The sequence below is a fragment of the Myxine glutinosa genome, chromosome 11, assembly GCF_964187855.1.
Source record: "Myxine glutinosa chromosome 11, kmMyxGlut1.1, whole genome shotgun sequence".
NCBI classification, from domain to species: domain Eukaryota; kingdom Metazoa; phylum Chordata; class Myxini; order Myxiniformes; family Myxinidae; genus Myxine; species Myxine glutinosa.
Genome location: NC_136271.1, coordinates 37421817 through 37565995, shown reverse-complemented (window position 1 = coordinate 37565995; position 144179 = coordinate 37421817). Strand labels below are relative to the sequence as shown.

Here is a 144179-nt window from a genome sequence, read left to right as displayed (position 1 = left end):
CTTTAATAACACTATACCGACTACCGAGTTACGTTTCGTGTGTTAACCCAGGTCTCAAAACCACTTTAATAACACTATACCGACTACCTAGATACGTTTCGTGTGTTAACCCACGTCTCAAAACCTCACTTTAATCACACTATACCGACTACCTAGATACGTTTCGTGTGTTAACCCAGGTCTCAAAACCACTTTAATAACACTATACCGACTACCTAGATACGTTTCGTGTGTTGACCCAGGTCTCAAAACCTCACTTTAATAACACTACTGACTACCTAGATACGTTTCATGTGTTAACCCAGGTCTCAAAACCTCAGTTTAATAACACTACCGATTACCTAGATACGTTTCATGTGTTAACCCAGGTCTCAAAACCACTTTAATAACACTATACCGACTACCTAGATACGTTTCGTGTGTTAACCCAGGTCTCAAAACCTCACTTTATTAACACTACCGACTACCTAGATACGTTTCATGTGTTAACCCAGGTCTCAAAACCTCAGTTTAATAACACTACCGATTACCTAGATACGTTTCATGTGTTAACCCAGGTCTCAAAACCACTTTAATAACACTATACCGACTACCTAGATACGTTTCGTGTGTTAGCCCAGGTCTCAAAACCTCACTTTAATAACACTACCGACTACCTAGATACGTTTCATGTGTTAACCCAGGTCTCAAAACCACTTTAATAACACTATACCGACTACCTAGATACGTTTCATGTGTTAACCCAGGTCTCAAAACCTCACTTTAATAACACTACCGACTACCTAGATACGTTTCGTGTGTTAACCCAGGTCTCAAAACCTCACTTTAATAACACTATACCGACTACCTAGATACATTTCGTGTGTTAACCCAGGTCTCAAAACCACTTTAATAACACTATACTGACTACCTAGATACGTTTCGTGTGTTAACCCAGGTCTCAAAACCACTTTAATAACACTACCGACTACCTAGATACGTTTCCTGTGTTAACCCAGGTCTCAAAACCACTTTAATAACACTACCGATTACCTAGATACGTTTCGTGTGTTAACCCAGGTCTCAAAACCTCACTTTAATAACACTACCGACTACCTAGATACGTTTCATGTGTTAACCTGGGTCTCAAAACCTCACTTTAATAACACTATACCGACTACCTAGTTACATTTCGTGTGTTAACCCAGGTCTCAAAACCACTTTAATAACACTATACCGACTACCTAGATACGTTTCGTGTGTTAACCCAGGTCTCAAAACCTCACTTTAATAACACTATACCGACTACCTAGATACGTTTCGTGTGTTAACCCAGGTCTCAAAACCACTTTAATAACACTATACCGACTACCTAGATACGTTTCGTGTGTTGACCCAGGTCTCAAAACCTCACTTTAATCACACTTCCGACTACCTAGATACGTTTCATGTGTTAACCCAGGTCTCAAAACCTCAGTTTAATAACACTACCGATTACCTAGATACGTTTCATGTGTTAACCCAGGTCTCAAAACCACTTTAATAACACTATACCGACTACCTAGATACGTTTCGTGTGTTAACCCAGGTCTCAAAACCTCACTTTAATAACACTACCGACTACCTAGATACGTTTCATGTGTTAACCCAGGTCTCAAAACCTCAGTTTAATAACACTACCGATTACCTAGATACGTTTCATGTGTTAGCCCAGGTCTCAAAACCTCACTTTAATAACACTACCGACTACCTAGATACGTTTCGTGTGTTAGCCCAGGTCTCAAAACCTCAGTTTAATAACACTACCGATTACCTAGATACGTTTCATGTGTTAACCCAGGTCTCAAAACCACTTTAATAACACTATACCGACTACCTAGATACGTTTCATGTGTTAACCCAGGTCTCAAAACCTCAGTTTAATAACACTACCGATTACCTAGATACGTTTCATGTGTTAACCCAGGTCTCAAAACCACTTTAATAACACTATACCGACTACCTAGATACGTTTGATGTGTTAACCCAGGTCTCAAAACCACTTTAATAACACTATACCGACTACCGAGATACGTTTCGTGTGTTAACCCAGGTCTCAAAACCTCAGTTTAATAACACTACCGATTACCTAGATACGTTTCATGTGTTAACCCAGGTCTCAAAACCTCACTTTAATAACACTATACCGACTACCTAGATACGTTTCGTGTGTTAACCCAGGTCTCAAAACCTCACTTTAATAACACTATACCGACTACCTAGATACATTTCGTGTGTTAACCCAGGTCTCAAAACCTCACTTTAATAACACTACCGATTACCTAGATACGTTTCATGTGTTAACCCAGGTCTCAAAACCACTTTAATAACACTATACCGACTACCTAGATACATTTCATGTGTTAACCCAGGTCTCAAAACCACTTTAATAACACTATACCGACTACCTCGATATGTTTCGTGTGTTAACCCAGGTCTCAAAACCACTTTAATAACACTATACCGACTACCGAGATACGTTTCGTGTGTTAACCCAGGTCTCAAAACCTCAGTTTAATAACACTATACCGACTACCTCGATACGTTTCGTGTGTTAACCCAGGTCTCAAAACCTCACTTTAATAACACTATACCGACTACCTCGATACGTTTCGTGTGTTAACCCAGGTCTCAAAACCACTTTAATAACACTGTACCGACTACCTAGATACGTTTCGTGTGTTAACCCAGGTCTCAAAACCTCACTTTAATAACACTACCGATTACCTAGATGCGTTTCATGTGTTAACCCAGGTCTCAAAACCACTTTAATAACACTATACCGACTACCTCGATACATTTCATGTGTTAACCCAGGTCTCAAAGCCACTTTAATAACACTATACCGACTACCTAGATACGTTTCGTGTGTTAACCTCAGGGTCTTGCTGCTGATCGCCATCTTAGCAAGATCTTGAGAAGTCGAACTTGTAAAAGTCCCCTTCCCCCCAGTGTCAGGATTCTCTTGTGATCGATAGGTTATCATCATCGTGGAGCTCTCGTTCTCTGTGCTTCCATTTTTACAGGGGTAGCATGTTGAGCTTGCTTCTGCAGCCGTTTTTCTTCTCTTTTTAGGTTTTTTTTTCGGAATGAAGTTCAGGGGAGCTTCTGCGATGGAGCGTTGTCTGTCCGTCCGTCCGTCAGTCCGTCCACCCGTAAACACTTGAAACTTCTTCTCCGAAACCGCTGATGGGATTGCGACCAAATTTGGCACAAATGATATTTGTTGTGTTGTGACTAAAATTTGTTCACGGCATTGAAGGAATCGGGGTCTCAGGGGGTTTTCCTGGGGGTCAAAGTGGATCCAGGTTTGACCCCCAAAATAGGAATTTGCTTTCTTCTCAGAAACTACACAAGCAATTCTGATGAAACATGACCACAATCTTAATCACCCGCGTTGTACCAAAGTTTGTTCCTGGCATTTTAAAAATTGGGGTCTCAGGTGGTCTATGGGGGGCTTGCCCCCCAAAATAGGTATTTGCTTTTTTCTCAGAACCTACACACACGATTTTGATGAAACTTCACCAAAACCTTCATCATCCGTGATGTACCAATGTTTGTTCAAGGCATTGGAAAAATTTGGGTCTGAGGAGGTACACGGGATGGGAGGGGGTGGTGGCGTTGCCCCCCAAAATAGGTATTTTTCTCGTTTGTTTGTGTTTAAAGTTTTATGATTATGTTAGAATGATTCTACATGCTGCCCTGTCTTCGAGCAAGCATTGAAATTGGTTTAAAATACCTTTAGTCAGTGCAGTATACTGTTTATTCTACCAGGTGAACGCCAGGGGTATTGCCCCTATGTTTTTCTTCTCTTAACGCGAGGACGTGGAAGTGACATTGTATTGATGCTTTTGGAATACTTCTGTCATTTTATTGAATAAGTTGTGCCAATTTTTATACAATTTATCAAAGATTCTTTTTTTTTAAACATAATTTCCACACGTGAAAGCCCGCTTGGAGTTTGCAAAAAAGCACTAAAAGGACTCTCAGACTGTGAGAAACAAGATTCTGTGGGCTTTCATGTGTCTTTCACTGAGGAGAGGCATCCGTCTGGCCACTCTGCCATAAAGCCCAGATCGGTGGAGTGTTGCAGTGATGGTTGTCCTTCTGGAAGTTTCTCCCATCTCCACACAGGATCTCTGGAGCTCAGCCAGAGTGACCATCGGGTTCTTGGTCACCTCTCTCACCAAGGCCCTTCTCCCCCGATTGCTCAGTTTGGCCAGGTGGCCAGCTCTAGGAAGAGTCCTGGTTGTTCCAAACTTCTTCCATTTTAGAATTATGGAGGCCACTGTGCTCTTTGGAACCTTCAATGCAGGAGAATTTTTTTTGTAGGCTTCCCCAGATCTGTGCCTCGACACAATCCCGTCTCTGAGCTCTGCAGGTAGTTCCTTCGACCTCATGGCTTCGTTTTTGCTCTGATATGCATTGTCAGCTGTGAGACCTTATTTAGACAGGTGTGTGCCTTTCAAATCATGTCCAATCAATTGAATTTACCACAGGTGGACTCCAATCAAGGTGTAGAAACATCTCAAAGATGATCAAGAGAAATGGGAGGCACCTGAGCTAAATTTCAAGTGTCATAGCAAAGGGTCTGAATACTTATGTAAATGTGATATTTCAGTTTTTTCTTTTTAATAAATTTGCAAAACTTTCTAAAATCCTGTTTTCTCTTTGTCATTATGGGGTATTGAGTGCAGATTGATGAGGGAAAAAATGAATTTAAACGATTTCAGCATAAGGCTGCAACATAACAAAATGTGAAAAAAGTGAAGGGGTCTGAATACTTTCTGAATGCACTGCGTGTACTTTCCAAGCTGTGGTGACCAAAACTGCACACGATATTCCACATGGGCCCTCACTAAATTCCTATACAGTGTTAAAACTACCTCTTTTCATTTATAATAATTATCCTTCTGGGAAAACAACCTAAACCCTGTTAGCCTTACCTGTAGCTTATCTGCCGAATTTATTACCACCCCGAGATCCTTCACCTTTGCGACGCTCCAACATTTCCCCTTACATCATGTTATCCCAATTCCCATTATTGTTCCCTATCCCTAGCACCTCACATTTGTTTATGTTAACTCCATCTGCCAATCGTTTTCCCAATCTGTAATAAAGTATCTCGACTCCCGAAACGTACCTAGGTAGTCACGGTAGTCCTATTCAAGTTCACGTGAAGTTTCGAGACCCGAGTTAATGATCGAGAGAAGAAGATTCCACTGCCACGCCCAATGAGAAGAAGAAGAAGCTGCCTTTAGGGGCTTCATTTGCAATGACTCTGTTAACCGCCCCGCCCCCTTGCCACCTTCCTTCCGCTACGTAATTTCAGTACAGATACTTTCCACAAGGACTATTAAGCGATCATTTGATTCATTTCACGTAAGAGGTCATTAGAGGAGCACTTGATAACGCGTACCGGTACTCAGGTACTGTAACGGTTAGCCCACGGTGTGTCGAAATCCTGGAATCGTGATTATTTGCTTCTTTGAACAACTCACTGTTAAAATTGAAGTTTTAATTTTATGAGCTGTGGAAACGACGTTTGTGAAGCCTGCAGGTATTGAGTGTGACTCACTGCAGGTGTGTGTGTGCATCCCTGTGGTGGAAACTGTCGTGTGTTTGCAGTCGCTGCGCTGGAAAAATGAGCGGGAAAGTGAAGCTTTATTACTTTGATGGCAGAGGTCGCATGGAATCTGTTCGTTGGTTGCTCGCTGCTGCAGGGATCGAGGTTCGTGGGTATATTCACAACCATATCGATATATATATATAGAGCTTCAGTTACTACCTTTTCTACCCCTTCACCTCCAACTTGGTCTGAGTACAAGTTGCAGTTTTAACCTAATTTGGTTCAAGAGTGAAGAGAAGTCAGACAAACAAACCCATCGAAGGATGATGATAACTTCCAATGCCTATAGATTGGTGTTCACTGTTCATGCAGACGATGGACATATTTTATTATGCACTGTCACCTGTAATCGCCATTACCACCAGGAATGGCGCGACACGACACACACACACACACATGGACGATTTGTTTCACCACTTAAGCCGAAACAAACGCGGTTATGAATGGGGTTTTTTTTAACCATGAAAATCTTCCCCAGTACAACCACGCTGAGATTCGCGGTTAATGTAAAATGTGGTTTCAAGTCATCAACTTACCTCGACACAAAGCCTCAACCGCCCCTCTCCCCCCGACCCCACCTCAACTGTCCTCCCCTCCCCTCCCCATTTCTTCTTCAACTCTCCCTCCTCCAAGTCTTCAATCCCTTTTCTCCAAAGGCCAACCCCATCTCCAAATTCTGTCCCGTTTACTCCAAGCTTTGTCCTTCCCTCCCCCTTCCTTCTTCAAGTCCTCAACTCCTCCCCCTGTTGCGTTATTCATTCACCACCCAACCGCAAGTCCACAACCCCCACCACCCACCCAAACCCAAATCCACAGCACCCATCCAAACCCAAGTCCACAACCCCCACCACCCATCCAAACCCAAGTCCACAACCCCCACCACCCACCCAAACCCAAGTCCACAACCCCCACCACCCACCCAAACCCAAGTCCACAACCCCCACCACCCACCCAAACCCAAGTCCACAACCCCCACCACCCACCCAAACCCAAGTCCACAACCCCCACCACCCATCCAAACCCAAGTCCACAACCCCCACCACCCATCCAAACCCAAGTCCACAACCCCCACCACCCATCCAAACCCAAGTCCAGAACCCCCACCACCCACCCAAACCCAAGTCCAGAACCCCCACCACCCACCCAAACCCAAGTCCACAACCCCCACCACCCACCCAAACCCAAGTCCACAACCCCCACCACCCATCCAAACCCAAGTCCACAACCCCCACCACCCACCCAAACCCAAGTCCACAACCCCCACCACCCACCCAAACCCAAGTCCACAACCCCCACCACCCACCCAAACCCAAGTCCACAGCACCCATCCAAACCCAAACCCAAGTCCACAACCCCCACCACCCACCCAAACCCAAGTCCACAACCCCCACCACCCACCCAAACCCAAGTCCACAACCCCCACCACCCACCCAAACCCAAGTCCACAACCCCCACCACCCATCCAAACCCAAGTCCACAACCCCCACCACCCACCCAAACCCAAGTCCACAACCCCCACCACCCACCCAAACCCAAGTCCACAACCCCCACCACCCATCCAAACCCAAGTCCACAACCCCCACCACCCACCCAAACCCAAGTCCACAACCCCCACCACCCATCCAAACCCAAGTCCACAACCCCCACCACCCACCCAAACCCAAGTCCACAACCCCCACCACCCACCCAAACCCAAGTCCACAGCACCCATCCAAACCCAAACCCAAGTCCACAACCCCCACCACCCACCCAAACCCAAGTCCACAACCCCCACCACCCATCCAAACCCAAGTCCACAACCCCCACCACCCACCCAAACCCAAGTCCACAACCCCCAGCACCCACCCAAACCCAAGTCCACAACCCCTACCACCCACCCAAACCCAAGTCCACAACCCCCACCACCCACCCAAACCCAAGTCCACAACCCCCACCACCCACCCAAACCCAAGTCCACAACCCCCACCACCCACCCAAACCCAAGTCCACAACCCCCACCACCCACCCAAACCCAAGTCCACAGCACCCATCCAAACCCAGGTCCAAGTCCACAACCTCCACCACCCACCCAAACCCAAGTCCACAACCCCCACCACCCACCCAAACCCAAGTCCACAACCCCCACCACCCACCCAAACCCAAGTCCACAGCACCCATCCAAACCCAAGTCCACAACCCCCACCACCCACCCAAACCCAAGTCCACAACCCCCACCACCCACCCAAACCTAAGTCCACAACCCCCACCACCCACCCAACCACAAGTCCACAACCCCCACCACCCATCCAACCACAAGTCCACAGCCTCCCACCCAAACCCAAGTCCACAACCCCCACCACCCACCCAAACCCAAGTCCACAGCCTCCCACCCAAACCCAAGTCCACAACCCCCACCACCCACCCAAACCCAAGTCCACAACCCCCACCACCCATCCAAACCCAAGTCCACAACCCCCACCACCCACCCAAACCCAAGTCCACAACCCCCACCACCCACCCAAACCCAAGTCCACAACCCCCACCACCCACCCAAACCCAAGTCCACAACCCCCACCACCCACCCAAACCCAAGTCCACAGCCTCCCATCCAAACCCAAGTCCACAACCCCCACCACCCACCCAAACCCAAGTCCACAACCCCCACCACCCACCCAAACCCAAGTCCACAACCCCCACCACCCATCCAAACCCAAGTCCACAACCCCCACCACCCATCCAAACCCAAGTCCACAACCCCCACCACCCACCCAAACCCAAGTCCAGAACCCCCACCACCCACCCAAACCCAAGTCCAGAACCCCCACCACCCACCCAAACCCAAGTCCACAACCCCCACCACCCACCCAAACCCAAGTCCACAACCCCCACCACCCATCCAAACCCAAGTCCACAACCCCCACCACCCACCCAAACCCAAGTCCACAACCCCCACCACCCACCCAAACCCAAGTCCACAGCACCCATCCAAACCCAAACCCAAGTCCACAACCCCCACCACCCACCCAAACCCAAGTCCACAACCCCCACCACCCATCCAAACCCAAGTCCACAACCCCCACCACCCACCCAAACCCAAGTCCACAACCCCCAGCACCCACCCAAACCCAAGTCCACAACCCCTACCACCCACCCAAACCCAAGTCCACAACCCCCACCAACCACCCAAACCCAAGTCCACAACCCCCACCAACCACCCAAACCCAAGTCCACAACCCCCACCACCCACCCAAACCCAAGTCCACAACCCCCACCACCCACCCAAACCCAAGTCCACAGCACCCATCCAAACCCAGGTCCAAGTCCACAACCTCCACCACCCACCCAAACCCAAGTCCACAACCCCCACCACCCACCCAAACCCAAGTCCACAACCCCCACCACCCACCCAAACCCAAGTCCACAGCACCCATCCAAACCCAAGTCCACAACCCCCACCACCCACCCAAACCCAAGTCCACAACCCCCACCACCCACCCAAACCTAAGTCCACAACCCCCACCACCCACCCAAACCCAAGTCCACAACCCCCACCACCCACCCAACCACAAGTCCACAACCCCCACCACCCATCCAACCACAAGTCCACAGCCTCCCACCCAAACCCAAGTCCACAACCCCCACCACCCACCCAAACCCAAGTCCACAGCCTCCCACCCAAACCCAAGTCCACAACCCCCACCACCCACCCAAACCCAAGTCCACAACCCCCACCACCCATCCAAACCCAAGTCCACAACCCCCACCACCCACCCAAACCCAAGTCCACAACCCCCACCACCCACCCAAACCCAAGTCCACAACCCCCACCACCCACCCAAACCCAAGTCCACAACCCCCACCACCCACCCAAACCCAAGTCCACAGCCTCCCATCCAAACCCAAGTCCACAACCCCCACCACCCACCCAAACCCAAGTCCACAACCCCCACCACCCACCCAAACCTAAGTCCACAACACCCACCACCCACCCAAACCCAAGTCCACAACCCCCACCACCCACCCAACCACAAGTCCACAGCCTCCCACCCAAACCCAAGTCCACAACCCCCACCACCCACCCAAACCCAAGTCCACAACCCCCACCACCCACCCAAACCCAAGTCCACAACCCCCAGCACCCACCCAAACCCAAGTCCACAACCCCTACCACCCACCCAAACCCAAGTCCACAACCCCCACCACCCACCCAAACCCAAGTCCACAACCCCCACCACCCACCCAAACCCAAGTCCACAACCCCCACCACCCACCCAAACCCAAGTCCACAACCCCCACCACCCACCCAAACCCAAGTCCACAGCACCCATCCAAACCCAGGTCCAAGTCCACAACCTCCACCACCCACCCAAACCCAAGTCCACAACCCCCACCACCCACCCAAACCCAAGTCCACAACCCCCACCACCCACCCAAACCCAAGTCCACAACCCCCACCACCCATCCAAACCCAAGTCCACAACCCCCACCACCCACCCAAACCCAAGTCCACAACCCCCACCACCCACCCAAACCTAAGTCCACAACCCCCACCACCCACCCAAACCCAAGTCCACAACCCCCACCACCCACCCAACCACAAGTCCACAACCCCCACCACCCATCCAACCACAAGTCCACAGCCTCCCACCCAAACCCAAGTCCACAACCCCCACCACCCACCCAAACCCAAGTCCACAGCCTCCCACCCAAACCCAAGTCCACAACCCCCACCACCCACCCAAACCCAAGTCCACAACCCCCACCACCCATCCAAACCCAAGTCCACAACCCCCACCACCCACCCAAACCCAAGTCCACAACCCCCACCACCCACCCAAACCCAAGTCCACAACCCCCACCACCCACCCAAACCCAAGTCCACAACCCCCACCACCCACCCAAACCCAAGTCCACAGCCTCCCATCCAAACCCAAGTCCACAACCCCCACCACCCACCCAAACCCAAGTCCACAACCCCCACCACCCACCCAAACCTAAGTCCACAACCCCCACCACCCACCCAACCACAAGTCCACAGCCTCCCACCCAAACCCAAGTCCACAACCCCCACCACCCACCCAAACCCAAGTCCACAACCCCCACCACCCACCCAACCACAAGTCCACAGCCTCCCACCCAACTCCGGGCTTACCTCCCCTTTGCCTTCTCACCCCAGAAATCTTCAAGCAGTCCATCCGAGAAGCAAAGCCCTGCTTCTCCCTCCCTGTAGTCCCTCCACTCTCAACCCACAACATTAAATTGTCCACTTGTGTACATACATTGTCATAATATTATTTATTAATTTTGGTCTCTCATATGTACTTATGTGAAAAAGCCTGGTGGCTTAAGGGTTAAGGTGGCTGCCTAAAGATCTTAGGGTCTTGAGTTTGAGCCCCTATCATGCCGTTAAATAACACCAGGTGGGTTGACTCGGTCTGTCTGTCACACAGCCAATCTGTGCACCAATTTGCGTTCGAATTCGTCCACAACTTTTTGAGATATCGTGCCCACAAACAGGCAGACAGACAAACAGGGGTGAAAACTCTGTTTACCTGCATTTCGGAGGTAATGACTGACTAATTATTTTACGTACTGTACAATAAAACCTGTGTATTAAAATCTTCTTCTTTTTAAGAGAACCTGTTCAAGAACAAATGCTTTGCATGGGAGGAGGGAGGAGGACTATTTGAATGATAGGTTTTGTCAAGAGGAAGTTGACAAATGTATGCTAACTGCTCAAGGTTGGTATTCCTTTGCCATCTTTCATGAGAGTTGAGCAATTGTGGTTTCAATCGCAGACGGGTTCTTGACATTGCTCACTAAATTTCCATGATTCCGCGTACAGTATCTGAAAAGTCAGGTTTCCAAGGTGGGGAAAAAATATTTTGTTTTTTGTCTGAGTAAAAGTAAACAATGATGTGTTTTATCAATTGAAGATCGACAAAGGTATGCCATGTGCCGTGGGAAGCAAAGTGAAGCTGTCATTTTAGGCGTTGTCGACCATCAGTCGATGAAACCTATTGTTCATATTTACCAATGCAGACTGATACTGCACTTCAACCAGTATAGTATTTCTTTGTTCATAATGAGTCTTATTCTTGCAAAACACATCACCGTGGCTCTTGGTGCGGTCGTACACGTACCTTAAGACTTTCGAAACGGGCTGTCATTTAATTGTAGGTGAGCTGCCGTTTCGGATCCAAAACTTTTTTTCATGGCTGTCACATGATATTCTTTAAAATTGCAGAGGAATGTCATGCAGGAATCAGCATTAACTTTTCTTCCAGCCTGTCCGTGGGACAGATTCTGTCATGGCCAAAAATATTGGCACCCTTGCGCATTTTTCAAATAATTCACCATTTCTTGCAGAAAATTGTTGAAATTAAGACATATTGTTGCGGATCTCGGATTACGGCGCTCCCCTTACCGAGGGGGGGTCAATCCCCTCGTCTATTAAGCTGGCCGTCCGAGTCCTGGAGCTATGACGTCACTTCCGGTCAGCGCTGAATTGGGTGGTAGGCCAATTGCTCCTATTACCTAATTACCAGCGCCTTCCGGTAAGCGAGAAAATGAGCCGCGGCTGTAATGGACATGCCGAGCGAAGTGAGCCACGACTCAGGCCGTTAACAAAGACTAGACCCGATTATAAGCGGTTCCTATATCGTGCCAGCGGTATTCAATTGGGAAAAGACTAAAGCGATCGGATGAGAAGAAATCAGATAAAGGAGGAACACAGAATTTATTGTACAATAATGAAGAGGAAACGAAAGAGGTAATGTACAGTGGAAGAGGAAGAAGCAGATACACAGGGCAAACCTTAAACACTCTTAATTAACACGCCCAGGACAATACAGACGGACTTACACAGGAGTTGGTAATGGTAGGAAGGAAGAGAAGGGTCCAAGCAGATGGTAGGCGTCGAGGTCCGGCCCCAGATTCACGCTCCGCTCTGGTCCACGCTCCGGGTGTTCACTCGTATCGCGGCAAGTTTTCAAGCTTTTGGGTCTCACTATCTGCCATGATCTTTCCTGGAAAAACCACATTTCAAATCTGGCCTCCAAAGCCAGTCGCCGACTGGGCATCCTCCGTCGTGCGAAGTCCTTCCTTGGCACACCTGAGCTCCTCACCACATACAAGGCTTTCATCCGCACCTCAATGGAATACTGCTCTCCCCTCTGGGCTGGTGCTCCTGCCTCACACCTAGCTTGCCTTCGCGCTGTTGAAACCAAAGCATTCAGAATCATTGGAATCTCCCGCGATGAAGCTAACTCCAAGGGCCTCTCACTCACTCACCGCAGGCAGGTTGGTGGTCTTTCTGTCTTCTACCGACTCCTCTCTGGCCTTGCCCCCCCAGCTCTCTCTGGGCTCTGTCCCACAAATATTCCTACAGGTCGCACAAGATCTGCCTGCAACCCTCTTTTGGCTAAACTGCCAAAATCAAGACTCTCTGCTCACCTTCACTCCTTCATTCCTCTTTTCTCCCGCCTCTGGAACAAACTCCCTCACTCTCTTCAATCCCACTCCACCCTCCAAGTCTTTAAAACAGCTGTTCACCACCATCTCTTATCTTCCCCCATCCAAAACCTTGATCTTTTCTACCCCCGCTAATTTCACCCCAATTCCACTTTTTGAAATACCAACTTCTGTCCTGGAAGTCCTTGGTGTCCTTGTGCTTTATACTTCCCCCTCCCCCCCTCCCCTTCCAATGCCTCCTCCCCCCGGGCCCTCTCCCTTCCACACATCTCCCTGCTCTCGGATGTTGTGTTTGTGTGCTTCCCCTTTTCTCCCCATCTTGTCTTCCGCTCCCTCTTTTTGTGTATTTTGTTTGTCTGGTCGATTTGTTTGTGAAGTAAATGTTAGCTCTTTCACGAGCCTCGATTCAGCATACAAAAAAAAAAAAAAAAAAAAAAAAAAAGCGGCCGGCAGCTTCGCGTGGCGTTGAACGTGAGCGGACAATTATATCGCGGGGGGGAAAGACTGGGATGCGGCGTATGCAACAAGTTGTGCGCCTCCAATAGTTCATAAACGGCAAGCAAGGACTCCTTTCGCATCGGTTCAAATCGTTCTCCCGGGCACCTCTCTTCTCTCCCTCATCTCTCTGGCTCATCTCTCTGGCTCATCTCTCTGACTCATCTCGCACATCTATTGAAGTAGTCCCACGCACCCGCTTATATCGCCCACTCGCGTATCAAGCCGCTTGCCTTTTGGATCCGCCTACCGGTGAGCTGGCCTCGGCTCTGAGTGGTCGCGAGCGCTCACCGGTCCGCCCCTTGATGGGGCGTTGAGGGGCCACGCCTTCGTTCCTGGCGCTCCGCCCTTCCTCTCCAGCTTGACCGCGTGTGTAATGGCGGCTGAGCCAGGCAGCGAACGCTACTGGCAAGCAAGGGAGCCCAATTTGGAGGAAGGCTACGCCGCAATATGAATAGGATTGGAAAAAGGGGCCTAGGTACTTACTTTTCCACATGTGAAATTTCCATTTATGTTTATTTAAATTATACAATGGACTACAAAATGTAAATGTTTCATGATATTTGTTATATTATATCACCTTTATCTATCAATATTGTTGAAATGAAGATCAAATAGCTGTATGTTGAAATATGTTGGAAAAAGTCAAAACTTTACATGGTGTGTGTGTGTGTGTGTGTGTGTGTGTGTGTGTGTGTGTGTGTGTGTGTGTGTGTGTGTGTGTGTGTGTGTGTGTGTGTGTGTGTGTGTGTGTGTGTGTGTGTGTGTGTGTGTGTGTGTGTGTGTGTGTGTGTGAGTGATTGAGGTTGAGGTTGATTGTGGCTGATTGTGGTTGATTGTGGCAACTGAGGTTGTGGATCTTCTGATGTACCATCTATTGATGTGGATCCCTGATCGAGGTTGTGGATCCGCCGTTTGGAGAGGTCCTGGGCTGAAAGGATCGAAACCTCGAGGAAGAACGGTACCCAGCTGATGATCCATGCAGTCGGTAAACGAGTCAATTGCTTACAGGTTAAGGTTCTTGCTTTAGGTGGAGAAACTATGTTTGAGGTTTACAATTTAAATAAAGTTGAATATGGGATGTTGTAAAATTTACATCATTTGCAACAATCCTTTAAATTATTTATATTTAAGTTTAGAAACAACCGATACTGCACAATTAATTAAGTGTGTGTGTGTGTGTGTGTGTGTGTGTGTGTGTGTGTGTGTGTGTGTGTGTGTGTGTGTGTGTGAATAAAAGAGAGAGATAGAATTTTGAGGAACAGAAATGAAAAAATGAGATGTGTGTGTGTGTGTGTGGGGGTTTTTTTTGGTTTTTTTAAAAATATTAACAAAAATAATATTTATATTTAACGAATTTTGCTGATCTTTAATGATCATGGGTACAAGATTTGTTTACAAATATGAATCTACCAGAATTTATTTTTCATTGAATTTAAATACGGTATATTGTTTAATAAGTTCACTACATTGTTTTTGCTGATGAGAGCATCATTTTCCATTTCTTTATAATGCAGTTTGAAGAAGAGTTCTTGGACTCAAGAGAGCAGTATCTGAAGATGGTCAAAGGTCAGTTGTGGTGTTACTGTATATCTTGTAAAAGGTAGATTAACCATTAAAAAAGGATTCTCTTGGTGCAAAAAACAACCAGCACCTGCTTGTTTGGCCTGAGGTCTGCATTAAATAGATGGAATATCACATCAGACTGTCTACAGCTTACTAATTCTGTTTCAAAATTAGGATACTATAACCCAGTAACAACTTTGGTTGGAAGAACCTAGTTTTGTGAACGCACACACACACACTTGCGTAATGGTCCGCTCTGAATTTGGGAGGTTGTTGGCTTCGTACCCCGGCTGTCTTACGAACGACTTTACAAATAGTACGTAATGGTTAGAGCCAATCGTAATGGTAAGAGTAATGCTTCCTTGCTTGAGGTTCAGCACTTAAAAAAGGATAAAGCACAGACAAATAATGCCTGGAAGGCAATGGCAAGCCACCCAGTATAACCCTTGCCAAGAAACTGTCAGAAGCACCAAAACTCTGTAAAGAGTATGGTTCATAAAATATAATCTCTTTATAACCACTGAATGGTTGATACACTTGTATAAATGTTTAGTACTTTCTAGGTGGGTTATAAAGGTGTAATTTTACATGCTGATGCAACTCAAAACCGTGATTACAGGGAAAAAAAACTGGAAAGATACCCCACACAGTGTTAAAGTATATACTTAAACTTTAACAAAATAATGACTTTAAAGATCCATAAAACAATTCTGAAAGTTTAGCACTATTTAAACAGTCTTATACACCACCCTTATGCACCACCATATGGAACATGTCAAAGTACTGCAAAACGGGAGGTTTTTGGAAGTATTAAGAGGGTGTTACGGTGTCCTCCCCTATCCCCTGGTCTCGGTAAACCTCCGAACCCATAGAGGGTCCCCGGCAGAAAGATATGTTATCCTTGGTTGAAATCAATCAAATCAATAATGAAACCACACCAAGGGTTATGAACAAACAATAATATATTATAAATCACACCGGAATCACGACACAAATAATAATAGCAATTCGCCCTACAATCACTATTTTAAGATGGTACCACCTTATCTAGTCCTTTAACCCAACTCACAGCACTCCCCCAATGTCTCTGTACCCCTCCAAGGCGAAGTCGATTCACTCCAGCGATCGTTGGATCAATGTCCGATCACAAACAATTGAGGCGTGGACGATCGAAGCAACCCATAGGTCACGTGGTCCAACACCCAGCACAATAGCGGTGGAATGGGAAACCTCCCAAAGAGGCGCTCTGACGTACACGTTTGCGGTTCAATCAGCGAGTCTCCTTATAATCCTCGAAAGCCACTTTCTTGCCCAGCCGTCCCCAGCAACCCACCGGGGGAATAATGCCCGGCCGACATGACAAAAACCTTTTCACTGAAGGTAGCGCACGTGGCGAAATGGCGGACGGCTTTCACTCGAGCCGGGCTTCCAGGCAAGGACAGTCCGGACCCTCAATGCAGATACCCGACTACGCAGGCTCCACAGCACTCTGGCGATGTCATCTATCGCACAAACTTCCTTTCAAAGACTCAAAGTTCACTCGCACTGCCCGCACGACCGCTCGGTACGGAGCTTCAACCAAGAACGTCTTATTCCTTCTTTTCCACGCCTCTTCTTCCTCGCTCCCATTTCTTCCGGGTCACGATCCGATTTCCGGCCACATTTTACGAGGAGCGCTTTTAAACCTTTTAACCACAATAACCCTTTCCCTTAAGCCACAATAAGCATAATATCTAGAACCAACAATGATAACAATAACAACCATAATTAGGGCCGAATCCGTAACACTTCCCCCCCTCAAGAAAGAAAGTTTGAACACAGCGAAAACTTTCTTTGTAGGCAAATTCTTGAAACCAACAAAAGTAAACTCACCACCCACATCCTCAATTCCCATGGGCAACAATCATCAATATTTCCCAACAATCAAGCAACAAAACTTCGAACAACTTACAGAGATTTCCAAAGTTAATTCACTCTGGACAAAGCATCAGCAACGACATTGTCCCTGCCCTTTACATGTTCAATTTCCAAGTTACCCCTGCAAAGCCAAACTCCATCTCCTCAACCTCTGATTTTGACTTTTAGTTTATTTTGAATGAAGGTTAAGGGGTTGATCAAGAATCCCAAGTCAAGCAAATCGATAGCACTTTTTCTGGGGGGGCCGAGCTGAGGGCCAGGTTCCATGGTGGTTGGGTGGTGAGGCCTGGACATATTCACTACATGGACGCCTTTAGGAACGTGGAGTTCACGGTTAATCCGTGTAGGAAAGTTCACTACATGGACGCCTTTAGAAACGTGGCGTTCACGGTTAATCCGTGTAGGAATCTTGGCTCGGCCGCTCCGCAGCATTCAGTGCTTCAACTCTTTCTAACTTTCCTAACAATCACGGTTGGACCACTTGTCACAGTAGTCACCTGAATGGCGGTCTCCTTCTCGGCCACTGCTCTGATAATCCTTCCTTCGGGAGCTGTCATAACTCTGGAAGCCTCCATAATAATATCTATTGCGGCCACCACCACTACTACTCCGTGGTCCTCCTCTGTAGCCCCCTCGACCCCTAGGAAATGCCTTCCCTACTGTGATGGTCCGACCCTTCAACTCCTTGCTATTCAGATCCTTTTCTGCCTCTCTGGCGTCCTTTGAGTTTTCAAACGTGACAAAGCCAAACCCTCTTGACTTTCGTGTCTCCCTGTCTTTTATCAGCAGCACTTCCAAAAGCGGTCCATATTTGCTGAAGGCAGACTCCAGAACATCTTCCTTTGTTTTGAAGTTCAGTCCACCTTCAAATAACTTGCTAAATTTGTCGCCATCCCTAACTGGTGTGGTGTTATTTTCCCTACTGGGCTTTTTAACAACCATCGGGTTACCATAAACCTGACCACTGGCCAAATCATTCCCGATAACAACAGATACTCCCTCTACAGCAGGGGCGGGCAACCTTTTCAGAGTGAGGGCCAGATGAGACTTTTGGAAGGAGATCGCGGGCCGGAGTGAAAAACGAAATCTCAGAATTACTATATTTTGTTTACATGAATAGATTGTACAAAAATTGCATTGAACACTCTACAAATCAATGAGACTGCTGGTGCTGTTTGCCATGAAGAAGTATTTCCATGTCTGGCTCGATGGTTGAGGTAGACAACAGAAGAATGTCCCTTTCTTGAATTCAGACCGGCTAAATATAAACTCTTACATTTACAAATGATATGAGTTTTACTGGGAGGTCCGCGGGCCGGATTGCAATAATAAAGCCTAGCAGGGTGGCGGGCCGGACGCTAAGCCTTCGCGGGCCGGATGTGGCCCGCGGGCCGGGGGTTGCCCGCCCCTGCTCTACAGGAAGCGTGGCTTGTAAACCGACGGTGACAGGTCCTGACACCAAATCAGACTCCAACTGGATGACATGAAGTGGAGCTCCAACACAGCCACCAAATCCCCTGTAAACGAACACCATCACCAGTTGCCGTCTCCTCGGACAATGGCAAGATGCCTTCAAGCATTAAAGATTGATGTGCTCCTGTGTCCCTCAATACCCGAACAGGTCTCCGGTTAGTCGAGGCTCCATCCAGTGCTACAAACCCCTCTGAAATAAATGGTTGGTAACCCTTTTGAGGGCGATTTCTCACAATGGCCATTGCATTTGGAGTCGTGCTAGTCGAACTCCGCTCCTGATTTTCCTTTGCCAGAGCATAACAGTTGGACATCAAGTGTCCAGGTTTATGGAAAAAAGTGCAAGTAGGCCCGGAGGAGAACCTCGTGGTCTGCCAAGACATGGGGGCGGCGGTCTGCCTCGAGCCCCCCGGACGATAGGCCTGTCTTGGAACCGCAGTCTTCTGATTTCTAGAAGTCGTGGTGTCAGAGTGGTCCTCATTTTCATCTCGAGGCCGCCCCCATGGATTTTCATTCTCCGCCCCTGATGTACCATAGCTCCCCTGGCTAGGTCTGGGCGAGAAGTTCGGTTTGTGGAACCCCATCCTGTGTGTTGAGGTATAGTCATCTGCCATGGTTGCTGCCTCATACAGCTTTCGTACTTTCCTTTCCTCCAGATGAACTTTAATGTCCTCGTGGACACACTGTTGGAATTCCTCCACCAGGATCAATTGTCGCAAGAGTTCAAAGTCTTTCCCCACTCCTTTTGAATCACACCACCGATCAAACATGGTTTCTTTCAATCTGGCAAACTCCACATGGGTCTCACTCTCCCTCCTCCTGGCATTCCGGAATTTTTGTCGGTAAGCTTCCGGGACCAATTCATAGGCTTTGAGAATGTGTTTCTTCAATACCTCATAATCTGCACATTGGTCCATCGGTAAAGCCGAATAAATATCTTGAGCTTTACCCACCAGAACACTTTGCACTAGTATGGACCAGTACTCCTCAGGCCAGTTTAACAGTCGAGCCACTTTCTCAAAGTGTGGAAAAAACTAGGCTACCTCCTTTTCATTGAAGGGTGGAAACAGCCTCACATGTCTGCGAACATCCCAGGTGTTCTGGCTAGGTGTCGAACCAGTCAGCAGGGATGGTACCACTCCCCGTTCTCTCCTTAACTCCAGCTCCTTGACTTTAATTACCTGCTGACACGCCAATTCACGGTCTTTTAACTCCCTGTCGGCTTTTCTCTCCTCTGCTTCGAGTTCCCTTGCAGCTCTCCTTTCCTCTGCTTGTTTCTCTTCTCTTCTCTCTTCTGCTTTCCTTTCCTCTGCTTTTAATCTTTCCTGGAGTTCTCGTTCCACTCTCCTTTCCTCTGCTTGTTTATCGTCTGCTTTCCTTTCCTCTGCTTTTAACCTTTCCTGGAGTTCTCGTTCCACTCTCCTTTCCTCTTCTGGTTCCTCGGGTAACCAATCCCGGGCTACCTCTTCCCATGTTCCTAATCCCACCATAGATTGTAGCACCACTGTCTGCATCTCTGCCTTCCTCATATTAGTTCGGACCTCCAAGCTAAAATGTTTGGCCAATTTCCCGAGGTCCGATTTTACTAACGCTCTGAACTGTGCTTCACTCGGGGTCACTGCAAACTTCTCTGCGTCAAACTCCATGGTGACTATTGTTAACACCCGTTAACCTTCACACAAGAAATGTAAAAAAAAAAAAAAAAAAATGTTTTTTTTTTGGGAAAGATTTGGGAATGTTGGAACAAGTTCCAAATTTGGGAATTCTGGGAATATTAGGGAATTCTTTCCCGGACTAAATCTATGGAATTTTATATCCCGGACGCAGACACAATTTCGAGCCCACGAGTCAATTGGACCAGCCCCCAATTTCTGTTACGGGGTTCTCCCCTATCCCCTGGTCTCGGTAAACCTCCGAACCCCGAGAGGGTCCCCGGCAGAAAGATATGTTATCCTTGGTTGAAATCAATCAAATCAATAATGAAACCACACCAAGGGTTATGAACAAACAATAATATTGTTACGGAATCGGCCGACGGCACTCCCCTTACCGAGGGGGGTTTAATCCCCTCGTCTTGTTAAGCTGGCCGTCTCCATTCCTGGACCCACCCCACTCCTTTGTGGGATAGGATTGGCCAAGGTGATTGGTCAAGGGATTCCCGGTCACCTCCGCCAATCCCTCCACAAAGCAGGTGGGTGGCCCCGCTCGAATCCCGGACAAGATGGTATTTTGCCGAGCGGTTTAGCAGTCCGGAATCCGAGCCGTTAGCAAAGACTAACCCGATTGTAAAGCGGTTCTGCCAAAATCGTGCCACAGGTACTCAATCAAGAAATCACGAAAGCGATCGGACGAGAAAGAAACGAAAGTAAGGAGGAACAGGTATTTATTACTATTATTTACACAACCAAAGACACCAAAAGAGAAGGAAAGAAACGAAAGTAATTTACAGAAGAAGAAGAAGACACAGTGCAATTCTTAACTATACAGGCTTAACTTATTCCCAGGGACAAGACAAAACAAGACAAACTCACTTACACGAATGGGGAATTGCAGGCAGGAATGAATGGAGGGATGAGAAGATTCAGGTGGGACAACCGGGCTGGAAGGTTTTTGCAGGTCACAGCAAGCAGGTCCGCTCCGGGCTGGAAGCGAGGAGCCGGCAGCTCCACTTATTCGGCTTTACACCGGCAGCTTTCTCATGCGTCCTCTGCCTCATGCGTCCTCTGCCTCATGCGTCCTCTGCCTCATGCGTCTCTTTCATCAAAGTCCTCTTAGCACGCTCGCTCCCTTCGAGTCCTCGCCAGGGCTTTATGCGCTGGCTTATGTAAGAAAGCCCAGCAAACCCTCTGGAACCTCCAGCCACGCCCTGTCAGGCGATCTCACCTTAGCCCTGATTGGCTGGTGTCCTTACCGCAGCTGCCGACCTCCACCACTCCGCCCCCCTTTTTGGGCCTACCTCGTGTTCCTTGACTTGTGAACCAAGTGGAAGGTGCAGTAGCCAAAACGGAGGATGGAAGGAAAACTCTCCGTCGAGGTGGAATTTGGGGGTTTGGTGAAAAGAACGAAAGGGACCTATCTTATTTGATTTGATGCAACGTAGATTCATCTATTGGAAACATAGCCTTACCTGAAACACAGAATAATGAAATAACTACGAAAGGGCCTATGATTTGCTACGTGTTGCAATGTGGACTAACTAAGGTGCACTTATTTCAATTAACAGCCAATTAAGGGGAAATGTACACAGGGGTTATTTATAAGTAAATTTACTACTAAATTGACAAAGTGAAGGTTCTAAAAACCGCAACAACATATTAAACATCACACCGGAATCACGACACAAATAATAATAGCAATTCGCCCTACAATCACTATTTTAAGATGGTACCACCATATCTAGTCCTTTAACCCAACTCACAGCACTCCCCCAATGTCTCTGTGCCCCTCCAAGGTGAAGTCGATTCGCTCCAGCGATCGTTGGATCAATGTCCGATCACAAACAATTGAGGCGTGGACGATCGAAGCAACCCATAGGTCACGTGGTCCAACACCCAGCACAATAGTGGTGGAATGGGAAACCTCCCAAAGACGCGCTCCAACGTACACGTTTGCAGTTCAATCAGCGAGTCTCCTTATAATCCTCGAAAGCCACTTTCTTGCCCAGCCGTCCCCGGCAACCCACTGGGGAATAATGCCCGGCCGACGCGACAAAAACCTTTTCACTGAAGGTAGCGCACGTGGCGAAATGGCGGACGGCTTTCACCCGAGCCGGGCCTCCAGGCAACGACACTCCGGACCCTCAATGCAGATACCCGACTACGCAGGCTCCACAGCACTCCGGCGATGTCATCTATCACACGAACTTCCTTTCAAGGACTCAAAGTTCACTCGCACTGCCCGCACGACCGCTCGGTACGGAGCTTCAACCATCAACCAAGAACGTCTTTTTCCTTCTTTTCCACGCCTCTTCTTCCTCGCTCTCTTTTCTTCCGGGTCACGATCCGATTTCCGGCCACATTTTACCAGGAGCGCTTTTAAACCTTTTAACCACAATAACCCTTTCCCTTAAGGCACAATAAGCATAATAACTAGAACCAACAATGATAACAATAACAACCATAATTAGGACCGAATCCGTAACAAGGGCAATGTGTGTTCAACACTGTTCAACTATATAATTCAAATTTTAATGAAATACATATTGTAAGAGTCGTAAAAATAAATAAATTATAGGTTTTACTGCCATTTTGCTATTGCATCACCCAATCAAACACATTAAGTTAGTTCTTTATGCCTGTTGTATGTGTCCATTATGACGTCCTTAAAAACAGTAAGGTTTCTGTTTGGAATGATTTTTAGGTCATCTCATCTCGATTCTTGAAGAGATGAACTTGTAAAATGTGTCGTGATGTCCAGATGTCTGTCCATTCGTCCGTCCGTTAACTTTTTGCTATTTTTGCTACTCCTCCCTTATCACCCAGATGATTGTTTTGAAAGTTGATATATGAATACAAGACAGTAGCACGCAGAATCGCGTGGGCTTCGATTATGGGGGCTACGATGTGCACGTGGGTGGTGTATAGGCTCATTCACTGGTTTTGCTCACCTACCAGAAGTAATAAATAATATAACCACAAACTATTCAGTTATTTCCATCCAACGTACCTTTTTCATCATTTCAACCATACCATCATTCCAACCTTTTTGACCATGTATTTCACCAATAAACCTTGTTAGTCTTAACAGTTACTACCGTAACGATTATACAGACTGAGCTTAAGGTCTTGAAGAAGAAATGGGGAGTGGGTGACAGAGACTTCGAGTTGGGAGTGGGGGATGGCAGAGAAGGGACAGAGAGCTGCGAGAGGGGGTTTGAGTACTTGGTGTGGGGTGGGGGAAGGGAGTATGCAGGACTTGAAGAAGAAAGGGGTTGAGGACTTAAAGTCTTACATTAAATTTTACATTACGTGGAATTTTTGTCGGTCCGTGAGATCTTATTAGAGTTTCTGTATGTCAAACTGGAGGAAATATCTGTCTGTCTTTCCTGGCAGGCGGTGTATGGTCTCTTTAGAAAATGCATCGCTAAATTGGTGATCATCCGGATGGAGGATTTGACCTCGAGTCCATTCCATGATCCACCTTGGCTTGTCAGGATTTGGATGACAGTGGTCCGAATCCGGTTACAATATATATAATATGTTACAATATATATTATTATATATTATATTAATTATATATTATATTATATTATATTATATTAATTATATATTATAATATGTTACGAATCATGTTACAATATATATAATATATATATATACATACATACATACATACATACATATTACATATATACATACATACATACATACATACATACATACATATATACATATGTGAAGATTCAGCTCTTCGTTTGGAAAAGAAGTCCACAAATAGCCTGAAAAATGACGCAGCTTTTTATTAAAACCAACTTATACAGATCCGGAGGAGACAAGACATCTACAGCAAGAACCAGCTTCATGCCAAGTCAAGCCTTCCTGGAAACGCATTGATTCTCATTCACTTATATATGAATACGATTATCAGAAAATCTCCGAGAGAACAAAGCGACTGGCGAGAGTCCCTCCCACCGTTATCCCTGTCATTTGGGGGAGTCAGCCCTTCCTTATCATTCGGACCAAATGTTTCTCTGGGCTCCGAGAAAACAGAAATGTAACTCACAGAGAGAAGAGTGCATGCTTGGCCAAACAAACCCATAAAATATATGGGTTTGTTTACATGAGTAATTCAAAGCATGTTTATACAGAGTCATGCGTCGCTGTGATTAATACAAAATATATATGTTTATGTCTGCAATCTAAACATTCTACTAGCGTTACACAAAATCACGCGCGTGAGCGTGATTTTACGACCGGCCTTATCTAGCCTTGAAAAAGCACACGTATACAATTTGTCCAGCACGACCGAAGCGAGCCTTTCCTCATCCAAAACTAAAACGAAGCAAAAACCCTTTATTAACTTTATGAAAATAGCATTTTTAAACAACATTTAAATCATAACACATTAGCAACCAACGTCTATAACTGAACTTTAGGCAATAACAAATCTACAACTTGACATTCCTTCCTCTTGTCTCGTCGAGACAAAGTATCTTAAGAGACAACGTGCCACATCGGGCTTTATTGAAAAATAATTGTGTAATGCGGGTATCTCCCAAGGGCATATCGTGCGCCCAAAGCGCCTCGCCCGTGCATTTGGCGAACGTGTCGTGTGGTGCGTGCTCGGAGCCTGAGGGCTCAGAACATGAAAGTCCATTAACGTTTCGGATCCACAACGAAGGTGTCTGGTCCAGATGAGGTTCTGCTCCGCCAGAGGGCCACCACCTCCCCTGCGGAACTTGCTCCCCCCACCCTTTGCAGACCCAGTCCTTGCAGATCTTCGAAGTTAATCAACGATCATGCCCATGAGGTCCCTCACGTGCTGCTGTTCTGGGGAATACATAATATTGTCAGTATCTTGTGTCTCAATTTCCTGGTCAGGGTACAGAGCGTAAAAATCCGATTCACTTGAAGCATTTGAACTTAATACATATGAAGCAAAGAGAGGAACTTCCTTTATGTCAAAGTCTCCCTTGGGCGCCTGGTCGGCTTGCGGGTCTAGGATATCCACGTCGGGTCCCTCGACCGCCAGACCCAGCGTCGCAATCAGATCCATAGTTGGGTTGAAAGGGGGCGTGCAGCTGTCAGCTTGTAATACATAAGCAGCGTTAGCCAGTACACGCAAGGGGTTTATAGCACAAGTATCACAGTCATCACATACACCGTTACAGGCAGCAGCCAGTTCCCACATGGGATCCGCACAAGTATCACAGTCGTCACAAAATTCAATACAATTTTCTGGAGCGTTGGTCGCAACTGCCTTGTTGAAGGACCCGTTCAGGTCGACGGCCTCTGTGGTCAGAGCCATAGTCGTTGTCGGCGGCTTCTTCACTTTCCATCCTGTAAAATACTTTCTCATACAGAGGAGGACTAGAGATTTCATTAGTGCCCCCCAAATTACTACCCCGATTATCACAGCCAGTGCGGTCAATAACCACTTCACTATGGTGCCCGTCCATCCCCGGAGCATGTCCAAAGCCACCCGATTCTGCATCACCATTGTACGCATGTGAATCACCGTATCCAATAGTATGTCATGAGCCGTAGCGGTGTCGTTTGCCACCTTTTCTAGGGCCAAAGCCAATTTGTCTATCCGGAAACTATCCATGACTGTGCCCGCTCCTGGGAAGAAGAAACCAAACACCTTTTCCCATAGACTCCCGTGTAGTTTAGTGGTTCCATCTTCGTTCATGACTGACCTCTTATAACGCCTGTCCAAGGACTTTGGGTCTAGCTCATCCAGTATCTCAACGTCAGGAAGGACTGAACCCAGATAACATGTGCCCCCCCAATTATTTGGTGTACCTATGATTAGGCCCATCCTTACTGTGGTTGCTGTGGTGTAGTGTCTGGTGCTTGTATGGCCAACTTACAGTGCGTGGCGTGGATCCACGAGGTCTTGCCCTCGCAAAAGACTGCCGTTGGTGTAGTCAGCAACACCTGGACTGGTCCCTTCCACCTTGGTTCCAAGGCGTTCTTGCAGGTGAAGTGCTCCACGAACACCTGGTCTTTTTCCTCTGGTGGAACACCTGGTCCACAAGTCTCCTGGGAACGCCTGGTCCACAGGTCTCCACCCCATAGACTCAATTCATCCAATCCATAGCCCCATAGAACACCTTCTCTCCAACCTCCCAATCCACTTTTCCTCAAGTGGATCCAATTTTATCCAATATTCAATTTTTTTTTTTTTTTTCAATCCCATTTAATCCAGTCCAATTCAAATTAAATTCAATCCTTCTCTCAGCATCCCATTACCTGTTTCCAACATCAATAAAAATAAAATTATAAAATTAATAAAAAATCAATCATCTCAACTCTCAAATCAAATCAAAAAATCAATCAAAATCATAAAAAATCAATAAAATAATAAAAATAAACGAAAATTACTTCAGCTAGAGTTTCAACTAGAATTAACACAAACAAACCACCATTAACCTCCATTAACACAAACAAACCACCATTAACCTCCATTAACCTCCCCCTATTATTTATTTATTTTCACGAATAAACAAATAATAGAAATAACCTGGTCTACTTCCAATTTCAATTCTGGTCAGTTCTGGTGTCTGGTCACACACAATGTTTTCCTCACCCACTGTGATTCGCTCAAAATAGATTCTCACTGTTATGTCTGAAATTCGTCTCATGAAAACCCATTCAAGAGTCCGGTGTAACGGACAGCCAAACACATAGACACGCCGAAGACCCCAGGGTACCCATCAAACTAGCTTGACGCCAATACTTACTTAAAATAATGTAATATCCCAATCTTCACCCCCTATGCAAATCGAAGCACCCCGGACGATCCACAACCAATATCAACCACTGTAGCCGTCTTCCCGACTCCAGGCAGCCACACGCAGCCACATACATCTCCATCCACGTCACACAAGACAACAGCCAACGAGTGTGTCCACCACACAGAAACCTTTGGCAATGCAACAACCGAACTCCCAGACAACCAACAACAAAACCCAATCCATCTCCATGGCTCATCAAGCAGTTCCAACTTAATCCAGCTTCACATACCGATTTCCCCAAAAACTCGTGAAACTTCACCCCCATTCTGGAAAAACCCTGGACTAAACCCTGACACCCTAAATAACTTCAGACCCATCTCCAACCTACCCTTTCTGTCAAAAGTTTTGGAACGTGCTGTGGCCACTCAACTCAAACATCACCACTCTGCCAATAACCTGTATGAAACATCCCAATCCGGATTCTGCTCCAGCCACAGTACTGAAACTGCTCTCCTCAAAATCACCAGCGACCTTTTCTCTCCTCTGGCGCCGGCAACCTCAACATTTTCATCCTCCTCACCTCAACGCCTCCTTTGACATCATCAATCACACCATCCTCCTCACCCTGTTTAGACCAGCTTGTGCCTATTAAACCCAAATCAGTTCACTCCCAAGCCCACAAGGACCACCTACTACTCTCAAATTATCCACTCTGGCTCCGGAATCCCAAAAGCACTCTTCTCTACAATAAACAAACTAAATAAACAAACTTTACAACGTGAACAAACTCCTCAGCGCCCTGGATACCGCCACCTGTCATTCAGAGTAGACAACAGCATCTCCTTTCTGGCTTTCAGCATCTCCTTTCTCCTTTCTGGCATCCAAATGAAATTCTGGCTTCAAATCAACTTCCTCGAACTTAACTATGATAAATCTAAATTAATCTTCGTTTGCCCACAACCACTCACCAAATTCACCCATAACTTTGCCCCCAACATCGATGGTCATTTGAACACAAATTGAACAAAATTAATCGAACAAAACACTTCCATTAACTCGACATTCTTTTCACAGCACAAAGTTCACTTGAACATCCTTTTCCTGGATACTCCCTCTTTATTTTTATACCATACCATGCTTCTCCACTTGCAACCCAAATATTTTCCATGAAATAAATAAAATGAATTTTATGAATCTTCTCATTATTTGAAAGTTTACAAAATGTCCCAAATCTGTATATTATTTTCTACTGTGGTTATATTAAACCATTATTTTACAAAATCCAACTTTCAATAAACTGGAAAATGCTTCGCCATGGAATAGTCCACCACTCATATAAATAATCATAAGAGTTCTGCGAAACATCTCCATCTTTAAAACTTAGCCAACCAATTTTAAACCACATGTTTTCCCCCCAAAAAACAAGTCACATTCTTTGTATATTGCCAACATTGTTCATCGTTTAAGTATCATCCAGAACTAAATTTTTATAAACCATCAACTTGTAGATGCATTTATTTATATCCCATTAACCCAAGAACTCTCAATTGCTTGGTTATATTTTAGTAATGTCATATATCCATATTTCTTTTCCAAATTGTTCCTGATATACACATTAATCCCATCTGTCTTTGTTTCCAGATGAACTCAAATCAGGAAATCAACACAAATCCTTATTACCTCCAATCAATCACACTGCACATCATTCCCCGTCCTTGATGGATAATTTTACATCCAGATGGGCACAGCATCCCATTTTTGGCGACCCAGCCCTGAAACAAGCCCCTGGACTCCTTGCAGGCTGGACCAAAACCCCTGGACGAGGTTGCATCCCAGTACTGACTCTGCTGCCTTCTTGCAAACCACTTCAACTCCATGAATTTTACATGTTTCGTGAACAGAACAAAGCCCTCTGTAATCGTCAGATTGAACCTGCCCCAAACCCGTCCATATAAACTCCATTGTTGTCCTGTCCATCTCTCTGTTACATTTACATTTTGTGACTCACAGCTCCACATCGCAAAATGCTAGCTTCTACGAATCCAACAACCGTCACAATCCGCCCAGGAACGTCCGTACGAGGCGTGCTTTACAATGCAGCACCCTTGCTACCTAGTGCACCTTTCGCACATCCCTCCTCGTTCGCACAACGCTTCATCAACAAACCTCCTCGCGCCCACACAACTGCAACCCCCGTGTCCACCCAGAGTGCCCAATCTGCGACCCACAATCTTCTCGGGGCACACACTTCCTCCTTGAAATCCATGCCTCAGAAATATAACTCCACAGAACAGACAGCAATGAAACCACAACCTCCGACAACCATTCGACGTACCTTATTCGCACATCTAGGTGTCTCCTTGCCCCCCGTCATTGCAAGAGCATCTTGTCTTGTACCTGGAACAATATCCTCCCAAGTACACTCATTCCGCTCCCATCCCTCTCCTGACACTGGACAAATGGCTTTGTTACACACCTGACCACCGCACACCTTGGCACCAGCCACACCACATACCGACAGTTGAAACCTCGATCGTCCTCCTTCCTCGGATAAGCGTTTTGTTGAAAACGTGACATTTCTGCTCAAATTATTGAATTTTAATAACTTAACCTTACCAGCATCGCTCGCCAGCAAACCCTTTGTCCGGCGCATCGACCAACACAAATGCCTCGATGCATCTTCCAGCCGCCACTCCGCACTGTACCTCACTTACTGTATGGACAAGACTTCCTGTTGGAACTTGTCACCGGAAATTAATTACTCTGTCTTGAAATCGTTTATTTTAGCGTTTAGAAAATCATTCTAGAAATCGAATTTAGTTTAGAAATCGTTTCTTCCCCTTATATAAATCCATTTTAAATAACGTATTCCTTTTGTGACATTGCATGGCATGTATGTCGCAGGTGCCCACTATTCTGACATGGCTCATGACTCATGTCTAATTCTGACATGAAGATGAAGGACAAGAAGATGAAGGATGAAGGACATGACATGAAGAAGAAGATTCTGACAAGATACTGACATGAACGTCCGACATCCAGCAAAGTCGAAATGACCCACAATGCATTTGGGCACACATCCTCCTCTGAGAGTGGGCGAGTTATCGCCGGCACTCTGAGCAAATCTCATACAGCACACCCGTGACTCGCAGCTCGCTCGGCTCCTGCCCGAACGCACAATATCCCTCTACCCAAACTTCCACGGAGCCGCACGGCGGAAACACAGGTTTGTACCACACTTTAATTAAACGAACATCGCCAGGATTCTCGGATAGACGTTAATTTCACAACACACATGACAAAAATCCGATTTAAATTCAGAGATCGCCGATCGACCTGGCACAACCATCTCAATGCGACGACGCCACGCCGCCCCCCGTCTTGGCGCGCACCCTCGTGCCTCCACACGAATCCCAACACTCCCGCCTCGCGGTTTCCTGCGAGGCTCGTAGCCGTGGCAACCAAAACTGCGCGCCGCTCTCGAATGAGGGCCGTCATAACAGTGAGCTGTCAGAACTCATCCCTAGCTCGTAAACATCGCAAAAAAACAGGATCTCCGACGCTCCACCTCCCCGACCCCAAAATGCACTATATGACACCAATTCCAAAGGTGAGCTGCCTCAGCGATACATCCCACACATACAATCCACAATATCTGCCATTGAATGAACTCTTCGATTCCAGTCAAACCCACACTTCGACCCAAACTCTGAACCTCCAGTTCCACAAACTCCAAACCTCCGTCCTACTGCCGCTCGAAAGACAAAGCAGCCCATCCTGCAACCATCTCCAAGAAACCGCTTCATATCAACAGTAGGTCGACAAGGGCACTCCGAGTGCTTTCCTGACCCGATTTATATCAATTCGCTTCCCAAACAACTCCCAAACAGATGACAGACAAATACATTGGCCAGATACACACGTCAATTAACATCCCAATATACATTCATTCCTCATTCATATACTCATATAAGTCTCCCAGACTTCGCGCGAAACTCAGATCGACTCAAATCATGCCTTTCTCCAGCCACTCTCATGTACAATCTTTGCTCATTCATGTTACGTCTCTCATTCAAGGAAAAGGATTTTTGGGACGGGTTGGACGGGGGTGGGTTGAGGTGAAAAAGGGAAGGCAGGGCGGGGGGTGTTGGGGTGTTGCCTAGAGCCCCGGGACTGAGCTCAGGTCTTGGGGGGGGGGTGGGGGGTCCTTTTGCACGGCCCAATTCTGCGGCTGTGGAGGGGGCCCTTGTATGTTCCAGTTTTGGGGAGGGGGCCCTTGTGGGTTCCAAATTTTGGGGAGGGGGCCCTTATGGATTCCTGGGCAAGCATTTGCAACATGTCGTCCTTTACATCGGCCTTCTTATCGTCGCCCATGTCCCACTGCTCGGCCGCTTCATCTAATTGGTCGGTTAGCCTTAGTGCGATGTGTACCCCGGCCAACAACAGGTCGACCAGGGCCCCCCAATCGTCGAGGGTCTGGGCCGGGGTTGGTGCTACATTCGGCCAGCGTGCGTGTACTTTGGCCTGGTCCCACACCCGCGCTGGCAATACAGCCTCTCCCATGTGGCAGACGTCCCGCCAATCTGCGCCTGTATTTTGTATCCACAAACGCATAAGTTCCGGTACGTGACCGGGCTGTTCAGCCAGCAAGGTTCTCACCCGCTCCTGCATAGCCGCCAAATCTGGTTCTTTCAAATGGTTTTTTAAAGGGACACATCTCGATTGTAGGCTGTGAGTTCTCCGATTCCGTGAGCCCTTCCACTGAGGGGTACAATACAATACTCCTAGCCCTTCTGGAGCCGCGAACCCGCTGTCCGCCCCATTAATTTCTTGTCCTCTAAAAGGATTGCCCGGGCTAAGGTGAACCTGAGGGGCGGCTGGTCTAGTTTTCTGGGGGTCTAACCCCTGGGGGAACAGGGGCGGGGGTGGGAGAGGTGGCGCCTGTAGCCCGGGGACAGGGCTCAGGGCTTGGGGGGGTGGGGGGTCTTGGTCTGGTATCTGGTCCAGCGGCATCACTCGCTGATTTACTTGTTTAACTGCTTACTTACTTGTCCTCTGGCCAGGGATTATTTAAATCTTTAGTTAACACAGCCCAGTCCTTTAATGGTCTTACCGCGGCAAAATGATGCCTCTTAAACATGAAAGATGCCGGGGTTCCCTTAAGGGGTTCCCTTTCTTTCATTAGCTTGCTTCCCATCTTATTGCTCCGGGCTGATCCTTCCTGGAAAGTTCTCGGCCTGGCTCAACCTTTACGGCTGTCCGACCTCACTTTTCCCCCTTCCCTTGTACCGAACGTTATCTTCACCGATATCCTGCGCAAATCCTTTTACTGGCCATGTTTTTATGGCCCTTCTAAGTTAGCCACAGCCCTTCGTTCCCTGGCATGCAATGGCATACCCCATCTTGTCTCTGGGCTGTTCCTTCCTGGAAAAATCTTGGCCACCTGGCTTCAGCCTATATGGCTGTCCGACCTCATTTTCCCCTCCTGGTGCTAACTGTAACTTTAAGCTTACTGTTAAGTCCTTACTGGTATCCTTACTTGTTTATCCTGGCTTTAACAAAGCCACGTCATTCTGAGGCCTAAAATGAGCCTTTACTTACAATTTCTGTTCGAGTGCAGGCCGCGCGGAGACAGGGAGACTAAACTCGCTCGAGGGAGGAAGGTACGAATTTGGAATAATAGCCCTCTGATATAAAACAACTCCCACCTTTAATCAAATCCGCGTGCCGGCGCCGGCCTCAGGCAGCCTTCCTCCTGTCCCTCGGGCTCCGTTTCCCGTCGTCCGGTGCTGCACCCCACTCCTGGTACCATCTGTGAAGATTCAGCTCTTCGTTTGGAAAAGAAGTCCACAAATAGCCTGAAAAATGACGCAGCTTTTTATTAAAACCAACTTATACAGATCCGGAGGAGACAAGACATCTACAGCAAGAACCAGCTTCATGCCAAGTCAAGCCTTCCTGGAAACGCATTGATTCTCATTCACTTATATATGAATACGATTATCAGAAAATCTCCGAGAGAACAAAGCGACTGGCGAGAGTCCCTCCCACCGTTATCCCTGTCATTCGGGGGAGTCAGCCCTTCCTTATCATTCGGACCAAATGTTTCTCTGGGCTCCGAGAAAACAGAAATGTAACTCACAGAGAGAAGAGTGCATGCTTGGCCAAACAAACCCATAAAATATATGGGTTTGTTTACATGAGTAATTCAAAGCATGTTTATACAGAGTCATGCGTCGCTGTGATTAATACAAAATATATATGTTTATGTCTGCAATCTAAACATTCTACTAGCGTTACACAAAATCACGCGCGTGAGCGTGATTTTACGACCGCCTTATCTAGCCTTGAAAAAGCACACGTATACAATTTGTCCAGCACGACCGAAGCGAGCCTTTCCTCATCCAAAACTAAAACGAAGCAAAAACCCTTTATTAACTTTATGAAAATAGCATTTTTAAACAACATTTAAATCATAACACATTAGCAACCAACGTCTATAACTGAACTTTAGGCAATAACAAATCTACAACTTGACACATACATCTGACCTGAATTACCCTTGATGCCTAGAAAATAAATATATGTTTATTTGCCTGATCTTGCATTCTGTGTGTTATTTATTTATTTATTTTTCCAGAAAAGGGCTTTGTTACTATAGCTTAAATCATTACACATAAAAACATGAAAATGGAAAAGAAGTAAATGAAATAGCCTAGTTATATCTTAGATGAAAACTATGCTGCCAATGTGTCATTTTTAGCAGCTATAGTTTAATCAGGGGATTTTCCAGTACCGGGTGAGCCAGAAGAAGAGTGGTTCGGACGGTGGCAGTTTGAATAGAGAGAATTGATTCGGGATCCGAACGTCTCGGACGTATTCTCTTCCACACTAAACATTTTATTTGGAAAATACAAGGGCATTTGGCCCATTATGCTTGTGCTGCATCAACTGTCAAAATGTACATCTTTGGTATAAAACTCGGGGGTTTAAAGTGTTGTTTTCTGAGAAACTCATTGTCTTGTTTTGATTAATTTCACCTGCTGAACGTTAACAGAACCTTAACCATGACTGCGTTTTGAACACAATGACACTTTTGTTGGGTGTGTATCCTATTTGCAGATGGGTTGCTCATGTTTGAGCAAGTACCCATGGTCGAGATTGATGGCCTGAAGCTGGTCCAGACGCGAGCCATCCTGAACTACATCAGTGCAAAGGCAGGACTCCAGGGAAAGGATATGAAAGAAAGAGTTCTGTGAGTACAAACGTCTTTTCCCTCCACTCTCTCCTAATTTATTTTGTTCCTCACCTTCCTTACCTTTGCAGTTCTTGTCCATATGGCACATATTCTTCATGTTACCTTATCTTGTCCTTAAGAGTCCTCCTTCCATTTTCTATTGCATAATTGATACAACTGATGACGCTGGATCAGACATATGTTCAATTTTTGTCCCCCGTCGCACCGCGGAGCGAAAGGGGGACGATGGTTTTCCCCTCCGTCCGTGTGTGCATGCGTGTGTGCGTGCGTGCGTTGAACCTTGTGAGCGGAATATTTTGAAAAATAAATGAACTACTAACTTCTAATCTGGTGTGTGGATGTATCTACGCATGAGGAAGAACGCTATTAAAAATTGGGTCGCCACGTCAAAATCCAAGATGGCCGCCGCCATATATGTCTGAACCTTGTGAGCGGAATATCCTGAAAAATAAGCGAAGTACCAACTTCTAATCTGGTGTGTGGGTGTATCTCGGCATAAGGAAGAACGCTATTGAAAATTGGGTCGCCACGTCAAAATCCAAGATGGCCGCCACCATATATGTCTGAACCTTGTTAGCAGAATATCTTGAAAAATTAACCAACTACTCACTTCTAATCTGGTGCGCGACTGTATCTAGGCATAAGGAAGAATGCTATTGAAAATTGGGTCGCCACGTCAAAATCCAAGATGGCCACCGCCATATATGTCTGAACCTTGTGAGCGGAATATCTTGAAAAATAAACGAACTACTAACTTCTAATCTGGTGTGTGGGTGTGTCTCCAACCCACTCGCAAATATTATCGACTCTTCCATGTTTCCTGCGTCTTCCACTTTGTCAACTCGTCACATCACCGACGGGGGATCTAGGCGTAACGCTTGTCCATTTTATTGTGCAATTATGTTTGAATATATAAAAAGTTAGGGACAGATTCGGCCAAAACTTGGTGGACAGGTTGCGTGTGTGCCAGGGACAAATTGATTCGATTTTGGTGAAGATTCAGGTCCGGAGGATACTGGCATTTTTAAAGTGATTATTCACCTAAATACTGGAGAGACAGGGCCAAAAGGATATATAGCATGATATCTCAAAAAGTTATTGACGGATTCAGAAATAACTAAGTGGACAGGTTGGGTGTGCGCCAACGACTAATTGATTTGATTTTGGTGAAAATCCGGATCTGTATACTATAATTTAAAAAAAGAAGTGATTCTTCTGCATTGAGAGATGAGGCCTAAAACTATATGTAGCATGATATTTCAAACCATTGTGGAGGGATAATGCCAAAACCTGGTGGATGAGTTGGGTAGATGACAATAACAAACCGATTTGATTTTGGTTCAGGTCCTGATGCAGATCTGGCCGATCAGTGGGATACAAAATGGTGTCTGCAGCATACTCTATACTTCCCAACACCGATACTTCCCAAATCGGTTATCTTCCCAACACCTTTGTTCTTTTCACATTTATTTCTACTTTTTCATATTTCTCTCTATTCATCTCTCTATTCAAGCCTGGTGTTGGCTTAGTGGTTAGGGTGCCGGCTTGGGATCCGAGGATCCTGGGTTTGAATCCTGGTCGATCGCTGAATTAACGCCAGGGGGGGTTGACTCAGCCTGTCATCCTGCCGAGGTTGGCAAATTGAGTACCAGTTCACTGGTAATTCCCTGTGTGTCGCAAGAGTCGACTAACAGGGTTGGTGGCAGGAAGGGCATCCGGCCGTAAAACATTGCTTCAAAAAGGGGACCATGGTGCCCGAAAAAGGCCAACCCCTGCTTTGCAGGGAAAAATGGACTCTAAAGGTGGTTCTTCTTTCTTCATTCTAATTCTTGCTTTTTCTTTATTTCTCTCTTTTTTTTATCTATTTGTCTCAGGAGAAGTGAATTCTTGCCGAAATTTTTCTGGAAGGTTCACTTGGCTGTGCCTGGATGGGTTTGAGGGTTGTGGAGTAGCAGCTGAAACCCGAATCCTATCCAGGTTCCTCCTGATGACTCTATCTTTGCTCTTTACTTCTTCTGGTTCCTTCTGAAGACTCCAATGCAGTATTTGGTTTTCTCCTTCATTATGGTTGCACTTTTTTGTATACATAGTCAAGGCTTGTGGAAGACCTAGAACAATGAACAGATCAGAATTAAAAAAAATTTTTATTTCATAATATTTTTTTACCATATTTTTACCTCAGCGCATTTCAGCGAGGAATATTATGACCGGAATCTGACCGGTGGCAGAGCAGCGCGCTGATTCGCTCAGAGCGATCACGTGATGTTCCTTGCCGCCATTAACTCAGTTACGCGTTCGCACGTATTTAAAAGCGATTGCGCTTTTTCACATTTCAGCGAGGAGCATTGCCATTCACACCACATAGGGTTTTTTTTCTTTCATCTTTAGATCCATATTTTTTTTCAGCGAGGAATATTATACACGGAATCTGAATCGGTGGCAGAGCAGCGCACTCATTCGCTCATTCGCGCTCATTGATGACGATCACGATCACGTGATGACATGATCACGAATGATGTTCGTGACGCGATCATGTGATGTTCCTTGCCGCCATAAACTCACAGCAAGTAGCATAGATTTTAGCATGATTAGCATTTAGCATGATTTAGCATGATTTAGCATAGATAGTAGCATGTTTCACATAGATTTTTTTTCAGCGAGGAATATTATACACGGATTCTGAACTGTGGCAGAGCAGCGCGCTGATTCGCTCAGAGCGATCACGTGATGTTCCATGCCCGCCGCCAGTTGGCTTCACTTTTCACGGAGTATGAGCGTTCTATATATTTTCAATTCAGTGCGCCCGACTCGCTCACGTACTTGATTTGTGGCATAGACATGGCCATTGGGCCTTCACGGTGTCATTTGTGCGAGGCTTTTGTCCGAGTGAGCTTGAGTCGAGAGGGCGAATGTACGGGTTAGGAATGTACGGGTCTCCCTTCCCCCACCCGGCAACGCCGGTACTGGAGGGCGTCACAGGATCGGTGAGTCTCCAAAATCCGCTTCGTGCTGTTGCGAAGATTCAGGACGATGTCGCGATTGTTGTGCTGCTCTCCGACCATGAGAACTGCAACGTCATTGTTGACTGGCCCTCCCCTTCCCTCCCCCTTCCCCCTCCCCCCTCCATCCTCCCCTCCCCCTCCATTCCCCCTCCCCCTCCCTTCCCCCTCCACCCTACCCCCTCCCCCTCCCTTTTCCCCCTCCCCCTCCCTTCCCCCTCCACCCTACCCCTCCCCCTCCCTTTTCCCCCTCCCCGTCCCTTTTCCCCCTCCCCCTCCCTTTTCCCCCTCCCCCTTCCCCTCCCCCCTACCCCTTCCCCCCTCCCCCTCCCTCTCCCCTCCCCCCTTCCCCTCCCCTCCCCCCTCCTCCTCCCCCTCCCCCTCCCCCACTCCTCTCCTCTCCCATCCCTCCCCCACTCCTCTCCTCTCCCATCCCTCCCCCACTCCTCTCCTCTCCCATCCCTCCTCCTCCCCCCCTCTCCTCCCCTCCCCCCCATTCCCCTCCCCTCCTCTTCCCCCTCCCCTCCCCTCCCCCGCCCGGCAATGCCGGGTACTTCTGCTAGTTTGTTATAAATGTTCGTCTTTCATTAATCATCCACTTTCTAAACTCCCCCCTTGCCCCTCTCCTCCTAAACTCCGCCCTCGCCCCTCCCCTTCAAAACTCCCCCCCAACCCCTCCCCTCCAAGTCTCCCCCCCCCCTACCATCCTTCTCCAGTTCTCCCCTCTCCCCCATCCTCCTCAAAGCTGCCTCCTCCCCACTTCGTCTCCCTTATATCTCATACCTCCACCTCCCCCAACCTTCTACTTTCCTCTGCCCCCCCTCAAACAACCCCTCACTGTGCCTCATCCCATCACCATCAAACCTTTCGTCGTCCTCATCCTTCCCTTTCCTGTAACTCTTCTGTAATCTCTGACACACTATCAACTGCTCTCCCTACCCCCCCTCTCATCCTTCATCTGACCCTACTCCTCCCCTCCCCTGTCCTGCACCCGATGCTCCCCCTCTCTCCTCATTAACGGTATGGACCTCAAACATCCGGGGCCTTCGCTCAAACCTGATTGATCTCTCAATTCAGGTTGCTTCTGACAATCCAGACTTGATCTGCTTAACAGAAACTTTCCTCCTTCAAGATGTCTCTGATTCCTTAATACCTCTTCCTGGTTACTCCCTCCTCCGGTATGATAGACCTGAGCCTCGTCCTGGTGGTGGGGTTGCTATCTTTATCAAAAACTCTCTTCCTCCCTCTCCTTGCATTGCCCTCTCTCCACCCCACCCCCAGGAGTACCTCTGGCTACGGCTTCCTCTCCGCTCCCACCTTTTGTTCATATGTGTTCTGTACCATCCTCCAAACAGTAATGACCCCATTTACATTTCGCTGTCGGACAACATGGACCAACTTCTATCCACTCATCCCAACTCTCTCTTCCTCATATGTGGCGACTTCAACTGTCATCATTCCAGCTGGCTGGGTGTGGGTTCCTCTCTCACCAGCCATGGCACCTCAGCAAAGGACTTGTGTGACTCATTGGGACTGACACAATCTGTCAATTTCCCGACCCGGATCTCAGTCAATGGAGTATCTTCTCTTATAGACTTGGTTATGACAAACTTCCCTGCAAATGTCTGCTGCTCTTCTTCTGCTCCAATTGGTTCTTCTGATCATGTGCTTGTTAAAGTGGACATCTCTTTGGCCATTCTCAGAAAGCCTCCTCAGCACCGACGAGTCTGGCATTTCACTCAGGCTGACTGGCACGGTCTGCAAGCAGCCATCAATCATCTGGACTGGTCTCCCATCTCTACTGCCTCTGACATCAATTCTTCCTGGAAATTCTTCCAAAGCAAACTGCTCTCTCTCATGCACAGATTTATCCCATCTCGTCTTCAGTTGTCTTACCCTTCCTCCCGTCCATGGTACACTGAATCTTGTGGTGAGTCAGTTGCCCTGAAACAACTTGCCTTTATCTCTTGGAAGGCAAATCCAACTGAAGGCAATCTCAGTTCCTTCCACCAAGCTCGGAACAAGTGTGTGTCTACCCTCGGGAGTGCCAGGAAGCACTATCTCTGCACACTCAAGAATGAACTCTCAAACTTGTCTCCTTCCTCCAAATCCTGGTGGCATCTGGTCAAATCCGTTTCTGGTGTTTGTACCCCCTCCATCCCCTCCCTTACCTCAAATGGCTACACAGTTGACACCGCACGTGACAAAGCCGAATGCCTCAACTCTGTGTTAGCCTCAAAGTCTTGTGCCCCAAACCCATCTCTCTCTGTTCCCACCTTACCCAGTCGAACCCAACTGCTCCTGGACTCTGTGTCCTTCTCTCCTGACAAGGTGGAGAAGTTTTTCTTTTTTACCTCGACTCTGATTCTGCAACTGGACCAGACGGCATCAGCCCACGGGTCCTAAAATCCTGCTCTGCCGCTCTATCTCACCCTCTCTCTGTTCTTTTCACCCTCTCTTTTGCTCAAGGTCATCTGCCAGCATCTTGGGAATCAGCAAACATTACCGCTTTACACAAAAAAGGTGCAAAAACAGATCCTTGCAACAACAGACCAATCAGCCTGCTCCCAATTATCAGCAAAGTCATGGAATCCATCATTGCTTTGGATATCAAATCCTTCCTCCTCTCCAATGGCTTGGTCTCTGATCGTCAATTTGGTTTCAGACCAATTTGGTCATTCTACTCTGGACAAGCTGCTTCTGCCGTCTCAACAATGGATGGAGGTCCTCAATGCCAAACAGGAAATCAGAGCTGTCTCACTTGACATATCACGTGCCTTCGATACTGTCTGGCACCCAGGTCTGCTCACCAAACACTCCTCCTATGGTATCCATGGAAATCTCCACGCATGGCTTGTGGACTTCCTCTCTGGTCGTAGTCAACGTGTGGCCCTGAATGGGTTTCTCTAATCTCCCCTTCCTGTTCTGGCTGGAGTTCCCCAAGGTCGTGTTCTAGGCCCTGTGCTATTTATAGTCTTCATCAATGATCTCTCTGACTCTCTGGAAAATCCTCTCTATCTCTTTGCTGATGACTCCACTCTCTGCCGCTCCATTCCTCATTCCTCAGATTGGCAGTCTGCCCCTCCTCACTCTTTGCAGACCGGGACAAAATCACAGACTGGTCAAACAAGTGGAACATGTCTTTCAATCCTGACAAATCTCACACTCTTACTATGTCTCTCCAAAAAGACCGACTGGAAAACCCTCCCATCTACTTTCTCAACAATCCTCTCCAAGAAGTTCTTTCGCTCAAGCTTTTGGGTCTCACTATCTGCCATGATCTTTCTTGGGAAAACCACATTTCCAAGCTGGCCTCCAAAGTCAGTCGCCGTCTGGGCTTCCTCTGTCGTGCGAAGTCCTTCATTAGCACACCTGAGCTCCTCACCACATACAAGGCTTTGATCCGCATATCAATGGCATACTGTTCCCCACTCTGGGCCGGTGCTCCTGCCTCACACCTAGCTCGGTTTCACGCTGTTGAAACCAAAGCTTTCAGAATCATTGGAATCTCCTGCGATGAAGTTAACTCTGAGGGCCTTTCACTCACTCACCGCAGGCAGGTTGGTGGCCTTTGTCTTCTACCGACTCCTCTCCGGCCTTGCTCCCCCAGCTCTCTCTGTGCTCTGTCCTCCAAATATTCCTCCAGGTCGCACAAGATCTGCCAGCAACCCTCTTATGGTTAAACTGCCAAAATCTAGGCTCTCTGCTCACCTTCACTCTTTCATTCCCCTTTTCTCCCGCCTCTGGAACAAACTCCCCCACTCCCTTCAATCCCACTCCTCCCTCCAGGTCTTTAAAACAGCTGTTCACCACCATCTCTTATCTTCCCCCATCCAAAACCTTGATATTTTCTACTGCCGCTAATTCACCCCAGATACACTTTTTTGAAATTTCAACTTCTTTCCTGGAAGTCCTTGCAGTGTCCATGTGTTTTATACCTCTCCCACCTCCCCCCAAGACCTCTCCCTCCCACATTTCTCTCGACGTCCCTGCTCTCAAATGTTGTGTTTGTGTCCTTCGCCCTCTCTCCCCATCTTGTCTACCGCTCCCCTTATTTTGTGTTTATGTGTCGATTTGACTTTTTGTGTGATTATTGTTCGCTCTTTCACGAGCCTCGATCTTGTATACAAAAAAAACCAAAAAAACCATGTGGCTCTCAACAGAATCCTTCATCTCTTCATGTCAAGGCAAGTTCAGGGCTCTTTTGCTAATATTCATCATTGATCTCTCTGACACTCTGGTAAATTATCTTTATCTCTTTGCTGATGACTCCACTGCCCTCTTAATATTCCTCAACCTACTAACAGACTGCAGCCTCTTCACTCTCTTCAGACCTTGACAAAATAAAAAAACTGGTCAATCACCTGCAATACATTTTTCAATCCTGAGAAATCTCTATCTGTATACCTCTCTATCTCCTCCATCTATTTACCGCTCTCTGAAAGAACCATATAACAACCTCTCACCCTCCCCTCCCACCCCCCCCCTCTCCCTCCACCATCTACTTTCTTAACAATCCTCTCAAAAATGTTCAGTTATTCAAACAATTGGGTCTCACTCTCAGTCATGATCCTTCTTGAGCAAACCACATTTCAAAGTTGGCCTCCAAAGCCAGTTGCCGACTGGGCATCCTCCACTGTGCAAAGTCCTTCCTTGGCATACCTGAATTATTATCCACCTACAACGCCTTCATCCACAGATTGATGGAATACTGCTCTCCCCTCTGGGCTGGCTCCACTAACTCTCCCCTGGCTCAGCTTGATGCCTTGGAAACCAAGGCCTTCAAGATTATTGGAATCTCCCACCATGAAGCCGAGTCTATGGGTCAATCATTTTGCCATTGCAGATAGGTCAGTGCTCTCTCTGTCTTCTACTGCCCCCCTTCTGGTGTTGCACTTGCTGCCCTCTTTGTGCTTTGTCTCCTCCTCCCCCCCCCCCCCCCCCCTCAGGTTTCTGCAGGGCGCATGCAGTCCACCAAAACAACCCCCTCCTAGTGAACCTCCCAAACTCCAGAAGAACTGCTCATGTCCACTCATTTGTTCCTCTTTTTTCCCACCTGTGGAACCAACTTCTACATCTCTTCAGTCTCATTCTTCCCTCCAGATCTTCAAGATAAAGAAGCTGTTCACCATCATCTCAGGTCGCCCTTTTTTTCACCTCGGTTATCCAAAGCCCTGATACGTTTTCCCCCATCAATCAGCCCCCTCTACCACCCCACAACCCCCTCAAATTACCAATTTTTCCCTTCTGGGAGTTTGCTTCTGTATCCATGTTATCTACCTCCTGCATTTTCCATTCAGCCTCAAAACTTACCCACATCCATTTTCATCCTGGTGTATTCTATCCCATGCAGATATAATACCTCATTCGTCTCGAATGAAATTTCTTTGGTCATTTTTCGCAGTTTCTTTACAATGCGACAAGTTCCCTTTTCTGATCAATCACAGAATTTGAGCAAATGTGTGCCCTAGTTGGGTAAATATGAGTATGGGTAAATGCAATTGGGTCACACTGCAGTCAGCGTGGTCCAGTAACTTTAAATGGCCAAAAATGAGGAGTAATTTTTCAGTTTAGACTGATGACATGCTTTCTGGATGTTTTCTGAAAGAAGTGAATCACAGCGAATGATAATTGAATGTCAGACATGTATTGAAATATGAGCGAACACTGTGCATTTCAGGGTGGACATGTACGTAGAGGGTGCACGAGATCTTGGTGATATGCTTCTGCCTCTGCAATTCTTGCCTGCTGAAAATCGAGAAAATTCTCTGAAAAACCTAAGGGGAAAAGCCTGCAATCGTTACTATCCTGTCTTTGAGAAGGTAGGAAAACTTTTCTAAAATATTGATGAGGTTTTGTTACATGTGCTTAAATTATATGATGACTTTTCATGCAATTAACTGTGTGTAAACTAATTGTACTAACTAACAAACTAATTGTAATACGTTGATCTATTATTGCAGGTACTCCGTGAAAAAGGTGGAGGATTCCTTGTTGGAAACGCATTCACGCAGGCCGATCTTCAGCTCCTTGAGGTCATCATTATGGTTGATGAGCGAATGCCCGATGTCCTCAAAGACTTTCCACATCTGCAAGTATGAGCTCTTTCAAACCGCATGCTCTCTGTAGATTCACTGCAGTGCAGAAAGAAGCTCTGGTAATGCAGGAAAAATTCCTCTTTGGGATGATGACCCTTTGCACCGATTTATTTTAATTTTGCTTGGCCAACAAAGTTGGGTGGCTGTATCAGCCACCAGATTTGACAGTTTCATTCTTACTTGGCAATCACAAAATGTGTTGGTGCACAAAGTTGGGAATTTTCTTTCCTTCATTCTTCCATTATATGAATAGGAATCATAGGGATATTTATTTTACAATTTTATTACAACAATTGCTCAAATTTCGAGCCACTGACATTCATGCACTTTTCAATTAATTTGAACATTTCTTAACATTGATACATAGATTTTAGCACATTTGTTTCCGATTCCATCCTTTTGATCAGGGGTTCCCAAACCCAGGGTCACGACCCAAACTTAAATCCCAGTTTTTGAGGGGCGTTTTCATGTCGGAAACATTTTCTTTGACAGTCGTTGTCATAGTTACTGGTACCATTTGCATTGTGGGGCAGATGTGATTTCAAATTTTGGATCGTGGACAAAAGCGGTTATGAACCAGCTTTAGTTCTTCAATAGTATGTCGTCTTTTTTATCTGCGACATGTTGCAGGTCTAGAGCAGCTTTGAGTTTTTGGGGATCTTGTTTGGGTCGATTTGGGAAATGTGCACTCATTAGATGGACAGCTTCTGGACCACACCCACATCTCCACCCACCATAGTGCCAAGACCAAATTATGTGGTCGCCATTTTGTGGCCTGGTGGGCCTTGTTCATCAGGCCTAATAGGCCTCTGCTGATTATACACTGTCTGGCTTTGGTGCATCAGATTTCCATTGGATTTGTTTGGGTCGAGTGTTAAATTATTAGTAAGGTTGAATTGAGCCTGTATGTGCCACCATAAAAAATAGCGTTATGTATTTTTTGAACGGCACCACAGGTGCGCTAAATACATGTTTCCCAATCGGCCTGTTGCCGGATTTTTAAGGTCAATTCCGATTAAAGATGACATCGTTTAGTGGACAGATGAGGTGAAAATATACATATTTTGTGTTGCAGATTGTGACCACAGTATGGTCATTCTTGCTTTTGTATACATAGTCGATGATTGTGGAAGAGCTAGTATACTTAATGGATCAGGACATAACAGGATGCAAAAGGAACAGTAGCAACACCGACAAAATACTGGTGCCATCTTTTTCACCACAATTAGCAGGGAATTTCCTGAGGAGTAATTTCCTCCTCCCCATAGATGCCAACCTATGGGGATTGTCCGTACTCTTATCCTTTTCAAATGCTGAGCGTCAAACAAGAAAGCAGCACGTACCATTTAAAAAAGTTTTTGGTACGACGTGGCCGGGGTTTGAACCGCCACTTGTCAGACTCAAAGCGGACGCTCAACTCATTACACCACTGAGTTTGGTTCAATGAACTTAAAGCCCGTGGCTGTGCTTTCTCAGACATGCTCGTATATGTTTAGCCAAATACCAGTATGTGTTCCCAACATAGTCCAACATGTGAGCATTTTTAACTTTAAAATTAAATGTGTGCATATTTAACGCCCAACACCCTCCCCCTCTTCCCTCACCTCTATCCCACCCCCACAATCCCGTCCAACAGGAATTCAAAACCCATGTCTCTGCTCTGCCAAAAATCCATGCATTTTTGCAACCTGGCAGCCAGCGAAAACGCATGCCTGATGATACATATGTGAATACTGTCCGTAAGGTTCTCAACATGTAATAATTTCTACACCAAAGACAAGAAAACGAGTCTGTTGAGCATTTACAATTCAGATTATGTACAACAAACTGGCAGAAGTTTTGATCCTTACTCCACCCTCTCTCCTACTTTGACCCAAATCTCCCAATTTTTTTCTTTTCTTTTCTCTCCCATAATCCCTACCTTCACACCCATCATTTATCCCTTCTTCAACCTCCTTTCCTTTTCTCCATCTGATGTTTTAAAATCATGAACAAACAATCCCCTTTCGATTGCTTCCTCTGTGTATGTATTATGTACGAGATGGAACCCGACTAAAATGGGAATTGTTTTAAAACATGATTGCTGTTGAGGAATGATTCCCGGTGGTAGATAATTTTTTTTTTTTTTTTGTTGACAATTTGCCTGAAAGTGGGGATTTGTAATTTAGCTTCACAATGATTTTTTGGATTTGATTTGTAATGTCCCTCATATTGATTGCAAATGATATAAAATAAACACAATAAGTCCTTAACCAATGAGATATTTTCTTTCATGCAATAAACATCACAAGACTTCCAATGTATAAAAACTAGCTTTTTATCGAGGCTCATGGATAGGAGAGGTGATAAGATTTATCCGGAAGTGGTGGAAAATGTTGGGAATGTGGCAACAAATGTGACGATGCAAGTAGAGCCAATGCAGGTGTCTTTTATTTGCAGATGGTTGCATTTTCTTTTACAGATCTTTTTCAAACAGAGTTTCTCAAGGGCTTCACAAAATGAAGAGCTTGCATCGGGTTTGCCACTTCCTGTTCCCATCCCATTTGAACCCTGAGCTCATGATACAAAGTAACGAGGTTCAAATATGTGTTGCAGACATTGAATAGGAGGAAGACATTATTGTGATCTTTGTGATTTTAAATATACTAGGGCGTGCCCGTACTATATATATATCTAAAATTATATCCCCCCCCTCTATTTACATGAAATGGTTTGGTCCATTCGCAAAGCCAAAGCGAACGGCTTGCGAGTACGGTGACAATCCCCCCCCCCTCTATTTACATGAAATGGTTTGGTCCATTCGCAAAGCCAAAGCGAACGGCTTGCGAGTACGGTGACAATCCCCCCCCCTCTATTTACATGAAATGGTTTGGTCCATTCGCAAAGCCAAAGCGAACGGCTTGCGGAGTTTGGTAAATAAATCGCCATAGCTCGGTAACTACTTGTCCGATTAATATGAAACCTTGAAAAGGCACATCCTCAGGTCCCCAGCAATATACCTGGCAAGTTTCAAGTATATCGGACCCGTGGTTGTCGAGAAACAGCGGTCACAGACAAACACACACACATACAGAGATTACTGGAATTATAGATAGATACAAATGCATTTACATGTTTTACATTTTACATTTTACATTTACATTTACATTTACAAGTGGAAGGAATGTATGGAGACAAAAGGTCTGAAGGTGAATATCGGAAAGACAAAGGTGATGGCAAGTGGTAAAGCATGTGGTGAGGTGGAAAGAACTGGGAAGTGGCCGTGTGCTGTGTGCAGGAAGGGTGTCGGAGTGAACTCCATTCAGTGTACAATGTGCGCTGAGTGGGTTCATCAAAAATGTAGTGGTCTGAGAGGGTCATTAACCAGTGTGGCAGCTACATTCAAATGTAAGGTGTGCACAGAGGGAGCTGCAGATGGAGGAAATGTTGAGTTGGATCTTGGAGATGGCGTGAAGCTGGAAGGTGTGAAAACATTTTGCTACCTCGGAGACATGCTGAATGGAGAAGGTGGATCAGACTCGGCAACGGTTGCTCGAGTGAGATGTGCATGGAAGAAGTTTCGGGAACTGAGTGGCGTGCTGATGAGCAGGAGAGTGTCGCTGAAGCTGAAGGGAAAGGTGTATGCTGCATGTGTGAGAAGTGTTATGATTTATGGGAGCGAGACATGGGTAATGAATGTAGAGCAGCAACGAAGGCTGGAAAGGGTGGAAATGCGAATGGTTCGATGGATGTGCGGAGTATCGTTGAGAGAGAGGAGGACAAATGATGAATTGCGAAAGATTATGGGAATATTGCCTGTGATTGATGCTGTGAAGAGGAACAGGTTGAGATGGTTTGGTCATGTATTGAGGAAGGATGAAAGTGACTGGTTGAGAAGAGTGATGGAAGTTAATGTAGAAGGAAGTAGAGGACGGGGAAGACCGAGAAAGACTTGGCTAAAGATGGTGGAAGAAGAAATGCGGGCAAGGGGGTTAACAAGGAGAGATGCAGAAAATAGGGCAAAATGGAGAAGATTGTCATGGGGACCGCAAGGCTAACCCCCGCTCTAGCAGGGAAAATTGCCTTAAAATGCATGTTGTTGTTGTTGCATTTACATGTTTTCCATCCACGTTCTTTGCCCTGACCATTTTGGAAATATACTTTTGTTCCTGGAGCTTTATCTTCTCATATCTTTCCTAGCTGTTTCTTTACTTTTTCAACTGAAACTCCTCTAAAAACCCTTCCTCAACCCCCAGACAGATTCTTTCAGCTACTGGTAATCCCCTAACTGTTCAACATCTTATTTTCATCCCTAACCAAGTCTCCCTGTGCTATCCTTCACACAGAGTCCATACTTGTCCGAACCTGTTCTTTACTCCGAAATACTTAATGGCTTTTTTTTTTTAATTCCCATGCTTTTTTTTAAAGAAACGACACATGAAATACAGTCACGTGAAAAAGTAAGTACACCCCATGCAAAGTTTTGACTTTTTCAACATATTTCAACATACAGCTATTTGATCTTAATTTCAACAATATTGATAGATAAAGGTGATATAATATAACAATATCATGAAACATTTACATTTTGTAGTCCACTGTATAATTTAAATAAACATAAATGCAAATTTCGCATGTGGAAAAAGTAAGTTGGTGAAGCACCTGGCCTTGCTGAATGATCACAACACGCCATCGCAAGGCATTCACCTATTGCCTGCTCAATTACTGATGGGAAGACATCTGAGGAATACCCTTCTCACTGGTACATAGGTAACTTCTCACTAGTACTTGGCTTATGACCAAGATGCTTAAAAAAAAAAAAAAGACATTCGATCTCAAGAAAATCAAAACAGAAGTTATGCCATGATCTTCACCATTACATCCAAATAAATAAATTAGAATGTAGACCTGCTCTTAGTTCCAAACGCTGGATATCAGCTATGATTATGAAGCAGCAATTTGGTCCGGAGAAATGGGTGACACCTATCGCCATAACTATCGACATTTAAGTAAGAGCACCAGAGTAGCCAATGATGGTGCTGACTTCGATCGGTCTTCACTGATGGCACAAGCCGAAGCCTCCAGTTTACATCCCTGCACGTTCCGTAGAGCTGCGTGAGCCAGACAGAGCAGGTGAACAGTTTACGTTTTGTATCCCACTGATAGGCCGGATCTGGATTCGGACCTGAACCAAAATCTAATCGGTTTGTTCCTGGCACCTAACCACCTCATCGACTAAATTTATTCATAACTCGCCCATCGCATTTTATAATATCATGTTGAAGGAGCTGCGCTCCAACGCGAGTCGAAAGAAGTGACGCGACCAAAGACGGAATTCGTCCGAGTTGCTTTATTGAAACAAAACAGCTCAGGTATTCTGACAAAAGCCCGTTTATCGGGCAGCAATATATATACACATTTATGTCGGGAAGTTTGCCCGGCAAAAGCTATACCGGGCATGCCCGGGTGTCAAAGGCGAGCTTTGGAAAGGCGAGTCTGGACCTGCCCGGGCGTGTTTGGCTGCGGCCTGGCAAGTCGAGGCTGGGCGTGCCCGGGCGCTCTGAACGAGCACTGGAAAGGCGAGAGCGGGCATGCCCGGACGCTCTGGGCGAGCCCTGGAAAGGCGATAGCGGGCATGCCCGGACGCTCTGGGCGAGCCCTGGAAAGGCGATAGCGGGCATGCCCGGACGCTCTGGGCGAGCCCTGGAAAGGCGAGAGCGGGCATGCCCGGGAAAGACGAGACCGGGCGTGCCCGGGAGGTTCGGGCGTGCCCGGGAACAGTGAGTCCGGGCATGCCCGGGAGAGGCGCGTCTGGTCGTGTTCTGGCCGGTGCAAGGCGATTGTGTGCATCCAGCGGTAACCGCTACACACGCCCCTCCAGAATCGACCTGCACCGGCAGGGTCAATATAAGGGGGGTCCGGATGACCCGGCCGAAGCGACCCCTGGAGGGTCGTGGGGAGGGGTCCGACGTGGTGGTGGGTGGTCGAGCGGGGGGAACTGTGGACGGGGGGGCGGCCTCGCCGCGGAGGAAGGGCCAACCGTGGTGGTCGGTCGACGTCCATGTGCGCCGGTTTGAGGCGGTCCACAGAGATCCGGTCCGACCGGCCGCCAACGTCGACGACAAAGGACTTGTCGTCCCGTCGCAGGACCCGGAAGGGCCCGTCGTACGGCGGCCGGAGTGGCCCCCGGTGCGCATCATGACGCACAAAGACGTACTCCGCTGTGCGAAGCGCCGGGGGGACGTAGGACTGGGGGCCACCGTGGCGGGACGTTGGCACGGGGGCAAATCGGCGGTCGGCCTCCTGGAGGTCCGAGCGCTGGTGTGCGGCGGACCAGGGACTGGTAGCGTCGGGCACGAACTCGCCCGGGACGCGGAGCGGCTGGCCGTAGACGAGCTCGGCGGCGGACGCCCGGAGGTCCTCCTTGGGGGCCGTGCGGAGGCCCAAAAGGACCCACGGCAGCCGGTCGGTCCAACCGTCGTCCTGAAGGCCGGCCATGAGTGCGGCCTTCATGGAGCGGTGAAACCGCTCCCACAACCCGTTGGCTTGGGGGTGGTAGGCCGTGGTGCGGTGCAGCATGACCCCCAACGAGCGGGCGACCGCGCCCCAAAGTTCGGACGTGAACTGTGGGCCGCGGTCGGATGAGATGTCCGCCGAAGCGCGCGACCCAGGTGGCGATGAACGCCTGCGCCACGTCGGCGGTGGAGGTGAGGGGCACGGCCTCCGGCCACCTGGTGGTCCTGTCCACCATGGTGAGCAGGTGGGTGAACCCCCGCGATGGGGGCAGGGGACCCACCAGGTCCACGTGGACGTGGTCGAAACGCCGTGCAGGCATGGTGAAAGGTGCCAGCGGGGCCTGGGTGTGGCGGTGGACCTTGGCCCGCTGGCAGGCCGTGCAGGCGTTGGCCCAGTCGCGGACGTTCCGTCGAAGGCCGTGCCAGACGAAACGCGCCGACACCAGCTTCTGAGAAGCTTTCCGGCCCGGGTGAGAAAGGCCGTGGATGGAGGCGAAGATGCGGCGCTGCCAGGAAACGGGCACGATGGGGCGAGGCTGGCCCTGGGAGACGTCGCAGAGCAGGACGGTGCCCGCGAAGGGGATGTCGGCCAGGCGGAGGCCCGTGTCCGCCGCCCGGAGGGCCTGCACCGAGGTGTCGGTGGTCTGGTCGGCCGCCATGAGCGCGAAGTCCACGCCGAGGTGAACCGCGTTCGCGCTGGCCCGAGAAAGACAGTCGGCCACAGCGTTGTCTTTGCCGGCGACGTGCCGGATGTCCGTGGTGAATTCCGACACGGCGGAGAGGTGGCGCTGCTGGCGGGCCGACCACGGCTCCGTGACTTTGGCCATTGCGTAGACCAACGGCTTGTGGTCGACGAAAGCCGTGAACGGGCGGCCCTCCAGGAGGTGTCGGAAATGGCGAACGGCCAGGAATAGACCGAGCAGCTCGCGGTCGAACGTGCTGTATTTTAACTCGTTCGGCCGGAGCTGCCGGCTGAAAAAAGCGAGTGGCTGCCAAACCCCGTCCACCCATTGTTCATGGACGGCGCCCACCGCGTAGTTGGAGGCGTCCGTAGTGAGGGCGATGGGCGCGTTGAGCACCGGGTGAGCCAGCAGCGTTGCGTCGGCGAGGGCCCGTTTTGCGCTCGCGAAGGATGCGTCCATGGCCGCGGACCAAACGATGTCATGCTTGGCCGGCTTGCCCCAGAGGGCCTCGTAAAGGGGCCGCATGAGCTGAGCAGCGCGGGGCACGAATCGGTGATAAAAATTCACCATGCCGAGGAACTCTTGTAGGGCCTTGATGGAACGGGGACGCGGGAACGTGGTGATGGCCTCGACCTTGGTCGGCAGCGGCACGGCCCCGGTGTTGGTGATGCGGTGGCCCAAAAAGTCAACGGTCGTCGTGCCGAAGTGGCATTTGGCCGGGTTGACAATTAAGCCGTGCTCGCTGAGGCGACCGAACAGTGTTCGGAGGTGGAGGAGGTGCTCGGCGTGGGACGTGCTGGCGACGAGGATGTCGTCCAGATAGACGAAAAGAAATGGCAGGTCGCGCAGCACGCCGTCCATTAAGCGCTGGAACGCCTGGGCCGCGTTCTTGAGGCCAAACGGCATCCTCAAAAATTCGAACAGGCCGGACGGCATGATGACGGCCGTCTTCGGGACGTCGGCCGCCCGGACAGGTACCTGGTGGTATCCCCGTATAAGGTCAATTTTGGAAAATATGACCCGTCCCGCCAAACGGGCGGAAAAGTCCTGGATGTGCGGGATCGGGTACCTGTCGGGGGTGGTAGCATCGTTGAGGCGGCGGTAGTCGCCACATGGGCGCCATCCGCCCCCCGGCTTTGGCACGATGTGCAGTGGTGAGGCCCACGCGCTATTGGAGCGCCGCACGATGCCGAGGTGCTCCAACGCGTCGAACTCGGCCTTTGCCACGGCGAGCTTGGCCGGGTCGAGGCGGCGGGCCCTGGCGTAGACCGGCGGGCCCGTAGTGGGTATGCGGTGCTCGATCCCATGCCGCACTGCGACCGCCAAAAACGTCGGCCGTGTGAGGGCCGGGAATTCCGCGAGCAGGCGAGCGAACTCGTTCGCCGTCGGGAGGGCGCACGCCAGTTCGGTCGGCGCGGAGCTGCTCATCGTGCACGCCAGGGAGCTGAAGGTCTCGGCGTTGACAAGGCGACGACGTTTGACGTCGACCAGCAGCCCGTGCGCGCAGAGGAAGTCGGCGCCCAGCAAAGCCATGGGGACGCAGGCGGTCACAAAGGTCCACTGAAAGCGCTGGCTGCCGAAGCAGAGGGTGACGTTGCACGGGCCGAAAGTGCGTATGGCCGAGCCATTAGCAGCGACCAACGAGGGGCCGCAAACGGTGTCCCGCCTGTCCTGCTCGGAGGCGGGTATGACGCTCAGTTGGGCGCCGGTGTCACAAAGGAAACGCCGCCCGGACGCTTTGTCCCGAATAAAAAGCAAGTTGCCCGAGTGGCCGGCGCTCATGGCTGGGAATGAACGCCGGCCTGGCCGTTTCCCGACTTGCCGAAAGTGCATGGGGGTCGGCACGTCCGAGCCTTGTGTCCGAACCTGGCGTGGTAATAACACCACGCCTGGTCAGGTGGAGGCCCCGGCCGTCGTGTCGGAAGCGGTCGGTGCGGCGTGGCGGCCGCCAGTTTCACCGGCAGTTCGGCCTCCAACCGCGCAGGGCGCTCGGGCGTCGTGGGCGTCGCCTCGGACGGCGGCAGGCTCCAGGTAGCCGCGCCGATGTGTTGGCCCGCCGAGGAGATCTTATCGGCTTCCCTGGCGAGGGCGTGGGGATCGGTGATCGACGTGCCAGCCAGGGCGAGGCGTACCGGGTGAGGCAGCTGGCGAAGGAACAACTCGCGGAACAGAAAATCCGGAGAGTGCTCACCGAGCAACGAGAGCATATAGTCCATGCGCTCGGACGGGCGCGTGTCGCCGAGCTCGGGCAGGTCGAGCAGGCGCCGTGCGCGTGCCGCCGGTGAGAGGGCGAAAGCGTCGAGGAGGAGCGTCTTCAGCGCGTCATACTTGTCGGCAGCCGGCGGGTGCTCGAGGAGGCTCAGGGCACGGGCCGCGGTGGCGGAACCGAGCGCTGCCACGACGTGGTGGAAGCGGGTGTCGTCCGTGGTGATGCCTCGCAGGGCGAACTGTGAGTCCGCCTGGGCGAACCAAACAGCCGCGTGAGCCTCCCAGAAGGTAGGCAGTTTAAGAGTCACTGCCGTGTCCATGTCGGTAGGTCACCAGTGAAGGAGCTGCGCTCCAACGCGAGTCGAAAGAAGTGACGCGACCAAAGACGGAATTCGTCCGAGTTGCTTTATTGAAACAAAACAGCTCAGGTATTCTGACAAAAGCCCGTTTATCGGGCAGCAATATATATACACATTTATGTCGGGAAGTTTGCCCGGCGAAAGCTATACCGGGCATGCCCGGGTGTCAAGGGCGAGCCTTGGAAACGCGAGTCTGGACCTGCCCGGGCGTGTTTGGCTGCGGCCTGGCAAGTCGAGGCTGGGCATGCCCGGGCGCTCTGGACGAGCACTGGAAAGGCGATAGCGGGCATGCCCGGACACTCTGGGCGAGCCCTGGAAAGGCGATAGTGGGCATGCCCGGACGCTCTGGGCGAGCCCTGGAAAGGCGAGAGCGGGCATGCCCGGGAAAGACGAGACCGGGCGTGCCCGGGAGGTTCGGGCGTGCCCGGGAACAGTGAGTCCGGGCATGCCCGGGAGAGGCGCGTCTGGCCGTGTTCTGGCCGGTGCAAGGCGATTGTGTGCATCCAGCGGTAACCGCTACAATGTCATATATCACTTTTCGCCCGATCTCTCAATGGTGAAGAATCACTTGAAAATTAAATAATTATTGTAGCCGAATCCATATTCAGATCTTCACCAAAATCGAAACGATTAGTCATGTTCACACACGAGACCTCTCTACCAAGTTTCGTCTGAATCAGTCCACAATTTTTTGAGATATCCTGCTATATATCATTTTTGGCCATACCACTCAATGATAAAGAATCACATAAAAAAATTGTTCTAGCTGGATCCGGATCTTCACCGAAATTGAATCGATTCTTCCTTGTCACACACACAACCTGTCCACCAAGTTTCGTCCAAATCCGTCCATAACTTTTTGAGATATCCTGGTATGTATCGTTTTTGCCCCTATCTCCCAATAGTGAAGAATCACTTAGAAAATTCTACTATCCAGATCCGAATCCGGATCTTCACCAAAATCTAATCATTTCGTCGGTGTCACATAAGCTACATCTCTGCCAAATTTCGTCAAAAGTTCTGTATTTCGAAGAAAAAGAGGAAGAGGGCATGTCACGAAGACGAGGGCAAGTCATTGTCAAGCAGGTGGGCGTGTGCCCCTTGTTTGTTGTTGTTCCAAGTGCCCGAGGCCTGATTACCGCTTGCCAAGCGGCTTACAAAGTGACGTGTCAAGCAGCTGATATGTAATGCATGGTTGGCATGGCAAGCAAAAGCAAGCTGCTTGCTAACGGAACGCGCCCCACAGAGGCTGCAGATTATTATATATTGTCAAAAAGTGCCTTAAAAATGGCGGAACTGGCAACTAGCTTCCTACCAGCTACTTTTGGTATTTTTATAAAGTAGGGGCCTTGACAAGGTCACAAACCAAAAATACCCAGAATACCTCTGGGGGAACATGCTTAAATGACGTCATCAAAATGGCTGCCAGAATTGTAACGTTTGGCATTGTGTGCAGGTGCTCATTTAGGGCCCGCGCGAAGGCCTGCCTTTTTTGCAGTGAAAAAAGGTAAAAACTCAAACATTTGAACAGCCTTGGACGTGCACCTTGACCCCATGGTCAAGGCACATCGTCAACAAGGCTGTCCCCAAAACAATACACATGCGCCTCAACCCCGAGGGGGAAGCACATGGTCATTCAAACGCATGCATCATGCCCCCGAAGGGCCACAATGCATGGTCATACAGGTGGGACCACTCCTCTTAATAGGAGTGAGACCCCTTAATCCACCGGCAGGGCATTACTCCTGCCAGGTCCGATTTGCATGCAGTTTTTGCCAACGCCACAGGGCGGCACACTGCAGGTGCTGACGTGGTACCTAACCGTATATATAGTAGTTTTACTGTCAAGAGAAAAAACATCAGCCTTTTCCTGGGATGAACACCGTTTCATTTGTGGAGAACCAGATAATAAAAAGAAAGGAATAAAACTTACAGCAGCGAATATGAAGCCAGCAGAAGTTCGTGAGATTGTGCTTACAACAATGGTTCTGATTACAAAAATGATTCCCAAATACTTCACCGTGCAGTTTGTATTATTAGCAGAGACATAGAAAAATTACAACCAACAACTGAATACCCTAATACCCAAGAAATTGATCTTAATGCATCAGCTGCGTTTAATTTAAATATTATTTAAATATTATTTAAATATTTAAATTAAATTATTAAATTAATTTAAATGCATTTAAATGCATTTGCAATGCATGCATTTAAATTAATTTATTATTTAAATATTATTTTAAATATTATTAAATATAATTAATAATATTATTTTTAAATATTATTAAATATTAATATTATTATATAGAATATTTAAATCAGATGCTAGTATTTTATTACAGATCAGGACACACGGACCCTCAATGTAAAAATACCAAAACTTAATAAAAATGGAGGCCATCCTCATGACGTCACTTGAATATGTTCCCCCAAGGGGATTCTGGGTATTTTTGGTGTGTGAAGTCGTCAGGGCCCATACTTTATAAAAAATATCAAAATTAGCTGGTAGGAAGCAAGTTGCTACTTCACCCTCATTTTCATGCTCAATCTGCAGCTCTACCAGGAGTGATATTTCTTTTACAGAATGTATTTCAGTGTTTGTCACCGCAGTCGAAGTTATTACGGCAAATACGAAAGGAATTTTTTTTTCTCGTTCTGCCGAAAGAGTTCTAACACCGACCAATCCATCCAAAATAATCGGTGGTGTTAACGCAAATGGTGTATTCAGAACCGCAAAGCTCTATATATGCCACGCTCCATGCCATGGTGTCGATTGTTTCTCCGGTTCTTTATGCCATGATGATATAATTCGCAACAGTGCGTGTCGTCGTCCTGTCTCCGGATTTATGGGAAATTAGTGTTATAATGCTTTGTTGTTTATTTTTTGTGTTTGTTGGCTTTCATAGTTTGTAAATGCCACTAAAATAAAAAGGCAAAACAACCGAATAGTCCCAGTTGGCGGAAAAACATAACATTTACTTCCGGCCAGGAACATAAACGTCATGGCTGAGGTGAGACGGCATGTTCGCTTCCAAGAGTCCTTCCCAGGGCAGTTTGACGACGCAGACGTGGACAGGTGAGAGATTGAAGTCACCACGTTGGAGTTACCAGCTTTATGGTCTTTTTTTAAAGGTTCAATATTTCCTTCTTCCATGTTAATTTACCACGTATTTCAAAAGGCAAAGAAAAGCTGTTCTTTCAAAAGTATATACTATAGCCTAAATTGTCACGTGAATTACATGGTATTTTATCCATTCTTAATTTCTTGCATGTACAGTCTTTAATTATAATTTATTTTAAGTGCTTCTTGCATGTACAGTCTCTAATGAGATAATATATACTGTATACGTACATACACACCAAGACTCAATCACGTCTCTCACGTCTCACCCGTGATTGGAGGGAATAATCAATCACCTCTCACCCAATCAATTACCCCAGGTGGCTAGGATTTCAATATATTAACTCCCGTGCTCTTTCAACCAAAGAACGCTGCACAAGCATACCCTTTTCTGTTTCAAACCCTACCTCGGTTCCTCTACAGCTGCAAACGTTCACAAGTAGTCCGTACATGACAATCCCAATGCTACATGCCGCCCTGAGCCGGCAGACCGGTTTCATCACTTGTGGGTAAATCATCAGCGACAGCATGGACTGGACAGAAACGTGCACCACTGAGGCTCCCAAGCATGTACCACGTGCAATTTCAATACTGCCCAAAAATAGAAGAGCACAGTATATAAATTTTTGTCTAATTTCAGGTTTTAAATGAAATCGCACCCACATGAAATCGCATTGCACAATAAACAGTTTCGCATTTGAAGACGATCCTCATTGAGCTTTTCCTTTTCGTTCAAAGACGCAGTGGCAGGTGCGCACTGAAACCAAACTTTGATGTTCTCGAAATCATGAAATTGTATATATACTGTGATTTTGCATTTTTGGGCAGAGTAGCAATATATATGTGCACACACAGTCGGACCCCAACATTCGCGGGTTCCGCGTATTCGCGGTTGATAAAATGCGACCTGCTTCTACATTCGCAGGTTGTGCGTATTTGCGGTTGATAAAATGCGACCTGCTTCTACATTCGCAGGTACCGCGTATTCGCGGTTGATAAAATGCGACCTGCTTCTACATTTGCAGGTTGTGCGTATTTGCGGTTGATAAAATGCGACCTGCTTCTACATTCGCAGGTTCCGCGTATTTGCGGTTGATAAAATGCGACCTGCTTCTACATTTGCAGGTTGCGCGTATTCGCGGTTGATAAAATGTGACCTGCTTCTACATTCGCGGCCCTGTGTCTCACGTATTCGTGTTTTTTTTTGGGGGGGAAGCAGAAAAAAACAATTCTCACCCACCTGCGGACTTGCTTGGTACTTGGTTGTTTATCCATTTTCATCTATGGGTAGGGATCCCAGGTTAATATTGTTAGCATTTCCATTTGAGGAAAAAGCCCATTTCACAGAGACGCTTGCGAACTCTCTGCACGATTTTATATCTATTGTTTCATTTTATGTCTCATGATTCCTATAGTCTGCACACGATTAATGTGTAACTCTCGCTTGTAAAATGGTGTAAATCTTGAGCCGATCAGCGAGACTGGTTCATGGAACGCAAGTAAAAATGAACTTTTATTTTTAATCCAAAATAAAATAAAATTGTAACAAAAGGCTGTGACACCAGTACTTTTAAAATTATGTAATTTAAACTCGATGTCTACCTTCGTAAGAGAATACAGAATACTGTATCTTCCTTCAAGCTCAAACGAGCAGTTGAAACAGCAACTATTTCTGGGATCAAGACGCACTTTTGTGAGCACGCATTAATTGTGTGCAGACCGTTATGTAATGCCATGTTCCTGGTCCATGTTGTGGTTTGCTTCAGTGTTTTGTGAATGACCATATGCACTTCCCACTCTGACGGAATCGACTGCGGTCACGCGAAAGCACTCCTTGTGGCCTTGGCCTTACCAATATAGCAGTGTATTAAATGGACTACAGGTACTGTATTTTAAACAGTATCCTGGTATTTTAAACCATTTTCAATGGTTGCTAGGGGACAGGGCAGCATGTAGAAGCATACTAAAGGAATCATAAGACGTCAAACTAAGCAACAGATATATAATTAAATAATCACTCACGGCTCCCGATTAAAAAATAAAATAAAATTTGTGCCTGTGAAAAATTGTGAATACTCTGGGCACAGGGCAGCGAATGTAGAAGCGTGTCACATTTTATCAACCGCGAATACTTGGAGTCCGCGAATCTTGGGACCACGAATGTCGAGGTTCCACAGTACTTGGAAAAATCTTCGATTTTTTGCAATACCAAACAGACAGCAAGTAACCTTCGGTGGTGGAGATAATTTATAATATAAAGAGCAAAATTTAGATAACCAGCTAAATTGGGGGTAGCATGCATAAATGCAAACCATATATTCCCTGTCTGAATTTACATTCGGAATTTCGGCTAAAATGCACATTAAAAAAATATATATAAAGTTAAAGTGTTCCACTCCCGACATTAATTTCCATTCTTTATATGTTGTTCGGTATAGATTATAAAATAAGTTGCAACACAGATTATTTATTTTGCAATTGGTTCCATCTCGAACCAGATATTGACTGGACTAATCTCGAAATATCAACTAGCACGCATACACACATACACACACACACACGTATGCACACTGCGTAAACAACACAAATCAAGAAAATGACCAATACCAGCCAGGATCTCAAAAATGAAGTGAAAAGGTCCTGGAAGCTGAAGGGCACCAAAATTGTACCAGCTATAATTGGTGGATGGGAATAATAAAGAAGAACCTTACAGTGACCTTAAAAAACTATCCCAGGGAATATTACTGCAAACGAAGTGCAGTTGGAAGCTGTCTCGGAATCAGTGATGATCATGAAAAGAAAAGAGAATCCTGAAAACAAAACCTTGAGAACAAGAAAACGTCACAGCCTGGTCCACGAATCACGATCCCTTACTGAAATGGAAGTGGCTACTTCGAGACCTGAGATGACTCCGGTCCACCTTCCAAAAGCTGCGTATGGAGATAACCACCAATGGCACACACACACACCCACACTCCTACTTTGCCTACTCTTCGCAATGATCGATGTGTACACATTTTCCCTTTGTTTTTGGTACCTTTAATTTCGCATTGTTTGCACATCCACATGTGAAGAAAAATTAAAAATGCCATTCTCATTCCTGCTTTTTCCATTGGTTGGTGTGTGAATGGGCAGTACAACCAAAGAAGAAGTTTCAGGTGAGAATGAAAGGAAGAATGTACCAGAAGAAGATTGGTACAGTGGAAATAAACACTGCGAGAACGGTTACAATAACGATTATGAAGAAGACGACGACGACGACGACGACGGAACCTGGGATTGGGATGAATATGCTGGCAATCTCACCAAGTGTGTAAATGCTTCGCGCAATTGCACAATCAAGGTTCGTTTGTATTTTGTCCTTGCTGTGTCTCTTCTTTCTATCACTCAAACCTAGGCATATGCTTAATTTGTTAGCGTGGCGATTAAAATAACTGGATAAAATATTCTATCGTCCCACAAGGCACACCCATGTGAGTAATATAATATCCAGAAAAATTAAGAAGCCTGTTATTTATTTGGAGAGGGGTGGGGGAGGGGGGAGTGGGCAGGGGAGTGTTTTTTCCATTGTGTACCGTTTGTTGTTACCTGAGCATTATGCTTTGAGAGGTTGTTGACCCAGATTTGGGGAGGGTTGTTTCCCAGAAAATAAGCATGTATTTACAGTAAGGAGAGGTCGCTCTAGTTTTTAAAATAGTTCATGCACAGGTATGGGTCATTCACTTTTTTCTGGTAGTAGGGGGGTTGGCGGGGAGGGCTTGTGGCAGATTTTAAGTTAGAGGTGGCCATCCCAACTTAGTAGCATGCTCCCATGCACACCCCAAGTACAACCACTAAGTTTCAACACAGCATCTCACAACCAAATAGAGACTTGTATTTTTCAACACATCCTGCCCCCTCCCCCACAATGTATGATGACTGTAGTTTACGTTATACTGTTGCATGAAGGGGTGGAGGGGAATCCATAGGTAGATTATAGTATGGCCCGTGTTTTACATAGCGTAAATTTACTCTTGTAGATAGTCGTCTTTTTTAAGTTGATGCTGAGGTATGTAATTTGTAGACAGTATAGCTCGGGATACGATTGTATGTTTAAAAACAAGAGAAAAATGACCAGTGTGGTCACCAGCTGCAACGTGTAGAATCATGAGGATATCTGTTGCAATATGCGCTACCAAATTTGACCAGTCATTAAATTATACACATGCACTAGTGGGGTCACCCGTGGGAATCCCACGGGCATGGACGTGTGTGACATTTGGACATCGTGATTTAGATGCTGCACATTAAATTTTACAAAACGGTTACTGGCAATTCATCAGATCCAGAAATGGTGTAATGAACACAATTTATTTATTTCACATAATATGTGACCCCTCACTCCTCTCCACCTGACACTCCCCTCTCTCCACCCTCACGCCTTTCCAATCCCACTCCTCCTCGCACTCCTCTTCAATCCCTCACACTCTCCAATTCCTCACACTCCCCTCAAATCGCTCCTCACTCTCCACTCCAATCGGCCCTCACTCTCCACCTCCTCGCTCCTCACTCTCCAACCCCTCGCTCCTCACTCTCCAACCCCTCGCTCCTCACTCTCCAACCCCTCTCTCCTCACTCTCCAACCCCTCGCTCCTCGCTCTCCAACCCCTCGCTCCTCGCTCTCCAACCCCTCGCTCCTCGCTCTCCAACCCCTCGCTCCTCGCTCTCCAACCCCTCGCTCCTCGCTCTCCAACCCCTCGCTCCTCGCTCTCCAACCCCTCGCTCCTCGCTCTCCAACCCCTCGCTCCTCGCTCTCCAACCCCTAGCTCCTCGCTCTCCAACCCCTAGCTCCTCGCTCTCCAACCCCGAGCTCCTCACTCTCCAACCCCTAGCTCCTCACTCTCCAACCCCTAGCTCCTCACTCTCCAAACCCATAGCTCATCACTCTCCAACCCCTAGCTCCTCACTCTTCAACCCATTGCTCCTCACTCTCCAACCCCTCGCTCCTCTCCAACCCCTAGCTCCTCGCTCTCCAACCCCGAGCTCCTCACTCTCCAACCCCGAGCTCCTCACTCTCCAACCCCTAGCTCCTCACTCTCCAACCCCTAGCTCCTCACTCTCCAACCCCTAGCTCCTCACTCTCCAACCCCTAGCTCCTCACTCTCCAACCCCTAGCTCCTCACTCTCCAACCCCTAGCTCCTCACTCTCCAACCCCTAGCTCCTCACTCTCCAACCCCTAGCTCCTCACTCTCCAACCCCTAGCTCCTCACTCTCCAACCCCTAGCTCCTCACTCTCCAACCCTAGCTCCTCACTCTCCAACCCCTAGCTCCTCATTCTCCAACCTCTAGCTCCTCACTCTCCAACCCCTAGCTCCTCACTCTCCAACCCCTAGCTCCTCACTCTCCAACCCCTAACTCCTGCCCACCCCTCGCTCCTCTCCAACCCTCATCGTTGTTGCAGCAGCATCCTGTGCGAGTCTGTGTTCATGTTCCTCGACTGTCTTGTTCTCCCTCCTCATCATTGTTGCAGCAGCATCCTGTGCAAGTCTGTGTTCACGTTCATCGAGGGTCTCATTCTCCCGTCTCGTTCTTTTTCTTGCTGCATCCTGTTCAAGTCTGCATTGACGTTCGTCGACGGACTCGTTCGCCCGTCTCATTCGTTTTCTTGCTGCATCCTGTTCAAGTCTGCGTTCTTCATCGACCGTCTCATTCATTTTGGAAATGGAAGTTTCCACGCAACGCATGAATTGTCACGATCCTCAAGAGGAAGTGTCTCGTAATCATCAAATGACAAACGGCAAGTAAATTACATTGTGAAAATTAAAGATTTCAAATAAACCTATTTAAAGTGTATGCGCACATAACTAATAAAAAAAAAAACGAAGAAATATCTCTCGGTAATTTCCTGAAACATATTTTACTTCCGGATAATAATGTTGAATGAAATAAGACCGAAGAAATATATGTCGTTTTTGTGACGACTGTCATCAAAAGTAAAAGTAATATATCTTAACGGAAAAGAAAAAACGAATTTTTAATATATGTCGACATTTTCCCCGTCTGTTATTTTAGGCGGTGTATTTTCGTGTATCATCGTGCTGTGATTTAAAAAAATATATCTCTGCATTTTCCCGTGTGTGCGTGAATGTTCTCAATTATTTCTGACACCAAGTCTAAAACCATCGATAAAAATTAAATCAGATGGTGAATTCAAGATAAAATTGTGAGGGTGACTCAATGAATGGGCTTTATTTTGCAGGCCTTTGAGAATTCATTTCGTTCTCTAAACGGAAACTTTCATGAGATTCTCTTCCCGTTTTTTTTCAACCGAGTCTAAAACTATGTTAGCGACTGTTAAAAATGAAATGATATATCGAATTAGAGTTGAAATAAACCTGTGTGAGAGAGAAAGACAGCACGGGCCTAACTAAACAGGCCTCAAAGCTATTCGAGTTAATAAAATGGTGGATATTTGTTTGCATGAAGCCTCTCCAAGAATGGGTGGAGCTACTCTGTAAACGGAGTAAGCCACACCCCCAGACAGACAGACAGACAGAATCACCTTCGCCTATTATAATATAGACTAGCGGGGTCACCCGTGGGAATCCCACGGGCATGGATGTGTGTGACATTTCGACATATTGAGTTAGATGCTGCACATTCATTTTTACAAAATGGTTACTGGCAAGTCATCAGATCCAGAAATGGTGTAATGAACACAATTTATTTATTTCACATAATATGTGACCCCTCACGCCTCTCCACCTGACACTCTCCTGTCTCCACCTGACACTCTCCTCTCTCCACCTAGCACTCCTCTCCTCTCCAATCCCTCACATTCCTCCTTTCCAATCCCTCACCTCTCCAATCCCTCACACTCCTCTCCTCTCCAATCCCTCACACGCCTCTCCAATCGTGCCTCACACTCCTCTCCAATCGTGCCTCACTCGCCCCTCCAATCGCTCCTCACTCGCCTACAATCGCTCCTCACTCGCCTCTCCAATCGCTCCTCACTCGCCTCTCCAATCGCTCCTCACTCGCCTCTCCAATCGCTCCTCAATTGCTCCTCACTCGCCTCTCCAATCGCTCCTCACTCGCCTCTCCAATCGCTCCTCACTCGCCTCTCCAATCGCTCCTCACTCGCCTCTCCAATCGGCTTTCCCCGTCTCGTTTCTCTCATTTTTCTCCCGTCTCATTCTTTTTCTTGCTCCAAATCGGCCCGTCTCGCCCGTCGGCCCGTCTCGCCCGTCGGCCCGTCTCGCCCGTCGGAATCGGAAATCGGGCCGTCTTGCTTTCTTGCTTGCGCGTAAATAAATTGTGTTCATTACACCATTTCTGGATCTGATGACTTGCCAGTAACCATTTTGTAAAAATGAATGTGCAGCATCTAACTCAATATGTCGAAATGTCACACACGTCCATGCCCGTGGGATTCCCACGGGTGACCCCGCAAGTTTGCATTGACGCTCGTCGATGGACTCGTTCGCCCGTCTCATTCGTTTTCTTGCTGCATCCTGTTCAAGTCTGCGTTCTTCATCGATCGTCTCATTCATTTTGGAAATATAAGTTTCCACACAGCGCATGAATTGTCGCGATCCTCAAGAAGAAGTGTCTCGTAATCATCAAATGATAAATGGCAAGTAAATTATATTGTGGAAAATTAAAGATTTCAAATAAACCTATTTAAAGTGTATGCGCACATAACTAATAAAAAAAACGAAGAAATATCTCTCGGTAATTTCCTGAAACATATTTTACTTCCGGCTAATAATGTTGAATGAAATAAAAACGAAGAAATATATGTCGGCATCATTGTTGACGTTTTTGTGACGACTGTCATCAAACGAAAAAGTAATATATCTTAACGGAAAAGCAAAAGCGAATTTTTAATATATATGGAAACGTTGCCGTCGGTGTCATGTTGGGCGGTGTATGATACACCATGACGCGATTTTAAAAAATATATCTCTGCATTTTCCCGCGTGTGTGGAATGTTCTCAATTATTGCTGACACCGAGTCTGAAACCATCGATAAAAATGAAATCATATGGTGAGTTAGATTGGAGATAAAGGCGTGAGAGAGACTCAATGGCCTTGAAGTTACAGGCGTTTGAAAATTCATTTCGTTCTATAAACGCCAACTTTCATTGGATTTTCTTCCCGTTTTTTTTCAACCGAGTCTAAAACTATGTTAGCGACTGTGAAAAATGAAATGATATATCGAATTTGATTTGAAATAAAACTGGGAGAGAGCAAGACACCACGGGCCTACAAAACAGGCCTCAAAGCTATGCGAGTTAATAAAATGGTGGATATTTGTTTATAATTATATGAAGCCACTCCCAGAATGGGTGGAGCTATGGGTGGAGCTACTCTGCAAACCGAGTAAGCCACACCCCGGACAGACACCCAACAGACAGAATCATCTACGGCTATTATAATATAGACTAGCGTCTTTTTGTCTTTCAGCTAAATTTATTCTGGTTTCTTCAAACAAATCGCGATTTTAGTCCGCAATGTTCTTACCTCATACCAACGCACGTCCGAGTGTATGCGCATGCGCTATTCAAAAAGGCACCCCAACAACAAGAACAACAATGCGGTCCTCTAATAGAGCTGCTCGTCGCAGCTACAAATTGTCGGCGGGTAGGGTCAGGTGAGCCTTTTGGCCACAAATAGGCACAATATACGTGATTAGTACTTGAAAGGGACCAGCATGAACTGTTTGGCTGGCGCACCACAAGCCATGGTGTTAAATTCTGCCCGAGAGGTGGGAGATGCCATAACACGTGGTACTTCCCATCAAAAGCAGCAGCAAATGATGGTCTGAACTCTGTGGTCTGAACAGCTGCTGTGGTCTGAACTACAACCTCAAGAGATGACTGAGCCCACTCAGGGCTATTTCTGCCGTTCGCTTTGCTAACAGATTTAATCAAAAGACAACGTGTAGTACTTCCCAAACATTCTGCTCTGTTCATTATCATTTGCCCAAGTTCATTTTCCATCTGCTTTGAAGTCAGGTAACATCACCTTCATCAGCCAACATTGCTGCTCATTTATGGCGCAAGCAAAAATCACTTCCGCTTCACTGCAAAGCTCACTGTTGGATATTTTGGTTTCAACCTTCGTTTAAAATGAGGGAAATGAAATTTTTTGAAAAGTTCTAATTATTCTCACTCAGATTGCAACATCACCGTAATGCATATTGTCAAGTTATTAGTCCCCTACCGGTGTACACCGGAGGGGACTATAGGTTTGCACGCCGTACCTCCGTCCGTCCGTCAGTCTGTCAGTCCGTCAGTCCGTCACGCAAAGAACAGTCTTCCGGACTTTTTTTCTAAACTCTAAACGCTAATGATTTCAAACTAGGCACATGGTTTCCTCATGATAAGTTACAGGTTAAGTTCGAACTTCACGACGTTTCGATCATTTTTGACAAAGTTATGGCACTTTGAACTTTGGGAATTCTGATAATTCTGATGATCCTTAACTCAGTGCAATTTTAAGTTTTAATTGCCTTTAAAAACCAATTTCTCTGCAATAATAGGACTGATTGAGATAAAAATTTTCACCATATTATGGACTCGGTCTGTAGACTATTTTAATGGTAATTATGACGTCACATGTCACGTGGTTCGGTCGCCATATTGTTTTTCGTGAAAACATGAAACCGTTTTTCTCTGCAACGGCTGAACAGATTGAGGCCAAACTTTGCAGGCAGAATCGCATACCCATGACGAACAAAAAAGTCAGCGAGCAGGACGTCATGCGTCAAATGGTTTCAGAGTTATGACATTTTTAAGCATGAACCTTTAAAACCGAGCTCCTCCCTCATTTTTGATCCAATCGAGGGGAAACTTCACAGATCTGTTCAGCACTAAAATGTCCTTTTGGAATTTGCGATAGGGCACGTGGTTTGGCAGATATCGTTAATTAAACGAAAATATTTTTTAAAAATGGATATCTCTGGAATCGCTAGTACCTCAGACCGTGAGTTGGTAATGATTTATATCATTCACACAGTGCAATACGTGCAGGCCGCTACACGGAGCGACCTTGCGGGCTTATCAACGACGAGAGGCGTGACACACGTGTCTCAGCATACCTTTTTTTTTTTTTTTTTCTTTTTTTTTTGTATACAAGATCGAGGCTCGTGAAAGAGCTAACATTAATCACACAAAAAGACAAACCGACACACAAAACACAAAAAACAAGGGGAGCGGCAGACAAGATGGGGAGAGAGGGGGAAGGACACAAAAGAGAGGGGAAAGAGGGGGAAGGACACAAACACAACATTTGAGAGCAGGGACGTTGGGAGGACTTGGGGGGAGGTGGGAGAGGATTAAAACATATGAACACTGCAAGGACTCTGGGGTGAATTACCGGGGGTAGAAAAGATCAAGGTTTTTGATGGGGGACGAAAAGAGATGGTGGTGAACAGCTGTTTTAAAGACCTGGAGGGAGGAGTGGGATTGAAGGGAGTGGGGGAGTTTGTTCCAGAGGCGGGAGAAAAGGGGAATGAAAGAGTGAAGGTGAGCAGAGAGCCTAGACTTTGGCAGTTTAACCATAAGAGGGTTCCAGGCAGATCTTGTGCGACCTGAAGGAATATTGGGGGGACAGAGCACAGAGAGAGCTGGGGGAGCAAGGCCGGAGAGGAGTCGGTAGAAGACAGAAAGACCACCAACCTGCCTGCGGTGAGTGAGTGAAAGGCCCTCGGCGTTGACTACATCGCAGGAGATTCCAATGATTCTGAAAGCTTTGGCCTCAACAGCGTGAAGCCGAGCAAGGTGTGAGGCAGGAGCACCAGCCCAGAGGGGGGAACAGTATTCCATTGAGCTGCGGATGAAAGCCTTGTATGTGGTGAGGAGCTCAGGTGTGCCAAGGAAGGAATTCGCACGACGGAGGATGCTCAGTCGGCGACTGGCTTTGGAGGCCAGCTTGGAAATGTGGTTTTCCCAAGAAAGATCATGGCAGATAGTGAGACCCAAAAGCTTGAACGACAGAACTTCTTGGAGAGGATTGTTGAGAAAGTAGATGGGAGGGTTGTCCAGTCGGTCCTTTCGGAGAGACATTGTAAGAGTGTGAGATTTGTCAGGATTGAAAGACATGTTCCACTTGTTTGACCAGTCTGTGATTTTGTCCAGGTCTGCAGAGAGTGAGGAGGCTGCAGACTGCCGATCTGAGGGATGAGGAATGGAGCGACAGAGAGTAGAGTCGTCAGCAAAGAGATAGAGAGGATTTTCAAGAGAGTCAGAGAGATCATTGATGAAGACCAGAAAAAGCACAGGGCCCAGAACACTACCTTGGGGAACTCCGGCCTGAACAGGAAGAGGAGATGAGAGAAACCCATTCAGGGCCACACGTTGACTACGACCAGAGAGGAAGTCCGCCAGCCATGCGTGGAGATTTCCATGGATACCAAAGGAGGAGAGTTTGGAGAGCAGAGCAGGGTGCCAGACCGTATCGAAGGCACGTGAAATGTCAAGGGAGACAGCTCTAATTTCCTGTTTGGCGTTGAGGACCTCCATCCATTGTTGAGAAAGCAGAAGCAGCATGTCCAGAGTAGAGTGACCAGGTCTGAAACCAAATTGATGATCAGAGATCAAGCCATTGGAGAAGAGGAAAGATTTAATATCTGAAGCAATGATGGATTCCATGACTTTGCTGATAATTGGGAGAAGGCTGATTGGTCTGTAGTTGCTGGGATCTGTTTTTGCACCTTTTTTGTGCAAAGCGGTGATGTTGGCTGATTTCCAGCAGATGGCAGATGACCTTGAGCAAAAGAGAGGGTGAAGAGAACAGAAAGAGGGAGTGAAAGAGCAGAAGAACATGATTTTAGGACCCGTGGGCTGATGCCGTCAGGACCAGTTGCAGAATCAGAGTCGAGGGTTGACAGAAACTTTTCCACCTTGTCAGGAGGAAAGGACACAGAGTCCAGGAGCAGCTGGGTACGACTGGGTACGGTGGGTACAGAGAGGAATGGGTTTGGGACACAAGATTTAGAGGCAAACACAGAGTTGAGACATTCAGCTTTTTCACGTGCGGAGTCAGCCGTTAAGCCGTTTGAGGTGAGGGAGGGGATTGAGGGGGAACAAACACCAGAAATAGATTTGACCAGACGCCACCAGGATTTGGAAGAGGGAGACAGATAAGAGAGTTCGGTCTTGAGAATGGTGAGATATTGTTTCCTGGCTCTCCTGAGGGTGGACACACACTTGTTTCGGGCTTTGTGAAAGGAAATGAGATTTCCTTCCATTGGATTTGCTTTCCAGGAGACGAAAGCAAGTTGTTTCAGGGCAACAGCCTCACCACAAGATTCCGTGTACCATGGACGGGAGGAAGGGTATGACAACTGAAGACGAGATGGTATAAATCTGTGCATGAGAGAGAGAGAGCAATTTACTTTGAAAGAATTCCCAGGATGAGTTGATGTCAGAGGCGGTAGAGATGGGAGACCGTGCCAGTTGGCCTGAGTGAAATGCCAGACTCGTCGACGCTGAGGAGGCTCTCTGAGAATGGTCAGAGAGATGTCCACTTTGACAAGCACATGATCAGATGAGCCGATTGGAGCAGAAGAAGAGCAGCAGACATTTTCAGGGAAGTTTGTCATAACCAAATCCAGAAGAGAAGATGCTCCGTTGACTGAGATCCGGGTCGGGAAATTGACAGATTGTGTCAGTCCCAGTGAGTCGCAGAAGTCCTTTGCTGAAGAGCCATGGCTGGTGAGAGAGGTACCCACACCCAGCCAACTGGCATGGTGACAATTGAAATCACCACATATGAGGAAGAGAGAGTTGGGATGGGTAGATAGAAGTTGGTCCATATTATCAGACAGTGAGATGTAGATGGAGTCATCGCTGATTGGTGGACGGTACAACACACATATGAACAAAAGGTGGGAGCGAAGGGGAAGCCGTAGCCAAAGGTATTCCTGGGGGTGAGGTGGAGAGAGGGCAGTGGAGGGCGAGTGAGGAAGAGAGTTTTTTATAAAGATAGCAACCCCACCTCCAGGACGAGGCTCAGGTCTATCATACCGGAGGAGGGAGTAACCTGGGAGAGATACCAAGGCATCAGAGACATCATGAAGGAGGAAAGTTTCTGTTAAGCAGATCACATCTGGTTTGTCAGAAGCAACCTGTATGGAGAGGTCAGTCAAGTTTGAGCGAAGGCCCCGGATGTTTGAGGTCCATACTGTTAATGAAGAGGAAGGGGAACATCGGGTCCAGAACAGGGGGGGGGAGGGGTAGGGTAAGATGTGGAAGAGGAGGAAGAGGTAGGGAGAGCTGTTGAAGGTGTGTCAGAGATTTCAGAATAGCTTGGAGAAAGGGAAGAATGGGGCGGACAAAAGGTTTGATGGAGATTGGGTGAGGCACAGTGAGGTGTTATTTGAGGAGGGGGAAGAGCAAGGCAGAAGGTTTGGGGAGATGAAGGTGAAAGTTGGAAGGAGGAAGAAGCAGGGAGGCTGCTTTGAGGAGGAGGGGTGAGAGGGGAGTCTAGGAGGGGAGGAGCGAGGGAGAGTTTCGGAGGGGAGGGGTGTGGGAGGAGTTTAGGAGGGAGGGGAGGGAAGGGGCAAGGGGGGAGATTTGAAAGGGATGGGTGATGGGGAGGATTTGGAGGGGAGGGGTGAGATTGGATTTTGAAAAGTGTACGATTCATGGGAAACGAACATTTTTTGCAAAATGAGTTTGAGACCTTCGAGTCAAAAATACGTTTGAGGACACTGGAGGAGGGATGGAGTTCTGGATAGTTTAGGGAATGTAGAAAGGAGGAACTGTAAGAGATAGTATTATATATATTTTTTGGAATGAATAGATTTGGTGAGCAAGACGAAAGCATCCTTTTGTAGGAAAAGAAGAAAAGGGTGTTATAATATATGAGAGAAAATAGTTGTTCAGGGGAGAGATTATACATTTCTAACCGCGTGATCGCGAACGAAGAACGAACGAACAAAAAGAACAACAAATCAACGAATAAGACCTGGGAAGGAAATTTTTTTTTTTTTTTTTTTTGTGAGTACAGATATTAAACAAGGAGGTACGGGGTGAACGACTGGTACGAAACAGAGAACGAAAATAATTTCAGCGCATTCGACAAATCGCTGAGAGAAAAACAAACCACAAGGTCGGAGACGGTACGGTAGTCTAAGCCTACGAGTACTAGGCCGCAGAATACTCGATACCATTAACCGACGATTGTGTATACATGTACGAAAAATTAGCACCGAAAATTTTCCAAAAGATACGCTTTCGGTACATACACCGAAAGATAGATACAGTCTCGACAAAAACACAATTGAGAAATATCACTTAGCTTCGAAAGCGTGAGCGCATGGAGCAGCTTCGAAAAGACGTGACCTCGCCGTGATCTCGCGAGATCTCAATGATCAAGTTTGATCAAGTTTACCTCAGATCAAGTTTGAAAACCAGCATCAACCGTGCATAAATTTGCATATACGATCATTTTTGACAAAGTTATGGCACTTTGAACTTTGGTAGGGGACATGTATTGCAGCGCAATACTCAGAATGCTTGTTTAAACTTTCTTCACAAAAGATGATTATTTATAATACTGGCTACCACCGGGTGACGTGATATGATACCCGTTTACATATAGAGAATTGGGGTATTTCCCCCACCTTGAACTCCCTCCCCCAGATATGCTGCCCGACAGAAACTATCCTTGGGATACCGTTGGGCGACATGCAAAATTCAATTGGATTTGGTTTCGTTTTTTGGTTTTGAAGCATATATATAAATGCACAAATTCACTTTTATAGTATAGATGATATCAGCCTTTCAAAAAGATGGTTCTTTATCTGTGTTAAAAATATAATGCATTGCAAAACGTTTTTTGTTTTATTGTTCGGTTGTTTTTCTTTTGAACTTTCTTTTCAGGCCAACCAGCAGGTGTGTTCAAGTAAACTGTCTGTTCCTGCTGCAAAGGCTTGGCAGAAATATGAGAACAAGATTTGCCTTGGTAATTATGAACTGTGATAATTTAGTCTGCCATATTGCAGGGCAGATTAATAGTAATTTTGTAATTTTTAGGAGTTATTTTGTGTATAATGAATCCTGTGCCTTGTTTGTACAGGAAGATTAAATTACAGCTGATTGTTAAAATATATACTATGGAAGAAACCTAATTCTGTGAAGACTGGCATTGCTTGCTCCAAAATGAGATGTGCATGTGACGTTCCTTAGATTTTCATTGCTAGTTATTCATGTTTTTTTATGTAAAAAGATTTGATTCCAAAGCATTGAAGCAAATGCAACTAGAAAGTCATATAAACTATGATGATTCCATCGAGTGTGAACATAGAAAACAAAGCATTGTGTCTGGACATTGTACTCAGGAACAAAAAGGAAAAGACAGTATTGATGATTGAGATATCGGTACCCAGTGATTTTGGCCTAAACAACGCAGAAATCAAGAAAATGACCAAATACCAGGACCTCAAAAATAAGGTCAAGAAATCTTGGAAGCTGAAGAGCATCGAAAATGTACCAGTGATAATTGGAGCAACAGGAATGATGAAGAAGAACCTCACTGAGATTTTGAAAGCCATCCCTGGGAATATTACCACAAATGAACTAGAACTGGAGGCAATCTGGGGTTTCACAATTTCTGAAAATCGGTTTCTGAGAATCGGAAATCTGAAAATCGGAGGCAATCTGGTTCTGATTTCACAATCCTGAAATGAGCCCTTGGAACGAAACTCTGAAAAAGTTGAACAGCTTGGTCCATGAACTGTGATCCCTTACCGAAGTGGAGATGGATACTTTGGGTCTTGGGAGGATTCCATTTTACCTCCTGAAACCCACAAATGGAGATAACAACCAACGACTTACACACACACGAGCGACTGCAAAACCCCGTCTCCCACTGCGCAGTAAATGGGATAATTAAATGATCTACTTGGCACTTTTGGGCTAGCTCTCACTTGTGATTTTAAAGTTTGGCATTTTTAACTGAGAGTGTCATTGAAATCATTCTTGGTTGATTTTAATTGTCATATCCTGTTGTCTTTTGCAGACAAACTGACTCTAAGCGATAATGCAATGAACAAGGTCGATGAGCTGTCATGGCATCAACAGGCTGGCACGTAAGTGTTTGCTTAATCTGAGTTAAAACTTCGAAAACTGTGTCAATACAAATAAGTTTGTTTCATATTGACTTCAAGTTTGTGCCTGCATTGATATTGACCGTGTCCTTTTGCATGCTTTAACATGAAAATGTTCTCGTATGTTGAAACTATGCAAGAGTCTTTTTGCCAGCAGTGTGGGCTTTGTTTGTTTGTTTGGTAGTCGGTGTCGCATTAAAGACAAGGCTGACAGGGCTACTGTTGAACAGGTACAGTGCACTTTTGAAAATCTAAAACTTTGCTACTGCCTAAGAAAAACTGTAGTCTGTAATGACATCCTCGTTCTACATTGATCGATTTTATGATTGCCTAAATTCCGGGTTTGCATGTGACATTTGAGTTTACTAGAGGGTATGAGCAGTGTCTGAGCAATTTCTTACAAATTTGTCTATTCCTGGTAGGTACTGGACCCTCGTACACGGATGATCATATTTAAGATGCTCAACCGGAAAGTCTTTACTGAGATAAATGGCTGTATCAGTACTGGCAAGGAGGTAGGTTTCTGTGTTTTTTTATTTATTTATTGCGATGATATGACTCGTGATTTTGTTGAACAACATGGTAATTGAGAGTTTTGGACTTTGTTTTCTGACTATACTTGTACTTAGTGGTGAAGCGGTAATTGGCACAGCAGATATCAGCAATTTTTGAGTAATCTTCATTGGCCGATTGGACTCGGTGTGGAGTGCCGATTACCGATTACAGTTGTATTGCATACCAAACAAGTATAAACGTTTCATTTTATTTCCTCAATAACTTATCGAATGAGCACACGGCAGCTCATCATTTTAAAACAAGACCGAAAGTCTAACAGCATAGCCGGGTTGTTAAACAAACAAAAACCGATTGTTAAAATGATCATCAAATATCAAAAGCATCGGCGTTATGGATCTTCCAACGACACAGTACGTATAGGCCTGATGCTTCACCTTCAAGCCGTTTCGAACAAATTTAGCCCGATTTTCTTAATACAGTAGTATTGTTTGAGTAGTATTGTTTTCATGATAATAATAATAATAATAATTATATAGTAAATATAACCATAACACTTCAATCCCAATGTCGTGAATGCAAAGTTATGTTATGCAGTGAAAGATTGAAGCGGTGTATGTTTAATTAATCGATGATAAGCGGTGTACGGTACTAACAACCACGGAAGTAAGGAATTGGCCTTGGTTTTTTTTTTATTGTAATATAATTGACGTAATAATGATAAGGTAACGTTAATATTGTTGCAGATCTCTAATGTCGGCCTTCCCCTTATCAAGGGGGGATTAATCCCCTTGTCCTTTTTAATAGCCGACGCGATCCGGAGCTATCACGTTCCTTCCGGTCGGTGTTAAATAGGGTTGCAGCTCTCCCCGTGGCGTAGGAGCGATGCGGATAATTATATCTCGGGGGATCGGTTGGCGATTAGATTCGGCGTACGTAATACTTGCACCGGCGCCTTTATACGCACGCCCGGTATTGTTACGATCGATGCGCCACTTCCCCATTGTCCTTCTGCATGCTGCAGTCCTCTGCAATGCGTGCCGCGTGCCCGCGCTCTGTAAAGCTTGTTCCACAGTGCGTCTCTCCCTCTCGTAACTACTCAACTCCGATCAGGTCAAGCGCCTCCCTCTCCCCGCTCATAACTTGTTCACAATGATCACAGTTGCGTCCGTTCTCACAACTCAGGTACAATGTTCAAGCCCTCTCTTTCCTCATAACTCTGAACAAGGCTCGTAGTTGCGTCCCTCCTCATAACTGAGGTGGGGGCCTCGCGCATGGGGTTATATTGCCACACCCAGCGAACCCCCTCGAATCTCTAGCCACACCCTGTCAGGTGATCTCACTCGAGCCCTGGTTGGCTGGTGATGGCTTACCGGCTCCGCCTTGATGGCTGCTTGACGTGGCCGCACCTCCACCCTTGCGCTCCGCCCCCTTTTCGGGCCATACCTCGTGGCCTTTGGGCTGGTTTGAGCGGAAGCCCAACGAGTTCGCGGAGGCTGCTGGCAGCCTAAAGGGCGAGGGCGAAGTACAGACTGGCTCGCGCTTAATGGCGTCTGGAAGGGAGGCTGCAAAATGGACGAATGGGGCCTACTCTTATTTGTTCTACACAACGCAGATGCAACTATTGGGAATGGCCTTATCCTAAACACATACTAAGAAATAACTAACGTCCTAAGGTGACCTACGTGTTGCATGTGGCCTATCTATGGGGTGCAACCTTTAACCTTTAATGATGTTACCTGTGTGGGTTCTCAAAACCGCAACAATATTATAGTAAATCTAATCGTAACATTAATCCCTTCGTATTGAGTGCAAAGTTGCTGGAGGTTAAATATATCATCTATCTACAAAATATAAAAGAAAGTTTTTGTTTGTTTGTCTGCACGCCCTAATCTCCTGAACTGTGAAATATAGGAGGAAACCTCTGAAACAAAAAATGTCGGAACGGGCCCCGGGAAGGTTATAAGCTAGGTGTCGAGGCCGCCTCGGCCGGGCTGGGCCCATTTTGCAATTAAAAGCTGAGCTGAATTATAGTAGTCGATCTTCTACCGCCGTGAGTAAAAGCTGAATTATAGTAGTAAATTCATTCAAAAAGAACCCGGGCAATGCCGGGTGCATTCAGCTAGTCTACTATAAAAGAGAGCCGTTGGTCTATGTGTCTGTCTGTTTGTATGTCGCCATTTTTCTCAGAGATGGCTGAGCGGATCTTCGTCAAACTTTCAGAGGTTCATCAGTGAGTGCCTGGGAGTGTTTTAGCCCCCCCAAAAAATCGTTTTTTTGGATTAAAAAAAATCGTTCTAAAGTGCCTAAGCCTTTTTGATTAATGACAGTTATATACAAGTACACATTCGCATAAGCAAATGCAAAACAATTACCAGACATTTGACCACAAATAATCAAACAATTCTGGAAGCGATCAAAGTTGGTGGCAAGGCTTCTTCTTCCTCTTCCTGATCGTAATAAAACCTAACTCAGAAACGTAATCTATGGCACATTCACCAGCATATATTCAACAAAAAGGTAAAATTATGATTTGACATTTGTGATGGATTCTGATTTGGATGTAATTGCTTTCCCATTATATTTTGCCCTCATTTCAAATATGTTAGTTTCTTTTTCGCTTGAGCAACGCCAGGTACTCCAGCTATAAATGCTTATATACACTTTACTCGGGATACAAATGCAACTTTGTCTGGAGGGTAACATAGGCTATGTGGCCGCGGCCTCATGCGGAGGTGTGGGGGACCGGGAGAGGGGCATAAATTCTCTCGGTAAATGTGTACCGTGTCCTGGTGATGGTGTATATGTAGTATATCTTTCCCCTTCCTCTCCCCTCACCCTTCCCTCCCCTCCCCCTTCAACTTACCCCCACTTCCTTCCTCACCCCTCCCTCTCCTGCCTCCTCCCTCCCCCTCCCCCCCCCCAAAAGATTTATTGGTTGGCCCCCCATAATAGGTATTTCTGTTTGTTTAAAGTTGTATGATTGTCTTCGTACGATTCTGCATGCTGCTCTATCTTCTAGCAACCACTGAAGTTGGTGTAAAATACCATGATACTGTTTAAAATACCTTTAGTCAGTGTAGTATGCTGCTTTATTTTACCAGGTGAGCGCCCAGGTGTATTGCCCATATTTTATTAATTATAAGCACAAGAATGTCCCAAACATGCTCTATTGGATTTATATCAGGACTGCTTGCTACCGTGGGCAATGTTGTGATTGCATTGTTTCGCAAGAAGTTGGTAACTGCACAAGAACGATGGGGTCTGGCATTCTCACCAATGAATACAAATCTTGTGAGAAATGGCTGGTTCTCAAAATGTGAAACAACAACAACAACACGATACAAAATCTGCTTGCTGTGTGTTTTATCTGTCAGGTTACCCTGTAAATTGGCAATGTCAAGTTTATAATAATTGTATGACAGCCACCATCGTATTGTTACAGTCCGCGGATTAGATTTTTTTTTTTTTACCGAGCGGTGGTGTAACCGCGGCCGAACAGTTGTTCCCCGACTAAACCCGATTCACCCGATTCACCCAAACGTTGGCCGTATCGCGCCACAGATACTCAATCTGGAAAACTCAAAAGCGACCGAATGCAAAGAGGAAGAAGAAGACGTACAGAAGAGTAACGGGGTTTATTATGTACACATACACAAGCAAGAAGAACAGTCACGATTATTTACAGGGGACATGAGACGCAGGCGACACAGTGCAAATTACTAGCTTATCTAACAGGCTTACTTAATACCCAGGACAGAACAAACGAAGACACAGACTCACGCGGGGAATTGCAGAGTGGATTGACTGGAAGGAGAGGAAAGTCCACTGGGTCCGGCAGCACGATCCGCACGTTCTGCAGCCGCCGTTCCTTCGCGGCCCTGCTCAGAACTGCCGTCCAGGCCCCTAAGCGGCTGGCGAGCGTTGTTGTTGCTGCTGCTGTAGACGCTGCCGCTGGCGAGCAAGGTGACGAATAGCAGGCTTTTGCGCTTCCCTGGATGACCTCTGCTTTTGGACCTCACAACTCAGCTCTGCTCTGACGACCCAGCTCTTTCCTTTGCACCTCACCACGCAGCTCAGCTCAGCTCAGCCTTGGACCTTTTTGCAACTCTCTTGGACTCATCTGCTTGTCTCCTTTCTCAGCCCATCTCATGTCTCTCTGGGGAACGCCCCATGGCGGGTTATATAGGCCCCGCCCTTCACCCTTTGCGAACCTCCCCCAAGCATTCTCTCTCCGCCCTCTCAAGCCAAACCCCTTGTTCATGGTTGGTCGAGTGGGGCTGGCTCACTCCTCCCCTCTCTGACGAGGTGGGGACCCGCCTTTCTTCCCCAACCCTGCCTCGTGGTCAATGGCGGCTTTGGAGGGGATGTAATTGCCAAATTGAGGCTTGGCCATTACGAAAGGGGAAATGGAGGTTTTTGGGAATGGGAATGAAGGGAATCTATCTCTTTTACTCGGTGCAATGGAGTGTCATTTTAATGGAAGACAAGGCCTTACTCTAAAATACATAATAAGATATAAGCTACTGAACAAGGGTTTTATCGGGTCCTGCAATGTGGTGTTTCATGGAATAACTACCGAGACGCCCTTTTTATCTTACACAACTCCGGAGGCAGGAGGCGCAGAATAAACAATAATAATAATAAAGCACACAATAAAAAAAAATACAGTCCTCATATCCGCAACAGTATCATAAAGGATCCACCACCAATCACGATAGACTCTTCAATGTTCTTGGGTGTACAGGCTGTTGTGTTACTGCCAAACCCAAGTTCTACCATCAGTCGCAGCATACAGGAGAAATTGGATCTCGTCTGACCACTGGATCGTATTCCAGGATCTGAGTTTCCAGTGTTGATGTGCCCGGCACCATTTCAAGCAGACTGCTTTTTATTCTGGGGGTGAAAAGAGGGTGTCTGCTGGCCTTGTAACCTGCAGCATGCACTCTGTTCTGGACCGTTCTGGAACCCGGTTGGATAACGTCTGAGGAGATGCAATTCTTGCCGCACCACCGTGCTCAGGCTGGTCGGATGTATTCCTTTTCCAACAACCAGAGCTGCGTCTTCTCTGTTAGAGGCCACACTCGGTTGTTATGACCGAAGCCTGTCTTTACCACCATTCGTTTGATAATGATTGTGGACCAATCTGCTACCAACAGTCCAATGGAAGCTAAGTTGATGACCAATTTCAATGTGGAGCATTCCAGCATTGTTCATCCCAATAATTCGCCAAATTTGGGCTTCACTATATCTTCCGCAGGCCATTGTAACACAGTCCGCCAATGGAAGTCTGGAACGATATCAATACCATCTCCAAACCTTGAGCATGTGAAAGTGTTTTTTTTCCTCCAAGTTTATATCCCTGCTGTGTTTTATGTGCCGGGTGTGCAAAATTGCCCTGGTCTTGTGATGAATGGAAAATACAGACTGGATGGAGGATGTGTTACTGTGTAAATTAAATTTAATTATTTTTGGATGCTTTCTTTTCTGTTTACATGCTTTATTTTTTGGATGCCAATTAAATTTGGGATGTTTTCGTTTTTGAGAAAATAATTTTTTTTTTTTTTTTCGGAAAATGGTACTATTATGTAGTTGTGCTTCATTTAGTGGTGTGCATGTGCATATTAGTTACACACAAACAAATTTTGCTTTGTTAAAATTGATGCCATTGTTTTACTGCTCATACCTTGGTATTACGACCAAGATGTTTTCTTATGAAAATGTCTTGTGTTTATCTTTGGAATTTTTTCCGTTTCTCACCTCTTCATTTGCCACCTGCTTTCTAGGCGAATGTGTACCAGGCTTCCAGTGGGCCTGGGCAGCATCATGCAGTGAAAATTTACAAAACATCCATCCTTGTTTTTCGTGATCGGGATAAATATGTCTCTGGAGAATTCAGGTTGGTAATTTTGCACTTTTACTTTGCTTGTTGTTGTTTTGACTCGTTTGTGTTTGAGGCACGGCATTTACTGTCCTAAACTGTAGTCACACGTCTAATCTGGTGTAACTTGGCCATACTAACTCCCAGTAATTTTGATCCGTAGTAATGTTTTGGCATTGAAGTTAAAATATTTTGCATGGGCCAGACAGCCGGGAGTCATGGGCTAACTAGTTGGTGCCATGAGAAGGTACCGCTGCAAATCACTGGATGACGATTGCTGTTAATGTCTATCAAGAGGTGCCCTTGGATAGCGAGTTACACCGAAACCATGGCTCATGATGCTGGGATCTCAGTTTAGAATGCCATCTACTACGTTGATTTCACCATCGTCTATTTGTCCTTGCAAGTAATGTGAAAGTACATTGTCTCCTAATGTCCTTGTTCAACATATTGTTTTCCGTACAAGCTGCTCAAATAGCTTTGGATGACAATTTAAAAATAAATGAAAATGCACCATCTTTTGTTTTGCAAATCAATCTTCCTTCACCTCAACTTGGTATATAAAAAGTATTGTGGCTGTTTGGGTGAATTTGGTGGAATATACTTGTGGTGGTGATACTGTGGCGTGGTGAATAGCCTTATAGGTAACGTACTCTTCATTATATATTTAAAAAATTAATTCCAATGAATGAGGCTGAAGATTCGATTGACAGTGGGAAAGCGGGGCAATAATTGGACACAACTGACAAGGGGATAACTAACAGGAAAGAGAGAGAGAGGGGGAGAGAGAGAACGACATAGAACACTGAAATTAGCAAGTATGGTAAGTGAGTTGGGTTCAGAAGGGTTAATGGGGGTAATAAAGATCATGGGTCAGGATGGGGGATGATATGAGGTAATGGTGCAATGCCTGCTTTCGATCCTGTAGGGAAGAGTGGAAGAGAATGGCCTTCGGAAAGCGGTTCCATAAATGGGAGAAGCGAATAATAAAGGAGTGGAGGTGTGCAATTAGCCTGGATTTTGGAAGTTTAATGAAGAGGGGTTTATGGGGCCAAGGTCAGGTCATGGACATAAAAATATATCCCTCTCTCCTGCTAGGGTAGGGAGATAACTTATTTTACGCCTGCACACGTAGCAGTGGTTGACAGACATTAACAGCAATCGTCATCCAATGATTTGCAGCGGTACCTTCTCATGGCCCCAACTAGTTAGCCCATGACTCCCGGCTGCCTGGCCCATGCAAAATATTTTGACTTCAATGCCAAAACATTACTACGGATCAAAATTACTGGGAGTTAGTATGGCGTAGTAAACCACCTGCCAGTGGTTTACTGACCCCTGCTCTTAGCCGAAGTTCGAATCGCCGATCTCCCAGATTCAGAGCGGGCACCAACCATTACACCACCGAGTCTGGAAAATCATGTGTTTTTGCCTGGTTGCAGGTTTCGGCGGGGATATTGCAAAAGCAATCCCCGTAAGATGGTTCGAACTTGGGCTGAGAAGGAAATGAGAAATCTTACTCGGTAAGGAATTGTCTTCATTCTTGCTCACTTTTCTATGATTGTAGTCGAATCTGGACAATTAATAGCTTATTCTATTGGCATACCAATTTTTGTTGTTGTTGTTGTTGTTCATTTAAGGTTGAATCAGGCTGGACTCCCATGTCCAGAGCCCATAATGTTGAGAAGCCATGTGCTAGTGATGAGTTTCATTGGAAAGGAGGACATGTAAGTGTCATTGATGTTTCTTACAATGCTCTATTTTTGAAACATTTTTATTTTAAAGATTTTTTTTTCTTTTCTTGGGGTACATGTAATGCTGATTGTTGATATTTAATTATTCAAGTGTGCCTGATCATGCTTGCATGCAGGCCAGCTCCACTGCTCAAGAATGTTGCACTGTCAGAGAGCAAGGCACGTGAGCTGTACATGCAGCTTATCCAGAACATGCGCATCATGTTCCATGAAGCGAGACTGGTACATGCAGACCTCAGCGAGTTTAACCTCCTGTAAGTATTTTTCCATATATATATATATAATGTATATTGTTGCGTCTGTAGTTAGTAGTTAACACCAGCCTCAGACGGATGAACCGAACCAGCCTTAACTCCCAAGGCGATCTCCCAATTATGGCGGTTATTGCGCGTGCGGGATGGAAGAGACACGAAGCATTTATCTGCACAAAACACACTGGTTTATTCCAAAACCCAACCGAAACGTGACAACAAAAATGCAACAATAATGATTTATAATCAAATAAGGCATGGAATGAAAACACGAAAATAAAGCTGAAGTAAAAGGCTAAGTTGAGGATCCTCACGCACGGACACAAACGCACACAGGGAGAGGTAAGGAAATAAAATTCACGGTCCAGCACACAACTGTCCCCAAAATGAATCATGTGGTAAGGTTGGTGCCTGTCGAAAGCCTGGCAAAATGGCGGCAGCGCCCGGTATCGAGGCGGGTGGCGAGGACGGCCCTCGTTATCTTCTCCTCCGTCCACCGCTTCTCACTCCTCAGGCGTGAGAAAGGAAAGAAATCCTCCTTTTTGGGGAAGGAAGAAAAACGTCCTGCCCGCAAGCACACCTGAGACAACGAGCCTCCTAGGTCGCACCGCCAACGCTCTCCTCAGAAGACTATCTCCAAGCCTCTTCTCCAGCAAGAACCAATCTCGCTCTCTGCTTTACCCAACCAATCACGGAGCTTCCTCTTCAAGCTCGCCCACGTCATTCAGGAGGCGCGGTCTGCCAGCCCCGTTTCCCCATCCACCATACCACGGTCGCTCCACCTCTCCTGGGCGCCACTTCACTGTATCGTGTCCATGGAGCGTGATTAGCTTGGCCGGCTGTAGTTTTGCTTGACTGGCGGTACTGGAAAAAATGTTCGGGATGGCCATGGAGGGTTTCACGCACAGGGGAAACTAGCCTTGAACCATTCTACTAATTAACACGTCATCATCCCTCATATTATGAACATTTAAACACGACCATAAGCTACATTTTCCCTACTTAGTACATCGAAACGCTCCTAAACGTCACACAGTCCATGCTTTTTCCTATTCAATCCTACCTTTCCTACGGTATTCTCTTATCTACCCCCCATAAACGTAATAACAACAACATGCATACATACATAGAGTGGGTGAAAGCTCATGGCAGAGCTGGAGGACAACATATCAAGATGCAACAGAATAAAAGGAATAGTATAGGGGGAGAGGGGGGCAGGGGGACACTAACAGCAGAGTTGAAGGACAAAATAGAGAGAGACTTGAACAAACAATGGTGTAGGGAGGAATGAGGGTAGGGGTGGACGTATGGAGGAGGAGATGGCTACAGAAGGAAAAACTGGAAATTTGGAAGGAGGAAAGCTTGGTGTGGAGGGGGGGAGAGGGATAATGAGGATAGTAAAGATCATGGTTTTGGATTGGCAGATGATCTGAGATGGTTGTGGGCAGCTGTCTTGGAGACCTGGAGGGAAGAATGAGATTGAAGAGTATGTGCAAGTTTTGGTTCCACGTGCGGCAAAAGAGAGGAACAAACAAGGTGAGGTGAGCAGTGATTCTGGTTTTTGGAAGTTTCAGCAGAAGAGGGCTGATGGCGGATTTTGTGTCCCTGCAGAAACCTGGGTGGAGATGGGGCAAATCACAGAAAGAGCAGATGGCGCAAGGCCTAGAAATGAGCTGATAGAACACAGAGAGACCACCTGTCTGCAATGGGAAAGTGATAGGCCCATGTACTTGGCTTTATCGTGGGAGAATCCAATAATCTTGAAGGTCTTGGTTTCCATGGCGTCAAGCTGAGCCAGGTGTGAGGCAGATCCAGCCAATCCATAGGTGACAGCAGTACTCCATCAAGCTGGGGAAGAAGGCCTTGTACATGGATAGTAGTTCATATGTGGCAAGGAAGGACTTTGCACGGCACAGGATGCCCGTATGGGGACTGGCTGTGGAGGCCAACTTTGAAATATGGTTTGCCCAAGAAGATTGATGATGGAGTGCTTGGCTTCATGAAATGTTAAAGGTTTAATTGAACATACGCAGAGCCAAAATTGGAAAGTCCTCAACATGTGTAAACATTAAGCAAACCATCTCACCTGTCTGTTGACCTGGCTACTCTGTCTTGGACTTTGTTAGATCCATCTTTTCCTCAGTGTGGTGGTGTCGCTGTTTATGTTAATCACAAATCCCTTTCTCTCAGCCTATCCTCTCCCTGTGACCCCTCCTCCCCCCTTCTTACTCTAAGGAAGGAATGACGCTCAAAATGTCAGCCACACTTCGTTTCTCATGGCCGTAAATCTACTCAACTTTTAGTTGATAAAATCCATTGCATATATTTAATGCTAGCATACACGGAGACTTGTATTTTTCGAGTTGCTGTTCAACTGGTAATTTATTGCAGGAGCAAGCTGTCTTGATTAGTCATGTCTCATGACCTCATGACACACATCATTTTACACTAGTGGAGTGTCAATCTGTAATTTATATTCCACTGTCACTACAAATGCTGTGTACATACTGAGTGTGTCTAACTGAAACATATCTAGTCCAAGTAGACCATATCTTTGTAAATTGAGAATCATGCGAGTCTCAGCAATTATTTCATTCGCTGATTTTTCTGCATTTACAACCTAACAAGGTTAAGCATTCCCAATGGTGTGTGTGTGTGAGACCACGTGGTTTTCACTTTCTTTGGATAGGCCAAGGTTGGGCAACATTTGAATACGAAACGCATGTTTAACTAGAATGGCGCTCTGGAGAGCTATTATGCTATTTTCCTATTAGCCCATATACCAGTATCATCCATGCACCCTATTATGTCACATGCATTGCCATTATCTGTATCTTTATTGATTATGACGATATTTAACGACAATATCCTTATCGTGTATCAAAAGGGATGATTCAGAGACAGGGAAGACGAGGGGCAGTTGAGATTTGGCGCGTGATTCAAACCAGATTTTGGCGCGATATGCAAATTAGCACGTGAATTGTACAGTGCGCCCACGAAGCTCATATAGAATTTTCAATTAACCTGAAGGAAATGGGGAGAAAAGGGGGGGAAAAAAACCTCTCTACCCTTTACCAACACATTGTATTACACTCTAACCCACTACACAAGGGGAAGGAACTACTCTGACCTTGCTCTACGGAAATCGCTACACTAAGGGATGTGTGTATTGGTTGCCATTGCCTCTGTGCGGTTTCCTAAAACCACAGCGATATGCATGAGGTTTTGCATCAATCTGTTAAACTTCTCCAGCAGTCCTGGAGAAGAACATTTTTTTAATTTTTTATTATTTTCAATTCAATATGGCCACAGCATCACGTAACCGGTGACATCAATTAAAATCTTCATTCACATCAGATCAGATATATGAAGCTTCAGATTTTTAGGATAAGGATTTTGATTCTACCAATTATGGCTGGAATACCACTTCACCAATGTCATCATTATTACCCTGTGTGCCGCATGGGGAGTTGCTGACATTTGCCAGGTTTCATTTTTTTTATTTCAGCGTTTTCGGAGATGATGTCCAATTTTTTTTTTTTCCCCTTTAATCTAATATGACTGTCATACGATATGACCTATGACATCAGAAGTATTAATAAAATATTATCCATGGGGGAGACCTCCTACATTTCACATAAATGGACAAGCCGGTTGCAGAGAAAAATAATTTAAACCGAAAATATATGTACGTGAATACGCACACTGTCTCGCAACCCCTTCGGAGTGAGACTACAAATGCGCTGACGCCATATTTTTAGTGCTACTTTATAATGTAGAGATAGTTTTATCAGGAACTAGCGCAGGAGTACCCGGAATTTCCCGGTCTGTTTTTTTTTTTTTTTTTTTTGTGTGAGGACATAAAACACTCTCCTACACCCACTAAAGAATGCGGTCGGGGATCGTTTATTGTTATATTTTACATAGCTACAAAGGCTTCGGTGCTATAGTGCGATTAAAAAAAAAAAATCCTAAAACGTCCAACTTTTTTCAAAAAATATTTTTATGCCTAAAACACTCCCCGGCACTCACTGATAAACTTCTGAAAGTTTGAAGATCTGTTCAGCCATCTGAGAAAACTGTCAACATGCACATGTACACACACACACACACACACACACACACACACACACACACACACACACACACACACACACACACACCACAGACACCACAGACACCACAGACACCACAGACACATGCACAGACACAGACAGGCAAAAATGGCTCTCATATAGTATGGATAGATGATTGATGTGTCACAGGATAAAATTGCAGTGACAACAGACTGCAGTATTGCCCCAAAACCCACAATATATTGTGCAAATTATAAGAGCTTGTTTTTTATTTTGCACAGTTATCATGATGGACAAGCATACATCATTGATGTCTCCCAAGCTGTAGAACACGACCATCAGCATGCTCTCGAGTTTCTCCGGAAGGACTGCTTCAATGTCAACGGTATGAGACTTTGTCTGCTTTTTGTTTTTGCCTTTACTTTTCCTTTTCTTTTATTGTGCTTTGAGAAATGTATCACAACGTTGATAATATTTTGAAGTCATAATATTTATTTATTTTTGGAGAACCATGTTTTGTATTTATGGGGTCCTTCTTCTTGGAGTTTGCGGTGGTGGGGAATTTGATGGTAGTGGCTGCACGGATTTTGTTTGAGACTTGTGAAGCCTTTGGCTGATCCTTATTGCTTCTCATGGTTCAACAGGATTTTTTTCCCGCCATGGTGTGCCGACCATGACAGTCCGAGAGCTCTTTGACTTCATCACAGATCCAACAATCACAGGAGCCAACTTGGATGCCTACCTAGATAAGGTAAGAATTATGGTAATGGAAGGGGGTGATGGGTGGGTTGATGGGAAAAAGGGAGGAAATTGGTAACTGAAAAATATGTTAGGCAGATAGAAACTTGGATGAATTATGACTTGGATATAAAGCAGAGTAATAAATAGCTGGTGAGTTGCGATAGTTGGAATTGAAACAACAAACGTAATAAAAGCTTTATTTTTTTTTAATGTTATTTTTACGTTGTCATACTAATGATGAAAATAGCCCCGTGGGGGACTAATGGTTTTTTTTCCTTACGGATTCTGAGAAGATTTTAAAATAAATTACCTGAATTTGAGGAAAACCCTCCATTTTCAGCCTCTTATACTTTTGGGGATGGATCCAGATGTAGAGCAAAACCCCATGAGACCATACTCTTCTGATATATCGTACCAAATTTGGTCCATATCAGTCATGTAGTTTTTTGAGGAAAATGTTTTAGTGAATATGATGGATTAGGGGAGGGAGCCCGTGGCCTCCTTTTTGGTGGATATGACCATGAGGAGCACAACTTAAGGTTAGGGCATGGTCCCGATGCCTCGTGGCGAGTTTGTTCTGGATCTGTCTGGCGGTTTCTGAGAAGATTTTTGAATGAAATACCAATATTTTGGGCAAACCCCACTTTTTACCCCTCTAATTGGGTGGAACCGGATGGGGAGCACAACCCCTTGAGACCTTGCTGTCCTGATGCATCGTACCACATTCGGTCTATATCGGTCGGATAGTTTGTGAGGAGAATATGTTTTAGTCAAATGTTAAAGTATGTACGTACGGCTGGACACCTAGTGGTTCAACAAGATTTTTGTTTAACACACCCTGAGGTTATTTCGGAGACGTACTCCGAAATGTCCTAATTAGCTGCTTTATGGTACATATGCATGCTGTAAGCAAAGATTTGAACACGACAAACTCGGTACCTATTACCCACGACAAACTCTCTCGAAGACTGGCAGATGTGCTGGAAATTTCACTTTTTCAACATATCTGGCTGTAACAGGGTATTGATACACATATAATTAATTTTGACAGTTGCATTGCAGAGTAACAGTGGCAAACAGAATGACTTGCAGGTAATGGCCATCAGAGATGGACTTAATGGTCCAAGGCCTTATTATAAATCTTTTGTGGTGATTGGATGGAAGATTTGTGCTAATGCTGAGGATACCCCAACAAGGACAAAGCTTGTTGATTGTGAAATTGCATGTTCACTCATACCATGTGAGTTATTTTGGCCCATTAAGTTCATGTCTTAAACTGCATCGAGCCTTTATGTTTAGCTCTAATTTGTAGATCCGACGTTCTTTTAAAAATTCAATCGATTACACGCAAATAACTATACAATCATCGAACAAACAAACATGGCACATTTTCCAACAAACCTAAGAGAATTGCCGATAATCCCAATTAAACTATGCTCTCGGGGCTGAGGCAAAATGGCATTTAGCTGGAGAGGAGCAAAGAATCAATTCGCAAAGCCAAAAACAGGATTTGAAATTTTACAAATGAGTCGAAGTAGCATCAAAGCAGTGAGAAGCATGCACACTGCACAGGTCAGCATTTTGACAGCTGAATGTAGCTTTGTGTCCTTTACCAGCCTGCACTATCAGTCTTTACTTTCTGGAAAGAAGCTGATTGGAATTGAATTTGATTTTTTTAGAAGCTCTCCATTTTCAAAATAGTCGTGACTGCTGTTATCTGACTGTGGGCAGGGCTGAGTGAAAATCTCAGATATGCAAGGAATAGCTGTTTTACTTTCATCAAATTAATTCCCAGCCATTTGTAATTTTTTTTCAACATTTATATTTTTAACAAGTGAAAATTCTACAATTTCAGAATGTTTTGTCTTATAGAAACGGTAAATTATGCACACTCATGCTTATAAAGTCCTTTGGCCACTTTGCAATCATTGGGAAACAATACAGTGATAAAAGTGGAAATTTTGGAACATGATTATCAGCACGTAGGAGGCAATATAATTTTTAGCCGCGTTGCAGACGCTGCTCATAGAGTGCCCTCTGCTGTTGTTGTTGTTGTTCTTCTTCTTCTTCTTGTTCTTGCAGAGAAGACAAAACCTCAAAGCTCCACCCATTCTGGGAACCATAGCTCCACCCATTCTGGGAGAGCCTTCATATAAACAAATATCCACCATTTTATTAACTCGCATAGCTTTGAGGCCTGTTTTGTAGGCCCGTGGTGTCTTCCTCTCTCACACAGTTTTATTTCAAATCAAATTCGATATATCATTTCATTTTTCACAGTCGCTAACATAGTTTTAGACTCGGTTGAAAAAAAACGGGAAGAAAATCCGATGAAAGTTGCCCTTTATAGAACGAAATGAATTCTCAAAGGCCTGGAACTTCAAGTCCATTGAGATAATTTTTTTTTAAATCACGGCATGGTCAGTCATACACCGCCCGAAATAAGAGACGGGAAAATGCCGAGATATATATATATTTTGTTTAAATCGCGGCATGGTCAGTCATACACCGCCCGAAATAACAGATGGGAAAATGCCGAGATATATAAAAAATTCGTCCATTTGATGACAATCGTCACGATGAAATATTTAATTTATACGTCGTCACAATAATGTGGAGAGAGAGGAGCATAGCTTCGTTCACGTGTCGCCACACACGGGAAATTGCCGAGATTTTTTTTTTTTAAATCGCGGCATGGTCAGTCATACACCGCCTGAAATAACAGACGGGAAAATGCCGAGATATATTAAAAATTCGTCGTCACACACGGGAAATTGCCGAGATATATTTTCACTTTGCACAAAAATAACATCAAGTAATCGAATCAATAGGAATGTCCTGTGCCTATAACATCGACGTTATAGGCACAGCTGCATCTAGGCATTGTGTAACATCGACGCAGCTTTTGTTTTATTTAAAACTTTTTGTACTTGTTTAAATAAGGAACCGCCTTTAGAGGCAATTTTTCCCCGCAGAGCAGGGGTTGGCCTTTTTTGGGCACCGTGGTCCCCTTTTTTTGAAGCAATGTTTTACGGCCGGATGCCCTTCCTGCCACCAACCCTGTTTGTCGACTCTTGCGACACACAGGGAATTACCAGTGAGCCGGTACTCAATTTGCCAACTTCAGAAGGATGACAGGCTGAGTCAACCCCTCTGGCGTCAATTCAGCGATCGCCCAGGATTCAAACCCAGCATCCTAGGATCCCAAGCTGGCACCCTAACCACTAAGCCAACACCAGGCTACGTACGAGGCAACATGAACCAATAATAAACCGTTTATTTTTGATGCATGAAACCCCCTGCAAAAAAGATGTTTTTGAATACCGGTCGCATTTTCCATCCAAAAAACATATTAACTTTGTTCAAAAAATTCTTCATGGGTTTAAGGTTCCGTGTCGATCACTGAAGCGGTTGCAGATAAAACAAATTTAAAAGCAAATAAAGGTGTGAAAAATGAGGGCGTTGGTCGACGTTGCACAACATGGTCAAGGATGGTTGTGGACGCCTGTTACAAGTAAGAAATGAAGAATAATTCTTATTTTCACATTCCATGTTCAATGTCTCCTCACGTGATGTCAAAAACGGCATCTGATTGAGGATTGTTATGAAATCCAGTCGATACCTCGTTTCCAGATATGAGGTTTTATTGAAATCTATCTCCACATACCATATAACACAAAATAAATGAATAACATTAGAACTACAAAGAAAGGACGAAATGGCATTCCCAATTCATCTACAAGCAAGCAAGTGACCATTAACATTCCCCATCATACCTTACTCAAGTGTCCGCTCACAAAATACAGAAATGAAGCAAACTCCTCCTCCTTCTTACTCGACATTCCATTACATATCAACTCCTCAAGTATCAACCCACAATCGATTCTTCTTCTTCATATTCTATCACAAGGAGCAAGGTTGAAAATAGCAGATTACACAACTTGTCTTGAGTAATCAAAATTACCTTCCATCAGATTGCATCCTTCAATATGTGCGGTGATTAAATATCCCACGAATCATGAGCTTTGAGCTTGCCCCATAACCAGGAATCTGTTCTATTGTGATCAAGTAATAAATTTGCTGCAGCACATTAAAATGCCTGATCATGACCTGATCTTCATCAAACGTTCCTTCATCAAACGTTCCTTCATCAAACGTCTCTCTCTCTCACTCTCACTCTCACTCTTACTCTTACTCTTACTCTCTCTCTTCCTCTCTCTCTCTTACTCTCTCTCTTCTCTCTCTTACTCTCTCTCTCTCTCTCTTTCTCTCTCTCTCCCTCTCTCTCTCCCTTTCTCCCTCCCTCTCTCTCTCGTTCTCTCTCTCGTTCTCTCTCCTCTCTCTCTCTCTCTCTGGGGTTTGCTAACCCAAGGCCAAATAATTATCTCTCTCTCTCTTTCATCTCCACACTCTCTCCCCTCTGTCACTCACCCTCACTCCACTCCCTATCTCTCTTCTTTTTTTTTCTCTCTCTTACTCTCTCTCTTTCTTTCTCTCATTCCCTCTCTCCCTCTCTCTCTCTCTCTCTTTCATCTCCACACTCTCTCCCCTCCCACTCACTCACCCTCACTCCACTCCCTATCTCTCTCTCTCTCTCTCTCTTTCTCTCTCGTTCTCTCTCTCTCTCTCTCTCTCTCTCTCTCTCTCTCTCTCTCATCTCCCTCTCCCCCTCTCCCCCTCTCTTTCATCTCTTCATCTCCACACTCTCTCCCCTCTCACTCTCTCACCCTCTCTCCACTCCCTATCTCTCTTCTTTTTTTTTATCTCTCTCTTTCTCTCTCTTTCTCTCTCTCTCTCTCTCTCTCTCTCTCACTCTCTCTCTTTCATCTCCACACTCTCTCTCTTTCATCTCCACACTCTCTCTCTTTCATCTCCACACTCTCTCTCTTTCATCTCCACACTCTCTCTTTCATCTCCACACTCTCTCTCTTTCATCTCCACACTCTCTCTTTCATCTCCACACACTCTCTCTTTCATCTCCACACTCTCTCTCTTTCATCTCCACACTCTCTCTCTTTCATCTCCACACACTCTCTCTCTTTCATCTCCACACACTCTCTCTTTCATCTCCACACACTCTCTCTCTTTCATCTCCACACTCTCTCTCTCTTTCATCTCCACACTCTCTCTCTTTCATCTCCACACTCTCTCTCTTTCATCTCCACACTCTCTCTCTTTCATCTCCACACTCTCTCTCTTTCATCTCCACACTCTCTCTCTTTCATCTCCACACTCTCTCTCTTTCATCTCCACACTCTCTCTCTTTCATCTCCACACTCTCTCTCTTTCATCTCCACACTCTCTCTCTTTCATCTCCACACTCTCTCTCTTTCATCTCCACACTCTCTCTCTCTTTCATCTCCACACTCTCTCTCTCTTTCATCTCCACACTCTCTCTCTCTTTCATCTCCACACTCTCTCTCTTTCATCTCCACACTCTCTCTCTTTCATCTCCACACTCTCTCTCTTTCATCTCCACACTCTCTCTCTCTTTCATCTCCACACTCTCTCCCCTCTCACTCACTCACCCTCACTCCACTCCCTTTCTTTCTCTCTCGTTCTCTCTCTCTCTCATCTCCACACTCTCTCCCCTCTCACTCACTCACCCTCACTCCCTTTCTCTCTCTCTCGCTCTCGCTCTCGCTCTCTCTCTGGGGTTGGCCAACCCTAGGCCAAAATTAATGAACAACCCTGTACTTCACAGGTGCCAAAATATCATTTTCAGGAATGCAGACTCAGGTAGCCATTCATTTGCCAAAATTTTGTAGTTCTGCACATTGTCTCTGCTCTATGAAGGTTTTTCTTGTCACTCTTTAAATCAGACAGAACATTAATTACTGGTTTGTAAATATATAATTAGCAAATTTTCAAGTGCCCGGTGAGTGCGATTTATTCATTTATTTATTTATTCATTTTTGTCCTTAAAAATTCTCAACACAATTAAAAATCAATACAGACATTTAATTTACATGAGTATTCAATCCCCTGAGTCAATAATTTGAAGAAGCACCTTTGGCAGTTATTACAGCTTCGAGACTTCTTGGGTATGCCTGTATCAGCTTAGCACATCTGGATTTGGGGAGTTTCTCTCATTCTTTCTTGCAGATTTGCTAAAGCTCTATCAAGTTGGATGCGGAGCATCGGTGAACAGCAGTCTTCAAGTCTTTCCGCAGAGTCTCACTGGGATTCAAGTCTTGGCTTTGGCTGGGCCACTCAGGGAATTTTACATTCTTCTTCTGAAGCCATTCTTGTACAGCAATACCCCGGCCTACATCATTAATTCGTTCCATAAGCCGTGACGTCACTCGGTTTTTGACGTAAACCGGGCGTAATGCCTTAAAAATGCCTTAAAATGAAGACAAACACCGTAAAACTAGAGTAAATAACTGGAGGAGGCTGCGGCTTCGCCCTGAATCTTTGCCGCTCCCCGTCGGGAGTCCCTCCGTTGTTTTCTATCGGTCAGGTCTTCTCGAATGGGGTGACCGGCACGGACGTGTCAACCGTGAGCGGGCTTGTGTGCCGAGTGGCTCCGCGGCCCGCTTCACCACGGCGTGCTTTACCCAACGTGTCTGAGCAGTTTCACCGGTGGTCGTGTTGTGTCGTCTGTGACGAACGAACGAGCTCAGGGTTCCATGAACCCGGCCGCCCCAGGGATCCACGCTTGCCTCCTAGTCGTAGACGTGCCCCGTCTTTCCTCGAGCGGCCGAAGTTGCATGTTTCTTTTTTTTTGGACGATGCGTTATACGCAGAAACGACGATGTACAGGCAGGCATTTGCAAATCCATGCACATGTGCACATGCACACGTCGATCGGTTCGGCGACGCCGGATGCCGGCGAGGTGCCCGACGAGGCACCCCGGCTCGAGGCATGACACGGTCGTTGGTTTCACATGGGCCATGGGCCCTGGGACCTGACCTCGTCGCGGACACTGCACACTCTGCACGGTGATGTGACGTGACCTCTGCCGTGGACGGTCGTCCGAGCCGGCATCGTTGTCATGTTTCGCCGTTGCCACATTGCGTTGGTTGTTTTACACAGTAAAGGAACCTTTCCACAGTAAAGGAATAATCACAAAAATAACAGCAAAAGGCAAAGCAAGCATGCGACCGCAACACAGGACAAAATGCATATGGCGTTGCCTTTGTTTTGAATGAGAACCAGCAGCTATGCATACGTATACTGTTCATACATTTTTTTTTTTTAATGTGCTTTTTATTGTATTTTAAATTGTTTTTTTAGCTTCTTTTATTGTTAATTTTTATGTGCTATTTTATTTATTTTAAATATATTTTTTTCACGTCCTATTATGATGTAGGAGTGACGTAAAGTCGCACATAATGACGTTCGCTGAACTGAAATTTACTCTAGATAAGAAGAGTGGCGTAAAGTCGGATTTGACGTAGGTCGAAATGGCATAAAACGGGGTATTGCTGTATTTGGCTGTATGCTTGGGGTCATTGGACTGCTGGAACGTAAATCTTCGCTGCAGTCTTAGGTCTTTTGCATTCTGAACCACTTTCTCCTCAAGGATTTGCCTGTATTTGGATCCATTCATTGTTCCCTCTATCCTTACAAGTCTCCCAGTCTCTGCTGTTGAAAACCTCCCCATAGCATGATGCTGCCACCACCATGCTTCACAGTAGGAATGGTGTGAGATGGGTGATGAGCTGTGCTCGGTTTCTGCCAGACGTAGCACATTGCATTCAGGCCAGAGTTCAATTTTCGTCTCGTCAGACCACATAATTTTTTGCCTCATGCCTCTGAATTTTTCACATGCCATTTTGCAAACTCCAGGCGTGCTGTCATTTGCCTTTTTCTCAGATGTGGCTTCCGTCTGGCCGCTCTCCCATAAACCCTAGATTTGTGAAGTATGGCAGAGAACGTTGTCCTTCTGGCAGGTTCTCCCATCTCGGTGAAGGAACTCTGTAGTTCTGTCAAAGTGGTCATTGAGTTATAGGTCACCTCATTGAGCAAGGTCCCTCTTGTCCGGTTGCTAAGTTTGGTAAGATGGCCAGCTTTAGGAAGCTGGGTAGTCCCATATTATTTTTGTCCCCCGTCGCACCGCGGAGCGAAAGGGGGACTATGGTTTTCCCCTCCGTCCGTGCGTGTGAACGTGCGTGCGTAAGCGAAGGACCGAATTCTAATTTGCTGTGGGTGTATCTAGGCATAAGGAAGAACGCTATTGGAAATTTGTTCGACATGTCAAAATCCAAGATGGCCACCGCCATGTATGTCTGAACCTTGTGAGCGGAATATCTTGAAAAATAAGCGAAGTTCTAACCTCTAATCTGGTGTGTGTATCTAGGCATAAGGAAGAACGCCATTGAAAATTGGGTCGGCACGTCAAAATCCAAGATGGCCGCCGCCATGTATGTCTGATGCCATGTATGTCTGATGCCATGTATGTCTGAACATTGTGAGTGAAATATCTTGAAAAATAAACGAACAACTCACATCTAATCTGGTGTGTGGGTGTATCTACGCATAAGGGAGAACGCTATTGAAAATTGGGTCGCCACGTCAAAATCCAAGATGGCTGCCTTGCGTCTTCCACCTTGTCAACTCATCACTTCACCGACAGGGGACCAAGGCGTAACGCTTGTTATCCGTTATAATTATCCGTTATAATTACCCTTTAGAATTACCCTTTAGAATTACCCTTTAGAATTACCCTTTAGAATTACCCTTCTAAAGGAACTTTCAACACTCTATGGTGTTGTTCAAATGGACAGTTCTATGGACAAATCTTTGGACTTCATGGTGGAGTTTCTGCTCTGATATGCACTGTCAACTGTGGGATCTTATATAGAAAGGTGTGTTTCTTTCTAAACCATGTCCAATCAATTGAATTGGCCACAGATGGACTCCGATCAAGTTGTAGACATCTCGAGGATGATCAAAGGAAATTGGATGCACCTGAGCTCAATTTGGAGTGTTATAGCAAAAGGGTTGAATACCGATTGACTCAAGACATTTCAGCTTTTCATATTTTATTAGTTTGTAAAAAATTCTAAAAACGAAATTATACTTTGACATTATGGGGTATTTGTTATGTGTAGATTAGTGACAAAAAATCTCTTCATTTTAAATTCAGGCTTCAATGCAACAAAATGTGGAAAAATGTCATGTGGTGTGAATACTTTCTGAAGGCACTGTACCACCGCCACGCTGAAGAGTTTACATTTTGTATCCCACGAATAAGTCAGAACTTGATTCGGACCTAAACCAAAATCGAATCGGCTTGTTCTTGTCACCGACTAACTCATCCAGATTGTTTTGTCATTACCCGTCCACAACTTTTTGAGTTATTGTGCTATATATTGTCGCGTCACTACCCTTGGTGGATACCTTAGGGTAGCACGGAAGGCCAAACGAGCCTCATCTCCGAAGCGTTCAGTTCAAAAATATAGCGGAGAATACACGTGGGGGAGCAAGAGGGAGGGAGGGGGGCCCGGAGCGCTTATCTTCACGGATCCCACTGGCAGGCCTCAAACCTGCAAAAAATAACTCGAACTAAAACGGATTTTAAATGTCCAAAAATACCGGCTTTATTAAAAGAAATGCCGGTAATACAAAATAAAACACGGTCAAATAAATTCCTAAATTGGGACATCCCTACAACAGACTTGCACACAGACAAAGGATAAAATAACGTTATATAAAATAACTGTGTGTGGTTATTTAGTGCGCTTAGCTTGACTCGACCGGTGCGTCTCGTCTGAACTCTTCCAGTCCCTGGCCGCGCAGTCTACACGCGGCTCCGGTGTTGGCGGGAAATCCGCTCGCTCCCGTGCTGCTGGGCCTCAATCCGCCCTCGTTCACTGGGCTGCGCCCACTGGCGCGAAACAGGCCTTACGCGCGAATCGACCGGGAGTTGTCGTGCAGCTCGTCGTTCTTGCTTGGGGAAAACCGCAGCTCTCCGTCCGTGGCTCTTCCACCTCACGACCACCAGCCCAATGCCAGAACACAGCTGCTCACGATGAAGCCTCCCCGTGCACTATCGCTTTTGGAACGAGAGGCGCAAGAGGGAATGCTCACTCCAGACACCAGATGAACAGGGGAACGAGGAGGAGATGCCGGCACACAACTGCTACCGCCAGAACCAAAACCGAGAAGGGGGAGGAGAGGAGCAATCATGACAGTTTGCTATGGCATCCAGGACGAGAAGGGAAAATGTCTGCCGCTACAACTATTTTGTACACGCCACTCTGACGTCATCTGTCGTGCTTCACCAATCAGCGTGTGCTTCTTACCAGTCCTCCCCGTCAATCAAGAACCCTGACCAATCACTTCTCGCGGCCTGGCCTCGGCCTGCCTGACCTGTGCGCCTCCCAAGTCGGGGTCGTCAGCGGTAGGGCTTGATGCATGACTTCCGGTGAGCTTTTTAATTAGTGAGTTTAAATGCGGGATACTGGCTAAATGTGGTGTGGTGCCAAAAGGCACAGAGGAATAAAGTACAGAGGTAACGACGTGCAAGGGATAATTACCCATAATCCCTGAGCTAGTTAGCATGCCCCACTCCTCGTAATGGGGACGAAGATGCACCTTAATCCAACATCCGGGCTAAACAAGTTCCTTACTTATTACATCAAGGTGGTTCTTCTTCTTCACGACAATCGGAGCACACTAATCTATGCAAATCTACCTGGACTAAAGTAATCACTGCTTACCCCCTACAAACGTAACAATATCATTTTTGGCTCCATCTCTCTTAAAACAATTCTTGTATTTGGACCCAGATTCTGATCTTCACCAAAATCGAATCAATTCATCCTTGTCAAACACCCAATCTGTCCAACAAGTTTCATCCGAATCCATCCACAACCTTTTGAGATATGCTGCTCACAAACAAACACAGATAAAGGTTAAAAAAAGTTTAAAAGGTCAGGTAAAACCTAACGTAAAATCAGACTTGATAAATGACCATGCCTAAAAATCTGGAAAGGTACTGAAAATTCTGGCACGTGACATTTAACTCTATGTATCGTATAAATGTTGAAGTGCTTTTTTTTCTGCTTTTTTTCAAACAGGATTTTTCAGGAGTTTTGGCCGTTCTTATTTGTAGAGGTAGAGAATTCCAAAACTGACTGGTAACAAAATTGAATAACAATTTACTTTTTGAAACGGTCTTTCAACCGTGGAAGCACTACTGTATTATAGTGTCATCTCTTGGGGGGGGGGGGGGAGTTCGTGGCCATCGCAAAAGTACAAAGTCACCCATGATTTTATTGTTGTACATACCAAGACCTTTCAAAAAAATTTGGGTGACAAGCCCAAATCTGTATAGATTTTGCTACAGAGGTCGATTTTCAAAATGGCCGCCATAAATATTACTTTTGACCATATCTTGGTCTGTGAGACTCATAGAGACATGATATTGGTGCCTCAACCTATGTTTTCAGAGTCGAGGAAATCAACAAGACCAATAACAATTACATTGGCTCCTTCGTTTGCGGTAGCCATCTTGAATTTCAAAATTGCCGCCATTCAAAATCGCAGTTGTCCATATATCAGTCATCAAAACACACAGACGCTTGATGTTGGTGGCTATACTCATGCATTTAAGGCCAAGGAATCCAATGATAAGAGTATAATAATACAGTGGTGTGGAGCTATGCTCTCACGATAAAGCCGGACAAAATGGACGACACCAGGAACGAAGTTTCACTGAGCTATTTATTTCTAGCTCGACTCAAAAGCACTGAAAAGCCTGAAAGAACGGGCGGCAATTTATAACCAAAGTTCACCACACAAAAGCCACGCCTCTCAGGCGGGGCGTGGTATGCAAATCGGTAAGCCACGCCTCTCAACGGGGCGTGGTATGCAAACCAAGTGTCCGCCCGGTCAAGGCAAGTCCGGACGAGCCCGGGCAAGTGACCGCCCGCCGGTTACGTCATCGGCCGGTGCAAGGGGATTGTGTAATGCTTCCGGTAACCGCTACATGCACCCCCCCAGAATTAACTTGCACCGGGAGAGTCAGTTTGAGGGGGGTCTTGATGACCCGCCCGAAACGACCCCTGGCGATTTGTGTGGGGGTGGTAGGTGGCGTGGCGGTGGATGGTCGGGCGGGGGGCTTGGTTGACGGGGGACGGCGCCGTCGTGGAGGAAGGGCCCACCGTGGAGGTTGGTCGAGGTCCAAATGGGCCGGCTTGAGGCGGTCCACAGAGATGTGGTCCGGTTTGCCGCCGATGTCCACGATGAACGACTTGTCGTCCCTCTTCAGGACCCGGAAAGGTCCATCGTACGGCGGCCGGAGCGGTCCCCGGTGTGCGTCGTTCCGGATGAAAACGTACTCCGCAGTGCGAAGTGCTGGGGGGACGTGGGGTTGGGGGCAGCCGTGATGGGACGTGGGCACGGGGGCAAACCTCCTGGAGGACCGAGCGTTGGCGAGCCGCGGACCAGGGGCCGGTGGTGTCGGGGATGAACTCGCCCGGCACGCGCAGTGGCTGGCCGTAGACCAGCTCGGCGGTGGAAGCCTGGAGGTCCTCTTTAGGGGCCGTTCGGAGGCCCAATAGGACCCACGGGAGCCTGTCAGCCCAACCGTCGTCCTGGAGGCTGGCCCTGAGAGCGGCTTTCATCGAGCGGTGGAACTGCTCGCACAAGCCATTGGCTTGGGGGTGGTAGGCCGTGGTGCGGTGTAGCTTGAACCCCAAGGCCTGGGCGACCGCGCCCCAAAGCTCAGAGGTGAATTGCGGGCCTCTGTCGGAGGAGATGTCCGAGGGGGTGCCGAAACGGGCAATCCATGTGCCAATGAAGGCCTGCGCCACATCGGCGGATGTTGTTGATGCCAGCGGGACGGCCTCCGGCCACCTGGTGGTCCTGTCCACCATCGTGAGGAGGTGGGTGAAGCCCCGTGAGGAGGGAAGGGGTCCCACCAGGTCCACATTGACGTGGTCGAAGCGCCGCGCGGGCACGTCGAATGGTGCCAACGGGGCCTGGGTGTGCCGGTGGACCTTCGCGCGTTGGCAGGCGACACAGGCGTTGGCCCAGTCACGGACGTCCTTACGGAGCCCGTGCCAGACGAATTTTGCTGCCACAAGCTTCTGCGACGCTTTCCGGCCCGGGTGGGAAAGGCCGTGGAGGGCGTCAAAAATGTGCCGCTGCCATCCGGTGGGCACAATGGGGCGAGGTTGGCCCAGGGAAACATCGCACAGGAGAACTGTGCCTGTGTCCTCGAAGGGGACGTCGGCCAACCGCAGGCCTGTGTCCGCTGTCCGGAGGGCTTGCACCATGGGGTCGGCGGTCTGGTCGGCCGCCATGCGGGCGAAGTCCACACCGAGGTGGACGGCGTTCGCGCCGGACCGGGAGAGGCAATCGGCCACAGCGTTGTCCTTGCCCGCGACGTGCCGGATGTCCGTCGTAAATTCGGACACGGCGGAGAGGTGGCGCTGCTGGCGGGGGCCGACCACGGCTCTGCAACCTTGGCCATGGCGAAGACCAGGGGTTTGTGGTCCACAAACACCGTGAATGGGCGGCCCTCTAAAAGATGGCGGAAGTGGCGAACGGCCAGGTAAAGGCCGAGGAGCTCGCGGTCGAAAGCACTATACTTGTGCTCGTTAGGGCGAAGCTGTCGGCTGAAGAAGGCCAGTGGTTGCCAAGCCCCGTTCACCCACTGTTCATGCACGGCGCCCACCGCGTAGTCGGAAGTGTCCATGGTGAGGGCGATGGGTGCGTCGAGCACCGGGTGCGCCAGCATGGTCGCGTTGGCGAGGGCCAGCTTAGCGCCCGTGAACGCCTCATCCATCTCTTTGGTCCAGGCGACGTCGTGCTTGGCCGGCTTGCCCCGGAGGGCTTCGTACAGGGGGCGCATGAGTTGGGCGGCGTGAGTATGAACCGGTGGTAGAAATGTACCATTCCCAAAAATTCCTGTCGGGCCTTGATGGAGCGGGGGCGCGGGAAACTTGTGACTGCCTCCACCTTGGTCGGCAGCGGAACGGCCCCGCGCTTCGTGATGCGGTGCCCCAGGAAGTCGACGGCTATTAAGCCAAACTGGCATTTCGCCGGGTTGATGATGAGACCGTGCTTGCCGAGGCCCTCAAAAAGCGTGCGCAGGTGGATGAGGTGCTCCGCCCGGGAAGTGCTGGCGATGAGAATGCCGTCCAAGTAGACTAAAAGGAAGGTGAGGTCGGGCAGCACACTGTGCATCAGTCGTTGGAAGGCCTGGGCCGCGTTCTTAAGGCCGAACAGCATGCGAAAGAACTCGAAGAGGCCAAAAGGTGTAATTACCGCCATCTTCGGCACGTCGGCCGGCCGGACGGGTACCTGGTGGTAGCCCCGAATGAGGTCGACCTTGGAAAAGATCACCCGCCCCGCCAAACCGGCGGAAAAGTCCTGTATATGTGGTATCGGGTACCGGTCGGGGGTGGTGGTGGTGGTGGTGGCGTCGTTGAGACGGCGGTAATCGCCGCATGGTCGCCATCCGCCACCCGGTTTGGGCACGATGTGCAGGGGCGAGGCCCACGTGCTATTCGAGCGCCGCACAATGCCCAATCGCTCCAGCGCATCGAATTCCGCCTTCTCCACGGCGAGTTTGGCCGGGTCGAGGCGATGCGCCCTGGCGTAGACCGGTGGACCTGTGGTCGGGATGTGGTGTTCGACGCCGTGTTTGACGGCGACGGCCGAAAACGTCGGCTGCGTGAGGGCGGGAAACTCGGCGAGTAGGCGGGTGAAATCGTCCGCGGCCGGGAGAGTGCAGGCTAGCTTAGTTGGTGCGGAGCCGCTCAATGAGTAAGCGAGCGAGCTGAAGGTCTCCGCGTTGATGAGCCGAAGCGGTTTGACGTCAACCAAAAGCCCATGCGCGCAAAGAAAATCTGCACCCAGCAAGACCATGGGTACGTTCGCCGTGATGAAGTCCCACCTGAAGAGCTGGCCCCCGAAGCAGAATGCGACGCTGCGCGACCGAAGGTGCGGATGGAGGAGCCGTTTGCGGCGATCAAGGCGGGGCCGCAAAGCGCGGCCTGTTTGTCCTGCACCGAGGTGGGTATCACGCTCAGCTGAGCGCCGGTGTCGCACAAAAAACGCCGCCCGGACGCTGTGTCCGTAATAAACAGAAGGCTGCCTGAATGGCCGACGCTCATGGCAGGCAGTGAGCGCCGGCCTGGTCGTTTCCCGACCTGCCGAAAGTGCACGGTGGGCGGCACGTCTGGCCTTCTGCCCGAACCTGGCGTGGTAGTAGCACATGGTCTGCTCTGGTGGAGGCTCCGGCGGTCGCGTCGGGTTCGGTCGACGGAGCGTCGCGGCGGCCGCTGCCGCCAGTGGCGCTAACTCGGCCGGTGGTGGCGCCGGTCGTGGCGCGGGCGTTGCCTCGGTCGGCCCAGGGTTCCAGGCGGCCGCTCCGACATGTCGCCTGGCCGAGAAAAATTATCGGCCTCCTTGGCCAGGGCGCGAAGGTCCGTGATGGGTGAATTAGCCAAAGCTAATCGTACCTGCCCGGGTAGCTGCCGGAGGAACAGCTCGTGGAAGAGGAAATCTGGGCTGTGGTCGCCGAGTAGAGCAAGCATGTGGTCCATGCGTTCGGATGGACGGGCCTCACCCAGCTCCGGGAGGTCGAGCAGTTGTCGCGCGCGTTCGGTCTCCGTGAGTCCAAACGCACCGAGGAGTAGGCCTTTGAGCGCGCCGTATTTGTCGGCGTTCGGCGGGTTCTGTAGGAAGCTCAGGACCCGGGCGGCAGTGGAGGCGTTGAGCGCGGAGACCACATGGTGGTCGCGCGTCGTGTCCTCCGTGATATTCCGCAGGGCGAATTGAGAATCCGCTTGGGCGAACCAGACAGCTGCGTGCGATTCCGAAAAGCCAGGGAACTTCAAAGCTACAGATGACTCCATCGCCGTGTTCTTGAAAAGGGGTCACCAATTGTGGAGCTATGTATGCTCTCACGATAAAGCCGGACAAAATGGACGACCACCAGGAACGAAGTTTCACTGAGCTATTTATTTCTAGCTCAACTCAAAAGCACTGAAAAGCCCGATAGAACGGGCGGCAATTTATAACCAAAGTTCACCACACAAAAGCCACGCCTCTCAGGCGGGGCGTGGTATGCAAATCGGTAAGCCACGCCTCTCAACGGGGCGTGGTTTGCAAACCAAGTGTCCGCCCGGGCAAGGCAAGTCCGGGCAAGTCCGGACGAGCCTGGGCAAGTGACCGCCTGCCGGTTACGTCATCGGCCGGCGCAAGAGGATTGTGTAATGCTTCCGGTAACCGCTACAGTGGTATAATAATACAGTGGTTCACTGAGACCAGCAAAAATCTTCTTGAGTATATTCAGGTAACCTTTAAATCCAACGTGGCGCCCATAACTATCACCCAAATCATTGGTGACTTTGTACTTTTGCGATGGCCACGAACTCCCCCTCGAGCCAGGAGTATATGGTGTCCATCACAAAATTGAAGAATTGCTGCTTTCTGTAATCATTACGTTTAAAGATCTTCATTTAACAAATCAACTCACTGTAATCCACTTCTCTTTTATTTCAGATAAATTCTGAAGACGAGCCCTCATACAAGACCTAATACAAGCCCTAATCCACAATCAGCAATGGAATTTGTACAGCTTTCGGGGATAGGAGTTGGTGATTTTGACCGGACAAAGTGTGTAATTTGTCAAGAGCCAACACAGGGAAAACTGATAAGCACACCCAACGGGTGTAAACGAATACGGGAAGCTAGTGACATACGAAACGACTCTGTAACAAAACGCATAAAGTTGATGCCAGCCGAGAGTGACTTCTATCATGTTTCCAACCAGTGCTACAAGAAGTACACCAATGCGAATCTGCTCAGACGCATCCAGGAAGGAGGGAAATCACAGAAAGCATCGCTATCCTCAGAAGAATCTGGCAGTCCACATGGGGTTTCCACTCGTGCTCACTCCACTGTACGTTCACCTCCAAATCCTACAGATGCATATAGTGTCAACTACTCGATGAACTGCATCATTTGTAACAAGAAGTCACACCAACGGGACTTCACGAAATATCGTATATCTGAGTCGAACCGTGCTACTTCACTTTTACAAGCAGCAAACTTCTTCCAGGATGACATTTTCAGTCGAATGTGTGACCTCCAGGATGAGCATGCAGTTTTTGGAGCTGACTTGTATTATCACAAACAGTGCATGACATCATACATCCAAAAGTTTGAGAATGCTCAACATTCAACTGGCGATACACCAGAGCTGAACCCCAAGCAGCATGCATGGAGTGATATCGTTTCTGAGTTAGAAGAGGGACTGAAAAGTGGCAATGGCTGATCAACAAGGATGCCATCAAAAAGGATGATCAACAAAACCTTGAAACTGAATGACACTATTCACAGAACGAACATCAAAACTATGATATCAATCAGAAACAATCCCAAAAAAACAACAAGGAAAGTGATCAGAAAAAACTAACATGACTGACAAATCAATCGAAATCGCTCGAGATAGAGGTCTTAACACAGAAGCTCTTCTGAAGTATGATGTGTTGCCATCTCCCATGCTGTTCGATGATGATGAGCTTATGACCAAGCCTGAGAAGAGTCAACTTATTCGTGAGCTTGAAGATAAACTGAAGTCTGACGATTATTCCTACCGTCACAAGCCTGAGTCGGCCTTCTTTATAGATATCATGGCAGCAGTTCGCAGAGTGCCCCTCACTGGACTTTCAAATTTCTCTGATCTGCTTTCAAACTTCACACAGATGACAGATGTGTACCACAATTATGGTAGATGTGATTACATCTTTGACATTTACAATGACAATCCATCAGTGAAAGACAGTGAAAGGTTGCGGAGATGCAGTGTGACTCCAGTAGTTCTGAGCACGGTTGAACAGACAACCCCCCTTCCTAAGGACATGGCAACATTCTGGCCATCGAACAAAAACAAAGTGCTGCTGGAGAAGCTAATCTATAACTATGTGCGTGAACAGTCATCGCAAGGCCATGAACAGCCGACAATACTCAGCCAGCTATGCATAGACTGTAACGACTGGCAGTGCATAAAGATACACAATAGTACAGAACATGACATGCGGAACCTGCAGTGCACAGTTGAGGAGGCAGATCTACACATACCCATGCATATCCTTGATTGTCTCCAGGCAGGTTACCCTGCGTTGTTATCTCCAATGATACAGATGTGATAGTTGCCTTACTGTTTTATATGCCAATCTTTCTTCAAGAGGGACTGAAGGAACTGTGGATACGGGCAGGTAGAGGCACCACCACCCGTTATGTACCCCCTTCACATTCTGCATGCACGGCTGGATCCTGATCTCTGCGCAGTCCTTCCAGCACTACACAGCCTCACAGGGTGTGATATCACCAGCAAGATTGGCACCAAGAAAGCAGCCCTCAAGGCTGACCCTGAGATCCACTTGCGAGGATTTGGCACAACCGCTCCACTAACTTCTGCAGTGATTCAGAATGCAGAACAATATTTGGTCAAAGTAGCAGATGCTGGGAGCAAATCCAGTAATTTTCAGGAGCTTCGAGCTTATCAATTCCATTTCTCAAAATCAACATCGCATCAAAATCTGCCACCGACAAGTCAAGGCCTTGAACCTCACATTTATCGTGCATTCTACAATGCATACACCACTATGCATGCTCCAGATAGGCAACTCAACGTTAGAATAGGAGACCTTGATCCAGTGGATTACGGATTTCCCCTCGAGAATGGCCATCTTTTGCCATCAACATCATGGAAAACCCTCGAGCCACGTTGGTCCCTGGTGTGTCATTGTGGCAAATGCGCTCGTGTAACGTGCCCTTGTCGAGAAGCTTCGGTAAAATGTTCTGTGTTCTGCAAGTGCCAGAAGACTGAAAACTGTAAAAATCCTTCCAACTGAGATGAAACATTAGACTCTGATATGCACCGAAATTACAACTTTGAGGTAAATAATCATTGATTTAGAGTCATTTCAAGTATAGCCGTTAGGTTTTGGTGGCCATTTTGGACGCCATTGTGGATTTTTAGGTTACATGATAACTCAACCAAATGAACCACTGTATTATTATACTCTTATCATTGGATTCCTTGGCCTTAAATGCATGAGTATAACCACAAACATCAAGCGTCTATGTGTTTTGATGACATATATGGACAACTGCGATTTTGAATGTTGGCCATTTTGAAATTCAAGATGGCTGCTCCAAACGAAGGAGCCACTGTAATTGTTATTGGTCTTATTGAGTTCCTTGACCATGAAAACATAGGTTTAGGCACCAATATCATGTCTCTATGAGTCTCACAGACCAAGATATGGTCAAAAGTAATACTTATGGTGGCCATTTTGAAAAGCGCCCTCTGTAGCAAAATCTATACAAATTTGGGCTTGTCACCCAAATTTTTTTGAAAGGTCTTGGTATGTACAACAATAAAATCATGCGTGGCTTTGTACTTTTGCAATGGCCACGAACTCCCCCCTAGAGCCAGGAGTATAACTGAAATGCGGAGTATTGCAAGAATGGTTTATGATCAAGAGCATTTTGTTGGTTCACGAGTTATCAAGTGACCACGATATTCGTCATGTGTGTGCGTCTGTCTGTCTGTGTGTGTGTGTGTGTCTGTCTGTCCGCAGCATAACTACCCGATATCATCCGATCTTGATGAAACTTGGGTGGGAGGTTGATATCATGATCTAGTTGTGTCCTGCCGAGAGTGGGCGTATTGCGCCCATTGTGGGCGGAGCCACACCCGAAAAAGATGTCTTTTTCGGCGGTAATCAAGTTCAAGCTCCATCTTCTCCGAGGGGTTTGGTGGAATCTGACAGGGGTTTCGATATTTGGTTAGGCCAATGTCATGTGTCTAGCCCCACGGAGCTCGATTTTTCATTTTCTTTTTTTTTTCCTTTCCTTTTTTTTTCCATTTCATTTTTCACCGAATTTTCGGTATAGTGTCGCTAACTAACCTCATAACTGATTATACATTATTTTCTATCTCATTTCAAGGTCAGTAACCTTCGTTTTGACATTTCCGGGCCTGGCCTGTCCGGGCCTGTTTCGGTTATAGTCCGTCCTTTGTCATTGGATACCGCTCGCTCGTGAACCATCGTCGCCTCCTGACTTGTTCTAAATAAATAGGACATAAATTATGTCGTGTTTAGATAAAGAATGAAACCAAGAAGATGCAGAATCAACATGTGGTTAAACAAGAGTAAATCAGAAATATTTTTGTTGTCTGAATGAAAACTATCTCTATATAGATATTTTAACCTTTGACCTGATATTTTCACTGGGCCACCACCTTGGACGGTATGAATATGGATAGGTTCTCCTAAAGGTGTGACATTTCATAAAACTTCGAGCCAGTAAGCCACGACTGCAGATTATGCAGACTGCCAAAGAATAGGAATACTCGGCCATCAAAATACTGATCCTTCCTTCTTTCTGATTTGATGCAAATTGCCTTCAAAGCAGAAAAAAGAAGCAAATCACATGTTTGGCATTGGGAAGAGAATAATGCTTCTGGTAATACTGCCAGAATATTTATTATACATTTTGCCTCGACCACACAAGCCTATTTTCCTTCAGATTATCAACAACCTAATTAGATGCCACACTTTTCCATCCTTTTTTTTTCCATGCAAGCACATAAACCTTATGCACGGATTTCATTGGTAGTTTTAGAATTTAGATTGTCATATGTATGAATTAGCGTAAGATTTTTCACAAAAAATAGAGGAGTACAATGTTGACATATGGAACCTTTTGTTTTTTATCCTGTGAACATTGATGATAAAATATCTGAATCATGAGCAGCTACATTCATCGCTAACACCGTTTATTACAGGCAATGGAAATTGCAGTGGAACGCACAGAAATGGAGCGAAGCAACCAGGATAAAGTGGACGAGGAGGTAAACAAGCATTTTTATGTTTTTAACATTGATCTTGGACTTGTAACAGAGATTGTCCATAAATCGCCTGCAGGGCAAAGCTATGTATTGCTTGAAATGGTATACAATACTTTAATGTGCGTTACAAGGACAGTAGTAGACAATGGCCTTGTACATGTTAGAGATGGGATTTGAATTTGGGTTCAGGGTATCATGAGCCTTTGGTTTGGGTGGGAGCACTAAACACTCCATGCATTAAGTATTGATCAAGTGTTTTGAGCACCCTTGGGGCATCCTCTTGTTGACTATTGACGTTGCGTAGGGTATATACTTATATCGGTTAAAATGAGCAGCTCTGCAAGATCTCTCGATTTCCAGTGTTTAACTCTTTTTTTCAACTTAGAAAAAGATAAACTGATTTGAATGTTTTCAAATCCAGTGATCAAAACTTTTTTATGGGCAGGTGAGGGGAGTATGACAGAAGCCCTCGTAATGGCTGCTCGAGATACTGTACATCTAAATCCTTTGAATCTTCATGAAGAGCAGATGAGCTTTTGGCGGCACCCTGAACAAATTCCAAATTCCTGCCCGAGCCTTAGTTGAACGTGAGGCCGACAGCCAGTTTGTGAGAGTCTTGGGCCAAGACTTGGCACGTGAACGTACACATGACTCAAGCCATATGATTAATGAGGAATTTACCTGAAGGACAGAGGGTATTCATCGGCATTCCCCCAGAGAAGGCTGGGAATTGTAACCATGTGATTGGTGCTCGGAAGGCAAAAGGCTGTGCTTGGGATGGAGGGTCTAAAAGAGCTAGGACTAAGAGGTTGAGTCAGTCATCCCTGGGGTTCTGTCATGCTCTTCAATACAATGCCAGTTATCACCCTCACTATCACACTCTTGTCTGGAGGTGTGAGCACAATAGCGAGAGAGAGAGAGATCTCCCACAAGTTCAGCATTTGTGTGGATGAAACATATTCTACTCATGGCACTTGAAAGCTGACATGTGTCAAGGTGCTGATCTTCGAAGCAGGCCCATTGCACTCCGTTGTACTATATAATTGAGGTGGCATGCACCCTTTGTTTGAGGCATGCTTCAGCTGCAAGTTTTTTGCAACCCTGGTGGTGCAGCTCCATGTCGTCATCACTCTGGTGATTCAGCATTATGACGTGGTGCCTCTAATTTGTGAAAACCTGATGCTTTGTTGCTTTTGAAAGACTAAAGCCATTGCCACCTGTGATTTGGTACGTTTTCCCATCCTTTTCGAGTGATAGCAGTTGAGCCTGTCTCCATGGTACCTTGTCAGTTCAGTCACACTAGGATTTAAACTCAATGTTGCTTTATCTGCCTTAAAAATGCCTCCTGTTGTGCATTCCATCAAGAGCCAGAAAACAACATCTGTCTAACCTCCAAAAATGACCTTTCAAACTTGTGTCCCTCCTCTAAAACATGGTGGCACCTTGTCAAGTCTGTCTCTGGTGTATATCCCTCCCCACCGCTTCCCTCACTTTAAATGGCACCGCAGCCGACTCTGCTCGTGAAAAGGCTGAATGCCTCAATTCTGTGTTTGCTCCCAAATGTTGTGTCCTCAACACCACTCTCTCTCTGTACCCACCCTTTCCAGTCATACCCAACTACTCCTGAATTATTTGTCTTTTATACTTGAGAAGGTGGAGACGTATCTGGCTCATGAGTCCTAAGATCCTGCTCTGCTGCTCTTGCCCTTCCTCTCTCTGCCATTTTCACCCTATCATTTGCCCTCGGTCATCTTCCATCTGCTTGGAAATCCACCAACATCACTGCATTACATAAAATAGGTGCAAAAACAGATCTCCTCAAGTACAGATCTTATCGGCTTACTTTTCATCATCAGCAAGTTTGTGGAATCTATCATCATAATTGAAATGAAATTCTTCTTTCCTCCAATGCCTCATTGCAGGTCATCAAATCGGATTCAGACCAGATCACTCTACCTTGAATATGCTGCTTCGACTCTCCCAGCAATGGATGGAGGCCCTCAATATCAGACATTTAGATCATGGCCGTCTCTCTGGACATATCACTAGCTGTCAATACAGTCTTGCATCTCAACTTTCTCTCCAAACTGTATGCCTATGGCATCCAATGCCAACACCCCACTTGGATTGCTGACTTCCTCCACTCCCGTAGCCAACGTGTGACTCAACGGAATCCTTTCTTCTCTCCCTGTCAAGGCCAGAGTACCTCAAGGCAGTGTTCTACGCCCATCCTATTCCTAATTTTCATTAATGATCTCTCTGATATTCATGATTCTCTTTATATATTTGTTGATAACTCTACCTTCTGCTGTGACATTCCTCATCCTTCTAGCAAACAGGCAGAAGCCTCGTCCCGCTCTTCAAACCTTGACAAAATCACAAACTGTTGATCCTCCTCAGCGGATCAGAAATCTCAGACCAAAATCTCAGAGAGCCTCATCAGCGTCGACGAGTCTGGCATTTCACTCAGGCCAATTGGCATGGTCTTCAAGCAGCCATCAAACATCTGGACTGGTCTCCCATCTCTACTGCCTCTAACATCAGCTCTTCCTGGGAATTCTTCCAAAGTAAACTGCCTTCTCTCTCATGCACAGATTTATCCCATCTCGTCTTCAGTTGTCATACCCTTCCTCCCGTCCACTGTACACTAAATCTTGTGGTGAGGCAATTGTCTTGAAACAACTTGCCTTCGCCTCATGGAAGGCAAATCCAACAGAAGCTAATCTCAGTTTCTTTCACAAAGCTCGGAACAAGTGTGTCTACCCTCAGGAGAGCCAGGAAGCACAATCTCTCCACTCTCAGGACTGAACTCTCAAACCTGTTTCCCTCCTCCAAATACTGGTGGCATCTGTTCAAATCTGTTTCTGGTGTTTGTTCCCCCTCCATCCATCCCCTCCTTACCTCAAACGGCGACACAGCTGACACTGCACGTGAAAAAGCCGAATGCGTCAATTCTGTGTTTGCCTCAAAATCTTGTGTCCCAAACCCATCTCTGTTTGTACCCACCTTACCCAGTCGAACCCAGCTGCTCCTGGACTCTGTGTCCTTCTCTCCTGACAAGGTGGAGAAGTTTCTGTCAAACGTCGACTCTGATTCTGCAACTTGACCAGACGGCATCAGCCCACGGGTCCTAAAATCCTGCTCTGCCGCTCTTTCACACCCTGTCTCTGTTCTCTTCACCCTCTCTTTTGCTCAAGGTCATCTGCCATCTGCTTGGAAATCAGCCAACATTACCGCTTTAAACAAAAAGGTGCAAAAACAGATCCTTGAAACAACAGACCAGTCAGCCTGCTCCCAATCATCAGCAAGGTCATGGAATCAATCATCGCTTCGGATATCAAATCTTTCCTCTTCTCAAATGGCTTGATCTCTGATCATCAATTTGGATTCAGACCAGGTCACTCGACTCTGTACATGCTGCTTCTGCTGTCTCAACAATGGATGGAGGTCCTCGATGCCAAACAGGGAACCAGAGCTGTCTCCCTTGACATATCTTGCCTTTGATATGGTCTGGCACCCCACCCTGCTCACCAAACTCTCCTCCTATGATATCCATGGAAACCTCCACACAAGGCTTGCCGACTTCCTCTCTGGTCACAGTCAACGTGTGGCCCTGAATGGAATTATCTCATCTCCCCTTCTCCTTTGGATATGTCTTTAGATATGGCCAAATTGTTCAGCCTAAAACTGTAATGTTCCGTGAATGGTTTGTACAAGGAAAATGCAATAACCGTTTGTTTGGTTGACACTTTATTTTGAATTTGTGTAATAAAACAATTGCAATTTATTGTCTTTTGCAAGTCCAAGAGGAGCATGGAAAGAGAAGCTGCTGCTGTTTTTGAGGTTGCTTAAATAATGTGGCGGAAGCATTGACTTTTTTTGTGCATGCAGGTGTTCAAAAAGGCATACATTCCACGGACGTTGAATGAAGTGACAAGGTATGAGCGGGATTACGAGCAGGTGATGAGGAGCAAAGAGGATGAAGGGGCTTTTAGTGTTCAGCACGACAATGTAAGTATCTGAAGTGCCTCTAATCAAAGATCACCTTTTGTACGTATATCCTGATTTCATTATACGTGTGAACAAATTTCAACTGTCAAACATAGGGGCAATACCCCTGGTGCTCACCTGGTAGAATAAACAGTATACTACACTGACTAAAGGTATTTTAAACTAATTTGAATGGTTTCTTGAAGACAGGGCAGCATGTAGAATCATACTAACATAATCAACAACAACAACAACAGGCATTTTAAGGCCATTTTCCCTGCTATATCATTGAACTTTAAACAAACAAAAAAAAACATACCGATTTTGGGGGGCAACCCCTACCTATCAAAAGACAATGTCAGACCCCAATTTTTATAATGCCTTGAACAAACATTGGTACATCATGGGTGATGAAGGTTGTGGTGAAGTTTCATTGAAATTGTGCATGTAGTTTCAGAGAAAAGAACGAATACCTATTTTGGGGGGTCAAACCTGGATGCACTTTGACCCCCCTGTAGACTGACTTGTCGTAGACCCTGTAGACTTAGACCCTGATTTTTTTTTTTTATGCCGTGAACTAATTTTAGTCACAACACAATAAACTTTTGTCACTTTTTCCAATTAAGGGGTGTTGCAAAATAAATGATACTTTTTTCCCCAAAGATGAAATGAAGTTTCAATTGGATGAAAATCCAACCAAAGGCTTTATTTCATTCAAAAATTAAAAACACGTTTAATACGCGTCAATATGTCCACCATCAGCTTCAGAAACTATTTGAAGTCGACTTTAAAAATATTTCAGCAAAGACACGAACATTAGTCGCAAATATGACTGAGACAACACGCAGGCAACGTCCGCGACACGTCATGATGACGCATGCGAAATTTGAATTCAAAAATCGCAGACATGTGGTCAATACAATCTAGGGGGGAAAAAGTATCATTTACTTTGCAACATGTGGTCAATACAATCTGGGGGGAAAAAGTATCATTTATTTTGCAACACCCTATATAGTGGGGCGGCTTAGCCCAAATATTCAAAAGAATTGTGCATTTTGTGATACAAGCACCAAATTTGGCACACTAGTAGACTATCATATTATGAAAAGATCTGGATATTGGGCCATCTCAGATTCAGAGATTTGATTTTTGCAAGATTTGCAGATTTTGCAAGCTGAGATTGCAACGCCAGGGACGGCTGACTCCTTCCTACGAGCTGCCCACGTCACCCGCACAAGAAGAGCTCATCAAATCACTGCAGCAGCACTGCACATCCTACAACACCGTGCGTATTAACGCCACTGTATGACATATGCTGATGATGCAGAAGACCTGCCTGAGTTCGAAGACTGGTGTCACCAGAGAGGAGAAGACATTCCCAACTTTCAGTACTGGGCAACTGTGCTGGAACTAGAGATGTTGGTACTGGTCTACGTGCGTTCTCTGCGGCAGGCTTCATTCACGACGTACCTTGATGCCCTGACGGAACTGGTCCCATGGTTCCATGCCTTAGACCACACACACTATGCCAGGTGGGTCCCTGTTGACCTGAGGGACACGGTTGCACTCCCAATGAAGCACCCAGATGTAGCCAGAGAATTCAGGGCTGGCAACTTCACTGTACAGAAGACGAAGAAGGTGTTCTCTTCGATCCCAATCGAATCGAAATCTTGCAAAAATCAAATCTCTGAATCTGAGATGGCCCAATATCCAGATCTTTTCATAATATGATAGTCTACTAGTGTACCAAATTTGGTGCTTGTATCACAAAATGCACAACAGGTTTGCTATGCTGCTACACTAATATTACATTCTTCTTGTCTTGCTTTATTGATATCTTCAGAGCTAAGATGTTTTACAAGGTGAAAAAAGAACAGATTTGTCATGTATTCTTTGCCTTTTTTGTTGTTCCAATAAAGTGGAGCATTTTTACAGCTGTAATTGCTCTCCAGAATTGCTGCTGCATTGAAGTATCTTCATATATGCTGAGGATTTCTCCTTGTTAACAAAATGAAAAACAATTCTTGCTGTTTCGCATTTTAAAAAATTGACATTTACAGTAAATATTTTTCTTTGATTTTCATTTTTTTGCAGATTCTTTACCAAACTCTAACAGGTTTGAAGAAAGATTTGACAGGTACCCAGGAAGTAAGTACTGTGCATTCATAACACTTTGGGCTTTTGATATCCAGTATGATAAATAAACTATCCACTTGTATATTTTACTGTCATTTTCAATTCAATACAATGGGCCATTGTTGTAAGAAATATATTTTCGTTTGTTGTACTTGTTGCTAAATTGCGATTTTTGCCATTTTCATAAAGAGGAATTGAATATTGGGATGAAGGTGAAATGCTCAGCATCCAATACAGTTCTGTCATTTTGGTTTGAGAAAGGAAGCAAATCATTTTGGATGTTTTCAGGTGCCAATCATACTCGAGACCAGCCAGAGCAGAGATTCAGAAGATTCAGAGAGCAATGATTCTTCTGTATCAGAAGAGGAAGAGTCCTTTGTGCACCCAAAGGACAGGCCCAAAGATCCAGATATTGACAAAAAGGTAGGGAAAGCAAGAGTTCTCGTATATGATGTTTTGGAAAATGAGGCTTAAGTCGTAATATTTTGGTACTTTTGTGGGTGTTTTCTCAAATTTACCTCTGATTCTGGATTATAGCTATCTTTATTCCCATTTTGCACTCTTTCAAAAAGATTTGAACTTGACATATCCATCACATGGACATGAAAAACAAGACTGAAAGTCCAACATCGGCGTAGTCGGGCTTGTTTGATACTTTAATTGAAGAGGATAGTATGACCTGGATGGGGATACCAGTTAGCAAAAGGTGAGGAATGAATGCATGAAGCCTAAGGCCTCTACATACTGTGTCATTGGAAGACCCGTAACGCCTATGCTTTCTATATTTGATGGTCATTTTAACAATGGGTTTGTTTGTGTTTCACACTGAATTAAAAATGTAAAGGTCGAGCATGGCGATTGTGATGTATGACATGTTCGGCCTGAATGAAAATGGAATCAAAATGGCGGTGTGCGGAGTCAGCCGCCATACCTCTGTAATGACATCACATCACCCCTGTCATGTGACCAGACCCTCAGCTCTGATTGGTGTATGTTTGAGGGGACATACAGACAGACAAACGCTGTTCTCGACAGCTTTGCCCTATGGGCTATGCCGTCAAAATTACAGGATGCTGTGCTAGTCAAATACGGTACACCAATCGATTAGAGAAGTGGTTCAAAATGCATCGATTCACAGCCACTCAATAACATCAATCCGTCAACCACGCGGGCATGCGGACAGACAAACGCTGTTCTAGACTGCTTTGCCCTATGGGCTACGCCGTAAAAAAAAACATGGACATCACCACGTCACCATATGGAGGCCATCCCCACATAGTTTCCGGTATCCAATCCAGTGTGCATTAAAACAAAACACCTCGAAGACAGTAGGATAACAAACCAGAGATAAAAAAAATTGTTTAAGTCCTCGTGGTCTTTTGAGTCCTCATGGTCTTTTGGCTCCCCGGGGTCTTTTGTGTCTTAAGTGTCTTCGGGATCTTAGAGGTCTTCAGTGGTGTTGGTGGTCTTAAAGGTATTGGAGTCCTGAAGGATCTTCAAAGGTCTTAGGGGTGGCAGCAGTCTAAAGTGTCAAAAGGTACTTTCCAGTTGTATGTAATTAATAGACTACATAATTAATAGAGAGGATGCCACTGAGTTGAAACGGTATGTAATTAATAGAGATATAGTCACACATCTGGAGAAGATAAGATAGCAAGGTTTCTTATTCTTGAAATAATATTTAGAAATTCCGGCTGCCAGACCGTGCGACAGATCACGTTGAGATTTTAAACGTATTCTGCTTGACGACTGTATCATACTTGTAAAGTTTGACTTCAATCCTTATGGTGGAGAAATAATTTTTTCAGAGAAATAATTTCTTTATTTATTTTCCTTTGATGCAGCATGACTGCCAGACCATGTGACCTATGATTTATTCAAAAACATACTGGTATCCCCAAGATTTGGGGAATATATGTGTGAACTTTCCACTCAACCTGTCCAGTCATTCTTGGACGAGTTGATTTTTAAAGGTTTAGCCTTCAAAAAATCATATCTTCCAGACCATGTCATCTTTGAGATTACAACTTACCACTTGTGGGGAATACAGCGGACATCGCCCCCTATATTCCCCAAGTCCAGTAGATCATGTAAATAAAGTTTCGCATTGATCTGGTGATCACTATTTTGCCACTAAATTATCTGATATTTACAAACACCACGATAACACTGATGGCATTTGCCTTATATCTCTGTTGTGTATGGCATTGCTCGGCAAGAATAGTTGAGTGTGCATCTGAAGATTAGGCATATTTAAATTGTAGTTGACGATCTATTGTCCCTCCTCCCTATTTATTATTTACCCCAGGTGCCTTTCTAAAAGCTTTTATGACAGCATGGTAGTTCTGATCCTAAATAGTGCATTTTAGGACAAAAATGTATATAGTTGTTCATAAATCCTTTAGGAAGAATTGCTTGTGGGCTTCATGAGTTCTGATTATAGTGCTTCACTTTTTAGCCCAGATATTGATCCTGTGCGTTGACAAAGTTTCCTGAATGCCGACTTGGTTTGTACTGTCCATGCATTATTGTAAATTTTGAAACTGCCGTCAATCCTACAGGAACATAAGAAGCTGGTGAAGGAGGCAAATCGTGAAAGGAGGAAACACAAAGTTCCAAAGCATATAAAGAAACGCAGAGAGAGGGTGGCCAAGATGAAGAGACAGTGAAGTTTGTACTTGGGGACCAGTATTTGTTTGGGGCAGTCTTCCAAAAATGCCTTGTACCTTTTGAAAAATAAAACGGTGCAATCGTGTTGCTTCTTCCTGTTGGATGTCAGACTTAATGTTGACAAGTTCTTGTCAAGCATGATGTTTCGTCGCAACACACACATCCTCTTGTTTGTGTTTGATGTTTCTGTTCGTTATGGTGAGGGCATGGCGGATGAGCTGGTCGATTGCCTAACTGGATTAATGATATGAAGCAAAGAGTGGCTGTGGATATGAGTATGTCTGGCTGGGAGGTTGTAAGTGATGGGGTACCACAGGGATCAATACTCGTGCTGAGAGTTGCCTTTTCAAATATGCAGATGGCACAGAGCTTGGAGGTAAGGTACGCAGAAGAGGGGGAGAGGGGTTGGGCAGATTCAGGAAGGTCTAGTCACTTTCATATATTGAATAAAGATTGGCAGATATAATTTAACATTAAGAAATGTAATCTGCTGGGAATTTTTTAGGAATGATGAGAATAGAAACGACATAATGCAAGGGGCAGTGTTGGAGCATTTGATACAGGAGAAGGATGTGTGATGGGAATTGGAGGGTAATCACATGGCATAATGCCAGGCAGCTATTGGTAAAACTAATCTGGCTGTGGGTACCTAGTTTGGTGAATGTCTGCCCAACCGTTTAAGATCCATCGTGAGGGACAAGTGACAGACAGACAGAGCCGATTACAATATCCTCGCCCCCTTTTTTAAAAAAAAGCGTGGGGATAAAGATATCGTCGTCTTTTGTATTCACTGGCTGATGGTGTGGCTCAGCCACTGATACAATGCCCTCTCTCTGTAGATTAGGGCAGGAATTTGTAATTTGGTCAAAATGCTGGCAATAGCTCACCTACTCTTCGCGAAGGCCACCGTGGGATCTTTAACGTCCAAACACTAGACTGGATGACATTTCAACATCCATCCGTGTGAAGGCACACACATTGATGCCTCGTCCCTGCCTTTGTAGCTTCACCGAGATTCTAATCCAGGCTAGACTGCTCAGGGGCGAGTGTGCATACCTCTAGGGCCTAGGCCATCCTGCCAGCCAAAAAGAGGTAGTCTTCACGCTCCAGAAATTGTGAGGGCTCACATATAATATTTTGAGCAGTTGTGGTCACCATAGCTGGGGAAGGACGTAGCTGCCATAGAGAGGGTTCAGAACTTCAATGTCGGGCTACTAGATAGAGTCCGAGACGAGTTTGACTAAGCTGAGTGGCTGAAAGATACGAGGCTTTAAACATTAGAAAGGAGATGTTTAGGATACTAGTAAAACCACTCCATACAGCAGTGACAGGAAGGTAGCTAACTGGATTAGAGATATGCCGTCATTTCATGAAATCCAATATGGCCGCCATGTCATGCGACCTATGGTGGCTAGTTTGCAATAAATTCAAAAGTCGGAGGAAACGGCATTCTTCTTCTTGAGGATGGACTATTATGTATGCCAAGTTTCAACTCGATAGATCGATAAATGAAGGAGGAGATGTATTTTAAAGGTTTTCATGAAATCCAATATGGCCACCATGTCGTGTGACCTATGTCATGGCGGCGATATTGGATTTCATGCAAGCCTTTAAAATACACCTTTTTCTCCAAGTCCTGATTACCAGCTGCATCCCTACAGAGGCTGGTCGATCTTATCTACTGGGCGGTACTCGATGAATGCTGCCCCGCTGGTGTCTCGGAGATGATATCCAGGTAAGAATCTCCTTTGGTCACACAGAGCACACTGACAGCACCGAGCACCCGCCTTCCTCCTTGCTCCTCACTCTTCAGCTACCGGTACGAATTGTGGTTCTTTAAGTGAGCAGTTTCCAAATTCGACGTCACTCAGCTTGATCTGTGGATTCGGATTCATCTGCTTGCTTCAGCGATATGAATCTCGCCGGAAGAATTTGCAACGCGACCGGCAGGTCAGACTTCAATGTGCACACCCTCAATGTGCACACCCACGGGACCAAAGTGTTTCGAACGTGTTCACCGCCGACCTCAATCCATTTGTACACTTTTCAAGTTTATTTGTAAGATCTGGTTACCTGAGATAAGTTACCACCCTGAAAGTTGAGTTGATGCATAGCTGCATTGATATCTGTGACGTGTGCTTTATAATTTTGGGATTTTTAAAGTCAATAAGCGGTACTTTTAATCTATTAATTGGTGCAAGTATTTTAAAGCGTCGACTGCAGGGTTTAATAAATATTACTTATTAAATCTCCTTCTGCCTTTTGTCGTATGTTGGTTACCTTCACCACCAAAGGTGGATGGAAGTTATGTTTTCACCCCCTGTCTGTCTGTTTGTCTGTCCGTTTGTGAACAAAATATCTCAAAGTTGTGGACGGATTCGGACAAAATTTGGCAGAGATGTAGCGACGAGGACTAAATGATTAGATTTTGGTGAAAATCCGGATCCGGCTACTATAATTTTTTAAGCGATTCTTCACCATTGGGAGATCGGGCCAAAAACGATACATAGCAGGATATCTCAAAATGTTGTGGACGCATTTGTACGAAACTTTGTGGACACGTTGGGTGTCTGACAAGGACAATTTGATTCGATTTTGGTGAAGATCTGAATGTGGATTCGGATATGAGAATTATTTAATTTTTTAAGTGATTCTTCACCATTGGGAGATGGGGCCAAAAACGATACATAGCAAGTTATCTCAAAACGTTATCGACGGATTTGGACGAAACTTGTTGGACAGGTTGTGTGTGTGACGAGGAAGATTCGATTCTATTTTGGTGAAGATCCGGATCCGGCTAGTAGAATTTTTAAAGTGATTCTTCACCATTTAGTGATATGGCCAACCAGGTGGAGGTATGCTCTCTACTGAGTGCCGTTCTAGTTTCACCTGTTTTATAACAGACAGAGGACATATTACTGTCCGAAAATATTTCCAATCGTGCTACCCTCCCGGTGATTGGTGCACATGCGTCGTTGCCTTGTGGAAGTGCATAACAATCTTCATTTTCCAATCGATTGAGTTGAAACTTGGCATACATATAATCCATCTCGAGGCAGAGATCCATCTCTTAGCCTTGATAATCTCTTATCCATCTCTTAGCCTTGAGATGGACTAGATGTATGCCAGGTTTCAACTGATAGATCGAAAAATGAAAGGGGATTACATTTTAAAGGTTTACCTGAAATCCATTTTGGCCACCATGTCACGTCACGTATGGGCAGACGAAGAAAGCAGCAAGGAGAGCTGTGGATAGGGCAAGGAATGATATAAAAGAGGAGTACAACAAGTGGGAAGAGGATGGTGGCAGGAAGTTTAACCAGCTTGTAATATTTTTCAAGGTCAGAAGAGAGGGAAGAGGCTGCAGGTCTCCCTGTCTGAAGGATGAGGGATGTCATGCCAGAGGGTAAAGTCATCAGCATATACATGAAAGAGGATTTTCCAGAGAGTCAGAGAGGTCATTAATGAAGATTAGGAATGGGATGGGGCATAGAAAACTGCCTTGGGGCACTCCAGTCTTAACAGGGATTAAAGGATTCCGTTGATAGCCACATGTTGGCTACGAGAGTAGAGGAAGTCAGTAAGCCATGTGTGGAGTTGGCCTTTGATGCCATCGGCAGAGTTTGGAGAGAAAGGCAGGATGCCAGACTTTATCAAAAGCACAAGATATGTCCAGAGAGATGGCCCTGATCTCATGTCTGACATTGAGGGCCTCCATCCATTGTTGGGTGAATAGAAGCAGCATGTACTAGGTGGAGTGACCAAGTTGGCGATCAGAGATGAGGTTGTTGGAGGGAAAAAGTTGGATTTCCTATAAATTGCGATGAAGGATTACATGAGCTTTCTTTTTATATAGTGCGGTGATGTTGGTGAATTTCCAAGCAGATGGAAGATGACCTAGCGCAAAGGGCAGTGAGAAGATGTGCAAGAGCAGGTTTTTAGGACACATGAGCTGATGCTGTCTGGTCCAGCAGCAGAGTCATAGTCGAGGTTTGAAAGAAGCTTCTCCACCTTCTCAGGCGCAAAAGACAAATAATTGAGGAGCAGTTGGGTACGACAGGGAAGAATGGGCACAAAAGATTTGAAAGCCAACAAAGAATTGAGGCATTCAGCCCTCTCATAAGTGGAGTCGGCTGTGGTGCCATTTAAAGAGAGGGAAGGGACGGAAGGGGACCATACTCCAGAGGCAGACTTAACAAGGTGCCACTATATTTTAGAGGAGGGAGACAAGTTTGAAAGTTCATTCTTGAGGTTGGACAGATCCTGTTTTCTGGCTCTCCTGAGAATGGACACATACTTGGTGCAGACTTGTTCGAATGCACTGAGATTGCCTTCGGTCAGATTTGCCATCCAAGAAGATAAGACGAGTTGTTTCAGAGCCACTGCCTCACCACAGGATCCTTTGTATCATGGGTGGGAAGAAGGGTCGGATAATTGAAGATGAGATGGGATGAATCCTGGCATAAGAGAGAGCAGGATTCTGTGTAAGAATTCCCAGGCTAAGTTAACATCAGTTGCAGTAGATATGGGACACCTGGCCTGAAGAGAGGTGGCTGCTTGCAGTCCCTGCCAATCTGCTTGAGTGAAATGTCAGACTTGCAGGGGTTGAGGCAGCTCTCTGAGAATATCCAGAGAGATGTTGACTTTCACAAGCACATGATCAGATGAACCAATTGGAGCAGAGGAGGAGCAGGAGACATTTCTGTGAAAGCTTGTCATATTATAGGTTTATTTAAAGTTCAAAACCAACTAAATGATCACAATACCGAAGATATAATACAACAATTGTATGTCATCCACAAAAATGTAAATAACTTGCTCAAATCCCAAATCTAAGAGATATTACTTGTATCGTCAGTGATTGTATCGATGATATTCGTTTTTTTGGATAAATAAAAAAGAACCTTATTATCTTTGATTGTGTAAATGAGAGAAACCAACCGTTTATGGATAGCTACTCATTGCTGTTTTGTATGCAGGCTTTGGCTGCTGGTTGCATCATTTTCTGAAAGCAAGGCTTTGCCGCTGATGCAGTTACCAGTAACCTAGGTACTCATTTTTCCGACCTTGGAAGGATGACTGGCCGAGGCAACACACCTTGTGTTATTTTAATGGTGCGACAGGGGCTCAAACTCAAGACCCTAACATTTTAATCCAACCACCTTAAACGTAAAGTCAACACCAGGCTTAGGGACATCTACTACACCAGGGGGAGACATTCCTCTTATAATTGTATTTATCTTGGTGAATCCTACTTTTAACTCCCTCGTCGCTTGATTATAAATAAAGCTAAATACTTTTATTTTATTCAAGCTAAATTGAATAGATACAAATATGTTTTGGATAGACAATTGTTCAACATTATGTCCTCAAAGGGAATTTGAAAATCATATGAAACGCACAACTGAGATATAGATATAAATATCGTTTGTTATGCAAAATAAAATAATAAATGATATTTTTCAATAAATAAATACAGAAAATGGATGCGCATGGAAGAGCAAGAAGGTTCTAAGGAAGTTGGAAAGTTAGTTTCAAAAGTTGTGAAGACACTAGAATGACACTCGGTAGAGCGCATGCCTTCGCCAAGCTGAGCAGTTTACGTTTTGCGTCCCGCCGATGGTGGAGAATCACCTTAAAAATACCTGTATAGCCCGATCCAGATCCACATCTTCACCAAAGTCTAATCTTTTCCTCCTTGTCATGTAGCCAACCTCTCCACCAAATCCGGGCACAACAGACATGGCTGAAAACATAACTTCTGCCCACGTTTGGTGCCAGAGGTAATAAAGAATAAACGGAGACAAAAAACTAACGGATGAAGAAGCATTTGAAAGAAAAGAAGATACATTTCTTGAATGCTCTTAAAAACTACACCTCATCAAAAAATGATAGAATCATTGAAGCTCCTGTTTCTTCTACAATTCCCATGATGGAATAGTCTCCAAAAACTTCAAATGCTGAAAGATCTTAGTCAAATGACGCAGCAAGAATGAGGAGATGTATGAGAATTGGAATATGATGATGCTGGATTATTCCAATAACTGAGAAAGGTAAATCAGCCTCCTGGTTTTATTGTATAGGCTATACAGAACAATGGGTATTCAATAGATTAAAAAGCCATAGCAGGTCTCATACCAACGCAACAAACAGTTCAGTTCCATCTTGTTAATTAAAAGGTATTGAATATTGATCTATAATAATAAGAGGCAGTGTGTGTGTCTCCTCCATAACTCCAAAACCACGAAACCTAGCAGCCCTAATATTTGTATGCATACTTCTCGACCTCCAAGAAAGTGCATGAATGAAAACTGGGTGTTTGGATGTGTTTAAACACTCTTTTTGAAGATAATTAATGAGGTCATTAAAAAAAAAAAAAAAAAATAGCCTTACCAAAATGACGGTCTGCCATCTTGGTCAGCCCATTGTCATGTCGCTGGTTTCTTAAGCCGCCATTTTGTTTTGGCCTATTGGGATTGTTTACTAACAGGAAGCATGAGCTGGGTTTAAACCGTTGTGAGACAGGTTTCTGCATTGGTCCTGCGGATACACATAGATATTTGGAAAGAAGAGGGTGTCCGGAGAAGAATAAGGTAAGTCTTGTGTTTATGAGGTTTGTAATTTTTGATTTATTAATGTTTTAATATATGACCTGTAGGCCGTTGGTCTCGGTTTGGTCTTGGCTAGATGCTGGGCCTCGCAGTTTTCGGCAAATAAAGTTTTCTAAAAGTTTTGAGTAATGTTATGAACATCTTTGTGTGCCTGAGGTTATAAGCTTTTGGTTTATGTTAGGATGGATGATGGATCGCTTCGGAATCATGTTTTATGACTTTGAAAAGAATTTCCTTTGGTAAAAACGGAGGTTTTGCTTCAAACACCCTCACGGGGTTATTTAAACTCGGATTCGATTTTTGTTTTCAGTTTTGGTAGTCGCTCGAATGAATGAGAATGAGCTGATTCGTCACATGGTCACGGATTGCTTAACCCCAATTTGGGGCCGTTCAAGAATTCATGTTCAAAATATAACATTCAATTTGAATTAAGTTGTTCCTCAATCATAAACTGACGTTTTTGGACGGACGGACGGACGGACGGACGGACGGACAGACAGACAGACATAAGCCAATTGCTTAACACCGCCTTTTGCTTCGTGTGCATGCCACATTGGGTAGTAATAGTCAGGTTCATGATGTTTTTTTCGTTCAAATTTTTTGGAGATTAGCAAAACTATACATTTTTGGAATATTCAAAGCATGAGGAATCCAAAAATTAATGTTGGCATTTGCGTAGACACCTTTGCGAAAATGACACTCAGGACAGTGATGAAGATCTGTAAAAGCATATTCCTGAACGGTATAGACCTAGTAGATCCTGTATATAGGACTTATAGTTCAATCTGATACTAACAAGGCTGCTTTCTTGCTATATAAACCCATACCTATAACTTCAAAGGACTTGCAATATCATGTATTATGTAATACAGTTATATCACAAATATAAAGACTGGTTTTCAATTACCTTCGTTTGTTGCTTTTCTATAATCCTGAGCACTATTTTGAGGCCTCTATTGGATTCCCTGACCCAGAAAACATTGGATTAGCATATTTAATTAAGTTTCTAGGTTGACTAGAAGCCGAGATAGCGCAAAATATGTATTTTATGGCGGCCATTTGGAAAATCCAAAATCTGTATGTGCAAATGCCAACATTGATTTTCGGATTCTCCATGCTCTGATGATTCCAAAAATGTATAGGTTTGCTAATCGCCCAAAATTTTGAACGAAATTATATTTGTTAACTGTGTAGCGGCTGCCGCTGGGTGTTCACAATCGCCTTGCACCTATCAAGGACGCGGAGCGATCACCATGCCGGGCTCGTCCAGGACGCCCGGGCAGGCCCGCGCTCAACTTGCCAGGCCTCGGTCGGGACGCCCGGGCATGCCCGGGCAGGCTCGCCCTCAACTTGCCAGGCCGCAGCCAGGACGCTGGGCCACGCCCCCTGGCGCCGGGCCTGGGCAAACCCCCTGGGTTAATAGATATATATTGCTGACCGATAAACGGGTTTTCAGAGTGCCTGAGTGTTTGATTTCAATAAAGCAACTCAGATGAATTCCAGCTTTTTGTCGCGTCCATTCTTCCGATCGACGTGGGAGCCCCAGCTCCTTCATTGGTGACCTATCGACATGGACACGGCAGTCGCCCTTAAACTGCCTACCTTCTGGGAGGCTCACGCGGTGGTTTGGTTCGCACAGGCGGAGTCCCTGTTCGCCCTGCGAGGCATCACGGCCGACGACACCCGCTTCCACCATGTGGTAGCTGCGCTCGGGTCGGCTACCGCGGCCCGCGCCCTGAGCCTCCTCGAAAGCCCGCCAGCCGCTGACAAATACGGCGCGATTAAGAAGCTTCTCCTCGATGCTTTCGCCCTCCCATCGGCGGAACGCGCATGGCGCCTGCTCGAACTGCCTGAGCTCGGCGACACGCGCCCTTCCGAGCGAATGGACTACATGCTTTCACTGCTCGGCGAGCACTCTCCGGCATTCCTGTTCCGGGAGCTGTTCCTCCGTCAGCTGCCTAACCCGGTACGCCTCGCCCTGGCAAGCACGACGATCACAGATCCCCGGGCCCTTGCCAGAGAAGCCGACAAGATCTCCGCTGCAGGACGGCGCATCGCAGCGGCGACATGGGACCCACCGCCGTCCGACGCAACAACCATGGCGCCCGAGCACCCGGCACGGTCGACGGCCGAACTGCCGACGCAATTGGCGGCCGCTCTACCGTGCCGACCACCTCCAGCACGACGACCGAGGCCTCCACCCGACCAAGCGTGGTGTTACTATCATGCCAGGTTCGGACAAAAGGCCCGGACATGCCGACCCCCGTGCACCTTCGGCAGGCCGGGAAACGGCCGGGCCGGCGTTCATTACCAGCCATGAGCGCCGGCCACACGGGCAACTTACTGTTCATCACGGATAAAGCGTCCGGACGGCGCTTCCTGTGCGACACCGGCGCCCAACTGAGCGTCATACCCGCCTCTGACCAGGACAGGCAATCCGCGGTTTGCGGCCCCTCCTTGGTTGCGGCCAACGGATCGACTATCCGCACCTTCGGCCCGCGCAACGTCACCCTCTGCTTCGGCGGCCAACGCTTTGCTTGGACGTTTGTAACCGCCAACGTGCCCATGGCTCTGCTAGGCGCCGACTTCCTCTGCGCACACGGACTGCTGGTGGACGTCCAACGGCGTCGTTTAATCAACGCTGAAACCTTCAGCTCCCTGGTATGCACATTGAGCAGCTCCGCGCCGACCGAGCTGGCATGCACCGTCCCGGCGGCGAACGAGTTTGCTCGCCTGCTCACGGAGTTCCCGGCCCTCACGCGGCCGACGTTTTCGGCCGTCGCAGTACGGCATGGGATCGAGCACCACATACCAACCACGGGCCCGCCGGTCTACACCAGGGCCCGCCGCCTCGACCCAGCCAAGCTCGCCGTAGCGAAGGCCGAATTCGACACGTTGGAGCACCTCGGCATCGTGCGGCGCTCCGATAGCGCGTGGGCCTCGCCACTGCACATCGTGCCAAAGCCGGGGGGTGGATGGCGCCCGTGTGGCGACTACCGCCGTCTCAATGACGCTACCACCCCCGACAGGTACCCGATCCCGCATATCCAAGACTTCTCCGCCCGTCTGGCGGGACGGGTCATTTTTTCGAAAATTGATCTCATACGGGGATATCACCAGGTACCTGTCAGGGCGGCCGACGTCCCTAAAACGGCAGTCATCACGCCGTTCGGCTTATTCGAATTCTTGCGGATGCCGTTTGGTCTCAAGAACGCGGCTCAGGCGTTCCAGCGCTTGATGGACGGCGTGCTGCGTGACCTGCCGTTCCTTTTCGTTTACCTGGACGACATCCTCGTCGCCAGCACGTCCCGGGCCGAGCACCTCCTCCACCTCCGAACACTGTTCGGGCGCCTCAGCGAGCACGGCCTCATCGTCAACCCGGCCAAATGCCACTTCGGCACGACGGCCGTTGATTTTTTGGGCCACCACATCACCAAGAACGGGGCCGTGCCGCTGCCAACCAAGGTCGAGGCCATCACCACGTTCCCGCGTCCCCGCACCATAAAGGCCCTGCAGGAATTCCTGGGAATGGTGAATTTTTATCACCGCTTCGTGCCCCGCGCTGCTCAACTCATGCGGCCCCTCTACGAAGCCCTCCGGGGCAAGCCGGCCAAGCACGACATCGCCTGGTCCGCAGCAATGGATGCGGCCTTCCAACGCTCAAAGCGGGCCCTCGCCGACGCAACACTGCTCGCTCACCCGGTGCTCAACGCTCCCATCGCCCTCACCACGGATGCCTCCGACTACGCGGTGGGCGCCGTACATGAGCAATGGGTGAACGGGGTTTTTTTTTTTTTTTTTTTTTTTTTTTTTTTTTTGTATACAAGATCGAGGCTCGTGAAAGAGCGAACATTAATCACACAGAAAGACAAACCGACACATAAAACATATAACATAGGGAGCGGTAGACAAGATGGGGGGAGAGGGGGAAGGACACAAACACAACATTTGAGAGCAGGGACCGAGAGACATGGAGACATCGAGAGATCTGAGAGAGGGCGAGGGCTTTGGGGGGGGGGGGGGCATGGGAAGGGGGCGGTGGGAGAGGTATAAAACATATGGATACTGCCAGGACTTCCAGGAAAGAAGTTGGAATTTCAAACAAGGTGGATCTGGGGTGAATTAGCGGGGGTAGAAAAGATCAAGGTTTTGGATGGGGGAAGATAAGAGATGGTGGTGAACAGCTGTTTTAAAGACCTGGAGGGAGGAGTGGGATTGAAGGGAGTGAGGTAGTTTGTTCCAGAGGCGGGAGAAAAGAGGAATGAAAGAGTGAAGGTGAGCGGAGAGCCGAGATTTCGGCAGTTTAACCATCAGAGGGTTGCTGGCAGATCTTGTGCGACCTGTAGGAATATTTGGGGGACAGAGCACAGAGAGAGCTGGGGGTGCAAGGCCGGAGAGGAGTCGGTAGAAGACAGAAAGACCACCTACCTGCCTGCGGTGAGTGAGTGAAAGGCCCTCAGAGATAGCTTCATCGCGGGAGATTCCAATAATTCTGAAAGCTTTGGTTTCAACAGCGTGAAGCCGAGCTAGGTGTGAGGCAGGAGCACCGGCCCATAGGGGAGAACAGTAGTCCATTGAGCTGCGGATGAAAGCCTTGTATGTGGTGAGGAGCTCAGGTGTGCCGAGGAAGGACTTCGCACGACGGAGGATGCCCAGTCGGCGACTGGCTTTGGAGGCCAGCTTGGAAATGTGGTTTTCCCAAGAAAGATCATGGCAGATAGTGAGACCCAAAATCTTGAGCGACAGAACTTCTTGGAGAGGATTGTTGAGAAAGTAGATGGGAGGGTTGTCCAGTCGATCTTTTCGGAGAGACATAGTAAGAGTGTGAGATTTGTCAGGATTGAAAGACATGTTCCACTTGTTTGACCAGTCTGTGATTTTGTCCAGGTCTTCAGAGAGTGAGGAGGCAGCAGACTGCCGATCTGAGGGAAGAGGAATGGAGCGGCAGAGAGTGGAGTCATCAGCAAAGAGATAGAGAGGATTTTCGAGAGAGTCAGAGAGATCATTGATGAAGACCAGAAAAAGCACGGGGCCCAGAACACTGCCTTGGGGAACTCCAGCCTGAACAGGAAGAGGAGATGAGAGAAACCCATTCAGGGCCACACGTTGACGACGACTAGAGAGGAAGTCCGCCAGCCATGCGTGGAGATTTCCATGGATACCAAAGGAGGAGAGTTTGGTGAGCAGAGCGGGGTGCCAGACCGTGTCGAAGGCACGTGATATGTCGAGGGAGACAGCTCTAATTTCCTGTTTGGCATTGAGGACCTCCATCCATTGTTGAGACAGCAGAAGCAGCATGTCCAGAGTAGAGTGACCTGGTCTGAAACCAAATTGATGATCAGAGATCAAGCCATTGGAGAAGAGGAAAGATTTCATATCAGAAGCAATGATGGATTCCATGACTTTGCTGATAATTGGGAGAAGGCTGATTGGTCTGTAGTTGCTAGGATCTGTTTTTGCACCTTTTTTGTGCAAAGCGGTGATGTTGGCTGATTTCCAAGCAGATGGCAGTTGACCTTGAGCAAAAGAGAGGGTGAAGAGAACAGAGAGAGGGTGAGATAGAGCAGCAGAGCAGGATTTTAGGACCCGTGGGCTGATGCCGTCGGGTCCAGTTGCAGAATCAGAGACGAGGGTTGACAGAAACTTTTCCACCTTGTCAGGAGGAAAGGACACGGAGTCCAGGAGCAGCAGGGTACGACTGGGTATGGTGGGTACAGAGAGGGATGGGTTTGGGACACAAGATTTAGAGGCAAACACAGAGTTGAGGCATTCAGCTTTTTCACGTGCGGAGTCAGCTGTGTAGCCGTTTGAGGTAAGGGAGGGGATGGAGGGGGAACAAACACCAGAAACGGATTTGACCAGACGCCACCAGGATTTGGAAGAGGGAGACAGATAAGAGAGTTCGGTCTTGAGAACGGAGAGATATTGTTTCCTGGCTCTCCTGAGGGTGGACACACACTTGTTTCGGGCTTTGTGAAAGGAAATGAGATTTCCTTCCGTTGGATTTGCTTTCCAGGAGACGAAGGCAAGTTGTTTCTGGGCAACAGCCTCACCACAAGATTCCGTGTACCATGGACGGGAGGAAGGGTATGACAACTGAAGACGAGATGGGATAAATCTGTGCATGAGAGAGAGCAATTTACTTTGGAAGAATTCCCAGGATGAGTTGATGTCAGAGGTGGTAGAGATGGGAGACCAGTCCAGATGATTGATGGCTGCTTGAAGACCGTGCCAGTTGGCCTGAGTGAAATGCCAGACTCGTCGACGCTGAGCAGGCTCCCTGAGGATGGTCAGAGAGATGTCCACTTTAACAAGGACATGATCAGATGATCCGATCGGAGCAGAAGAAGAGCAGCAGACATTTTCAGGGAAGTTAGTCATAACCAAGTCCAGAAGAGAAGATGTTCCGTTGACTGAGATCCGGGTCGGGAAATTGACAGATTGTGTCAGTCCCAGTGAGTCGCAGAAGTCCTTTGCTGAGGAGCCATGGCTGGTGAGAGAGGTACCCACACCCAGCCAACTGGCATGATGACAGTTGAAATCACCACATATGAGGAAGAGAGAGTTGGGATGAGTAGATAGAAGTTGGTCCATATCATCAGACAGCGAGATGTAGATGGAGTCATCACTGTTTGGTGGACGGTACAACACACATATGAACAAGAGGTGGGAGCGAAGGGGAAGCCGTAGCCAGAGGTATTCCTGGGGGTGAGGTGGAGAGAGTGCAGTGCAGGGCGAGTGAGGAAGAGAGTTTTTGATAAAGATAGCAACCCCGCCTCCAGGACGAGGCTCAGGTCTATCATACCGGAGGAGGGAGTAGCCCGGGAGAGATACTATGGAATCAGAGACATCATAAAGGAGGAAAGTTTCTGTTAAGCAGATCACGTCTGGTTTGACAGAAGCAACCTGTATGGAGAGATCAGTTAAGTTTGAACGAAGGCCCCGGATGTTTGAGGTCCATACCGTTAATGAAGAGGAAGGGGGAGCATCAGATACAGAACAGGGGGGAGGAGGGGTAGGGTAAGATGTGGAAGAGGTGGAAGAGGTAGGGAGAGCTGTTGAAGGTGTGTCAGAGATTTCAGAATAGCTCGGAGAAAGGGAAGGATGGGGCGGACAAAAGGTTTGATGGTGATTGGGTGAGCCACAATGAGGTGTTATTTGAGGAGGGGGAAGAGCGAGGCAGAAGGTTGGGGGAGATGGAGGTGAGAGTTTGAAGGGGGAAGAAGCGGGGAGGACGCTTTGAGGAGGGGGAGTGAGAGGGGGGAAATTGAGAAGCAATGAGGGTGGGGAGATTTGAAGGGGAGGGGTGAGGGGGGAGTTTGGGAGGGAAGGGACAAGGCGAGGGATTTGAAAGGGATGGGATATGGGGGAGATTTGGAGGGGAGGGGTGAGGCAGGAGTCTAGGAGGGGAGGGGCGAGGGGGCGTCTTGGCGGGGAGGGGTGAGGGGGTAGTTTAGGAGGGAGGGGGCAAGGGGGGAGATTTGAAAGGGATGGGTGATGGGGAAGATTTGGAGGGGAGGGGTGATGGGGAAGATTTGGAGGGGAGGGGTTATGGGGAAGATTTGGAGGGGAGGGGTGAGATTGGATTTTTGAAAGTGTACGATTTATGGGAAACGAACATTTATTGCAAAATGAGTTTCTTGTGACCTTCGAGTTAAAAATACGTTTAAGGACGCTGGATGGAGGATGGAGTGCAGGAGAGTTTAGGGAATGTAGAAAAAAGGCACTATAGGAGATGGATTTTTTTTTTGGGATGAATTGATTTGGTGAGCAAGTCGAAAGCAGCCTTTTGAAGAAGAAGAAGAAAAAGGTGTTATAAAATATGACGGAATACATAACTTGAGGGGAAAGTGTAAACATTGAAGGTTAATGAGTGAAAACTATCTGGGGAAATGGGGGAGAAACACGTGGTCGAAGAACGAACGAACGAATAAGAATGAATAAACGAATGAGAACAGAGAAAGAAATGTTTTTTTTTTTTTTTTTTTTTTTTGAGTTGAGATTTACACAAGGAAGTAGGCTATGGGTGAAAAGACTGGGAATACAGAGAACGAAAGTTATTGGATCACAAACGACGGACCACTGAGAGAAAAACAAAGCCTCAAGGTTGTACAGTGCACACTGTACAAGGCCTCAAGACACGACACGGCAAACAGACGATCAATTTATGAAAGATAAACACCGAGAAACAACCAAAGTTGCACACAATAACTTCACACACCGAAAGATAAATACAGTTTCGACAAAATACAATTGTGAACAGACTTAACTTCGAAAAACGTGGAGACCGTGTGGAGCTTCGAAAATCCCTGCCGCCGTCTCCAAGATCTCCGGGCGGCCCGCAACCTGGGGGTCAAGCTCCACCGTACTACGGCCTACCACCCCCAAGCAAACGAGCTCAAATACAGCACGTTTGACCGGGAGCTCCTCGGTCTACACCTGGCCGTCCGCCATTTCCGCCACCTCCTGGAGGGCCGACCTTTCACGGCGTTCGTCGACCATAAGCCGTTGGTTTACGCCATGGCCAAGGTCACGGAGCCATGGTCGGTCCGCCAACAGCGCCACCTCTCCGCCGTGTCGGAGTTTACCACGGACATCCGGCACGTCGCCGGCAAAAACAACGCCGTGGCCGACTGTCTTTCCCCGGCCTGCGCGAACGCGGTCCACCTGGGCGTGGATTTTGCGCTTATGGCGGCGGACCAAACCACCGACACCACGGTGCAAGCCCTCCGGGCGGCGGACACGGGCCTCCGCCTGGCCGACATCCCCTGCGCGGACACTGTCCTGCTCTGCGACGTCTCCCAAGGCCAGCCTCGCCCCATCGTGCCCGTCACCTGGCAACGCCGCATCTTCGCCTCTCTCCACGGCCTTTCCCACCCGGGCCGGAAAGCTTCCCAGAAGCTGGTGTCGGCGCGTTTCGTCTGGCACGGCCTTCGTCGGGACGTCCGCGATTGGACCAGCACCTGCACGGCCTGCCAATGGGCCAAGGTCCACCGACACACCCAGGCCCCGCTGGCACCTTTCACCGTGCCCGAACGACGTTTCGACCACGTCAACGTGGATCTGGTGGGCCCCCTCCCCCCGTCACGGGGGTTCACACACCTGCTCACCATGGTGGACAGGACCACCAGGTGGCCGGAGGCCGTTCCCCTCGTCTCCACCACCACCGCCGACGTGGCGCAGGCTTTCATCGCCACCTGGGTCGTCCGCTTCGGCGCACCGGCGGACATCTCGTCAGACCGCGGACCACAGTTCACCTCCGAGCTGTGGGGCGCGGTCGCCCGCAACCTGGGGGTCAAGCTCCACCGTACTACGGCCTACCACCCCCAAGCAAACGGGTTGTGCGAGCGATTCCACCGCTCCATGAAGGCCGCGCTCATGGCCGGCCTTCAAGACGGCGGTTGGGCCGACCGGCTGCCGTGGGTCCTTTTGGGCCTTCGCACGGCCCCCAAGGAGGACCTCCGGGCATCCACCGCCGAGCTTGTCTATGGCCAGGTGCTACGCGTCCCGGGCGAATTCGTGCCCGACGCTACCAGTCCCTGGTCCGCAGCTCACCAGCGCTCGGACCTCCAGGAGGCCGCCCGACGGTTTGCCCCCGTGCCAACATCCCACCACGGTGACCCCCAGTCCTACGTCCCCCCAGCACTCCGCACAGCGGAGTATGTTTTTGTGCGTCACGACGCACATCGGTGGCCACTCCAGCCGCCGTACGACGGGCCCTTCCGGGTGCTGCGACGGGACGACAAGTCGTTCGTCATCGACATCGGCGGCAGGTCGGACCGGATTGCAGTGGACCGCCTCAAGCCGGCGCACGTGGACGTCGACCACCCACCACGGGTGGCCCTTCCGCCGCGGCGAGGCCGCCCCCCATCCACGGTGCCCCCCACTCGACCACCCACCACCTCACCGGACCCCCTCCCACGACCCGCCAGGGGTCGCTTCGGCCGGGTCATCAGGACCCCCCTCAAATTGACCCTGCCGGTGCAAGTCGATTCTGGGGGGACGTGTGTAGCGGCTGCCGCTGGGTGTTCACAATCGCCTTGCACCTATCAAGGACGCGGAGCGATCACCATGCCGGGCTCGTCCAGGACGCCCGGGCAGGCCCGCGCTCAACTTGCCAGGCCTCGGTCGGGACGCCCGGGCATGCCCGGGCATGCCCGGGCAGGCTCGCCCTCAACTTGCCAGGCCGCAGCCAGGACGCTGGGCCACGCCCCCTGGCGCCGGGCCTGGGCAAACCCACTGGGTTAATAGATATATATTGCTGACCGATAAACGGGTTTTCAGAGTGCCTGAGTGTTTGATTTCAATAAAGCAACTCAGATGAATTCCAGCTTTTTGTCGCGTCCATTCTTCCGATCGACGTGGGAGCCCCAGCTCCTTCAACATAGTGAACCTGACTATAATAGCCTATTTTAGATATGGGTGCATATTAAATGCCTGTGTTTTACATAAAATGCTTGCACGAATGTTTTGATAAATAAATGAGTTGGAAAGTACCAACGGGAGTACTGTATGTGTAAATCAAAGGAATCTTCAAAAAACGATCATCTGTATCCAAAATCAAAAGCCATGTATAATTATCAATAATACAATACAGAGAAAAAGAGCAGTGTAATTGACATTTTGCTAATGAAAGACCAGGTGAAAACCCTGAACGACACTGGTTCGCTTAAAGTAAAAATAACAAAACCGATGTCAAATAAACCTATAACCCTATTTGTGAACGTCTGTTTGTTTGGTTGTGCCTCAAGGACAGCCTAAGGAAGTGACTTAGAGAGGGGAGGGTAACTTTTCACGACAAAAAACATGGACGCATCAGATTTAGACTGGGGGCGTGGCAGCAGGGCGTGTTCAAGGGGCGTGGCTTCCTCTGACTATAAAAAGTCCACTACACACACGTGACTGACTATTTCTTTTGCGGCCAACGCCGGGTAACTCTGCTAGTATTCAATAAGGGAGACCAGTGGAGGATTTCTTCCATTTCTAACCCCTTTATTTCCTGGTTTAAGTGTGACAGAAGCTTTGATTGGTGGAATTTCAACAGCGGTAAAAACCGGTTAAATAATTGAATCCCTTTAGCCCCGTGGTTCTTAACCTGGGTTCGACCGAACCACAGGGGTTCAGTGAGCCAGTCTCAGGGGTTCGGCGGAGGTCCTCCGAAACGCATTGCAATTTGTTTTTTTGTTTTTTTTTGTTTTGTATCAATTTTGAATCTATGTGTAATTACGCTTATTATTAATATTATTAGTATTTTGCTATGCATGTTACGAACGAATGGAAATGTTATTTGTAATTGTATTCCCATCCCATTCATGGTTTCTCTGGTCTGTGTTTAAGATAAGTTGTTTCACACTGACTGTAGTAAGTTGAATCAATGAGCAACTTGCTAATTATTCTGTTGATGGTGCTTACTTACTTACTGGATTTTGGACTTTGCAGGTGTTCGGAAATTCCAGTGAATAGCCTCGATTAGCTTGCCGTGTGCTGTGCGTCATTGGTCGCGCCTTACTTTGGAGTTACTGATTAATTTAAAAGTAAGTTGGCAATGTTTGTGGATATGCAGGGCAGGTTCAGTTATATTAAAGTCAAAAGTCGATGGTGATTATAAAATATGATTGAATTACTCAGAAAATTAGGTGGAGGTGATATAACTCCTTTGGTTGCAATTCAAAACTAACAATTCACAGTTTTCTATGTAATATTATAATGGGATTTGAGGTGACATAGAGTTGAGTAGATAATAAATGCCGTCATCGTAACTATAAGTTATGTTTTCTTCGTTAAAATTTCTCAGTTTTCATAGGGGTACTGATTATATTTAAGCATGTTTTAATTTTTGTCATATAATTATTTGCCTGAACTCAATTAAGATCAGTTTGTTACTTTTTTTTTTTTTTGCAGTATGTCGAGCAAAAAAAGGGAAGTGGTCGGAGGATTACGTGCAGTACGGGTTCACATGTTTGAAGAACGGGACGGAAGTCAGTGTCCTCAATGCATGCTTTGCAATGTCAAATTGAGCAACTCCAGCCTAGCACCAGCAAAACCACAGGAACACTTCAAAAAACTGCATGGCGAGGGGCAGTACAAAGACGCAACGCTGGATGAATTCAAATTGAAGAGAGTCCGATTCGACGCAAGTGCAGCAAGCCCACGCTCGGCTTTGTTCCAATTGACAAACCTGTCCTCACCGCATCGTATGACATTGCATACCTGATCGCAAAGCAGGGCAAACCGCACACCGTTGGCAAGACACTCATCAAACCGGCCACGTTGAAGATGGCCGACATCATGCTGGGAAAAGCTGCTGAAAACAAGTTGTCTCTCGTTCCACTCTCAAATGACACCATCAGATGCAGAATCGACGACATGAGCGACGATATCCTCGCCCAGGTAGTTGCAGATTTAGTTGCGAGCCCGACGAAATTCAGCCTTCAACTCGACGAGACCACCGACATTTCGAATTTGAGCCAGCTCATCTTATTTGTGCGTTATGTCAAAGGAGACGAGATCAAGGAAGACTTTCTGTTCTGCAAGCCTCTCACAACAACGACGAAGGCAGCTGATGTGAAGAAGCCTGTGGACGACTTCTTCAGAAGCAACGGCCTGTCGTGGAACATGGTGTCTGCAGTTTGCTCGGACAGAGCTCCAGCCCTGCTGGGATGCAACTCCGGTTTTGGAGCGCTGGTGAAGGCCGATGCACCACACATCATCGTCATGCACTGCGTCGTGCATAGACATGCGCTGGCATCAAAAACCCTGCCTCCAAAACTGGCCAATGTTCTGAAAATCGTCATTGAAACTGTGAATTACGTGTGAAGCCATGCTCTGAATCATCGCATCTTCAAAGAGCTGTGCAATGAAATCGGCTCTGAATTCAAAGTCCTTCTCTACCACTCTAGCGTTCGATGGTTATCACAGGGGAAGGTAGTGAGCCCTGTTTTTACCTTGCGTTTAGAATTAGCCCTGTTTTTGTGAGAACACCAGCATTGCCATGCATCGCACTTCCAAGAGTCAGAGTTCATCCTCGCCTTGGCGTACTTGGCTGACATCTTCGACGCACTCAATCATCTCAATTGCCAGATGCAGGGCGGTGGAGTGAATGTCATCGAATCTGAAGAAAAGCTGAGCGCTTTCTGAAAGAAGTTACCGTTGTGGAGGCGGCGAACAGAGAACGACAACTTCGCGAACTTTTCGCTACTGGATGAGTGCGTGAGCGGGATCGAAGATGAGTCTGAAGTTGGAGGCACTGCTGTACCGGGGGATCTGAAGCAAGCGATTGCCACGCACTTGGATGAGCTGGGAAAGTCATTCGACGGCTACTTTCCCGACCAAGAGCAATACCCAGCATTGGTGCGGCAGCTGTTTACTTTCGACGTTGCAACGGCAGATGTCAACGACCAATACCTCGACGACCTCATCAAACTTCAGCAGAGCCAGAGTCAACAACAACTCTTCGGCACAACAACGCTCAACGTTTTGGTGCCGCCAAATGGAAGGTTATTCTCACATCGCTAAAATTGCCCTTGAGATCCTCACGACGTTCGTTACAACGTATCTCTGCGAGCATTCGTTTTCGAAACTGGTGGACATTAAAACAAAGAAAAGGAGCAGGCTTGCATGCGAAAATGATTTGAGGGTGGCCCTTGCCAAAACAAAACCACGCATTTCCCAGATCGCCTCCCAAAAAGAAGAACAGAAATTGCATTAAGATGCAATTCTTCTTAATTTTTTGGTCAAATTTGAGGGGTTCCGCAAGTGTTCGGTGGGTTTCGTTAGGGTTCGGCGCCTTTAAAAAGGTTAAGAACCACTGCTTTAGCCTCTGGGCGGAGCGAGTTGGGGGATGTCCTGGGCAGAGATATCTGGACTATCTTCTTCTTTTTTGGCGCCTCGACTTGCTCGGTAACAGGCCTGTGGCTCCCTCCCAAGTGGAAAGTTTACAGCACTCTACGAAGCTTAAAAGTACTGCAAATCTTAAATTGTGTTGTTAAGCTATGATATCAATTATTACGTTGTGAGGTTCATACCGGGTGACGAGCCCCATATTGCGTTGTGAGGTTCATACCGAACCACAAGGCCATCTGGGTGATGAGACCCATTCTGCGTCCATATCTGCGTACAAGCGCTATTCGTTCGTGGCCAGGATTAAGAGGATTAAAGTGGCCAGTACATCCCTTTATGTTGTTAATTGTAAGATTGGAATGCATGTCTGTTATATATTCTCAGGTAAACGCTTTGCATACCCAGTACCTTGGCGCCCTTTGCATGCTGTACATCGACACCACCAGTACGTTTCCTTTTCATTTCATCCACCATGTTTGATTTACTGTGCATCTGCAATGTGCTCTTGAAGTGTTATCACAAAGCAATATCATTCTGTTAGTTTCATGGAGCCTTTGTGACCCTTTTGGAGCCTTTGTGACCCTTTTGGAGCGTTTGTGACCCTTTTGGAGCGTTTGTGACCCTTTTGGAGCCGTTGTGACCCTTTTGGAGCCGTTGTGACCCTTTTGGAGCCGTTGTGACCCTTTTGGAGCCGTTGTGACCCTTTTGGAGCGTTTGTGACCCTTTTGGAGCGTTTGTGACCCTTTTGGAGCGTTTGTGACCCTTTTGGAGCGTTTGTGACCCTTTTGGAGCGTTTGTGACCCTTTTGGAGCGTTTGTGACCCTTTTGGAGCGTTTGTGACCCTTTTGGAGCGTTTGTGACCCTTTTGGAGCCGTTGTGACCCTTTTGGAGCCGTTGTGACCCTTTTGGAGCCGTTGTGACCCTTTTGGAGCCGTTGTGACCCTTTTGGAGCCGTTGTGACCCTTTTGGAGCCGTTGTGACCCTTTTGGAGCCGTTGTGACCCTTTTGGAGCCGTTGTGACCCTTTTGGAGCCGTTGTGACCCTTTTGGAGCCGTTGTGACCCTTTTGGAGCCGTTGTGACCCTTTTGGATCCTTTGTGACCCTTTTGGAGCCTTTGTGACCCGTTTGGAGCCTTTGTGACCCGTTTGGAGCCTTTGTGACCCGTTTGGAGCCTTTGTGACCCTTTTGGAGCCTTTGTGACCCGTTTGGAGCCTTTGTGACCCTTTTGGAGCCTTTGTGACCCTTTTGGAGCCTTTGTTACCCTTTTGGAGCCTTTGTGACCCTTTTGGAGCCTTTGTGACCCTTTTGGAGCCTTTGTGACCCTTTTGGAGCCTTTGTGACCCTTTTGGAGCCTTTGTGACCCTTTGGAGCCTTTGTGACCCTTTGGAGCCTTTGTGACCCTTTTGGAGCCTTTGTGACCCTTTTGGAGCCTTTGTGACCCTTTTGGAGCCTTTGTGACCCTTTTGGAGCCTTTGTGACCCTTTTGGAGCCTTTGTGACCCTTTTGGAGCCTTTGTGACCCTTTTGGAGCCGTTGTGACCCTTTTGGAGCCGTTGTGACCCTTTTGGAGCCGTTGTGGCCCTTTTGGAGCCGTTGTGGCCCTTTTGGAGCCGTTGTGGCCCTTTTGGATCCTTTGTGACCCTTTTGGATCCTTTGTGACCCTTTTGGAGCCTTTGTGACCCTTTTGGAGCCTTTGTGACCCTTTTGGAGCCTTTGTGACCATTTTGGAACCTTTGTGACCCTTTTGGAGCCTTTGTGACCCTTTTGGAGCCTTTGTGACCCTTTTGGAGCCTTTGCGACCCTTTTGGAGCCTTTGCGACCCTTTGAGCCTTTGTGACCCTTTTGGAGCCTTTGGGAGCTTATTGGGGCCTTTGGAAGCTTATTGAGAATAAACAACTGAAGGCTTCTGTGTGAACACTACTCCTTGTTTGTTTCTGTGTACGACATCATGCAAGCCTGCGATACTACCATAACGAAAACCTTAACGGCAGATAAGTGTTTGGTTGCTGTTTATATCGTGAAATACTATATCATGTACCGGACAGTCATGTACAGTGAATCGTTTTGTATAACTTTGAAACCTGTTTAAGTAAAACATTTGTGTGCCTAGAAGGATGGGTGCTGAGTTTTATCTCTGTGGATGTGGACTTTGATCCAATTTTGCTGTGTTAATTACCCTGTATTATCTGCGGTGGAATTTTTTTGAGTTATATACATGTCGCTGTAATAATTTGAATTTACGCCCCATATGTTTGAGCACAGCGGTGTGATTGAACTTAATCAACCTGATTCCTGTAGTGCTTTTATCTTGAGATCCATAACTTTATTTGGAAGTTGTTTCAAACTCATAATCAGTTGCTTAAACTGTAAATGAGTACAGGTAAAGGCCAACTAGTCATGTCTTCTGATGTAAATATTGATGTACAGACACAGAGGGATGAAGGGGAGGTACATCGCTCTGATCGAGAACCCAAACCCACCGATGACTGCACTGAATGGAAGTTCGGTCATCAAACCGGCACAAGATGGCAAGAAGCATGGAAAGGCTGTTGTTAGACTTATGTGATTTGGTCGTTATTAAAGAAAGATGAGATATTCTTGAGACCCACATAGACGATGTTTCAAAGGTATACGATTTACTTAATCAGTTGACGCCATCCATACGCATGGATCCAGATACTGACTTTCACTATCAATCTGTGGAGCAGTATCGTTACCATCTGCCCAAATCTATTGCATATCACATATGCCACATGATGACAGAAAGGGTCTCCCGGGTTTCCCTGAAGATTCGATCTTCCTCCAAATGAAATGCTTCTCAGTCCTCAAAGGCATCAACTACATCTGCGAAAGCTGAAGCTCTGGTGGAAGCAGCTGCATTAAAGACAAAACTAAAGTATTTTGACTCGGAAGCTAAGAAAAGAGCAGGACCTGCAAACCGTCAAACAGAACCTCAAGCAGAACTTGAAAGGCTTCAAACTATAAAGGAGCTCAACATGGCAGAGGCGAAAGTAAATATCTTTCATTAACTTGAACGTGAAGAGGGTTCCCTCCCAGGACATAGACTGTCACTTCCTTATATCGACAAGGAATGATTTGTTAGATATTATATCCGCAACCACTGCGTAGGGGATCAGGACTCCATAAACTCGGATGATCATTGATCATGCTTATGGTGAAAACAGTGTTTCAAATGCAGAGCAAGACTTGAGAAATGTTGTTCCACCAGACTGAGCAACATTGACCTGGAACACAGCCAGGCCATAGAACCACAGAGGAGCTGTGCGACAATCTGCAAATGAACCACGTCCTGAAAACACTGGGAACGGGAATCACACGACCGTGAACAATGCTGGTTTGTCTACTTTAGCCAAATGTTTTGCCGATCAGGTTAACTTTGGACGTATACCCAAACCTGAGCCTGATTTTTTTTTTTTTTAACAGGAAATGCTCTGTCCTATCCTCCTTGGAAAGCGGCATTTGAAACTTTAATAGAAGGAAAGAAAGTCCCACATTCAGAAAAAAATCTATTATCTCCAGAAGTATCTATGGGGTGTTGCGAAAGAGGATGTGGAAGGTTACTTTCTGATCAATACAGCAGAGGCATTTGAGGATGCAAAAATGGTACTCGAACAACGGTGCGGGAATGAGTTTCTTGTGGCCGACACATTCAGAGAGAAGTTCGACAATTGGCCAAATATCGCATCACGAGATGGTCCAGCCTTGCGAAACTACGCTGATTTCTTGAGACAGCGTGAACTGACCATGAAGAGAATAGACAGTCTTCAAGTTCTATCTGACAGTTGAGAAAATAGAAAATTGCTCGCAAAGCTTCCTGAGTGGTTAACTCTGTGATGGGCAAGAATCATCGCAGACTGGAAGGAAGACAAGAAACAGTTTACACCTTTCTCAAAGTTTGTCATGGTTATAGCTAAAGAAGCAGAAATACCTTGTAATTCTGTGACTTCCTCCAGGCTGTGAAATCAATGAGCAAATCCAGAAGTCCAGAAAGGCAAACATTCAAGATTACTGGAAAACAAAGAAAGGTCGGTGGTGCTACCTCTCTCTCTCCACCGAAGTGACCCAAAATTGTGAAAACATGCAAGTTGAAAGTTATGGCAAGTTTTGCTTTCTCTGTAAAGGTGAGCATCACATTGATGACTGTGGACCGTATCGAGCCAAAACTTTACTGGACAGAAATATCTTTGCCAAAGAAAAGGGTCTTTGTTTTGGCTGCCTTAATAAAGGACATTTAGCCAAGGTGTGTCGTCATAGAAAAGTCTATAAATGTGCAAAGGATGGCACCCAATGGCTCTTCATGGAGATAGCAGACAGATAAGCACGTCACAAGAGAACACTGTTCCGAAAGTGGTATCAAGAGACACCACTGATAAGTCCAGAGACAAGTTTGTCAATGCTCACAATGGATCGAGTCACCTCAACGACAGTTCAGTGCGGTAAATGCTCAACTATACTTTCTATAAGGGTATCACACTGCGGCAAGCCAGAGGTTGAAAGGTTGGTGTATGCTTTATTCAACACTCGATCTGCCACCACCTTCATATTAGAGGAAACTTCTGCTGCATTGGACCTAAAGGTTACCCTGATGAATTTAATCCTGTCTACGATGTCTGCCAGGGACCATCTGGTACAAAGTTAATAATCGACGGCTTGTGGGTTAGAGGCTAAAATAGCTTGTTGCGAATCTCGCTTCTAACAACATACTCCCGTGAAATTATGCCAGCTAATAGGTCTCATATACCAACACCAGAAGTTGCGAATAAATGGACACACCTGCATAAAATGGCTGACAAGCTGGTATCCAAGATGCTGAAGGTGGGCTTCTTATTGGTTACAACTGTGCCAGAGCTTTAACACCTCGAGACATGATTCCTCCTGCTAACAACGAGCTATATGGTCAGAGGACTGATCTAGGTTGGGGAAAAGTAGGAACTGTGGACCCAAGTGCTCTCGACACTGATGATATTGGAGGGATTCATCACATTCTCTCAAGATTATCATTGTCAAAGCTACAACTATCTGGTAAGACAGGTCCAAGTGAGTATATGGAAGTTGTATTTTGTTCAAGGACAAAGGTGAAAGAACTAGCTATCAACCCTCATGATGTCACTAGAATGAGGGAAATGGATGTCTGAACGACAAAAGGAGGAATCATAGCTTTCCTTAGACTTGGAGGACAAAAGGTTTCTTTCTACAGTGCAGAAAGGTGTTCATCTCTCGGATCAGCGCTACGAAATGCCTTTGCCATTCAGAGAATATGATCCGAAGCTACCGAACAACAAGTTCATGGCGATTCATCACTTGAGTCAATTGAGAAATCGCTCCAAGAAAGACGAAAGATCCAAACAGGATTACACGGCCTTTATGCAAAGCATTATCCAAAATGGACATGCTGAAAATGTACCACCATCAGTCACAGATAAAACTGATGGATCATTGTGGTATATTCCACACCCTGGAGTGTATCGCCCGAGGAAGCCAGGTAAAATCTGTGTAGTATTCAACTGTCGCGCGCACGATTCCAGGGACAGTCTCGCAACGACCACTTGCTGCAGGGTCCTCATCCCACAAATGCCTTGGTTGGAGTCTTTGCACTTTCCAGGTTCTGCCAGGAGCCTCTTGCACTGATGTGTGAAATACGTTCCAACCAATCTAAATCCTACAGACGAAGGGTCGTAAGGTCTTAGTGTGGAAGAAGTTGTGAACAAATCCAAGTGACTTCCTCGACCATATTTCTTGTGGAACTCCAAAGTTTCGGCAAATCTGCTCGATGATACGGAGCTACAACTTGACAATAAAGACCCTGAGGTAAAACAAGCTTATGTCTGTGCGTCATATGCACATGATTCTTCCAGCTGTGGTGATATACTGGAACGTCTGGATTACTTTTCCAATTGGCTGCAAGCACGTTCAAACCACCACAGGGTGGATCATAATGAAGGTGAGCCAAATGTTTCGGCAAGCATTCTACTCAGTGTTGTGGCACCACAGATGATCCCACATCACTGGAGCCCTTGTCAGTGACACAGTTGCTGACAAGAAGTCTCAAATTATAATACCCCCTTTAGGTATCTTCCAAGACGCTGACTTGTACTCCCTCCCCATAAGCGATGGAGAAGAGTTCAGTACCCGGCAAACCAGTTTTGGACAAGATGGAAGAAGGAATACCATCAGAGCATAACTTCAAGGCAGAAGTGGCATGCTCCTCGCCACAACTTACAGTTTGGGGATGTGGAAGTGATAAAAGACGAAAACCTAACATGTAACTCCCGGCAGTTGGGCCGAGTTATAGCGACCAACTGAATGAAGGCGAGCATGTCCACAAAGTTAGGCTGACAATTGGTAACAGATCGCTGAATGCAAAAGGTCTTTCTCTTCATCCCTCAGTCTCATTTGAACACCCGATTATACAAGCTTGTCCTAATCTTTGAGAATGATCGTTATACTTAAAGTATACTGCTTATGTTAGAAATTAGAGAAGCAGTTTGTAGGTTAAATAATTAATTCCTTTAGCACAGGGGTTCCCAACCTTTTTTGTATTTTGGCTCCCAGGGCACATCCCCAGCACCCCTCCCTCCCTTTCGCGAGGGTCGAGCGGCGGAGCGCATGTAAGCAGGCTAGGGGGTCTGGGGGCATGACCCCCAGAAAAATTTTGATTTCTAGATGCTCTGTGGTGCATTCTGAGACGTGTTTTTTCCTTTAATTGGCTATTTTGTTTGTATGAAAATTGGTAAATTATTACACAGAAAATGAGGAATTCCAAGTAGCCAACATGAACATTTAGTTCCATAATTTTTTTCTGTTCCTTACTGGCTCCCAACTACATCGTTTTTGGAAGAAGCAAACAAAGCAACGTCGCTCGAATGATGCATGTTTGATATGAGATTTTCATATTATCAGTAGCAACACTATGGACAGCATAAAATAGAACTGTCACACAAGAAAACTATTAAAAGGTTCCAAGTCAAGAATATGTGAAAACTAAAAACCTCTGTTGTGTCTATATTTAACGCAGTGTGTTATAATCTCACAAAAAGAAACTCGATTCGACAACAACTCAGGTAATCAAAATTAGGGACGCGGTGCATGCACCGTAAAAGTGAATTAAAAACTCAGTGGGATGGCTAAAATAGCATTTTAGCTACCAATTGGGGTATCCGTGGTTGAGTCACAGTCAGGGCACAGCGGAGGTCAGCTTCCACGTGGAGCAGATTACGCTGTTTCGATTTGATATTCAACAGCGTGGAAAACCCCGCTTCGCAGAGATAGGTAGACGAGAATGGCAGAAGCACCCTGATAGCTATCTGGCTGATATTAGGGAAGCGACCCATTCCCACCCAAAACTCCGTCAAGCTCTTCTCTTCGAATGTGTCTTTGGCAAATGAATCGTTTCAGAGATCCAGGAATTCATCTTGCATTGCCTCTGGAATGCTCTCCACGCAAAGGTTGACGGAAAAAGGATTCCTCACAATTTTTGCCTCATTGTTGTCTAAATCAGGAAAATACTAATGAAATTCTAGCTCCAGTGACTGCAGATTCTCAAGAATGTCATTTTTCAGTATGGGATCAAGCTCTTTTCCCATGCTGTCTTGCAATTCAGACATTCTTTCAAACATAGCAATGTTTCCTGTGTTCACTTTCCTGCGCCAGTTTTGAAGCTTGGCAACAAATCCTCTGAGATGATCATGGAAGAGAATAATATTAGTCGCTCTTCCTTGGAGCTTGAGGTTCCGCTGGTTCTGCTGCTCAAAAATGTCAGCAGGATAAGCAAGTTGTTCGTTCCACAATTCTTCGTCGTAATGCTGCAGGAGGTCATGTTTCCCTTGAAGATTCAATAAATATTTGACTTCTGCACGAGTTCAAAGTCGCGGTTCAGAACATTCCCTTTCGAAAGCCAGCGTACAGCAGTATAGTACAGCAACGTTTCATGTTCCGCGTTCATGTCTTTGCACAGCTCCTTGAACATTTGGGTGTTGAGAACCCCTTCCTTGATGTAGTTAACAATCTTGATTACGACTTCAAGAACTTTCTTCAATGAGAGAGGGAGAGTCTTACAAGCCAGGGCGTAGCGATGAATCACACAGTGGGTTCCTTTCGCTTGTGGTGCCAGCATCTTCACTTTTGCTTGGAATCCGGATTTGGAACCAAGCATGGTAGGAGCACCATCGGTACAGACACCACATACATTATCCCACTGAATTCCTCCCACATCGAAGAACAACTTCATTTTTTCCATGACGTCGTTAGCTTTTGTCATTGTTTCCAGGGCACTGCAGAACAATAATTCTTCCTTGATATCATCTCCCTTGACATAGCGAACGAATGCCAGTAGCTGGGAGCAGGAACTAACATCGGTTGATTCATCAAGTTGAAAATAAAACAAGCCGAAAGGTGCCGCCTTAATCTCATTGATGATCTGTTGTTTCACATCTTCCGACATGTCACGGATATGACGCTGCACTGTGTTATTCGATAAAGACACCTGTTCAACTTTGCGAGCCTCTGCCTTGCCAAGAACCCGTTCAACAATGAGGAGGACACAAGGCTTGATGAGAGTCTCCTCAATCGAGTGGGGTTTTTTCTTCTTTGCAATTTCAA

The 144179-nt window shown here is 46.6% G+C and overlaps 2 protein-coding genes across 14 annotated transcripts in view; both read left to right on the top strand.

Annotated features, from left to right (window-relative positions):
- Positions 1-45552, top strand: part of LOC137436585 (glutathione S-transferase 3) — a 51912-nt gene extending 6360 nt beyond the window's left edge. For 3 of the 12 annotated variants that reach the window (XM_078786584.1, XM_068130525.2, XM_078786582.1), the window contains exons 3-8: positions 5647-5749; positions 15112-15163; positions 34068-34200; positions 42883-43024; positions 43166-43297; positions 44937-45552. In XM_078786584.1, coding sequence (XP_078642710.1) covers positions 5663-5749; positions 15112-15163; positions 34068-34200; positions 42883-43024; positions 43166-43297; positions 44937-45059 — 669 coding nt within the window. In that variant the 5' untranslated portion in view covers positions 5647-5662 and the 3' untranslated portion in view covers positions 45060-45552. Of the gene's footprint in view, positions 1-5242; positions 5470-5601; positions 5750-15111; positions 15164-34067; positions 34201-42882; positions 43025-43165; positions 43298-44936 lie in introns of those variants that run through there. The other 9 variants (XM_078786583.1, XM_078786587.1, XM_078786585.1 and 6 more) reach the window with 7 other exon arrangements.
- Positions 45553-56008: 10456 nt separating this feature from the next.
- On the top strand, positions 56009-115196 carry RIOK1 (RIO kinase 1). Of its 2 annotated transcripts, XM_068130519.2 has the most exons (17): positions 56009-56120; positions 59301-59508; positions 71040-71121; positions 72178-72247; positions 72450-72495; positions 72688-72780; positions 78565-78677; positions 80102-80182; positions 80300-80386; positions 80530-80667; positions 85022-85125; positions 85385-85491; positions 106253-106318; positions 110207-110326; positions 112400-112453; positions 112730-112864; positions 115003-115196. In XM_068130519.2, exons 1-17 carry the CDS (start codon positions 56047-56049, stop codon positions 115108-115110), a joined length of 1686 nt encoding a protein of 561 aa, XP_067986620.2. In that variant the 5' UTR covers positions 56009-56046; the 3' UTR covers positions 115111-115196. The 2 variants fall into 2 exon arrangements, with proteins under 2 accessions (XP_067986620.2, XP_067986621.2); XM_068130520.2 differs by lacking the exon at positions 72688-72780 and having other exon boundaries at positions 56017-56120.
- Positions 115197-144179: the final 28983 nt, after the last annotated feature.

Coding starts and splice junctions, on each gene's coding strand:
- RIOK1 (XM_068130519.2), top strand. CDS start 56,047: ATGGCTGAGGTGAGACGGCATGTTCGCTTCCAAGAGTCCTTCCCAGGG. Junction 72,496..72,687: donor ACAGGGCTACTGTTGAACAG/GTACAGTGCACT, acceptor TATTCCTGGTAG/GTACTGGACCCTCGTACACG. Junction 85,492..106,252: donor TGGATGCCTACCTAGATAAG/GTAAGAATTATG, acceptor CGTTTATTACAG/GCAATGGAAATTGCAGTGGA.